The sequence below is a fragment of the Ornithorhynchus anatinus genome, chromosome 3 (assembly GCF_004115215.2).
Source record: "Ornithorhynchus anatinus isolate Pmale09 chromosome 3, mOrnAna1.pri.v4, whole genome shotgun sequence".
Taxonomy (NCBI): domain Eukaryota; kingdom Metazoa; phylum Chordata; class Mammalia; order Monotremata; family Ornithorhynchidae; genus Ornithorhynchus; species Ornithorhynchus anatinus.
Window position 1 is genome coordinate 6,878,784 of NC_041730.1, and position 113,279 is coordinate 6,992,062.

General features: G+C 54.0%; 4 protein-coding genes across 4 annotated transcripts; all 4 read right to left on the bottom strand.

Moving 5' to 3' along the window:
• Nucleotides 1-7,249: 7,249 nt before the first annotated feature.
• LOC100084942 (solute carrier family 22 member 20-like) lies at nt 7,250-8,577 on the bottom strand. Its single transcript, XM_029061670.2, has 2 exons — nt 8,209-8,577; nt 7,250-7,362 (listed from the first exon to the last, which is right to left on the bottom strand). The coding sequence occupies exons 1-2, from the start codon at nt 8,447-8,449 to the stop codon at nt 7,250-7,252; spliced, it is 354 nt and encodes a 117-aa protein (XP_028917503.2). The 5' UTR covers nt 8,450-8,577.
• Nucleotides 8,578-31,898: 23,321 nt separating this feature from the next.
• On the bottom strand, nt 31,899-60,346 carry LOC120638300 (solute carrier family 22 member 20-like). Its single transcript, XM_039911657.1, has 13 exons — nt 60,032-60,346; nt 59,017-59,094; nt 53,187-53,272; nt 52,020-52,587; nt 49,396-49,499; nt 48,090-48,244; nt 46,854-47,022; nt 44,220-44,343; nt 42,056-42,171; nt 39,317-39,531; nt 36,207-36,315; nt 35,371-35,574; nt 31,899-32,061 (listed from the first exon to the last, which is right to left on the bottom strand). Exons 1-13 carry the CDS (start codon nt 60,344-60,346, stop codon nt 31,899-31,901), a joined length of 2,406 nt encoding a protein of 801 aa, XP_039767591.1.
• Nucleotides 60,347-61,486: 1,140 nt separating this feature from the next.
• On the bottom strand, nt 61,487-92,719 carry CAPN1 (calpain 1). Its single transcript, XM_029061278.2, has 22 exons — nt 92,604-92,719; nt 91,585-91,860; nt 90,787-90,856; nt 90,320-90,438; nt 82,389-82,522; nt 81,266-81,434; nt 80,923-81,006; nt 80,480-80,565; nt 80,266-80,340; nt 79,955-80,115; nt 73,129-73,301; nt 72,347-72,358; nt 71,922-72,133; nt 69,004-69,043; nt 68,090-68,155; nt 67,934-67,991; nt 67,603-67,667; nt 66,410-66,478; nt 65,554-65,632; nt 63,200-63,316; nt 62,763-62,821; nt 61,487-62,286 (listed from the first exon to the last, which is right to left on the bottom strand). The coding sequence occupies exons 2-22, from the start codon at nt 91,849-91,851 to the stop codon at nt 62,260-62,262; spliced, it is 2,142 nt and encodes a 713-aa protein (XP_028917111.1). The 5' UTR covers nt 91,852-91,860; nt 92,604-92,719; the 3' UTR covers nt 61,487-62,259.
• A 2,262-nt stretch (nt 92,720-94,981) lies between these two features.
• Nucleotides 94,982-101,302, bottom strand: SPDYC (speedy/RINGO cell cycle regulator family member C). The gene is made up of 7 exons (XM_039911296.1): nt 101,206-101,302; nt 100,738-100,926; nt 99,307-99,365; nt 98,960-99,045; nt 96,778-96,949; nt 96,015-96,321; nt 94,982-95,241 (listed from the first exon to the last, which is right to left on the bottom strand). The coding sequence occupies exons 2-7, from the start codon at nt 100,892-100,894 to the stop codon at nt 95,192-95,194; spliced, it is 831 nt and encodes a 276-aa protein (XP_039767230.1). The 5' UTR covers nt 100,895-100,926; nt 101,206-101,302; the 3' UTR covers nt 94,982-95,191.
• Nucleotides 101,303-113,279: the final 11,977 nt, after the last annotated feature.

Here is a 113,279-nt window from a genome sequence, read left to right on the forward strand (position 1 = left end):
CAGCAGGAAAGTGGCGGATCCAGGATTAGAACCCAGGTCCCCTGACTCCCAAGCCTGGGCTCTAGTACGACAACCTTCCCCCTCGTCGTCCGACAAGCAGGCAGGGCCAAACCAAGCCCCTGCTGGTCCAGCAGGAATATCTGCCCTTTCATCAGCTTTCACTGATCCCATCCCCTGAGAAACATAGGGAGGAAAAGAAGATTTGGGCAGGGGGGTCCCAGAGAAAATCTACCTGCCCTCGTAGGCGGCTGGATGAAAAGATCCCACGGGACTAGCCGGACAAACCTAGTCACGGTGCCGGACTCCCGGCTGCTTTCTCGGTCTCCTGCTCGGCTGCTCCGGGCCCGGAGGCCGGGGTTGGGGTCGGGGTCAGGGTCAGAGTTGGGGTCCGAGCCGCGCCCAGGGGACGCTGGGTGGGCCGACCGATCCCAGAGGCCTCCGGGACGCCGGCACACTCTGGGGAGCTTCTGTCAGGGAGGCAATCAAATGGGGCTGAATCCCATACACTCTCGACACAGTTCAGGAGGCCCGAGGGGTCCCAGAACGTATCCGCTCATTTAGACTGAAACCCCTCCCTCTTCCCTCTCAGGGTCGCGCCTGGAGACTTTCCAGTCCTCTACCAGTCTCGACTATGGGAGGGAGAGTCAAGCAGAGGCCTATCCATTCCATTCCTAGCTTTGGCAGTGGTTAGAGAGTGGAAGGCCGGCTACTACAAGTCGAAACTCCCCTGTGCTGGGCAGCAGCGGCGCAGGAGAGAGTCAAGGGCAGAGACTCAAGTTTACCACACGGGAGGAGGCAGTGGCAAACCACTTCTGGATATTTACCAAGAAAACTCTGGATCCACTACCAGAACCCTTGCAGATGGAGGTGAGGCATTCTGAGAGAGATGCGTCCACGGCGTCGCTATGGGTCAGAGATGACTCGACAGCGTACGACAAGACCCTCCCTCCGCACACCCAACAGACCATCACTCTCCCCTCCTTTGATACCTTATCAAAAGCACACCTCCTCTAAGAGGCCTTCCCCAACTAAGCCTTCATTTCCTCTATTCCCACTCCTTTCTGTGTCACCTTTGCATTTAGATTTGTTCCCTTTATTCCCCCTTCCCTCAGCCCCACAGCACTTACGTGTGCATCTTTATTTCTTTATATTATTGTCTGTCTCCCTCTGGAAACCTTAAGCACTGGGGGCAGGGAAAGTTTCTGCTAACTCTGTTGTATTGTACTCTCCCAGACGCTTAGTACTGTACTCTGCACACAATAAGCACCCAATAAATACCATTGATTGATTGATAACTTCCCCACAACCTGGGGACCAAGGGGATTCTGTTTTTCACATCACAGTACTGTCATCATGATTATCATCTTCGTCATCATCAGAGAGCATTGAAGTATCTCACTACTCAGTGGAAAGAGCACAGGCTTCGGAGTCAGAGATCATGGGTTCGAATCCAGGCTCTGCCACTTGTCAGCTGTGTGACTGTGGGCAAGTCACTTCACTTCTCTGTGCCTCAGTTACTTCATCTGTAAAATGGGGATTAAGACGGTGAGCTTCATCAGGGACAACCTGATTACCCTGTATCGACCCCAGCGCTTAGAACAGTGCTCTGCTCATAGTAAGCGCTTAACAAATACCAACATTATTATTATATCTAGCTATCTGAAAGCTCAGTGAGAAAAAGGATCATGCCTTCTGGCTATTGGATTCTCCCAAGTTCTTAGTACAGTGTTCGGCGTATCGTAAATGCTCAGTAAATTGGTGCGCTAGCCAGTGTCTGGCTATATATCCCTGTCAACCAATCAATAGTATTCATCGAGCGCATACTGTAAGCAGAGAACCGTACCAGGTGCTTGGGAGAGCTTGCTACAACAGAGTTTTTAGACATGTTCCCTGTCTAATGGGAGCTTACAGTCTAGATGGGAAGACAGACGTCAAAATACATTATGGATCTGGACCTAAGTGCTGCGGGGGCTGAAGATGGGGTGGATAGCAAGTATTTAAAGGAGAGAGATCCGAGTGCATAGGTGATGCAGAAGGGAGAGGGAGTTGGAGAAATGAGGGTGTAATCGGGGGAGGGCCTCTTGGAGGAGGTGTGATATTATTAAGGCTTTAAAGGGGGAGAGGGTGTTGGTCTGTCATAATTGAAGGGCGAGGAAGTTGCAGGTCAGAGGGAGGATGTGGGCAAGAGGTCGATGGCCAGATAGAGAAGCAGCGTGGCCTGGTAGATAAGAGCCCGGGCCTGGGAGTCAGAGGACCTAGATTCTAATCCCAGCTCCGCCACTTGACTGCTGCGTGGCCTTGGGGGTGTCACTCCTCTGATCCTCGGTTCCCTCATCTGTAAAATGGAAATAAAGACTGTGAGCCCCATGTGGGACATGGACTGTGTCCAATCTGATCAGCCTATATCAACTCCAGCACTAGAATAAATACAGTGGAAAAAAAAAAGGAAAGGAAGGTAGAGGTGCGTTGAACAAAGCACTGCCAGAATGCCAGGGGCCAAACTTAAAGCTCACCTCCTCCAAGAGGCCTTCCCAGACTGAGCTCCCCCCTTTTTCCCTCTGCTCCCTCTGCCCCCCCCACCTCTCCGCAGCTAAACCCTCTTCTCCCCCCTTTCCCTCTCCTCCTCCCCCTCTCCCGTCCCACCCCCCTCAGCACTGTACGTCCGCTCGACTGTATATATCTTCATCACCCTATTTATTTTGTTTATTTTGTTTAATGAGATGTACATTACCCTGATTCTATTTATTTGCCACTGTTTTTATGAGATGTTCTTCCCCTTGACTATTTATTGCCATTGTTCTCGTCTGCCTGTCTCCCCCGATTAGGCTGTAAGTCCGTCAAAGGGCAGGGACTGTCTCTACTGCCGACTTGTACATTCCAAGCGCTTAATCAGTGCTCTGCACAAAGTAAGCCCTCAATAAATACTATTGAATGAATGAAACTACTCCCTTTTTCCATTGCACGGGTTGAGTGACTTGCTTTCCAGGGTACACATTCACAGGCGCTAAGAAAGATCTCCATAACCTCAGTGGACCAATGAATGTGTCTCTTTCATCATTATCAACGACGGTGTTAGTTAAGTGTTTACTATATAATCCCGGCTCCGCTACTTGTCTGCTGTGTGACCTTGGACAAGTCACTTCACTAAGCACTTGGGTATATACAAGCTAATCAGGTTGGACCCAGCTCCTCTCCCCCTTGCGGTTTACAGTCTTAATCCCCATTTTACAGATGACATAATGGAGGCACAGAGAAGTGAAGTGACAAACCCAGTCTCACAGCAGACAAGTGACGGAGATGGGATTAGAACCCAGGTCCTTCTGACTCACAGGCCAGGGCTCTATCCACTAAGCTACACTGCTTCCATACAAATACCCTATCGGCTAAGTAACTCTGCCTTCCCAGTGAACTTAAGCATTTTCTGGGGTCAGCGTGTCATCAGTTTGGGGTGATGACATAGATGTAGTCAATCAGTCAGTTATATTTATTGAGCACTTACTGTGTGCAGAGCACTGTACTAAGCCCTTGGGAGAGTACAATATAACAACATAACAGATACATTCCCTGCCCACAGTGACCTTACAATCTAGAGGGAGAGATGGACTTTAATATAAATAAATAAGTTACAGATGTGGGAACATTGCTAGAATCATATCTTTCTACCCCACTGATCAAGAGCATTAGCCTCCTCCAACCAAGCCAGATTCTCATTTTTAATCATTTTCATTCCATTTATTTTTTTAAAAAGTCATTCCTCAGGAAGGTGGGGAAAGTTAGCATTGTCGTTTAGTTCTATGACAGGAGAGGATATCACAAACTCAGAAAGACAGTATTGAAAGTCACGGTTTCGAAGCGTGGACCCGGTGACCAAATCCATGGCCAACCAAGACCCGGTCTCATGGGGTTGCTGGATAAAGCTGGGTGACCTTGGAAAAGTTTCTTAACTTCTCCCTTCCTCCGTATAAAAGGAGTATAAAATACCCGCTCTCTCTTAGACTGTGAACCCTTCGTGGTAAAGGGACCGTGTCCAACCTGATTATCTCTGGTTCAGTGCTTGGCACATAGGAAGCGGTTAACCAAAACCCCAGTTACCATCATTAAGATCAACTTAGTTTCAAAACTTTTAATGCTTTAATGTTATAATAGGGAAGCAGCGTGGTGTAGGGGATAGAGCATGGGCCTGGGAGTCAAAAGATCATGAGTTCTAATCCCGGCTCCGCTACTTGTCTGCTGTGTGACCTTGGACGAGTTGCTTCACTTCTCAGGGCCTCAGTTACCTCATCTGTAAAATGGGGATTGAGACTGGGAGCCCCATGTGGGGCACGGACTGTGTCCAATCCGATTTGCTTGTAAACACCCCAGAGCTTAGTACAGTACCTGGCACATAGTAAGCACTTAACAAATACCACAATTATTATTATTATTACTATTATGCAGGGAGCTGTGGGGATTAGGGGCAGTAGCGGTGTGGGGAGGGTGGTGGGCTTTATGTTCAGGGAGTTAGCATTAAATAAAAACCATTAAATGACTGAGAGACCTAGCACTATATGATAGTATTTGTTAAGTGCTTACTAGGTGACAGGCACTGTTCTAAGCATTGGGGACGATACAAAGCAATCAGGTTGGTCACAGTCCCTGTCCCATGTGGGAGTCACAGCCTTAATCCCCGTTTTACGGATGAGGCAACTGAGGCCCAGAGAAGCGAAGTGACTAAGGTCTCTCGGCAGACAAGTGGCAGAGACAGGATTAGAACCCAGGCCCTTCTGACTCCCAGGCTCGGGCTCTATCCATTAGGCCATGCTGCCCTTCTGAGGTGATGGGTCTCTGGGAGGTTTCCCTCTCTTAGAGAAGAGCCCACTATTGTCCAGGCTAACATTATTCCGGCATCAGCCCTGTGGCCATCCCCTGCCTCGGCCTCGATCACTCTTCCAAGTGGAGGGTGCCGAGGGTCTTGGCTGGGTCCCCCTCCTCCCCATCCCTGGGGGGCCGCGTTGAGGAGAATCATCAGCAGGTCACCGTGTGTCCCTTCAGCTGCCAGCGGGGCTGCCCGGGACCGAGCGAGACCCGGCGAGCCCGTAGCTCCAGTGGTCAGTCCCGAGCTCACTGCAGCTTGGACCTGGGGCGGGGTCCGCCTGGCTTCCAGACGAGGGGTCGATGCCGGGGCCCAGGGTGCAGAGCCCGGGCCTACCGGAGCCCCGGCCCGGACCACCCCGGGACGCCTCAGACTTTTGGAAGAAGCGAGGCGGCGTTTCCCAGGGAAGCTTGAGCCCGGTCGTGATTGAGGTCTCTTTCCAGGAAGCGGGCCTTCTTCACACTGGCGAGGGAAAGGCACAGATGATAATGATAATGATGACAATAATAATAATGGCATTAGTTAAGCACTTACAAGCCAATCGGGTTGGGCACACACCCTGTCCCACGTGAGGCTCCCAGTCTCAATCTCCCTTTTCCAGATGAGGTAACTGAGACCCAGAGAAGTGAAGTGACTTTCCCAAGGCCACACAACAGACAAGTGGTGGAGTTGGATTAGTACCCAAGCCTCTTAACTTATCTAGGACTCATCGATCTCATCTGGAAAATGGGAATTAAGAGGGTGAGCCCCCTGTGGGATAGGGACTGTGTCCAATCCACTTAACTTGTATCAACCCCAGCACTTCGAACAGTGCTTGGCACACAGTCGGTGCTTAAGAAGTGCCATTAAAGAAAAAAAAGACCAGCTTTCCGGTCTTCCTCCTGTCTTCTCAGTCACCCTGATGAGCAGCAGGTCAGAGAAACTAACCTTTCTTCTATTTCCCGGATGGTCTCCGGCAGAGGCAGGTTCCTGGTCTCTCTCAGGAAGCAGCTACTGAGAGCGGCAAGCACGGGAGCCAGTCCAAACATCACGGGCTGCAGAATGGGTACGTAGTTGCCGATGATGAAGACTAGGGGAGCCAGCAGGGAGCCCACACGGGCTCCAAAAACTCCCGAACTCAGCCCCATCTGTCTGCAAAAGTCAATCGTTTTTGATTGAGCCCTTACTGCCCGCAGCACACTGTACTAAACTCTTGGGAGAGTCCAATACAGCCAGAAACAGACGCCACGCCAGGCGAGTCGCTGAGGAATCAGCACTCGGAATAGCGCCCGCGGCCTACACGTTTCCCATTCATTCGTTTGTTCAGTCGTTTTGATTGAGCGCTTACTGTGCGCAAAGCACTCTGCTAAACGCTTGGGAGAGTACCATAGAATGATAAACAAACGCATGCCCTGCCCTCAACGACCTCATAGTCTAGAGGGAGAGACAGACTTTAATATACATAAAGCGATGACAGATCAATATATAAGAACTGTGATCATGGTATTTGTTAAGCGGTTACTCTTCATTCATTCAATCATATTTTTTGAGAGCTTACTATATGCAGAGCACTGTACTAAGCGCTCGGACAGTACAATTCGGCAACAGAGACAATCCCTGCCCAATGACAGGCTCACGGTCTGTGCCAAGCACTGTTCTAAGGACTGTCCCGTGCGCTCTTCCTTGGGCTGGCTGTTCTCCCTTGTCTCTCCGATTAATCAATCAATCAATGGTATTTATCGAGCTCTTACTCTGTGCCGAGCACTGTACTAAGCGCTTGGGAGAGGACAATAGAACAGAGTTGGTAAACCTCAATGACCTGAGAGTCTAGAAAGGGTGGACACCGAGCTCGCTTTTGAATTGCTTATTAAGGCAAAACGCCCTGAGCCCCTAAGGCTAAGGAGCTCAGGTGTGGTCACTAAACTTCTCTATGCCTCAGTTCCCTCATCTGTAAAATGAGGATTAAGACTGTGAGCACCTTGTGGGACAGTACAGTGCCTGACACATAGTAAGCACTTGATAAATACCATTTTAAAAAAAAGAGCTGGGAAACTGGCAATCCGAAGAAATGTTTTTTCCAGCAGACTCTTTCCCAAGTTACGGTAGCCTTGGGTTTCTCATGAATTCTTATGGCTGTTATTAATAATAAGAAGAATGGCATTTGTGAAGTGCTTACTATGTGCAAAGCACTGTGCTAAGCGCTCGGGGGGATACAAGGTGATCTGGTTGTCCCACATGGGGCTCATAGTCTTAATCCCCATTTTACAGATGAGGTAACTGAGGCACAGAGAAGTTAAGTGACTTGTCCACAGTCACACAGCTGACAAGTGGCAGAGCTGGGATTAGAACCCATGACCTCTGACTCCCAAGCCCGGGCTCTTTCCACTGAGCCACGCTGTCAGAGTTTACCATAAATTCTTACCGGATTTCTGTGGGAAACAACTCCAGTGTGTACTGGTAGAGGCAAGCAAACGAACCAGACAGGCCCCCTTTCCCCAGCAGAGCCAGGATCATCTGGACAACCGCCAAGTCTTTGGGAGACAAAGAGCTGATTAAAACCTGTGAGAAATCTGTGGCCTCATTCTACCATTTGGGGCCCTCATTCTGGGAAGCAGCGAGGCCTAATAGAAAGAGCACCTCAGGTCTGAGACTCAGTTCCCCCATCTGCCAAATGGGAATTCAATCCCTGTTCTCCTCCTGGTCCCACACAGCCCTGGAATCCCCTCCAGCCAATTCCTCCCTGGCAGGAATGTAGTTGCTGAGGCCTGAGTTAATGACAATAATAATAATAATAACAATAACGATAATAATGTGGTGTTTGTTAAGCACTTACACTATGCCAGGCACTGTACTAAGATACAAGGTAATTGGGTTGGGTCCCGCAATGGGCTCACAGTCTTCATCCCCATTTTACAGATGAGGCAACTGAGACACAGAGAAGTTGAGTGACAGGCCCAAGGTCACACAGCAGACAAGCAGCAGAGCCAGGACTCTTTACTGCCATTCCGCGGGGATGCCCAGAAAGAGGGCAGAGAGGGCCAAGCTGCCTCCCTTCCCCCAGCTTTTATTAATGTGCCTGTCTTGCACTCTACCGTGCCCTTGATGTCCCATGGGTCAAGCCTCTCCCCCAAGCCTTGGCAGTTACACTGCTCCCGGGCTCTGCCCGCCTGACTCCTGGGCACAGAGAGGAGCTGCGGGAGGGACCTACCGGCCCATTTCCTGGTTCGGCCATCCCAGCTGATGCCAGGCAGCTGGCGGTCGGCCCTTTCCCGCCGGGCTCCGGCGGCCCCAACTTTGCATACGCCGATCCCTCACTCCGGGCCCCCCCAGCCCCGGGAGTCGGAGAACGGGCCTGATTGGGCCTAAAAGAGCCTCACCTGAAGGGACAAACATATTTATTATGATCATGGATCCTCCCAAGAGCAGGAAGGAGATGAGGGTGATTCGGCGGCCAAGGTAAACCATGCCAAAGGCCACCAGAAGCTTCGAAGGCACGTCTACCGCTGCAAACACGATCTGGACCCAGTAAATGCTGAACCCGAATTTCTGCAGGTCCAAAGCCAGGCCGTAGAAGGAGAAGCCAGAGGAGAACCTGGGAGCAGTAAGAGAAATAGACATTAAGGGCAGAGAAACAGATCGGCCTTTCCACACCAGCCTCGGTGAAAGGAGCCTCTCTCCTGCCCTTTGGGCCACATGCTCCGGGGACTGTCCAGCCCAGATGAATTTATAATAAGGCAGAATCCCCAGTCAGATATTCCAGACTGTAACATCTCAATCCCCGGGCCCTCCCAGACACAGCCGGAGTTAGAATTCAGGGCGCTCGGGCAGATCGTTAGGAACCGAAATTGCGGAACTGCGTCTGATGCTGAATTCCCGCCTTCCCCTCCGAGCCAGTGCTTGGCGTCCTCGGCAGATCAACTCCAGACGATTAAACACGAAAGGGTCCCACCATGCGAACATGACGCAGCAAGTAGTCTTGCGGATCGCCGGAGAGCGGAATAGATCGCTGATAAAAGGGGAAGACTTGGTGTTTGCTATCTCCTCCTGAAAGTGAGAGGTCACCACCTGGCCAAGGAGGAGAAGGGAGATCTTGGGGTTAGGTGGGTTGGAGAGGTCATTTGACGGGTTGTCGGGCAGGTGACTCGGCTGGCTTTGGGCCGGCGGTTGGTGGCTGGTTGTTGGAATGGTAATCGAACCGGTGGTTGGCAGGATAATGAGCCCGTTATTGGACTGGTGGTTGAACCGGTAGAGGCCTTCCCTGACCGAGCTCTCCTTTCCTCTTCTCCCACTCCCTTCTGCATCGCCCGGATTTGCTCCCTTCACTCGTCCCCGCTCCCAGCCCCACGGCGCTTACGTCCATATCTGTCTCTTACTGATTTCTCTGAACGTCTATCTCCCCCTCTGGACCGTAAGCTCGTTGTGGGCCGGGAATGTGTCTGATTATTGTTATAGTGTACTCTCCCGAGCGCTTAGCAGAATGCTCCGCTCACAGTAAGGGCTCGATAAATACGACAGACCGCCTGCCTGACTGGACCGGTTGTCAGCAAGTTATCAGGCTGGTTGGTGGGTTGGTAATTAGACCAGATGTCGGACTCGTTTTTGGCAGGATTTGGGCTGATTAGAGGACTCGCTGTTGCGCTGGTTGTTGGGTCGGTTGGGTTTCTCCAGTCTTATGGCGTATAATAATAATAACTATGGTATTTGTTAAGCGCTTACTATGTGCCGAGCACTGTTCTAAGCGCTGGGGGAGATGCAAGGCAATGAGGTTGTCCCATGGGGTGTTCCCAGTTTTAATCTCCATTTTGTAGATGAGGTAACTGAGGCATAGGGCAGTTACATGACTTGCCCAAGGTCACACGGCAGGCAAGTGGCGGAGCCGGGATTAGAACCTACGACCTGCTAACTCCTCCTCCTCCTCCTCCACCTATTTCTCCTACTCTTTCGATTCCTAGTTCTAGTATTACTTCTACCACTATCGATCGATCATTTATTCATTCATTCATTCAATAGTATTTACTGAGCGCTTACTATGTGCAGAGAACCGTACCAAGCACTTGGAATGGACAAATCGGCAACAGATAGAGACAGTCCCTGCCCACTGACGGGCTTACGGTCTAATGGGGGGAGACAGACAGACAAGAACAATAGCAATAAATAGAATCAAGGGGATGAACATCTCATTAAAACAATAGCAATAAATAGAATCAAGGTGACGTACATCTCATTAACAAAATAAATAGGGTAATAAAAATATATACAAATGAGCGGACGAGCACAGTGCTGAGGGGAGGAAGGGGAAGGGAGGGGGGAGGAGCAGAGGGAAGGGGGGAAAAGGGGCTTAGCTGAGGGGAGATGAAGTGGGGGGTAGAGAGGCAGCAGAGGGAGCAGAGGGAAATGGGGAGGTTCAGTCTGGGAAGGCCTCTCGGAGGAGGTGAGCTCTCAGCAGGGCTTTGAAGAGGGGAAGAGAATCAGTTTGGCGGAGGTGAGGAGGGAGGGCGTTCCGGGACCGCTGGAGGATGTGGCCCGGGGGTCGACGGCAAGATGGGCGAGACCGGGGGACGGTGAGGAGGTGGGCGGCAGAGGAGCGGAGCGTGCGGGGCGGGGAGTTGAAAGAGAGAAGGGAGGAAGGGTAGGAGGGGGCAAGGTGATGGACAGCCTTGTAGCCTAGAGTGAGAAGTTTTTGTTTCGTGCGGAGGTCGATAGGCAACCACTGGAGGTTTTTAAGAAGGGGAGTGACAGGCCCAGAGCCTTTCTGCAGGAAGATGAGCCGGGCAGTGGAGTGAAGAATAGACTGGAGTGGGGAGAGACAGGAGGAAGGGAGATCGGAGAGAAGGCTGACACAGTAATCCAGCCGGGATATTACGAGAACCCGTAGCAGTAAGATAGCCGTTTGGGTGGAGAGGAAAGGGCGGATCTTGGCGATATTATAAAGGTGAGACCGGCAGGTCTCGGTGACGGATCGGACGTGTGGGGTGAACGAGAGAGCCGAGTCGAAGATGACATAGAGGTTGCGGGCTTGAGAGACGGGAAGGATGGTCGTACCATCCGCAGGGATAGGGAAGTCAGGAAGAGGACAGGGCTTGGGAGGGAAGATGAGGAGCTCATTTACTAAGCGCTCACCGTGTGCAGAGCACTGTACTAAGCACTTGAGAGAGTACAATAAAATAACAGACATTCTACTATTAATATTTCTACTACTACTATTTCTGCTCCTATTTTACTACTAGTACTTCCACAGCGCTCTGCGCACAGTGAGCACTCAATAAATACGATTGCATGAATTACTATTTTTACTACTAGTATTTCAACTACTACAGTTTCTACTAATAATGTTGGTATTTGTTAAGCGCTTACTATGTGCCGAGCACTGTTCTAAGCGCTGGGGTAGACACAGGGGAATCAAGTGGTCCCAAGTGGGGCTCACAGTCTTAATCCCCATTTTACAGATGAGGTAACTGAGGCACAGAGAAGTGAAGTGACTTGCCCACAGTCACACAGCTGCCAAGTGGCAGAGCCGGGATTCGAACCCATGACCTCTGACTCCAAAGCCCGTGCTCTTTCCACTGAGCCACACTGCTTCTCCGAACTCTATTTCGACTATTACTATTTCTACTATTTCATTCATTCATTCAACAGTATTTATTGAGCGCTTACTATGTGCAGAGCAACAGCGTGGCTTAGTGGAAAGAGCTCAGGCTTGGGAGTCAGAGGATGTGGGTTCTAATCCCACCTCCATCACTTATCTGCTGCGTGACCTTGGGCAAGTCACTTCACTTCTCTGTGATCTGTAAAATGGGGATTAAAAGTGTGAGCCCTTTGTGGGACCTGATTACCCTGTATCCACCCCAGGGCTTAGAACAGTGTCTGGCACCTAGTAAGTGCTTAATAAATACCAGCATTATTATTATTCTAATTACTAGTATTTCTACTATTACTATTTCTTCTACTATTATTTCCATTACTACTATCTCTTCTCCTACTACTCAGAGAGGCAGCATGGCTTAGCGGATAGAGGACGGGCCTGGGAGCCAGCAGGTCCCGAGTTCTGATCCCGGCTCCGACATAGGTCTGCTGTGTGACCTCGGGCAAGTCACTTCACCTTTCTGGGCCTCAGTGACCTCATCCGTAAAAGGGGGGTTGAGACTGCGAACCCCATGTGGGACAGGGACCGTGTCCAACTCGATGTGCTTGTATTCATCCCGGCACTTAGTGCCTGGCACAAAGTAAGCGTTTAATGAATATCAGGATTATTATTATTATTAATCCTACTCCTGATGGACCTGGCCGTCAAGCCTCTACGGGCAGAGTGAACCCAGCGTGGCTCAGTGGAAAGAGCATGGGCTTTGGAGTCAGAGGTCATGAGTTCTAATCCCAGCTCTGCCACTTGTCAGCTGTGTGACTGTGGGCGAGTCACTTAACTTCTCTGGGCCTCAGTTACCTCCTCTGTAAAATGGGGATTAAGATTGTGAGCCCCATGTGGGACAACCTGATTCCCCCGTGTCTCCCCCAGCTCTTAGAACAGTGCTCTGCACATAGTAAGCGCTTAACAAATACCAACATTATTATTATTATTATTAACCCAGGCCACGGGCAGGACGGAAGGGCTTGAGCCTTTGTGTCCAGTGGCTTACTCTGCATCCCTCCCAGAACGAGGGCCAGAAGGGGCATCCGCGGGACCCTCCTCGGAAGAAGCGATGGAACGGGCACCCGAACCCCCCGCCCCACTCCCTCGCCCTCACCCCTGGTGTACCTCAGGGGTGAGCTTGGCCCCCTGCTCCTTCCTCCCATTGATCCAGGCCACTTTTTGCAGGTTCTTCACGGCTTCGGCCAGCCTGTGGTGGACGACTAGCCAGCAGCCGGACTCCGGCAGCCACCTGGTGGGAAGGGGAGAGCGAAGAGGGGGTGAGGCGTGGCGCAGCGTGGCACGGCGGGCAATGGTGGGGGGCTTTCTCGGGACCCCAGAGACCCCGAGCTCCCTGCATCCTAAAGGAAGGCCCCCCACATCGCTATAGGCTCAGAGATGGCCTAGCGTCATTTTATCCACATTGTGAGAAGAGTTTTCTGGAAAATAGGGCTTCCCCGTGCTTTTTCAGAGGCAGAAAACCTATGAACCAGGTTCATAAAAATATTATCATTAATATTTATAATGGTGATGATAATAGTTGCATTCATTAAATGCATCCTATGTACCACGCACTATGCCTAGCACTGGGGTGGATAATAATAATAATGATGGCATTTGTTAAGCACTTACTATGTGCCAAGCACTGTTCTAAGCACTGGGGTAGAAACAAGGTAATCAGGTTGTCCCAGTTGGGGCTCACGGTCTTAAGCCCTATTTTTCAGATGAGGTAACTGAGGCACAGAGAGGTGAAGTGATTTGCCCAAGGTCACACAGCTGACAAGCGGCGGAGTCGAGACTAGAACCCATGACCTCTGACCCCCAAGCCCGGGCTCTTTCCACTGAGCCACGCTGCTTAGGAGAACCATATCAAACCTACTGCCTGTCCCAACCTGGGGTTTTCAATCTAGTGGAAATATGCAGCGCCTGGGAGCCAGAGGGCCTGGGTTCTAATCCAGTCTCTGCCATCTGTCTGCTGGGTGACCTTGGGCAAGTCACTTCACTTCCTCTGAAGTGAAGCAGCTTGGCTCAGTGGAAAGAGCCCGGGCTTTGGAGTCAGAGGTCATGGGTTCGAATCCCGGCTCTGCCACTTGTCAACTGTGTGACTGTGGGCAAGTCACTTCACTTCTCTGTGCCTCAGTTACCTCATCTGTAAAATGGGGATTAAGACCGTGAGCCCCAAGTGGGACAACCTGATTCCCTTGTGTCTACCCCAGTGCTTAGAACAGTGCTCTGCACATAGTAAGCGCTTAACAAATACCAACATTATTATTATTATTATTATTATTATTCCTCTGTGCCTCAGTTTCCTCATCTGTAAAATGGGGATTCAATACCTGTTTCTCCTCCAATCTAGACTGTGAATCCCATGAAGGAAAAGACTGTGTCTGAGCTGATGCTTTTATACTGACCCCAAAGTTTAGTGGCATGTTTGGCACAGAGTAAGCACTCAAGAGATAGCCTAATAATAACAGAATGATAACATAATGGTAACAGAGGTAGACAACTTGTCCCCATTTTGTAGATGAGGAAACAGAGGCAGAAAGATACTAAGCGACTTACCCAAAGTCACCCAGCAGGCAACAGCTGGGAGTAGAACCCAAGTGTCCTGCCTCCTACCATGTGCTCTTTCCACTCAACCACTCTGCCCCCGATTCATTCATTTTTCAATAGGATTTAACAGAGGATAGATGATAGTAATAATTACAGTATTTGTTAAGCACTTACTAGGTGCCAAGCACTGCTCTAAGTGCTGGGGTAGATACAAGTTAATCAGGTGGGACACAGTCCCTGCCCCAAACGGGGTTCATGGTCTTCATTCCCATTTTACAGATGAGGTAACTGAGGCCCAGAGAAGTGAAGTGACCTGCGCAAGTTCACACAGCAAATAGCAGAGCGAGGATTAGCACTCAGGTCCTCTGACTTCCAGGCCCAGGCTCTTTCCACTAGGCCACTACTGTGGAAAGAACCCGGGCTTGGGAGTCAGAGGTCACGGGCTCTAATCCCGGCTCCGCCACTTGTCTGCCGTGCAACCTTGGACAATTTCACTTCATTTCTCTGGGCCTCAGTTGTCTCATCTGTAAAAATGGGGATTAAAAAATGTGAGCCATTTTACACATGGGACAATCCGATTACCCTGTATCTCCCCCAGCACTTAGAACAGTGCTCGGCACATAGTAAGCACTTAACAAACACCGTAATTATTATTATTATTACTGAAATTCTACCGCATTTGGTTTCGTTAAATTGGTAAAAGAGGTATATAAGCAAGTCGAATACCAACTATACGGCAAGCCGCAAGGCCTAGTGGAAAGACTCTGGGAGTCGGAGGACTTGGGTTCTAATCCCGGTTCCGCCACTTGTCTGCCTTGGGACTTCAGGCAAGGCGCTTCACTTCGGAGCCTGACTTTCCTCATCTGCAAAATGGGGAATTAGGAGCGTGAGCCCCATGGGGGACAGGGACTGTGCCCAACCCGATTTATCTTGTACCCACCCCAGAGCTTAGTACGGTGCCTGGCACATACTCAGCGCCTAACAAATACCAGAATTATTCCGAAACAAAAACCAGAATTACGACTACTATCACCAGCACCGCCACCCACCAGGAGTAGAGTAGAATAATCCCAAACGCCACCGAGGTTGAAAATTGCAGCCAGCGCCAATCTGGGATGAGGTACGCCCATCCCGACAGGACTATCTGCCCCACGGTGATGGTGTACGTGGCGAAGCTGTTGACCACCGTCCGTTTCTGAGTGGGGGTCCACTCCACCGCTGAGGGGGAGACCAGAAAGGTTGAAGAAATTAAAACCCTCCGAAGAAGAATCCAGACCCCCCCACCCATCGATGGCCGCCATCGCCTCCTCCTCCCACCTAATCGATCGATATTAACTCAGTGCTTATTTTGTCAGAACACCCTATCGAGCGTTCGTGAGAATCCAACACGATAGAGTTGGTAGACTATACTGTATTCGTTCATTCGGTCATTCATTCGGTCATTGAATTATATTTATTGAACGCTTACTGTGTGCAGAGCACTGTACTAAGCGCTTGGGAAGTACAATTCAGCAACAGATAGAGGCAGTCCCTGCCCAAACCAGGTTCACTGTCTAGAAGTGGGGAGACGGACATTTAAACAAGTACACAGGCGTCGGTAGCAACATTATAAATAAATAGAATTATAGTTCATTCATTCAATTGGATTTATCAAGCTCTTACTATGTGCGGAGCACTGTACTAAGTGCTTGGGATGTACAATTCAGCAACAAATAGAGACAATCCCTGCCCACAATGGGCTCACAGCCTAGAAAGGGAGAGATGGACATTAAAACGAGTAAACAGGCTTTATAAGTAAATAGAATTGTAGTTCAATCGTATATATTGAGCACTTACTGTGTGCAAAGCACTGTTCTAAGCGCTTGGAAGAGTGTGACGGAATCATAAACAGATACATTCCCTGCCCTCAAGGAGTATACAACTGAGTATTGTATTCCCTGTCTCATGGAGGTTGTGAAGCAGTCTCCCAGTCAGCCACCTTCTCAGAGCCAAGTCCCTTTCCCTCCCTCATTCATTCATTCGATCGTATTTATTGAGCGCTAACTGTGTGCAGAACACTTGACTAAGCGTTTGGGCGAGTACGCTACACCTCCCAGCCCCACCACCCCCGCTCGCTCCCCCGGGTACTCACCCAAGCAGATGCTGGTGAGAAAGGTGCCCGAGAGGGCTATGCCACTCAGGAAACGGAATAGACAGTAGCCAACGAAGCTGGGGATGAAAGCGACGCACACGCCCATCGCGGCCGACTGCATGGAGGACCAGAACAGCATCGTCTTCCGTCCGAACCTGAGGCCCGGGGAAACCAAGTCGTGAGGGCGGGGCGAGGCTACCGTCGGCGGTGTCCCTGGACTGGGAGCTCGTTGTGGGCAGGAATATGTCCGTTTGTTGGTCTGTGGTACGCTCCCAAAAGCTTCGTACAGCGCTTTGCCCGCGGTAAGCGCTCAATAAATACAATCGAAGGAATGAATGAATCAGCGGGTTCAGTGCTCACGCCACTTGAAGCCCTACTCTACAGACCTAGGGATCGATCGTGAGCTCGCTGTGGGCGGGGAATGTGGTTGATGTTATGTTGTACTCTCCCAAGTGCTTAGTACAGTGCTTGGCACACAGGAAGCGCTCAATAAATACAGTTAATAATAATTGTAATAATAATGATAGTCCTCCTAACAAGTGAGAAGTGGCCGGGCCTCAGGGAAAGAGAACTCAACTTCTCTGTGCCTCATCTGTAAAATGGGTGTCTAAGACTGAGCCAGGTAACGTGTCTAATAATAATAATAATAATGATAATAATGATATTGTGGGCTGGGAACCCCTTCCTTTCTCCCCGCCCCTCAAAAATCACTGGTGTTTATTGAGTGCTTACTATGCGCAGAACACTGTACTAAGCACTTGGGAGACCACAATACAACCGAGTTGGTAGACCCGCTCCCTGCCCACAAGGAAGCAGCATAGCCTAGTGGATAGAGCACGGGCCTGGGAGTCAGAAGGTCCTGGGTTCTAATCCCGGCTCCGTCACTCATCTGCTGTGTGACCTTGGGCAAGTCACTTCACTTCTCTGGGCCTCAGTTACTTCATCTGTGAAATGGGGATTGAGACTGGAAGCCCCACGTGGGACAGGGACTGTTTCCAACCTGATTCGCTTGTATCCAGCTCAGCGCTTAGTACAGTGTCTGGCACATAGTAAGCGCTTAACAAATGTCATCATTATTATTTTCCATTAAACCCCACGGAGACGTGATCCCGGCCCATGGATTTTCCATTTCTCATCCCCTCGCTCCACATCTGCCTCTACTTCTACCCGGGCTCCTGACAGGGAGCAAATAGGGCCAGCGAGAAGCAGCTCGGCCTAGTGGAAAGAACCTGGACCTCAGAGGCAGAGACTCTGTCCCTTGCCCACTGTGTGACCTTGGGCAAGTCACTTCACTTCTCTGAGCCTCAGTTTCTTCATCTGGAAAATTAGGATTCAGTTCCTGTTCTCCCACCTCTTTAGATGGGGGCTTCATGTGGGACAGAGACTGTGTCAAACCTGACTACCCCAGCGCTTAGTACTGGGCTGGCCACGGAGTAAGTGCATAACGAATAGCACAGCCATTATAATGAACATTTAACTGCGGGGAGATGAGTTGCACAGGGTTAGGACCAGTTCCCCTCCGCCCTCTGAGCCCCCTCCCACGATTTTCCAAGTTTCTCAGCTGCCCTGATGCAGCCTGACTCTCCCTGAGCCTCCAGAAATCTCTCATTCCCCAACCTCGCGGCTGCGGGAAAGTTGAGAAGCAGTATTGCCTGGCGGATAGAGCCTGGGAGTCGGAAGAACCTGGCTTCTAATCCCATCTCCGCCCCTTGTCTGTTGTATTACCTCAGGCGAGTCATTTCACTTCTCTGTGTCTCAGTTCCCTCCTCTGTAAAATGAGGATCCAGACTCTGAGCGCCACGGAGGACAGAGACTGTAGCCCACCCGATTTGCTTGCGTCCACGCCAGCGCTTACTAAGGTGCCTGGCACATAGTAAGCGTTTCACAAATACCACGATTATTATTGTTGTTATTATTACTCTCCCGAGCACTTAGTACAGTGTTTAGTCCAGGGTAAGCGCTCGACAAATACCATTGAATGAATGAGCTCACCTGTCAGAGAGAATTCCAAACACCACGGACCCAACCATCAGGCCCGTCATGTAGATCGACTGAGCTATTGACTTCAGGGGCTTCTTGGCGCACACCAGATCCCACTGCGGGAAGATGATAGACAGATGGACAGAGAGAGCGAGAGAGAGAAAGAGAGAAAACCAGTCTGTGGGTGAAGTCTGACCCAATAAGCAAAGCCATTCATTCATTTATTCATTCAGTCGTATTTATTGATCTCTTCCTGTGTGTGGAACCCTGTACTAGCGCTTGGAAAGTACAATTTGTCAACAGATAGAGACAATCCCTGCCCACCATGAGCTTACAGTCTAGAAGGGGGGAAATAGACATCAAAACAAGTAGATAGGCATCAATAGCATCAATATAAATAAATAGAATTAGAGATTTATACACGTCGTTAATAAAATAAATAGAATAATAAATACCTATATACACAGTGTTGTGGAGTGGGGAGGGGGGTAGAGCAGAGGAAGGGATTAGGGGTGATGGGGAGGGGAGGAGGAGCAGAGGGAAAGGGGGGCTCAGTCCGGGAAGGCCTCCTGGAGGAGAGGAGCTCTCAGGAAGGCTTTGAAGGGGGGGAAGAGAGGTAGTTTAGAGGATGTGAGGAGGGAGGGCATGCCAGGCCAGAGGTAGGACGTGGGCCAGGGGTCGTCGGAGAGATAGGTGAGATGGAGGCCCGATGAGGAGGTGAGCGGCGGCGGTAGAGGAACGGAGCGTGCGGGCTGGGCTGGGGGAGGAGAGAAGGGAGGTGAGGTAGGAGGGGGCCAGGGGATGAACGGCTTGGAAGCCAAGAGTGAAGAGTTTTTGCCATCTTTAAAGTGATAGACAGGGAAGAGGGGCATTGGCAAAGGGGGTTTTCCTGATCCTCGGCCCAGGCCCCTCCCGCCCTGAGAAGCTGCATAGCTTAATGGCAAAGGCATAGGCTTGGGATTCAGAGGATGTGGGTTCTAAACCCGGCTCTGCCACTTCTCTGCTGCGTGACCTCCGGCAAGTCACTTCACTTCTCTGGGCCTCAGTTACCTCATCTGTAAAATGGGGGTGAAGACTGGTGAGCCCCTTGTGGGACAGGGGCTGTGTCCAAGCTGATTACCTTCTAACGATAATAATAATAATAATGTTGGTATTCGTTAAGCGCTTACTATGTGCAGAGCACTGTTCTAAGCGTTGGGGTAGACACAGGGGAATCCGGTTGTCCCACGTGGGGCTCACAGTCTTAATCCCCAATTTACAGATGAGGGAACTGAGGCACCGAGAAGTTAAGTGACTTGCCCAAAGTCACCCAGCTGACAAGTGGCTGAGCCGGGATTCGAACCCATGACCTCTGACTCCAAAGCCCGTGCTCTTTCCACTGCGCCTCCCTTCTCTCCTCCCCCAGCCCAATCTGCACGCTCCGTTCCTCTGCCGCCGCCGCTCACCTCCTCATCGGGCCTCCACCTCACCTATCTCTCCGAGGCCCCCTGGCCCATGTCCTACCTCTGGCCTGGCATGCCCTCCCTCCTCTCAGCCTTTAAACTACCTCTCTTCCCCCCTTCAAAGCCTTCTATCTACCCCAGTGCTCAGAACAGTGCTTGGCACATAGTAAGCACTTAACAAGCAGCATGGTGTAGTGGATAGAGCGCTGTAGTGGATAGAGCACAGGCCTGGGAGTCAGAAGGTCACGGGTTCTAATCCTAGCTCCACCACTTGTCTGCTGTGTGACCTTGGACACGTTACTTAACTTCTCTATGCCTCCGTTCCTTCATCACTAAAACGGGGATTGAGTCCGTGAGCCCCACGTGGGACAGGGACTGTGTCCAACCCCATTTGTTCGTATCCACCCAACACTTAGTAGACTGCCCGGCACACAGTGAGTGCTTAATAATTGCCCATAAAAAATTAAAAAATAACCAAGGGGGGAATCCTAGCCCGGTCCGGCCTCACCTCGGTCACGATGGTGGAGAGGAAGACGGTCCGCTCGTAGACCCAGCCCTGGAGGCAGCCCTCGGTGACCAGGCCCTCCGCGCTGGCATTGGGGAGCAGGAGCTGCCACTGAGGCCGGGGGTAGCGGAGACACCTGTCCGGCCGGCCCTGGGCATCCAGGGGCACGGACGCCCTCAGCAGGTCCCGGGCACCCACGGGCCCCGTCAGGTCGCCCGCGCCGCTCCGGTTGTCCGGGGACGGGAGCCGGCAACGGTGGTCGGGCTCGGCGGCCGAGAAGTTCTGCAGGAAGTTCTGGCAGGAGAAGAGGCATCCCGGCAAGAGCAGCAGGGCCGTCTGTAACATCTGGAAAGTGCCCAGCCCCCCGAGGCTGTCGAGCAGGTCGGAGAAGCCCATCCCGACTGTCCAACCGCCCTCCCGGCTCCCGGGCTCTTAAATCCTCTTCCTCCCCGCTACCCCCCGGCCCCGATCCAGGCCTGCCAACCCCGGGGCCCTTGCAGGGAACGGGGCAGTTCCGGCACCATAACCAAAAATGCCATCCGGGTGCCTCTGTCGCTTTACATAAGAGGTCACGAAGTTCCCCCTGACGTCAGCCCAGGGGACCCGGGGAGAGCCCCATGTGGCCGCCACGGCGAGTCGGGGGTCGGGCCGGTTCCGGGGCCCGGAAAGTACCCACGGTTCCCTGAATTACCCACGGGCCAACGAGCTAGGTTCCCCGAGCTCCGGCCAGATTTGACGTGACAGGAGGAAGGCCGGGAGCAAATACCCAGGCTCCCCTTGGACAGATCCCCACATCGAGGCTTGAGGGGACGGGTTCCTGTCACAGAGCGGGAGAGCGAGAAAGAGGGAGAAAGAGGGGCCAGCTACTGAGTTACTGCCTCAGAGAGAAGCAGGGGGGCCTAGTGGAAAGAGATCGGGCCTAGGGGTCGGAGGACCTGCGTTCAACTCCCGGCACTGCCAGTGGCTTGCTGTGTGACCTTGGGTGAGTCATTAAACTTCTCTGGGCCTCAGTTACCTCATCTGCGAAATGGGGATTAAATCCTCCTCCCTCCAACTTAGTCTGGAGCTCCATGGGGGATTGGGACTTCATCCAACCTGGTTAACTTGTATCTCCCCCAGCGCTCGGAACAGTGCTTGGCCCCCTAGAAATCTCTTAACAGATACCATACAAAACAAACCCACCTGCCCCTCCGTCCTTTCCAGTGACAAATAATCATCATAATTATGGCATTTGTTAAGCGCTTGGGTGGAGACAAGCAAATCAGGTTTGACGCAGTCCCTGTCCCAGGTAGGGCTCACAGTCTCAATCTCCATTTTATAGATGAGGTCACTGAGGTGCAGAAAAGTGAAGTGACTTGCCCAAGGTCACACAGCAAAGAGGTGGCCGAGGTGGGATTAGAACCCATAACCATCTGACTTCCAGGCCCGTCTATCCACTATGCCATGCTGCTTCTCAGCACGTTACAACTTTGTAGAACCTTATAGGTCGCCTCACATTTCCCCCAGGAAAATGTGATTTTTGCAGTCTCCCTGTGAGAAGATGAACCCAAACCCCACAGAGAGATCAGTCTGGCCGCATGGGACGAGGGGTTGGGAAGAGACCTGCCTCCCAGATGTGGTTAGTCATCCCAGTCCCAGGAGGAGACTGGAAGTGGCTGAGGGTCCTGAGGAGATCTCCCTGGCAACGGGAAGGACCCTCTAGATTATAAACTCGTTCTTGAACAGGGAATATATCTCTTGTATTCTACTCTTTTCTTTTTCTTCCACTCCCTTCTGCGTCGCCCCGATTTGCTCCCTTTATTCATTCGTTCATTCAGTAGTATTTATTGAGCGCTTACTATGTGCAGAGCGCTGTACTAAGGGCTTGGATTGTACAATTCGGCAGCAGATAGAGACCATCCCTGCCCAAAGATGGGCTTACAGTCTATTCGGGAGAGACAGATGGACAAAAGCAAGACAACATAATCACGATAAATAGAATCAAGGGGATGTACATCTCATTAATAAGATAAATAGGGTAATAGAAATCTATACAAATGAGCACAGTGCTGAGGGGAGGGGAAGGGAGAAGGGGAGGAGCAGAGGGAAAGGGGGCTTAGCTGAGGGGAGGTGAAGTGGGGAAGGGGAAGGGAGCAGAGAGGGAGCAGAGGGAAAAGGGGAAGCTCAGTCTGGAAAGGCCTCTTCATTTCCCCCTCCAAGCCCCACGGCACTTTGTCCAGACCTGTCATTTTATTTATTTCTATTAATGTCTGTTTCCCCCTCTAGACAGTAAACTTGTGGGCACGTGTCTGTTTACTGTTATATTGTTCTCTCCCAAGTGCTTAGGACGGTGCTCTGCACACAGTAAGCGCTCAGTAAATACGATTGACTGACTCTCCCAAGCAGACAGTACAGGTCTCTGCACAGTACGCGCTCCATAGATATGATTGTCTGACACTTTCCCAAGCGCTTAGTAAGTGCTCTGCACACAGTAAGCGCTCAATAAATACGAACGACTGAGTGGAGTTCCCTGACCCTCCTCGGTTTCCCACGCTCTTCCACAGCTCTAGAAGGGGCCTTTAGTTAGTCCCCGGAGCGGAACTGGGCACACACCTGGGCCCACTAAAGATGTGTGTGATGATGGTGATGATGGGAAGCAGTGAGGCCCAGTGGAAAGAGCCCTGGCCTGGGAGCCAGAGGGCCTGGGTTCTAATTCCAGCTGATCACTTGCCTGCCCGTGAGACCTGGGGCAAGTCACTTCGCTTTTCTGTGCTTCGGTTTCCTCTACCGCAAAATGGGGATTCCATCCCTGTTCTCCCTCCTACCGTGAGATCCGTGTGGGACGGGGACCGTGTCCGACCTGATTACCTTGTATCTACCTCAGCACGTAGAACGGTCTTCGACGCATAGTAAGAGCTTAACGAATACCATTAAAAAACCCGAGGGGATAATGGGAACCCAGGGGATGATGGAAACCCAAGGAATGATGTGCCTCCCCATTAAGTCAGCAGACCAAATGGCTCAGGACTCTGTGCAAACATTAGCCTTTACAGCCGCAAGAACTAGCGGAAAGAGCCCAGGCCCTGGAGTCAGAGGACCCGACTCCTAATTCCAGCTCGGCCGCTTGCCTGCTGAGTGACCTCGGGCAAGTCATTTCACTTTCTCTCTGCTCCAGTCTCCTTAACTGTAAAATGAGGATTCAACCACACCTGTGCTGCCTCCCCCTTAGACCGGAAGCCCCTTGGAAGTCGGGGCTGGGCTCGACTCGATCAACTTATATTTTCCCCAAGCCTAGTCTGGCGTTTGGCACGTAGTAAGCGCCTAACAAATTCCAGGTCATCGCCGTTACCAAGTTTAAGGATGGTTTTGACCTAGTCCCTTCAAATGTAAAGCAGCACGGCCTGAGGACCGGGAATCAGAGGGTGCGGGTTCTAATACTGACTCCGCTACATACCTGTTGTGTGACCTCGGGCAAATCACTTCTCGGGCCCTCAGTTTCCTCTCCTGCAAAATGGGGGTTCGATACCTCTTCTCCCTTCTACTTGGACTGTGAGCCCCATGGAGGACCTAATAATAATTGTGGTGTTCGTTAAGCGTTTACTATGTGCCAGGCACTGTGCTAAGCCCTGGAGTAGATACAGATATGCATATATCTGCAATTTATCTTTTTATTTATTTATGTATATTAGTGTCTGTCTCCCCCTCTTGACTGTGAGCTCGTTGTGGAAAGGAATGTGTCCGTTGTTGTTATACGTGCTCTGCAAGCAGTAAGCGCTCAATAAATACGATTGGATGAATGAATGAATAAAAGATATCTGACGATCTTGTAACTACGCCAGTGCTTAGTACGGGGTTTGGCCCGTAATAAGCTCCTAACAGGTATTATTATCATTAGTATTTGGACACCCAGCTTAGAACAGAGCAGAGCCCCAAGGTTGGGCTAGTTCTCTGGGCTCCAGCCCAGCTAATCCACTCACTGCCCTCACAGATAATTGGTCCAGGCCCAGCTCGAACACCCCGGCCTCTCCTCCCCGCCATAACCAACGCCACCCCTTCCTCAAAACTCCCTCCATCGGCCACCCAGCCCTTCTGGGTCAACTCCTCCTCACCCCCCTCCACAATCCCCCCGGGAGCCGCTGGCCATCCGAGCCGCTAGACACCCGCACCTTGGAAAAGCTCCGAGGGTCTCTAAATTATGGCGTCTGCCATCTGCCGTGCGCACGTCTGTTTTTTCACCTCGGTGGTTTCCTGATTGTGTTTACGGTAAACGGCGCGCTCTGTCTTATCGGTCCCTGAGATGGTAAACATCTGGAGGACAAAACCTGTTTCCTCCTTCTTCGTCTTCTCGATGATTTATGCTGAGAACCTTATCCAAATGGGTGCTAAGGCCAAATGTGCTCCGGATGATGGGAGAAGTTGAGAGGACACGATTGCAGGCTGGGAACCTGCCTCTGGGCCCTCAGCCCCGTGTGGGACGGGGACTGTCTGACCTGATTAACTTGTACCCACCCCACTGCTTGGAACAGCGTTTGACAAGCACTTAACAAATGGAATAATAATAATAATAATCTACACGCAGGGGATCATTCTCCTTGGCTGAACGCAGCAAACCAAGAAGCAGTGTAGCTTGATGGCTAGAGCCCGGGCCTGGGAGTCCAAAGGACCTGGGTTCTAATCCCAGCTCCGCCACTCATCAGCTGTGTGACTTTGGGCCAGTCACTTCACTTCTCTGTGCCTCAGTGACCTCACCTGTAAAATGGGGATTAAGTCTGTGAGCCCCACATGGGACAACTGATGACCTCGTATCACCCCCAGCGCTTAGAACGGTGCTCGGCACATAGCAAGTGCTTAACAAATACCATCATCATCATCCCGGCTCTGCCGCGTATCTGCTCTGTGACCTTGGGTGAGTCACTCAACTTCTCTGCAGGTCCCTCATCTGCAAAATGGGGAATAAGACTGTGAGCCCAGTGTGGGGCAGGCACTGTGTGTACAACCTGATGCTCTTGTATCTAACCTAGTGCTCAGTACAGTAATTTTATTTATTTATCTTTTTATTCATCTTTTATTTATCTTTTTATTTATTTGTATTGATGTCTGTCTCCCCAGCTCTAGAACGTGAGCTCACTGTGGGCTGGGAACATCACTGTTTATTGTTGGATTGTACTGTCTCAGGCGCTTAGTACGGTGTTCTGCACACGGTAAGCGCTCAGTAATTGTTCGATTGAATGAATGCAGAGATGATAATAATAATAACTACGGCATGCGTTAAGCGTGTGCTATGTGCCGGGCTCTGTACTGAGTGCTGGGATAGATACAAGGTAATCGGCTAAGACGCAGTCCCTGACCCACGCTGGCCTCACAGTCTTCATCCCCATTTTACAGATGAGGGAACTGAGGCACAGAGAAGCACTTAACAAATACCATTAAAAAAAAGAAGAATTTTGGCTACTGGCAAACTTTGCTGGCCTAAGCCCAGAGATCCTGCCCCTCAAACGGGTTTTCCCTATTCGCCCCAGTCGTCCGACACCAGGACGGAAGGAAGCTCACTGAACTTCACTGCAGGAGTGCGAAACTAAGCAGTGTGGCTCAGTGGATAGAGTACGGGCCTGGGAGTCAGAAGGATCTGGGTTCATAATCCCAGCTCGGTCACATGACTGCCGTGTGACCTTGGGCAAGTCACTTTACTTCTCTGGGTCTCAGCGCCCTCATCTGTAACATGGGATTAAGACTGTGAGCCCCATGTGGGACAGGAACTGTGTCCAACCTGATTAACTTGTATCTACCCCAGAACTTGGACCAGTGCTTGGCACATAAAAAAATAAAATAAATGTTGGTATTTGTTAAGCGCTTACTATGTGCAGAGCACTGTTCTAAGCGCTGGGATAGATACAGGGTAATCAGGTTGTCCCACATGAAGTTCACAGTCTTTATCCCCATTTTACTGATGGGGTCACTGAGGCACAGAGAAATGAAGTGACTTGCCCACAGTCACACAGCTGACAAGTGGTGGAGCTGGGATTCGAACTCAAGACCTCTGACTCCCAAGCCTGGGCTCTTTCCACTGAGCCACGCTGCTTCTCTTAACATAGTAAGTGCTTAACAAATTCTATCATTATTATTATCATTATTATTATTCTGGATAATATTTGCAGCCCACCCTGACTTGGGGTGTCTATTGATGTTCAATGGATGAATGAATGAGTTATTATTATTGTGGTATTTGTGAAGCGCTTACTATGTGCCAAGCACTGTTCTAAGCACTGGGGTAGATACAAGGTAATCAGGTCGTTCCCCGTGGGGCTCACAGTGTTGGAGAAACAGCACGGCCCCATGGAAAGAGCCCGGTCTTGGGAGTCAGAGGTCATGGGTTCTAATCCCAGTTCCGCCGCTTGCCATCTGTGTGACTTTGGGCAAGTCACTTCAGTTCTCCGGGCCTCAGTGACCTCATCTGGAAAATGGGGATTAAAAACCGTGAGCCCTACTTAGGACAACCTGATCAACTTGTATCCCCCGCCCCCAGCACTTAGAACAGTGCTTTACACATAGTAAGCGCTTAACAAATACCACCATTATTATTATTATTATTAATCCCCAATTTACAGATGAGGTAACGGAGGCCCAGAGAAGTGAAGCGACTTGCCCAAGGTCAAACAGCAGACAAGTGGCGGAGCAGGGATTAGAACTCACGGCCTCTGCCTCCCAAGCCCGGACTCTCTTGACTTCCCCCACTGGGTGCTCTACCCAGAGCGTGTTAAACTTTTCCGGCAGCTCTAGACTCCTCCTTTCAGTCAGTGGTATTTATCGAGTGTTTAAAGTGGGCAGAGCACTGTACTGAGTGCGTGGGAGCGTACCCTGCCCACAAGAAGCTTCCAGTCTAGAGGGGATGCTCTAAGGGCTCCCCACCAGTGTGCTAGACGCCTAGACTCCCCCAGTGTATCCCACTGTCGAGAGGAAAGAGCCCGGGCCTGGGAGTCAGAGGACCTGGTCTCTAATCCCGGCTCCAGCCCGTGTCCGCTAAGTGACCTGGGCATTTCTCGTCTCTGTGCCTCAGTTCCCTCATCTGGAAATTGGGGATTAAGACTGTGAGCCCGCTGTGGGACAGGGACTGGGTCCAACCTGATCAGCTCATGTCTACCCCAGCGCTTAGTACAGCACCCGACGTGTAAGCCCTTAACAAATACCATCCAAAAAAGGAAAAAAACTCAAAAAACAAGATAATCTTACAGTCTAGGAAAAAGGCCCAGTAACATAGTTCTTGAAGAAGCTTCGAAACTGAGGCAACTGTAGGAGAGTCGGACAGAATACGTGCGACAGGAGGAGATGGAAATTTGCCGCGGCACTGGCCATTTCCGTTGGTTGCTTGAGATTGCTAAGGGATGATAAATAACAAAATAAATGTTGGTATTTGTTAAGCGCTTATTATGTGCCATGCACTGTCCTAAGCGCTGGGGTAGATACAAGGTCATCAGATTGTCCCACGTGGGATAGAGGTGTCATGGGCCATGGTAGCCATTGCCAGGGTTGTGGGAGGTCGGTTATTCGTCGGCGACCTGACCGAGAAGAACACTCTTCCCCCCCCCGGGTGTGGAAGGATGAAGGTGTATTCCCTGCGCACTCTGAGGAGGGGAACCAAAATGTGTAATAATAATGATAATGGTATTTATTAAGTGCTTACTATGTGCCAAGCACTGTTCTAAACCCTGGGGTAGATACCAGGTTATCAGGTTGTCCCACTTGGGGCTCGCAGTCTTAATGGGGATGAAGACTGTGAGCCTCATGTGGGACAACCTGATTACCCTGTATCTCCCCCAGCGCTTAGAACAGTGTTCTGCACATAGTAAGTGCTTAACAAATACCAACACTATTATTATTATTAATCCCCATTTTACAGATGAGGTAACTGAGGCACCGAGAAGTGAAGTGACTTGGCCAAAGTCACACAACTGTCCAGTGGCAGAGCCGAGATTAGAACCCACAACTTCTGACTCCCAAGCCCGCGCTCTTTCCACTAAGCCACGCTGCTTCTAATAACTGCACAAGAGAATAACGACAATAATAATGATGATGGCATTTGTTAAGCGCTTACTATGTGCCGAGCACCGTTCTAAACACTGGGGTAGATACAAGGTAATCAGGTTGTCCCACGTGGGGCTCACAGTCTTAAGCTCCTTTTTACAGATGAGGTAACTGAGACACAGAGAAGTCAAGTGACTTGCCCGAAGTCACACAGCTGATCAGTGGCGGAGCCGGGATTAAAACTCATGACCCCTGCCTCCCAAGCCCGGGCCCGTTCCTCTAGGCCATGCTGCTGCTCTGAGAAAGACTAGTAATATCACATTGTCATGAAACCGATGCACAGTTGAGTTTGGGATTGGGTGGGATTAGCTTCCCTGACGAAGCCCTCCTCTTCTCTCACTCCCTTCTGTGCCGCTCTTAATAATAATAATAACAATAATGATGTTGGTATTTGTTAAGTGCTTACCGTGTGCCAAGCACTGTTCTAAGTACTGGGGTAGATAACATGGTCATCAGGTGGTCTCATGTGGAGCTCACAGTCTCAATCCCCATTTTACAGATGAGGGAACTGAGGCGCAGAGAAGTGAAGTGACTTCCCCAAAGTCACACAACTGACACGTGAGGGAGCCGGGATTAGAACCCATGACCTCTGACTCCCAAGCCGGGCTCTTTCCGCTAAGCCACGCTGCTTCTCTACTTGCTCTTTCATTCACCCTTCCCCCATCCCCACAGCACATATGTATATATCTGTAATTTATTTATGTATTTATTTCTATTAATGTGGGTCTCCCCCTCTAGACTGTGAGCTCTCTGTGGGCGGAATGTGTCTGTTTGTTGTTATATTGTACAGTTTAGTGCACAGTAAGGGCTCAATAAATGCGATTGAATGAAGGGCACTAAAGAAAACATCAGGTGGACACCTAAGCGCTTAGTAGAATGCTCCGCACATAGTAAGCGCTCAATAAATATGATTGAATGAATGACTAGCCCAGGACCTCTGGGCAGAGTGGGATGGGAGATACGGGGCCGTGGCGGCTAACGGCCAGAGACGGCGGCAGGCTGTCTAGACTGTAAGCTCGTTGTGGGCGGGGAGTCCGTCTCTTTATTGAATTGTACTCTCCCAAGCGCTTAGTACAGTGCTCTGCACACAGAGAGCGCTCCCTTTACTCACCCCCCTCCCAGCCCCACAGCACTTATGTCCATATCTGTCATTCTATTATTGTCTCTCTCCCTCTAGACTGTAAGCTCTTTGCGGGAGGACACGTGACCGTTATAGTGTTCTACGGTCCTCTCCCAAGTGCTTAACACAGAGTGAGCGCTCAGTAAATAGCCTTGATTGATGGAGTGACCGCCCTCCTTTCTTCTTCTCCCACTCCCTTCTGCGTCGCCCTGACTCGCTCCCTTTATTCATCCCCCCTCCCAGCCCCACACCTCGCTTACGTCCACATCGCTCATTTATTGATTTCTATGAATGTCCTCAAGACCAGAAGCTCCTTGTGGACAGGGAATGGGTCTGTTGCGCTGTTATATTGTACTCTCCTAAACGCTTAGTACAGTGCTCTGCACACAGAAAGCACTCAATAAATACAACTGACTGGGTGACTGTTGTCCCTCCTCAAAGGCCGGGAGCCCCACGTGGGACAGACTGTGTCCAACCCGGTTATCTTTTATCTTCCCCAGGGCTTAGCCCATAGCATGTGCTTACAAAGAACGTTATTATTATCATCATCATCAGAACTGGGTTTTTTTTAAATGATATTTGTACTGATGTCTACTTGTTCTGTTGTCTGTCTCCCCCTTTTAGACTGTAAGCCCGTTGTCGGGCAGGGATTGTCTCTATCTGTTGCCGAATCGTACGTTCCAAGCGCTTAGTACAGTGCTCTGCTCATAGTAAGTGCTCAATAAATACGATTGAATGAATGAAAGTAAAGACGTCCTATGTGCCAGGAACTGTACTGAGTAGTGGAGTAGGTACGTGCTAACCAGGTTGGATGCGATCCAAGTCCCATATGGGGCTCACAATCTTAACCCCCATTTGACAGGTGAGGGAACTGAGGCCCAGAAAAGTTAAGCGACTTACCCACGGTCACACAGCGGACGTGGGGTGGAGCCAGGATTAGAACCAGGCTTCTCCAACTCCCAGAACCGGGCTCTACCCACTGGGCCGTGCCGCTTCTCGCTGTGGGCAGAGAACATGTCTACCAACTCTGTCGCCGTGTGCTCCTAAGCGCTTAGTACAGTGTTCTGCACCCAGTAAGTGCTCAATCATGACGATTTCTCTCAGATGATAGGGGTCTCTTCTTGGCTTCCTCTAACTCAGCAGGTTCAAGGAAGGGGAAGCAGAGATGGGAGTCAGAAGGTTCGTGGGGGGTTGAGAGGAGGAAGACAGACGAGAGGAAGCCAGAGCCCATAAAACAGCCAAATCATACTTATGAAAACACAGATTCAAGGTCACTCAAACCACAACTCCTCGGCAGTTTTGCATTTCCTCTTGCCTCCGGTGTAAGCTCGTTATGGGCGAGGAGCCTGTCTGCTAATTCTTTCTCATCGTACTCTCCCAGCCGCTTGGTACAGGCCTCTGCACGTAGCGAGCGCCCAATCAATACGATTGAATGAACGGACGAACGAAGTCACTTCACTTCTCTGTGCCTCAGTTCCCTCATCTGCAAAATCGGATTCCCATACCTGTTCTCCTTCCTACTTCGACCGTGAGCCCCACGTGGGCCCTGATTATCTTGAAGCTACCCCAGCACTTAGAACACTGCTTGGCACGTAAGAAGCACTAACAGATACCACCAACTAATGATAATCAGATCAGATAGAGTCTCTGTCTCCTAGGGGCCTCACAGTCTAAGAGGAAGAGAGAGCCGGTTATCTTCGCCCCATTTTACAGATGAGAAAATCAGGGCACGGGGAGGTCAAATGACTTGTCCAAGGTCACACAGTAAGCCTCTACTACATAGGATGCCAGCAGAAGGAGCAAACGTGGACTGAGTAGTGGGGGAGAATCAGAGACGTCAAAGAATCACCTTTTTCCCTCTGATCGCATCTCACTGCTCTCCTATTACAACCCAACCTGCACACTTTGCTCCCTCCTTTAGAGAAGCAGCGTGGCTCAGTGGCAAGAGCCCGGGCTTGGGAGTCAGAGGTCACGGGTTCTAATCCCGGCTCCGCCTCTTCTCAGTTGTGTAACTTTGGGCAAGTCACTTCCCTTCTCTGTACCTCAGTGACCTCATCTGGAAAATGGGGATGAAGACTGTGAGCCCCAGGTGGGACAACCTGATTGGCTTGGATCTACCCAGCGCTTAGAACAGTGCTCGGCACATAGTAAACGCTTAACAAATACCGAATTACTATTATCTCGTCCATCTCGCCGCCGACCCCTCGCCCACGTCCTGCCTCCGGCCTGGAACGTCCTCCCTCCTCATATCCGACAGACAGTGACTCTCCCCGCTTTCAAAGCCTTATTGAAGGCCCATCTCCTCCAAGAGGCCTTCCCTGACTAAGCCCTCCTTTCCTCTTCTTCCTCGTGTCCCTAATTGTCATTTTACTGATTTCTATTAATGCCTGTCTCCCCCTCTAGATTGTTGCTCATCGTGACCCGGGAATATGTCTGTTTACTGTTCTATCATACTCTCCCAAGAGCTTAGTACAGTGCTCTGCCCACAGGAAACGCTCAATAGATACAATCGACGGACTGACTGTCTCATCGCCCAAGAGATGGCACTCCCCAAAGAGATTCCTTGTGATTTTATTCCCCCCGGACCCTGACGGTGAAAGCCAGTGGGCCGGGCCGGGCAGTCATCCCCCAGGAGGCCCTCCGCTGTCTGCGGGGATCACGTAGCTTCGTGAGGGAAGGACGAGGCCCCGGGGCCCGGATGCGGAGGAGAGTCGGCAGCTAAGGGCTCCCGCTCCTGAGGAAGCAGGTCCAGGGCTCCTGGGGTCAGCCGGTGCCGTTTCTTGCAGCAGAGGCCTCCCCGATCGGCTCTTTTCTTCACCCTGGCCAAAGCACGGGACACGGGAAATCAGAGCAGATGCCTCGCCGGCTCGGGAACTCTCCGCCCCCCAGCACTTCTGTCCATATCCCTGATTGATTGATTTGTATCGACTGAGAAGCAGCCGTGGCCTAGTGGAAAGAGCAGGGGCTTGGGAGTGAGAGGACCTGCATTCTAATCCCGGCTACGCCACACATCTGCTGGGAGACCTTAGAAAAGTCGCTTTACTTCTCTGGGCCTCAGTTCCCTCATCTGGAAAATGGGGATTCAAAACTAGTACTCCCTCTTACTTACTCATTCATTCAACCATATTTATTGAGCAGTTACTAGGTGCAAAGCACTGTACTAAGTGCTTGGGAGAGGGGATTGTCTCTATCTGTTGCCGAATTGTATATTCCAAGCGCTTAGTACAATGCTCTGCACACAGTAAGCGCTCAATAAATTGAATGAATGAATGAATGAATGAATGAATGAATGAATGAATAAGCAGACACATTTCCTGCCCACAGAGTTTAGACTTTGAGCCCCATGTGGGAACTGAATACCTTGAATCTACCCTAGTATTTAGTACAGTGCTTGGCACATAATGAGTGCTTAATAAGTATCACAATTAATATCATTTATATTATTAATAACAACAATGATAACAATACTGGTATTTGTTAAGCACGTACTAGGTGCCAAGCTCCGGTCTAAGCTCTGGGGTAGATACGGGGTAATCAGGTTGCCCCACCTGGGGCTCACAGTTTTAATCCCTATTTTACAGAAGAGGTCACTGAGGCACAGAGAAGTGAAGTGACTTGCCCAGGGCCACACAGCAGACAAGTGGCGGAGCTGGAATTAGAACCCGCGTCCTCTGACTCCCATCTCTTTCAACTGAGCCATAGTTCTCTAAAATTACATTAATACAGTATTAATGTTTGTCTCCTCCTTTAAACTGAAAGCTTCTTGAGAGCAGCGAAGCAGCATGGCAGAGTAGACAGAGCACAAGTCTGGAGGTCAGAAGGTTATGGGTTCTAATCCCGGCTCCGCCCCTTGTCTGCTGTGTGGTTGTGGATGAGTCACTTCACTTCTCTGTGCCTCAGTTACCTCACCTGTAAAATGGGGATTGAGACTGTCAGCCCCATGTGAGACAGGGACTGCGTCCAACCCGATATGTTGTTCCACCCCAGCATTTAGCACGGTGCCTGACATATAGTAAGCGCTTAACAAATGCCACAATTATTATTATGTTTGCCAACTCGGCTGTATTGGACTGCTTAGCATAGTGGTCTGCACACAGCAAGTGATCAATAAATATCCTTGATGGATTGAGTCTGGTTGTTTCCCCGCTAGGTCATTAGAATTGGAATAGGTCATTGGAATGTCAGCTCGTAGAGGGCAGGCCTCCTGTCTACCACACTGTTGGACTGAACCCAAGGCTCTGCACACAGTAGACGCTCAGTAAATACACTTGATTGATGGAGTGACGGCCCACAGAGGGAGCTCAATAAATGAGAAGCACCACGGTCTTGTGAAAAGAGCCCACGCCTGGGCTCTAATCCCGGCTCCGCCACTGGTCTGCTGTGTTACCCGGGGCAAGTCGCTTCACTTCTCTGGGCCTCAGTTGCTTCACCTATATAATGGGGATTAAGATCGTGAGGCCCCAATATGAGTCATGGACTGTGTCCGACCTGATTAGCTAGTATCTACTCCAGCGTTCGGTACGGTGCCTGGTAGATGGTAAGTACTTAACAAATCCCATAAGAAATAAAAATGCCGCTGAAGGCCCGGGGAAGGAGCGGTAAGGTCTTGGGGCAAGTGAAGACACCCTCTTTGGCCAGCTCGTCCGCCTTCCAAGATCTCCCCAGATGCCCTGGTCTTCCAAACTGCGGTGGGCAGGCGATGAGCAGGGCAGAAACATGGAACCCTAAAATCGGAAGTGGCCGGAAGACAGGAGACCGGGGTTCTAGTCCCACCCTTCCGCTTGCCTGCCGTGGGGCTTTGGACAAGTCCCATCTCCTCTGGGCCTCAGTTTCCCCATCTCCAAATGGGGATAAAATACTTGCTCTCCCTCCCTCTGAGACTGTGAGCCCAATACTGTTAGCTTGTAAGAGGGTGGGGGGGCGTGTCACTTCACGGCGTATCTCGTCTATCTGATCGTTGACCTTTCACCCACGTCCTGCCGCTGGCCTGGGACACCCTCCCTCCTTGTACCCGAAGAACGATCACCGTCCTCACCGTCAAACCCTTATTAAAAGCACATCTCCTCCACGAGACCTTCCCCATTAAACCCTCGTTTCCTCTTCTCCCGCTCCCTTCTACATCATCCTTGTGCATGGATTTCCTCCCTTTATTTACCCTTCCCTCAGCCCCGCAGCACTTACATCTGTAACTTACTTATTTCTATTAACGTCCGTCTCCCCCGGTAGACCGCAAACTTGTAGTGGACCGGGAATGGGTCTACCGACTCCGTCGGGTGGTGCTCTCCCAAGCGTTTGGTGCAGTGCTCGGCACATAGTAAATGTGATTCCTTGATTGGTTGACTGAATTGATTCTACTGAACTCCCCCAGGTGCCTAGGGTGGTGTTCTGCACATAGTAGGTGCTCAAAAAGTACGACTGATTGACCTATTAAGGAGAAGGCTGGGGGCAGGCCACAGGTTCGGGATGATTGGAGAGGGCGACGAAGATGAGGAGCATCGGAACAGTGTCTCCCCCCGACCAGAGTCCAGCCTGCGGTCTCCCTCTTTCTTTCGCAGAGGCTCCTCTCTCTGACAAAAACCAGGAGGCCACAGAGGCCGGTGTAGCGGAGAGAACAAGGGCCTGGAAGTCAGAAGGTCGTGAGTTCCAATCCTGACTCCTCCACCTGTCTGCTGAGTGACCTTATGCAAGTCGCTTCACTTCCCTGTGCCTCAGTTCCCTCTTCTGTAAAATGGGGATTGCCCCCCATGTGGGACTGGGACCGTGCCTAAACCGATTTGCTTGTAATAATAATAATAATAATAATATTGGTATTTGTTAAGCGCTTACTATGTGCAGAGCACTGTTCTAAGCGCTGGGGGAGATACAGGGTAATCAGGTCGTCCCACGTGAGGCTCACAGTTAATCCCCATTTTACAGATGAGGTAACTGAGGCACAGAGAAGTTAAATGACTTGCCCACAGTCACACAGCTGACAAGTGGCGGAGCCGGGAATCGAACCCATGACCTCTGACTCCGAAGCCCAGGCTCTTTCCACTGAGCCACGCTGCTTAATACAGTGCCTGGCACGTAGCAAGTGCCTAACGATCATCATTATCGTTATTTTTACTGTTAGAGTCGGGAAGACCCACCTGCCCTCGACCTCCTGGACGGTCTCCGGCAGCGGCAGGTTCCGGGTGTCGAAGAGGAAGCAGACGGCGAACACGGACAGCAGCGGGGCGGCTCCAAATAGGACCGGTTGCAGGATGGGCACGTGGGAGCCGACGACGTAGATGAAGGGAGCCATCAGGGAGCCCATTCGGGAGCTGAAGAAACCGGCGCCCATCCCCATCTGCCTGGAGAGGGGCGGAGGCCGGGGGGGTCGGGGGCCGAGGTCGAGGCCCGACGGTGGCCGAGGCGTCACCCAAGAGCCCCAGCACTTATGTCCATATCTGTAATTTATTCATCTCTACTAACGTCCGTCTCCCCGTCTAATAATAATAATAATAATGTTGGTATTTGTTAAGCGCTTACTATGTGCAGAGCACCGTTCTAAGCGCTGGGGGAGATACAAGGTAATCAGGTTGTCCCACCCGGGCCTCACAGTCTTAATCCCCATTTTCCAGATGAGGTCACTGAGGCCCAGAGAAGTGAAGTGACTCGCCCACAGTCACACAGCTGCCAAGTGGCAGAGCCGGGATTCGAACCCATGACCTCTGACTCCCAAGCTCGGGCTCTTTCCCCCGCGCCACGCTGCTTCTAGACCGTAAGCTCATCGTGGGCAGGGACCGTATCTTCTTTATTGTCATCTTGTAGTCTCCCAAGTGCTTCGTACAGTGCTCTGCACACAGTGAGCGCTCAATAAATATGATCGAATGAATGAATGAGGGGGAGGCTGGGCGAAAGCCGGTCCCTGACTCTCTGCAGGGGCCTTTGACTGGCGGAAGGCCCCGCTCTGAGGTGGCTGGGCCCGGTCTGGCCCCCTTACCTGATTTCGGTGGGGAAGAGCTCCAGGGTGTACTGATAGAGGCACGTGAAGGCGCTGGCCAGAAAACCTTTCCCCATCAGGGCCAAGATGCTCTGCAGGATGGACATGCCTGAGGGAAGAAGCAGCAAGGCCTTAATAGTAATGATAATGTTGGTATTTGTTAAACGCTTACTCTGTGCCGAGCACCGTTCTAAGCACTGGGGGAGATTCAAGTTCATCAGGTTGTCCCCCCCGGGGGGGGGGGGCTCACAGTCTTCATCCCCATTTTCCAGATGAGGGAACTGAGGCACAGAGAAGTGGTGACTTGCCCAAAGTCACACAGCTGACAAGTGGCGGAGCCGGGATTAGAACCCATGATCTCTGACTCCTAAGCCCGGGCTCTTTCCACTGAGCCACGTTGTGGAAGGGCCCTTGAGTAATAATATTAATAATAGTGATGGCATTTGTTAAGCGATTACTATGTGCCAAGCACTGTTGTAAGTGCTGGAGGGGATATAAGGTGATCAGGTTGGGGGGGGGGGGGGTGTCCCAGTCTTCATCCCCATTTTCCAGATGAGGTAACTGAGGCCCAGAGAAGTGAAGTGACTTCCCCAAAGTCACACGGCTGACAAGTGGCTGAGTCGGGATTTGAACCCATGACCTCTGACTCCCAAGCCCTATTACGACTGGCTCTCTTTGTTCATTCGTTCGTTCGTTCATTCAGTCAGTCAGTCAGTCAGTCAGTCAGTCAGTCAGTCAGTCATATTTATTGAGCACTTACCGTGTGCAAAGCGCTGAACTTGGCTCTTGGGAGAGTAAGGCATAACGAGAAGCAGCGTGGCTAAGTGGAAAGAGCCTGGGCTTGGGAGTCAGAAGTCATGGGTTCGAATCCCGGCTCTGCCACTTGTCAACCGTGTGACTGTGGGCAAGTCACTTCACTTCTCTGTGCCTCAGTTCCCTCATCTGTAAAATGGGGATTAACTGTGAGCCTCACGTGGGACAATCTGATGACCCTGTATCTCCCCCAGCGCTTAGAACAGTGCTCTGCACATAGTAAGCGCTTAACAAATACCACCATTATTATTATTATTATTATTATTATTATTAACAGACACATTCCCTGCCCAAACGAGTTTGCGGTCTAGAGGGGGAGACAGACATGCATGACGCAGCCGATAGAGCACGGACCTGGGAGTCAGGAGGTCATGGGTTCTAATCTCGGCTCCGCCGCTTGTCGGCTCTGTGACTTTGGGCAAGTCGCTTCACTTCTCTGGGCCTCCTCTGAAAAATGGGGATCGAGACTGAGTCCCACGTGGGACAGGGACCGTGTCCCACCTGATTATCTTGTACCTACCCCAGCGCTTGGTACAATGTCGGGCACATAGTAGGCGCTTAACAAATACCACATTGATTTTGTAAATAAAGAAAATACATATATACACAGATATATGCACAGGTGCTGTGGGGATGGGAAGGAGGATGAATGAAGGGAACAAATCAGGGCAACGCAGAAGGGAGTGGGAGAAGAGGAGAGGAGGACTCAGTCAGGGAAGGCTTCTTGGAGGAGATGGGCCTTCAATAAGCACATGTTCTTCCGCCCTCCCAGACCCGCAGCACTTATGTACATATCTGTCATTTCTTTATTTGTCCTGTTGCCTGTCTCCCCTCACTCTAGACTGCAAACTCACTGAGGGCAGGGAATGTGTCCTTTTATCATTCTATCGTACTTCCCCAAATGCTTAGTACAGTGCTCTGCACACAGTAAATGCTCAGTAAATACCATTGAACGAATGAAGGAATGAATAATAACAATTGTATTATTTGTTAAGCACTTACTATGTGCCAGACCCTGGACTAAGTTATGATGATTGTGGTATTTGCTAAGCGCTTACTATGTGTCAAGCACTGTACTAAGCACCGGTATAGATACGAGATGATTGGGTTGGACACAGTCCCTGTCCCACTTCTATTTTGTAGATCATGTAACCAAGGCCCAGAAAAGCAAAGTGACTCACCCAAGGTCACACATCAGAAAAGTGGCTGTGCGGGGATGAGAACCCACGTCCTTAGAGAAGCAATGTGGCTCAGTGGAAAGAGCCCGGGCTTAGGAGTTAAAGGTCATGAGTTCTAATCCCGGCTCCACCACCTGTCAGCTGTGTGACTTCGAGCAAGTCACTTCACTTCTCCGTGCCTCAGTTACCTCATCTGTAAAATGGGGATGTAAACTGTGAGCCCCACGTGGGACAACCTGATTATCCTATATCCCCCCCGGCGCTTAGAACAGTGCTCAGCACCTAGTAAGTGCTTAACAAATACCAACATTATTATTATTATTCTGACTCCCAGCCTGTGCTCTATCCAGTAGGCCACACTGGGGCAGACACAAGCTAATCAAGTCGGACACAGTCCCTGTCCCACATGGGGCTCGCGGTCTTAATCCCCATTTTACAGATGAGGTGACTGAGGCCCAGAGACGTTAAGTGACTTGCTCGAGGTCACCCGGCAGACAAGTGGCAGAGCCGGGATTAGAACTCAGGTCCTTCTGACTCACTCTCAGGCCACGCTGCTTCTTTGTATTGATTTTCAAGTCGTCTCCCTTGCCCGATTGGAGGCTCCTTGATTCAGTTGGTCAATCAGCTGATCGTATTTATTGAGCACTTACTGTGTGCAGAGCACTGTACTAAGCGCTTGGGAGAGTCCAATAGAACAATAAGCAGACACATTCCCTGCCCACAAAGAGCTTACAGTCTTGAGGGCAGGCATCCTGTCTCCTGCTGGACTGGCCCTCTCCCAAGCCCTCAGACCAGGGCTCCTCCCCTAGTAGACATAATAATAATAATAATGATAGTATTTGTTAAGCGCTTACTATGTGCCAAACACTGATCTAAGCACTGGGATAGGTATAAGGTAATCAGGTTGTCCCACGTGGAGCTCACAGTCTTAATCCCCATTTTACAGATGAGGGAACTGAGACACAGAGAAGTGTCTCGGTGACTTGCCCAAAGTCACACAGCTTACAAGTGGCGGAGCCAGGATTAGAACCCAGGCCCTTCTGACTCCCAAGCCCGGGCTCTTTCCATTAAGCCACTCTGCTTCTCCACGCCTCCGGGCGGTGGACCGGAAAGGCTCACCGGGTGGGATGAATATGCTGCCAATGATCATGCTTCCCGCCAGGAGCTGGAAGATGAGCAGGGTGAAGCGGCGGCTAAACCAGAATATCCCCAAAGCGGCCGCCAGCTTCCCGGGCACGTCCACGGCAGCGAACAGCACTTGAATCCAGTAAACGTTCAGCCCGAATTTCTCTAGGTCCATGGCCAGGCCGTAGTAGGCGAAGGAGCAGACGAACCTGAGGATGACAGAAGCGATCCCCGGTTTAATGATAATAATTATTGTTTTGCACTTACTACGTGCCAAGCACGGCACTAAACACTGGGGTGGATACGAGGAAATCAGGTTGGGCACCAGTCCCTGGGTCTGTTTATTGTTCCATCGTACTCTCCCAAGCGCTTGTATCTTGTATCTATGCCATTGCTTAGAAGGGTGCCTGGCACATAGTAAACTCTTAATATCACATTTATTTTTATCATTATTATTAAGAGGAAACTAAGCTCCAAAGTAGTTGAATGACTTGCCTAAGCAATGACTTCACACAGCAAACAAGGAGCTGAAGGGGAATTAGAACCCAGGTCTTCTGACTCACAAATCCAGACGGGGGTAGAATCCAAGAAAATCAGGATGGACACAACCTAGGTCCCACATGGGGCTCACAATCTTAACCCCCATTTTACAGATGAGGGAAATGAGGCACAGAGAAGAGAAGGAACTTGCCGAGGGTCACACAGCAAAAAAGTGGCAGAGTCAGGATTGGAATCCAGGTCCTTCTGACTCCTAGGCCTGCACTCTTTCCAGTAGGCCACGCTGGTAGTTACTGAGCGCTTATTCTTCGCAGAGCACCAAACTAAGTTCTTGGCAGAGCCAATACAGTAGAGTGAGTAGACATGAACCCTGCCCTCAAGCAGCTTAACAATCTAGTCGGGGAGACCGACATTTAAATAAATTACAGAAAGGGGAAGCAGTGGAGTATGAGGACAAGGACATAAATTCTGTAGGGCTGGGGGTGGAATATCAAAGTACTTAAGGGGTACAGAACAAGCTCATAGGCAAATGAAAGGCAAAGAGGATGGGGAAATGAGGTGTTAGTCAGGGAAGGCCTCTTGGAGGAGATGTAATTTTAAGAGAGCTTTGAAGGTAGGGAGAGTGATGGTCGGTCAGATATGAAGGCGGAGGGATTTCCAGGCCAGAGGCAGGATGTGGGCAAGGAGCTGGAGGTGAGACAGACAAGATCGAGGTGCGGTGAGTAGCTTGGCATTTGAGGAGTAAAGTGTGCGGGCTGGGTTGGCGTAGGAAATCAGGGAATAATAATAATAATAAAGTTGGTATTTGTTAAGTGTTTACTATGTGCAGAGCACAGTTCTAAGCGCTGGGGGAGATACAGGGTAATCAGGTTGTCCCACGTGAGCCTCACAGTCTTAATCTCCATTTTACGGATGAGGGAACTGAGGCCCAAAGAAGTTAAGTGACTTGACCACAGTCACACAGCTGACAAGTGGCAGAGCAGGGATTTGAACCCATAACCTCTGACTCCCAAGCCCGGGCTCTTCCCACTGAGCCACAATACTTCAGGGAAGTAAAATAAGACAGGGCAAAGTGATCGAGTGCTCGAAATGAAGCCGACGGTGAGGAGTTTCTGTTTGATGTGGAAGTGGATGGTCCAGTGACAAAGCAGCCATTCCGATATTCCAGCCTCTGGCCCCAGAAACTTCCAGATCCAGAAGTGAGATCAAACAGTTGATGAATCAATGGTCTTTTGAGAGCTTATGGTGGGCAGAGCACTGTACTAAGCACTTGGGAGGGTACAATACTACATAATTAGCAGAGTCCTTGCCTATAATGAGCTCACAGTCTAGAGGGGGAGACAGACATTAATAGAAATAAATAAGTAATTTATAATATAAAATTTAAAGATCTGTACCCAGGTGGTCTGGAGTCGGGGCAAATAACAAATGTCCAAACGTCAGATCCAGAGGCAGAGACAATGCAGAAGGGAGATTGTACTTTCCAAGTGTTTGGTACAGCGCTCTGCACACAGTAAGTGCTCAATAAATACGATTGAACGAGTGGATGAATGAGAGGGAGCTGGGGAAAAGAGGGCTTAATTGGGGAAGGCCTCTTGGAGGAGACGTGACCTTATTTACGCTTTCAAGGTGGAGAACGCAGTGATCTGGCATATATGGAGGGGGAGGGAGTTCCAAGCTAGGGGAGAGGATGTGGGAAAGGGGTCAGCAACGAGATAGATGAGATCGGGGCCCAGTGAGTGACCTGGTGCTAGAGGAGTGGATTGTGTGGGCTGGGCTGAAACAATGATGATGACGACGGTATTTGTTAAGTGCTTACCTCGTGCCAAGCACTGTTCTAAGCTCTTGGGGGGATACGAGGTGATCAGGTTGTCCCACATGGGGCTCCCAGTCTTCATCCCCATTTTACAGATGAGGGAACTGAGGCCCAGAGAAGTGAAGTGACTGGCCCAAAATCACACAGCCGATAAGTGGCAGAGCCGGCATTAGAACCCGCAACCTCTAACTCCTAAGCCCTCTTTCCACTGAGCCACGCTCCTTCTCTAGGAGGAGTAGATGTAGGCGATCGTTAGGTGAGATAGGAGAAGGCGAGCTGATTGAGTGCTTTAAAATCAATGGGATGACTTGGAAACTCTGAATCGAGCCCTGAAAGGGCCACTTGGTTCTTCTGAAGGGGCCTGGGAGGGCGGAGGGGTTGGGGGACACCTCGGGAACCCCAAGATGAGAAGTACTTACCACAGGAGCATGATGCAGCAGGTCACCATGCGCATGGTCGGGGTGTGGAAGAGGTCGGAGATAAACGGGGACGAGTTCATGGCGTCCAGCTCCTTCTCCATGTGGAAATTCACCACCTGGCCGGGGCACATCATCTTAATCATTTCTCATGGAAACGTTATCCAACCTTGCTTTTACTGCCTCTGACCTCTTCTGGTTCTCTTCTTATCTCTCTGGCCGTTCATTCTCGGTCTCTTCTCTTCCTCCTCCCACTCCCGCTCCTCCCATTCCCGCCTCCAAACTGTGTAGAAGGGTCAATTCTCCGTCCCCTTCTATTCTCCATCTACACCCATTCCCTTGGAGAACTCATTCGCTCCCATGGCTTCAACTACCATCTCTATACCGTTGACTCCCAAATCTATATCTCCTCCCCCGTCCTCTCTCCCTCTCTCCACGCTTGCATCTCCTCCTGCCTTCAAGACATCTCTACTTGGATGTCCTCCCGTTACCTCAAACGTAACATGTCCAAAACAGAGCTCCTTATCTTCTCACCCAAACCCTGTCCTCTCCCTGACTTTCCCATCACTGTAGACGGCACCACCATCCTTCCCGTCTCATAAGCCCTCCTTTCCCTCTGCTCCTCCCCCTCTCCCGTCCCATCCCCTCAGCACTGTACTCGTCCGCTCAACTGTATATATCTTCATTACCCTATTTATTTTGCTAATGAGATGTACATCACCCTGATTCTATTTATTTGCTATTGCTTTAATGAGATGTTCTTCCCCTTGTTTCTATTTCTTATCATTGTTCTTGTCTGTCCGTCTCCCCCGATTAGACCGTGAGCCCGTCAAAGGGCAGGGACTGTCTCTATCTGTTGCCGATTTGTACATTCCAAGTGCTTAGTATAGTGCTCTGCACATAGTAAGCGCTCAATAAATACTATTGAATGAATGAATGAATGAATAAACCCGTAACCTTGGCCTTTTCCTTGTCTCGTCCCTCTCATTCAACCCACCCGTTGTGGGCAGGGATTGTCTCTCTCTATTGCTATATTGTACTTTCCAAGCGCTCGGTACAGTGCTCTGCACACTGTAAGGACTCAATAAATACGATTGAATGAATATTTAATCCTTCGATCCTGTCGGTCCCACCTTCACGACATCGCTAAAATCCACCCTTTCCTCTCCACCCAACTTGCTACCACGATAATACAATCACTCATCCTATCCCTCCTAGATTAGATCGGTGCTCTGCATATAGTAAGCGCTTAACAAATACCGACGTTATTATTACTGCATCAGCCTCCTTGCTGACCTCCCAACCTCCTCCCTCTCCCCACTCCAGTCCACATTTCTCTCCGCTGCCCGGATCATCTTTCTACAGAAACGTTCAGGACTTGTCATCCCCCTCCTCAAAAATCTCCAGTGGTTGCCCATCCACCTCCACATCAAACAGAAACTCCTCACGGTCAGCTTTAAAGCAGTCCATCACCTCACCCCCTCCTACCTCACCTCACTTCTCTCCTTCTACGACCCAGCCCGCACACTTCGCTCCTCTAGTGCTAACCTTCTCACCGTGCCCCGATCTCGCCCGTCTCGCCGCCGACCCCTGCCCCACGTCCTGCCTCTGGCCTGGGATGCCCTCCCTCCTCAAATCTGCCAGACAATTACTCTCCTCCCCCTTCAAAACCTTACTGAAGGCCCATCTCCTCCAAGAAGCCTTCCCAGACTAAGCCCCACTTTCCCTCCTCTCCCACTCCCTTCTGCATCACCCCGACTTGCTCCCTTTGCTCTTCCCCCCTCCCAACCCCACAACACTTATGGAATATCTGTTATTTTATATATATCTGCTATTTTATTTATTTGTACTGATATCTGTCTCCCCCACTCTAGACTGTAAACCCGCTGTGGGCAGGGAATGTGACTGTTTAGTGTTGTACTGTACTCTCCCAGGCGCTTAGTATGATGCCCCGCCCCAAGTAAACGCTCAATAAATACGACTGAATGAACGAATGGATGAACGGTAGTGATGCAGGCCAAGGCCGGCCCCGGCTCCCTGGCCCGGGCTCCACCCGGGGACTTGGAGTAGTGTCTGCCAGAGGGGCGGGGGACCGTTTGCAGCTGCTGGGGGCCGGGAGCCGGGGGCCCGGGACAGGGTGGGCACAAAGTCTCTCTCTCTCTCGCACCTCGAGGGTGATTTTCTCTCCTTCTTCCGCTCTCCCGTTGATCCTCGCCACTCTCTGGAGGCTCTTCACAGCCATCTGCGGCTTGTTGTGGATGAGGAGCCAGCGAGCCGATTCAGGCAGCCACCTGGAGAGGGGAAGGAGAGAGGGGGGACAAGCTTGGCATCCGAGGCCCCCGCCCACCCAACTACCCTCAGCCCTACAGCACTAGGATCCAACTCTTTACGTCCTCCATTATTCCACTCTGTACTTCATTGTAATGTCCGTTTCCCCATCTAGACTCTAATCTCCTTGTGGGCAGGGATCATGTATGCCAACTCTATTACACAGGGCTCTCCCAAGTGCTTCGTACAGTGCTCTGCTCCCACGAAGCACTCAATAAATACCACTGCTTGATTAATTAATTGATGAATTCCCCTCGCCCCCTCTGGACTGTAAGCTCGCTGTGGGCAGGAAACGTATCTACCAATTCTGTTATACTGTACACTTCCAGGTGCTTGAGCCCGTTGTTGGGCCGGGATTGTCTCTGTCTGTTGCCGGATTGTTCTTTCCAAGCGCTTAGTACAGTGCTCTGCACACAGCGCTCAATAAATACGATTGAATGAATGAATACGATCGCTCGATTGATTGATTGAATTCCCCCACTCCTACTCCTACCTCAAACCTGAAAACCAACTCCCATTTATGGTTGCCTTCAACCTTTGGGTAAATAATTCACAGTTCAATCGAACATTTATTTGTTTTTCCCCTTGAGAGGCAGCATGGCCTAATGGAAAGAGTCTGGGCCTGGGAGACAGAAGGCCTGAGTTCTAATCCCTGTTCTGCCACTTGCCTGCCATAGGAGCTTGGGCAAGTCACTTACCTACTTTGGGCTTCAGTTTCCTCATCTGTAAATGAGGATTCAACACCTGTTCTCAGCCCTACTTAGTCTGTGAGCCCCATGTAGGGACTCGGTTACCTCATCGGTAAAATGGAGATTAAGGCCATGAGCTCCATGTGGGACAGGGACTGTATCTAACCTGCTTAGCTTGTATCTACCCCAGTGCTTAGAACAGTGCTTGACCCATAGTAAGTGCTTAACAAATACTATTATTATTATTATGAGAAGCAGCACGGAGTAGTGGATAGAGCGCGGCCCAGGGAGTCAGGAGGTCATGGGTTCTAATCCCGGCTCCACCAGTTGTCTGCTGTGTTGCCTCGGCCAACTCACTTCACTTCTCTGGGCCGCAGTTACCTCATCTGAAAAATGGGGATTGAGACTGTGAGCCCCACGTGGGGGAGGGGGACGACAGTTGGACAGGTCCAACCCAATTTGCTTGTATACTTACTACAATGCCTGGCACACAGTAAATTCTTAACAAATACCACGGATGTTATTATTATTACTATGTGGGACAAGGGCTGTCTTTATTCAACTGTATTTATTAAGCGCTTATATGGGCAGAGCATTGTACTAAGCGCTTGGGAAAGTACAATACAACAATAAAGAGTGCCAATCCCTGCCCCCGACAACCTCACAGCCTGTATCCAACACGACTCTTAGTACAGTGGTTATTCATTTATTCATTCAAACGTATTTAGTGAGCGCTTCCCGTGTGCAGACCACTATACTAAGCACTTGGAATGTACAATTTGGCAACGAATAGAAACAATCCCTGCCCAATAACAGGCTCACAGTCTAAATGACGGGCTCACATAAGTGCTTAACAAGGACCACAGTGACTATTATTATTATTATTTTAGGTGGTCAGCTCCTTGAGGGCAGGGATTGTGCTTTCTTCATTTCCTGCACTCCCCAAACACCAGGAGTGGATGTTTCCTTCTAAACTGTACATTCCAAGCGCTTAGTACAGTGTTCTGCACACAGTAAGTGCTCAATAAATGCGATTGAATGAATAAATATTATGGTTTGGTTGGCGGGTTAATGAGCACCTGCCAACAAAGAAGGAAGACACACGCTGCCTGCCCTCAAGGAGTTTACAATCTCATGAGAAACTGGCATCTCCCCAGCTCTTCTCAGAGGGAGCCCAGGAGCTAGTGCAGCGTGGCTCAGTGGAAAGAGCCCGGACTTAGGAGTCAGAGGTCATGGGTTCTAATCCCGGCTCTGCCGCCTGTCAGCTGTGTGACTTTGGGCAAGTCACTTCACTTCTCGGTGCCTCAGTTACCCCATCTGTAAAATGGGGATGAAGACTGTGAGCCTCATGTGGGACAGCCTGATTACCTTGTATCTACCCCAGCGCTTAGAACAGTGCTCGGCACATAGTAAGCGCTTAACAAATGCCAACATTATTATTACTCTCTCGAGTGCTTAGAACAGTGCTCTGCACACAGTAGGAGTCCAGTAAATACCACTAATAGATTGACTGATTGAACTCTGCCCTGGCTCAGTGGCATGACGGAGTAGGTCGGAAAGGATCTGCCTCTGCCTTGGGAAAATCAGTCGATCACTGGTACTTACTGAGCGCTCTCTGTGTGCGCAACACCGTGCTAAGGGCTGGTGAGAGGACAGTATCACAATAGAACAGACCCATTCCCTGCCCACAATGAGCTTACAATCTAGAGCTTCCCTCTTCTCCTCCCCCGGACTCCCACCGAGGAAGCAGCCGAGAGTAGGGGAGAATCTGGCCGCCCACCCACCTGGAGTAGAAGAAGACTACGATGAAAAGGACAGAGAGGGTAAACTGCAGCCAACGCCAGTCACGAATCAGGTAGGCTGCTCCCGGCAGGATCAGCTGGCCCACGGTGAAATAATAGGCCGTCACGGTGTTCACCAGAGTGTGGCTCTGGGTGGGAGTCCATTCCACATCTGGAAGGGAGCCCGGGGCGGGTGGGCAGGTGGGGAGGAGGGAGAGAGGAAAAGAAAAGGAGGGAGGGAAGGGAGGGAGGAAAGAGGAGGAGAAAAGAAAGGGAAGGAGAGAAAGAGGAAGGAAGGGGAGGGAAAGAGAGAGAGAGAAGGAGGGAGGGAAAGGAGAGAGACAAGGAGGAAGAGAAGGAGGGAGGGAGACAGGGAGAAGGAGGGAGAAAAGGAGAGAGAGAGAAGGGTGATGGGAGAAGAGAGCAGGTGGGAGGGAAGGAAGAGAGACAAAGATGGAGAGAGGGAGGGAGATGGAGAGAAGGAGACAGGGAGGAGGGAAAGAAGGAGGGAGGGAAAGGGAAGGAGGAAGGGAGGGAGAAGAAGGGAGAGAAGGAAAGAGGGAAAGAGGAGGTAGAGAGCGAGGGTGTGGAGGGGGGGAGTCGAGAGGGGCATGGATGGAGAGAGAAGGAAGGAGAGAAAGAAGAAGAGAGGGAAGGAGGGAGGAAAAGAGAGAGAGAGACAAGAAGGGAGACAAGGAGAGGGAAGGAGGGAGTGGGGGGAAGAGAATAGAGAGAAGGAAGGAGAGAGTGGAGGGAGGGAGAGGAGGGAGGGAGAAAGAAAAAGAGCCAAGGAAAGAAGGAAGGAGATATGAGGGAGGAAGGGAAGGAAGGAGGGAGGGAGAGGGAAAAGGAGAGAGAGAGGAGGAAGAAAAGGAGGAAAGGAGGGAGAGAGAGAAAGAGAACACAACACGAGCCTTCAGGGTCCTTCAGGGAAAGGGATTTTATCTGTCGGCCCCACAGTACTTGTGCTGGTCTCCAAACGCTTGGTTCTTTCCCCTTCCTGAAATATATCTTCGTGTCTGTGTCCCCCATTAGACTGTCAGCCCCTTGACAACGGGGATCATGCCTCCCAACTCGATTGGGTCATCCTCTCTCCCAAGCACTTAGTACAGCATTCTGCCTACAGTAAGTGCCGAATCAGAAGAATTGTTGATTGACTGAGGAGAGGCCACGGGTGCCCTGCCCAGTCCCGCTGTGCCAGGCGCTCGGCGATGCCCCACGGACGGAGGGATTACTCACTGAGGCAATGGCTGGTGAGACAGACGCCGGTGAGAGCCATGCCACTCAGGAAGCGGAGGGCGCAGTAGCTGGCGTAGGTGGGCACGAAGGCGGCGCAGACCCCGGTGAGGGACATCTGCAGGGCCGACCACGTCATGATCGTCTTCCTCCCAAACCTGGGCCACGGGCAAACGGAGCAGGGTCCAGGGTCGGAGCCAAACCTCTGCCTGGTTGGCGCCCCTTCCCCCTCGCCATTCCCCAGCCCCCGGTGCCCTGGCTTCGGGCCTTCCTCGGGCCTTCTCAGCTTGGAGATCTCTGCAGAGATCATCGCCTCCCTCTTCTGTACCCTGGGCCTTGCTCCCGTCCATCTCGCCGCCGACCCCTTTCCCTGCTCTGGCCCGGAACTCCGTCCTCTCATCTACACCAGACCACCAATCTTCCCACCTTCATAGCTTCGTTCAATTGATCGAGGGTATTTATCGAGCACATACTACGTGCAGAGTGTTGTACGCAGCAGTTGGGAGGGTCCAGTGTAACAGAATTGCTAGATATGTTCCCTGCCCACAAGGAGCTTGAGAAGCAGCTCTTCAGTGGAAAGAGCCGGGGCTTGGAAGTCAGAGGACGTGGGTTCTAATCCCGGCTCCGCCACTTGTCTGTGACCTCGGACAAGGCACTTCACGTCTCTGGGCCTCAGTTACCTAATCTAGAAAATGGGGATGAAGACTGTGAGCCCTACGTGGGACAACCTAATTACCCTGTACCTATCCCAGCACTCAGAACAGTGATCGGCATATAGTAAGCGCTTAACAAATACCATCGTTATTATTGTTATTACATTCTAAGATGTGACCTTCTTAAGGTCTCATCTCCTCCAAGAGGCCTTCCCTGACTAAACCCTCTTTTCCCCGCTCTCTCTCCCTTCTGCGTCACCTATGCTCTAAGATCTGTCCCGTTTGAACATTTGGTATTCACCCCACCCTCAGCCCCACAGCCCTTATGTCCATATCCATAAACGATTTATATTAATGTCTTTCATCCCCTCTAGACTCTAGACTCCATGGGCAGGGAACGTGTCGGTTATATTGCTATACTGTACTCTCCCAAGTGCTTGGGACAGTGTTCTGCACACAATAAGCGCTCAATAAATAAGATCGAGCTCGGTGAATAGACCATAAGCTCACTGTGGGCAGGGAATGAGTCCATTTATTGTTCTATTGTATCCTCCCAAGCTTTTAGTCTAATGCTCTGCACGGAGTAAGCGCTCAATACGCTCGAACGTATGAATGAACGAGTCCGCTCCCCCTCCCCACCCTGCAGACCAACTCACCTGTCGGAGAGAGTTCCAAAGACCACAGCCCCCACCTGCAGCCCGGCCATGTAGACGGACTGAGCTATGGACTTCATCGACTCCTTTCCGCACACCAGATCCCACTGCGGGAAGACGGGAGAGAACGGGGGCACGGGCCGGGGTCGGCTGGGCCCGAGCAGTCCGAATCGGCCCCCGCAGAACCCAGCGGAGAGGGAACCGCGCTCTCCCAAGGCCCCGTCCAGCTGGAGCCCAAAGGCCTCCGTCAGTGACGGCTTGACTTTTGAGAAGTAGCATGGCCTTGTGGATTGAGCACGGGCCTGGGAGCCGGAAGGACCTAGGCTCCACCCCAGGTTGGCAGTTCATTCATTCATTCATTCATATTTAATAATGTTGGTGTTTTGTTAAGCGCTATGTGCAGAGCACTGTTCTAAGCGCTGGGGTAGATACAGGGTAATCAGGTTGTCCCACGTGAGGCTCACAGTCTCAATCTTCATTTTACAGATGAGGTAATTGAGTCCCAGAGAAGTGAAGTGACTTGCCCAGTCACCCAGCTGACAAGTGGCAGAGCAGGGATTCGAACCCATGACCTCTGACTCCCAAACCCGGGCTCTTTCCACTGAGCCACGCTGCTTACGCTGCTTTATTGAGCACTTACTGTGTGCAGAACATTGGACTAAGCACTTGGGAGAGTACAACAAGAAACAGACACATTCCCTGCCCACATCGAGCTTACATTCTAAGGGGGAGATGGACATAAATATAAATAAATTGCAGATATGGACATAAGTGTGACCTTGGGCAAGTCATTTCACTTCTCTGTGCCTTGGTTCCTTCATCAATCAATCAATAGCACTTTTTGAGCGCTTACTACGTGCAGAGCACTGTACTAACTGCATGAAAGAGTACAACCGAATTAGCAGAAACATTTCCTGCCCATAACCTCACCGGTAAAATGGGAATAACGCACTGGGAAGCAGGGTAGCTCAGTGGAAAGAGCCCAGGCTTCGGAGTCAGAGGTTATGAGTTCGAATCCCATAACCTCTGCCACTTGTCAGCTGGGTGACTGTGGGCAAGTCACTTCACTTCTCTGTGCCTCAGTTACCTCATCTGGAAAATGGGGATGAAGACTGTGAGCCTCACGTGGGACAACCTGATTACCCTGTATCTCCCTCAGCGCTTAGAACAGTGCTCGGCACATAGTAAGCGCTTCACAAATACCAACATTATTATTATTAATAAAGACTGTGAGCCCAGTGTTGGGACATGGTCTGGGTCTAACCTTGTGAGCTCGTATCTACCCCAGCGCTTAGTAGGGTGCCTGGCACATAGTAAGCGCTTAACAATTGCCATTTAAAAACAAAACAGGGCAGAAGCGTCCATCACGCCTGCGCAAATATCATCCCTTCCCTGTTATCTGAGAGACTGAGCTTACCTTTCGGCCTCATGGCGCTGAAGCACCGCACACCAAAACAAGCCTACGCTGGGAGGGACACGTGAAGGGAATGAACAACAGCAAGGGACCCAAACAGCTGCTGGACGACAGGCGGAACTGGGACAGCGAAGGCAAGGAGGGCAGAGGGAGCATCTTAGGGACGGGATGAAACAGAGGCTCGGACAGTTTTGCATCCCGCCTGAAAAGCATCGAAAGGCATGAGAGGCAAGGGAGCCAGAGAGGAAACGCAGTCCGACGCCGTAAGCGTCATTCATACGTTCTTTCCATCATATTTATTGAGCACTTACTCTGTGCAGAGCACTGTACCAAGCGCTTGGGAGAGGACAATGTCACATCAAAGAGACACAATCCCCGCCTACAACAAGCTCGCGGTCCAATCACATCAAATACGACAAACACGCTGGGTCTGTCATACAAAATGTGGCCGGGACTGTGGGTTCCACACTGGCCTTTTCAGCCAAACGCGCCCTCATCGGTGAACTTCACTGTCAGTGGTGTCTTCATTTCTTTTTTGTTTTTTAATGGTAGCTGTTGGGTGCTTTTTACGTGCCAGGTACTGTACTAAGCGCTGGGGTAGATACAAGATAATCAGATTGGACAGTCCCTGTCTCTCATGAGGCTCACGGTCTTAATCCTCATTTTACAGATGGGGGTTACTGAGGCCCAGAGAAGTGAACTGACTGGCCCAAGGTCACCCAGCGGACAAGTGGCGGAGCAGGGATTAGAACCCAGGTCCTTCTGGCTTCCAAGCCTAGAGCCTTACAGCATAGAGGGGGAGACAGACATTAATAGAAATAAATATATTAATTAAAGTCATGGACTGTGTCCAACGTACTTAGCTTGTATCTACCCCAGCACTTAGTACAGTGTCTGGCACATAGTTAGCGCTCAACAAATGCCATTTTAAAAAAACCTGATTATCTGCTAGCTAGATAATAATAATAATTATGGTATTTGTTAAGTGCTTACTACGTTCCAGGCACTGTACTAAGCACTGGGGTGGATACACACAAATCGGGTTGAACACAGTCCCTTTCCCAGTGGGGCTCACAGTTTCATTCCCCATTTTCCAGATGAGGTAACTGAGGCCCAGAGAAGTAAAGTGATTTGCCCAAGGTCACACGACAGACAAGTGGCAGAGATGGACGGGGAGGCGGGAGCGGAGGGTGTGCTGGGTGCCCGGCCTCACCTCGGTCACGATGGTGGAGAGGAAGACGGTCCGGTCGTAGACCCAGCCCTGGAGGCAGCCCTCGGTGACCAGGCCCTCCGCGCTGGCATTGGGGAGCAGGAGCTGCCACTGAGGCCGGGGGTAGCGGAGACACCTGTCCGGCCGCCCCTGGGCATCCAGGGGCACGGACGCCCTCAGCAGGTCCCGGGCACCCACGGGCCCCGTCAGGTCGCCCGAGCCGCTCCGGTTGTCCGGAGGCGGGAGCCGGCAGCGGTGGTCCGGCTCGGCCGCCGTGAAGTTCTGCAGGAGGTTCTGGCTGGAGAGGAGGGCCCAGGGAAGGAGCAGCAGGGCAGTCTGCACCTTCTGGAAAGTGCCCAGGCCCCCGATGGAGTTCAGGAGCTCCGAAAACCCCATCCGGACCCGCTGGTACCTCTGGCCGCCCCGGCTCTGCTGCCCGCGGTCCGGGACGGGGGGGGGCCGGCGGTGCCTCAGGCCGCCTCCCGCTGCCTCAAATTCCTTCTCCCTCCCCGCGAACATGGAAACTGCCCCGCAGGGCTCTGGCAGGGCAGGACCACATTGTTCTGCGGGGCTGGTGGGAACCAGGGTGTTTCTCAGAAATGGGATTTTACCTTTTCCTAGAGAATAGCGATGATGGCATTTGTTAAACGCTTACTATGTGCCAGGTACCGTACTGAGCGCTGGGGTGGATACCAGCCAGTCGAGTCGGACACAGTCCCTGTCCCACGTGGGGCTCACAGTCTCAAGCTCCGTTTTAACGGTGAGGGAACTGAGGCCCAGAGAAGTGAAGCGATTTGCCCAAGGTCATCCAGCAGACAGGTGGTGGAGCCGGGATTAGAACCCTCGACTCCCAGGCCCGGGATCAATCCACTGCGCCATGCTGCTACTCTAATCTCTGAGTGGAAACGGTCCAGGCTGGGCGGGTGGGGAGCTCGTCCTTCTTTTCATTTTCCTCCAGAAGTTAGCCAGGCAGACGACTGTTCCAGCGCTTAGAACAGTGCTTCACATAGTAAGCGCTTAACAAATACCATCATTATTATTATTACCACTGTATCGTACTCTCCCAAGCACTTAGCCCAGTGCTCCGCGTACAGTAAGCGCTCATTAGATGCCATTGATCGGTTGATTGATCGGCTCAGGTCACGTCTCTCCCCGCCCTGGGGAACCCACCTTTTGGCTGATTTTTCTGACCGCACGGAGTCGATACCCGACCCAAATGCCGACACCTGAGAGATCCCGTCCGGTGGTGACACTGACTGAAAAGAAAAAAAAATCACGAGGAGAATCATGAAGAAGCACAGTGGCTTAGTGGAGGGAACATGGGCCCGAGAGTCAGGATAGCAATAATAATTGCGATATTTGTTAAGCGCTTACTATGTGCTTAGACGGGGCTGTTTTCTCTAGGCCACGCTGTTCTTCGGGGATGATGCCACGAAGATAAATAATCCAGAGGGCGGGGGTGGTGGCCTCCTTCACAAGTCAACGGCTAACGGAGCTCAGGGAGGGATGAACCAACTGATCACTGAGACCCGGACCGACCCCCGACCTCGGCAGCCCGGCCCCTCCGTTAGCCGCTGGCCCCCGGCGCCTTCGTCCTTCCTCGGTTCACTCATTGATTCGCCAGCTCCATTCCGTGTCTCCGTTCTCTCATCCGTCACGCTGTCGTCCGTCCTCCGCTCCTCTTCTCCCACTCCCTTCTGCGCCGCTCTTACTTGCTCCTTCCTTCATCCTCCCTCCCATCCCCATAGCACAAATGCATATATCTGTAATATATTTATTTAGCCATTGATTCATTTATATTAACGACCGTCTCCCCCTTTAGACCGTGAGCTCACTGGGAGCCAGAATGTGTCTGTTGGTTGTTCTCTCGTACTCTTCCCGGCGTTTTGCACACAGTAAGTGCTCAGTAAATACGATCGAATGCTTTGGTGAAAATGGGCCCGGAGCCACCTGACAAGCCCCCAGAAAGCAGTCTCTGGTCCAGCCCTCCCCACCCCGCCAACCTGAGTGTTGGAACAGAGAGGGCCCGGTCCCCCCCCTTACCCAGGCCCGGACTCCGGGACGGGGCCCCGACGTGCTGCCAAGCCGGGTGGCGCTTGGCCAGAGAGCCATCGGTCCCGAAAGGCGAGCCGGGCCCTGACTCCCGTCCCGCTCCTTCTCTGCTGCCCACGTCCCCGTCCGCGGCTGGCTGGGAGAGTGGCGGGGCCTCGGGGTGGGGAAGCCAGGGCCCGTGACCCTTTTCTCCCCGGACGGCAGTCACCGGACCCCTACCCCTCCCTACCTCCGGGACCAGCCTCCCCTCCCTCCGGCCCTCCGCCATCCCTCCAGGATCGGCACCCCCTCGCCGGGCCAGGCCAGGCCGCGGCGGGACCGGTGGGCAAATCAAGGGGCCACGGCGCCCTAACGGGGGGTTGGGGCGGGTGCCCAACCTCGACCCCAAGCTGCCATGCTCGGACACAGAGGCCCGGGGGAGTGGGGCACGGTGGCCAGAAATGCCCGCTCTGGACAGAGCCAAGGATGGACGGACAGAGGGCGGATGGGGTGAGAGGGGCCGTTCCTGCAGCCTAGGGTGGAATTAGCACGGCCCTGTCCTGGTGGGACTCTCCTCTCCTTCCCCTTCCCCTCCTGACCCTTTCATCCCCTCCCCTCCCCTTCTTTCCTCTCTCCTTTCCTCCGCAACCCTCCCACCCCCGCACCCCCATGCCCTTCCTCTCCCCTCCCCCTCTCCTCCCGCCCTGGGGCCAGGGGCAGCTCCTCACCCCCACCTCCTTGGTCAGCACGGGGCTCCTGCCAGCCGCCCCCTCCCCACCCCCCCAAAAAAGAAAAAACCAAGGCGGCCAGAGACCAGGAGCAAGAAGAGAAACTTGCATGTGGATTGACCCCATTGCCCACCTGCCTGCTCCACTGCCCTGCATCAGCCGACTGCCTCCGAGCTCCGGCCGGTCCACCCCCGCCACCCCAAACCAGGTCCAGAGCCCCCACCCGGACCCCCTTTAGCGAAGTCCCCTGGGGTCCTAGGACAAGGCTTTACCACTAGTTTGCGACCCCCCGCCCCGAAAATGACCTGACCTCCCTCCAAATGGGGGCTGTAGACTGGAAGCTTGTTACGGGCAGGGAACGTGTCTGTTTATTCTGTCGTATTGGACTCTCCCAACTGCTTCATTCATTCATTCATTCATTCAATAGTAGTTATTGAGCGCTTACTATGTGCAGAGCACTATACTAAGCGCTTGGAATGAACAAGTCGGCAACAGATAGAGACGGTCCCTGCCGTTTGACGGGCTTACGGTCGAATCGGGGGAGACGGACGGACGAGAACGATGGCGATAAATAGAGTCGAGGGGAAGAACGTCTCGTAAAAACAACGGCGACTAAATAGAATCGAGGCGATGTACATTTCATTAACAAAATAAATAGGGTAATGTAAATATATACAGTTGAGCAAACGAGTACAGTGCTGAGGGGATGGGAAGGGAGAGGGGGAGGAGCAGAGGGAGATGGGGGGATGATGATGTTGGTATTTGTTAAGCGCTTACTATGTGCAGAGCACTGTTCTAAGCGCTGGGGTAGACACAGGGGAATCAGGTTGTCCCACGTGGGGCTCAGTCTTAATCCCCATTTTACAGAGGAGGTAACTGAGGCACAGAGAAGTGAAGTGACTTGCCCACAGTCACACAGCTGACAAGTGGCGGAGCTGGGACTCCAACCCATGACCTGACTCCCAAGCCCGGGCTCTTTCCACTAAGCCACGCAAAAGAGGGTTAAGCTGCGGAGAGGTGAAGGGGGGACGGTAGAGGGAGTAGAGGGAGAAGGGGAGCTCGGTCTGGGAAGGCCTCTCGGAGGAGGTGAGTTTTAAGTAGGGTTTTGAAGAGGGGAAGAGAATTAGCCAGGCGGAGGTGAGGAGGGAGGGCGTCCCGGGACCGCGGGAGGACGCGGCCCGGGGGTCGAAGGCGGGACGGGCGAGACCGAGGGACGGTGAGGAGGCGGGCGGCGGAGGAGCGGAGCGTGCGGGGTGGGCGGTGGAAAGAGAGAAGGGAGGAGAGGTGGGAAGGGGCGAGGGGACGGAGAGCCTCGAAGCCTAGAGTGAGTTTTTGTTTGGAGCGGAGGTCGATAGGCAACCACTGGAGGTGTTTGAGAAGGGGAGTGACAGGCCCAGATCGTTTCTGCGGGAAGATGAGCCGGGCGGCGGAGTGAAGAATAGACCGGAGCGGGGCGAGAGAGAAGGAAGGGAGCTCGGAGAGAAGGCTGACATAGTAGTCTAGCAGGGATATAACAAGAACCGTATTTATTAAGCACTTACTGTGTGCAGAGCACTGTAATAATAATCATTATTATTATTATTATAGTATTTGTTATGCACATTCTATGTGCCAAGCACTGTTCTAAGTGCTGGGATAGATACAGCGTGGCTCAGTGGAAAGAGCATGGGCTTTGGAGTCAGGGCTCATGAGTTCGAATCCCAGCTCTGCCACTTGTCGGCTGGGTGACTGTGGGCAAGTCACTTCACTTCTCTGGGCCTCAGTTCCCGCATCTGTAAAATGGGGATTAAGACTGTGAGCCCCACGTGGGACAACCTGATTCCCCTATGTCTACCCCAGCGCTTAGAACAGTGCTCGGCACATAGTAAGCGCTTAACAAATACCAACATTATTATTATTATTATTATACAGGGTAATCAGGTTGTCCCACGAGGGGCTCAGAGTCTTCATCCCCATTTTCCAGATGAGGGAACTGAGGCCCAGAGAAGCAAAGTGACTTGCCCAAGGTCACAGGGCAGACAAGTGGCGGAGCTGGGATTAAGACCCTGTCCTAAACGCTTGGGAAAGTACAGCACAGTAATAAAGACTGACAATCCCTGCTCACAATGAGCTCCACCCCAGCGCTTAGGAGAGTGCCCGGTACATAGTAAGCGCTTAACAAATACCACGATGATCATTAGAGTGCCCTGCACATTGTAAGCGCTCAATAAATAGGATTGAGCCGCCACATAAAAGAGCAAGGCGTCCCCTAAAGGTGCTCAGATTTAAAGACGACCTCAGGCAGGCAAGGGAGGCCCCGGGAAAGTAACCCATAATAATAATAATAATAATAATGTTGGTATTTGTTAAGCGCTTACTACGTGCAGAGCACTGTTCTAAGCGCTGGGGTAGATACCGGGTAATCAGGTTGTCCCACGTGAGGCTCACAGTTAATCCCCATTTTACAGATGAGGTAACTGAGGCACAGAGAAGTTAAGTGACTCGCCCACAGTCACACAGCTGACAAGTGGCAGAGCCGGGAGTCGAACTCATGACCTCTGACTCCCAAGCCCAGGCTCTTTCCACTGAGCCACGCTGCTTCCCTGACGGTAATTAGTAATACCCATCACTGACGGTCATTAGTAATAGAAGAAGTAAACCCGACTTCGGTCCGTATAAGGAGTCAACGTGGGCCGGGGGAAGAGCCCGGGTTGGGACGTCGGGAGACCTGGGTCCCGCTCAGCCAGTGACTCGCTGGGTCGCTTCCTGCAAGGCTGTTCAATCTCGCTGGGCCTCGGCTTTTTTTTTCTTTTTAATTGGTGGTTGTTAAGTGCTTTTTATGTGGCAGGAATTGTATTAAGTACTGGGGTAGATACAAGTTAATCAGTCTGGACACAGCCCGTGTCCCTTATGGAGCCCCCAATCTTAATTTCCATTTTACGGATGAGGTAACTGAGGCACAGATGTTCGGCGACTTGCCCGGCAGACAAGTGGCAGAATGGGGATTAGAACCCAAGTCATCCATTCGATTGTATTTACTGAGCGCTTCCTGGGCGCAGAGCACTGTAATAAGGGCTCGGACAGTACAATTTGGCAACAGCGTGGCTCAGTGGAAAGAGCACGGGTTTGGGAGTCAGGGGTTTTAGGTTCTCATCCCGGCTCCTACACTTGTCAGCTGGGTGGCTTTGGGCAAGTCACTTCACTTCTCTGGGCCTCAGTTACCTCATCTGGAAAATGGGGATGGAGATTGTGAGCCCCACGTATAGTTAGCACTTAACAGATACCATAATTAACTATTAATTATTAAAACCGGGGACATCTGTCTCCCAATCCTAAGATCTTTCCACTAGACCACACTCCCTCCCCCAATCCAGCAGCCGCGAAGCATAATCCCGGCTCTGCTGCTTGTCTGCTGTGTGACCTGGGGCAAGCCACTTCACTTCTCTGTGCCTGTTACCTCATCTGCAAAATGGGAGTTAATAATAATAATGTTGGTATTTGTTAAGCACTTACTATGTGCAGAGCACTGTTCTAAGCGCTGGGGAAGACATGGGGTAATCGGGTGGTCCCACATGAGGTTCACAGTCTTAATCCCCATTTTCCAGATGAGGGAACTGAGGCCCAGAGAAGTGAAGTGACTTGCCCACAGTCACACGGCTGACAAGTGGCAGAGTTGGGATTCGAACCCACCACCTCTGACTCCCAAGCCCGGGCTCTTGCCACTGAGCCACGAGTTGTGAGCCCCACTTGAGACCACCAATGACCTTATATCTACCCCAGGGATTAGAACAGTGCTTGGCACATAGTAAGCGCTCAACAGATACCGTCATTATTATTTTCTCCATCCACATGCAACGGGGCATCCTTCTCTCCCGCTCCCCATCCTCCAAGCTCCCGCCTGCCATTTTTCCTCCTCCAACACTCCACCACCTCAGAGGCCTCTGGCCGATCCCCCGCTTCCCCTTGGGAAAACCAATCCCGGAAAGGAAACGAATCCATCGACTGCGGCCCTGCTCAACTCCATTCCGTTGAACTCTCCCTCCGCCTCCTCCTCGTCCTCTTTCCTCCTGTGGTGAGACCAGGAAAACCAAGTGCAGCCTCAGGGCCTGTGCACTGAACCACAGAGTCTTTTACCCAAAATGAACCTGTGGCCAACCCCAGCCCTGGGCCTGCGGCCACCCGTGCCTCCGCCTCTCTCCTCCCTCCCTCCTCTCAAATGCCAGGAAGAGAAGAAGACAAAGGACAGGACCGAGGCGGCCGACGCCAGGGCTGGGCACGCCGGGGTCCAGGGTGAAGAGGCGGGTCGCCGCGGAGGCCGGGGGTGGGCAGTCGCTCCACCGCTGAGGAAGAGCGAGATGGCAGCTGGCCGTGCTGAGCGAAACCCAGCCTTCCTGCCCTTCGGTGGTCCAGCTGGGCGTATCGTTCTATTGTTATATAACTGTTGTATGGTACACTCCCGAACGCTTATCCTGCACACAGTAAGCGCCCAATAAATACGACTGACTGGCGGCCCTCCGGCTTGGAAGTCCCACAGTACCTCCACAATCCTTTACTGGCTAAAGCCCCACTCCCTTGCCATCCAATGACCTGTTGGCATCCCCTCTCCCCCCCGGCGACCTGTATCCGGTCGAGTGGGCACCGCCGACTGAGGTCGTCAATCCGTAACGTGACCCAAAGCGACGGGCTTCGGGCTGGGGCGGGCCCCGGCCCTGCCCCGGCTCGTCCGCACGGGCCTCTTTCGGGGCACCTCCCTGGAAGCGGGTCTAGCCCAGAGCCCGCCAGGTGGCCGGTGCCCCACCCCTGCGCTCGCGGGCATCCCCTGCCCCGGCTCCCACCCCGCCCCGATGAACAGATGGGCCTCCCTCCTCAACCTCTCGCTAGCGCCCGCCCCGCCGCCGGTTCCGATTTCACTGCCAACCCTTGGGGACGCCAAGCTGTCCGTCCCACCCTCTGCCAGTCCTGCCCTGTGCCCGTACAGGCCTCGCCCACGGAGAAGGAGCGGAGGATGACCCCGGAGAAGGTCACAGCCACCCGGCAGCGCAATAAAAACAGTAATAGTAATTGTGGTTTTTGTTAAGCACTTACCGCGTACCAAGTACCGTACAAAGTACTGGGGTGGATACGAGCAAATCGAGTTGGACACAGTCCCCGTCCCTCGTAGGGTTTACAGTTTCAATCCCCATTTTCGGATGAGGTAACCGAGGCCCAGAGATGCAGAGGGACTTGCCCAAGGTCACACGGCAGACGGGTGGCGGAGCCGGAATTAGAACCCGTGACCTTCTGACTGCCGGGTCCGAGCTCTAGCCATTGCGCCATGCTGCCTCTCCCGTGCAGCAGGCCCTGAAGGAGCAGGACACTGCGGTACAGGCGCCGGTCACTACCCAGCGCGGGCGTGACCCGATCGGGGGGTCCCGGACTCCAGCCCGGGCCGGGGGTGGTAGCTTCGCCGGCCAGCGAGTCCCCCGTCACCGGCCAGTAGGTGAGGAGGGGGCTTCGTGGCACCGAGGCCAGGAATCTCTGCAACCCTGGGATCTCCCCTCTGCAGGGGCGGGAGGGTCGGGGGCGTTGGAAGAAGGGGACGGGGAACTCCATCCCCTCCGGGAAGCAGCGTGTTTTGTGTCTTAGGTCAACCCTGATCCACTCACCACGGTGGCACGAAAAAGGCCCAAGACAACTCGGCCAGAGCGTTGCGGTCGGGCCCGGTGCCGGTTTGGGTTTCAGTGGGACCACGGAGCCTGAGGGGGAGAGGGGGACCTGGGGCCCGGGGGACCTGGATCCCGTGGCCAGAATAAGCAAATTCTGGGCCCTTCCCAGAATGAGAAGGCTCTAAAAGGCCCGGCCAAACCACTTCCTCCCTCTGTTCCCTGGGGGTGACGTTCCGGAGAGGGGAGGAGGGAGCGAGGCAGGGAGGGAAGGAGGGAGGGAGCAGCGTGGCCTAGTGGCAAGAGTTCGGGCTTGGGAGTCAGAGGACCCGGGTTCTAATGCCGGCTCCGCCGCTCATCTGCCGTGCGACCTTGGGCAAGTCGCTTCGCTTCCCGGGGCCTCGGTTACCTCATCTCTAAAACGGGGATTAAGACCGTGAGCCCCATGTGGGACAGGGTTTGTGTCCCACCTGATTGCCTTGGATCTATCCCAGCGCTCAGAACAGTGCTTGGCACCTAGTAAGCGCACAACCAATACCATAATTATTATTATTCTTACTAGGGAGCGGAAGCTGCCTGGGGTTTGGAACGCTCGGGGATCTCCAGGAGCAGAACTGGGAAGAAGGAAGGTCTCCCCAGACCCAGGACCCCTCACACCTGGCGAAGGAGCAGAAACAGCTGATGGGAGACCCCTGGGGGTCCCGAGGAGCCGAGCCTGGGGTCCCCAGACTCCAGCCCAGTCCCGAACGCCCCCAGGTCCGATCCACGGCTTCCCAGGCCCGGGGCGGGCCGGTGCCACGTCGGCCCGGCGGCCCTCGGCTTCCGGCCAGGGTCCCTCCCCGGGCTGACCTGGCAGTGGCTCTGTGCGGCCGCCTCAGCGGCCCCCCCGCGGGAACCGGGCACCCGCCTGACCGAGAGGCCCAGACGGACCCGGGCACGCAGAGTGGCAGTGGGGCGGAACCAGGGTGGGGGCCGCCGGGCAGACGCGAGGCAGGCGGTCTTCGGTTGCCACAGGCTCCGGGAGCGCCCCCGGCCCCAGAAGTCGCCAAGACAGGAGATTGGACTGGATCGGACCCCAGACGACCTCAGCTCGGGGCAAGTTTTCGCTCCTTTTATTGGGGGGTGGGGGGTTCGGCTGCGGCCAGACGAGCTCCCCTTTCCCGCGCCCCCCTGCAGCGTCCCCCGCCAATCACCCAGTATAAAAAAAGAACATAAAAAAGGAGCTGAAGCGGGTCACCCTGCTAGGCGGGGACGGGCGGGGCGGGTTGGGCAGCGGCAGAGGGACGGAGCTGGAGAAGGGAAGAGGTGAAGAAAGGGAGAGGGGTCCGGGGGTCGGGGGGCAGGTTGAGCAGGGCGGCGACGGCAGCAACGGTGTTTGGCTTTTGAACTGTGAAGGCACCGAGAATCCCAAGCTCCTCGGGAGACGGGACCTGAGGGGGCCGGAGAGCGAGGGTGGGAGGGAGAGAGGCATCCAGGGGCAGGCTAGTGGTCGAATGCGGAGGGGAAGGGGGGCGAGAGGGGTCCCTGAGGGACGGCCAGGACCCCAGAGGCCACGGGACGACGGGCCCCGGTCCGCACTCGGCCCAGACCCTCGCCCCGACCCACAAAGCTCCCAGACTCGGGGCGCCGGGGGCTCCTCCCACCCCGATCGGGGCCGACAGATGCCACTCTCGGCCCCGAGGTGGCGGGGAGTCGGCGTCCACCCTGGGCCCCGAGGTCCGAGGGAGTCAGCACGCCAGGCCGGCGGGGCGGGCCGAGAAAGCTTCCCTTCTCGCCAAGGCACTTGCAGCTGGGGGCTCCGGGCAGGCGACAGGAGGAGGAGGAGGAGGAGGCGGAGCAGAGAGGAGGCCCAGGCCTGGATCCTCACGCGAACATGGTCAGCTGTAACCACTGCAGGGAGAGGGAGGATAATTAATAATAATTATGGTACTTATTAAGCGCTTTCTAAGCGCCGAGCACTGTTCTTAACGTTGGGGTAAATATAAGCTATTCAGGTCGGGCACGGTCCCTGTCCCACATGGGGCTCACGTTCTTATCCCCGTTTTCCAGATTACGTAACTGAGGCCCAGAGAAGTGAAGTGACTTGACCAAGGTCACACGGCAGACATGTGGCGGAGCCAGAAATAGAAACCAGGTCCTTCTGCCTCTCGGGCCTGAGCTCTATCCACAAGGCCACGCTCTATCAGAACCCCCGGGGGCCAGGCACCAGCCCCCCCCGGTTTCCAGCCCCGAGCACCCCCCTAGGCATCTTCCAACTTCCAGGAGTCCCGAGGAGGCCGTCCTGCACTCCCACCCCTCAGCCTGTCTTCCCTTCCCCTGCTCCGCTGCTCCCGGGCCAGAGAGGACGGAAACCGGGAGCCTTTTACCTTAAACAGATCAAAAGTCACGACTCCATCTTTATCCGTGTCCAGAGTCTGGAAAAACCCTGGGGGAGGAGAGCGGGGGTGAGGTCGGGTGGGCAGTGACCCGCCCCCTCCTCCCGGGGCCGGAGATGTGGCCGCCCCTCCATCACTGGGGTCCAGGCCCCCAGAGGGGATCGTCGGCGGAGCCGGGGGAAACCGAGGCACAGAAGGGCAGAACAGATGTCAGAGGAGGAGATGGGTTTCCTGATGCTTTTAAACAAAGCTCAGACAGGTAGACTCTCTGCTGGGGCCCCTCCCTTTGGATTTAGGGACTGGAGGCCAGGACGCCTGGGGCAGAGGCGGGAAGAGGCGGGGTGGCCGGATGGGGAGAAGGGGGCAGGGTAGCCGGGGGGGGGGGGGGGGGGGGGACGGACAGTTGGGGTGGAAGGGGAACTACTCACGGAACATGGTCTCCAGACGCACGAGGCAGCAGACGAAGTTGTCGAAGTCGATGGCCAGGTCGGGCTCGGCGTAACGCGTGATGAGGAGCTCGTACAGCTTCTTATTCAGCTTGAATCCTGGGGCCCGGGCGGAGGCGGGAGAACAATGGGTCTGGTGAGTCCCACACCCCCATCCCTCCCCCAGCACATACACACACCCAGAGTCCCCTAATAATAATAATAATAATGGTATTTGTTAAGTGCGGAGTTCAGCGTTCTCATCCCGGCTCCGCCGCTCGTCAGCTGTGTGACTTTGGCTAAGTCACTTCACTTCTCTATGCCTCGCTGACCTCATCTGTAAAGTGGGGGTTAAGACTGTGAGCCCCACGTGGGAAAACCTGATCGCCTTGTATTCCTCCCCCCAGCGCTTAGAAGAGTGCTTCGCACATAGAAAGTGCTTAACAAATACCATCGTTATTATTACTATTATTATTGGCGGGGGACTCTTGGACGTGGTCCAGTCTCAGCCCCTGGCCCACGTCCAGCCTCTGCAGAGCGGACACCAGGGTGGCCCTCGGATGGCGCCCACCAGGTTGTTGGGCTCCAGGGATGGTGCGGGGGCAGGGCCACAAAAGCAGTGCGGCCTAGTGGATAGAGCACCATGCTGGGAGTCAGAAAGACCTGGGTTCTAACTCCGGCTCTGCTACACGTCTGCTGGGTGACCTTGGGCAGGTCACACAACGTCTCTGGGCCTCAGTTCCCTCACCTGTCAAATGGGGATGAACACTGTGAGCCCCACGTGGTACAGGGACTGTGTCCAACCTGATTTGCTGGTTTCCACCCTAGCGCTGAGCACAGTGCCCGGCACCTATTCCGTGCCTAACGAACACCACAGTTACCATTATTATCATTCCTTATTATCATCACTCCTTTCTGATCTCCCAGCCTACTGTCTCTCTCGACTGCAGTCCGTATTTCACTCCGCTGCCCGGGTTATCTTTCTTCAGAAAGTCTCTGGGCCTGTCACCCCCCTCCTCAAAAATCTGCAGTGGTTACCTATCAACCTTCGCATGAAGCTAAACCTCCTCACTCTTGGCTTCGAAGCCCCCCATCCCCTGGCCCCCTCCTCCCTCACCTCCCTTCTCTCCTTCCCCAGCTCAGGCCGCACACTCCGCTCCTCTGCCGCCGCCGCTCACCTCCTCACCGGGCCTCCTTCTCGCCCCCCCGTCCACGTCCTACCTCCGGCCTGGAAGGTCCTCCCTCCTCACGTCTACCAAACTAGCTCTCTTCCCCCCTTCAAAGCCCTACTGAGAGCTCCCCTCCTCCAGGAGGCCTTCCCGGACTGAGCCCTCCCTTCCCCTCTGCTCCTCCTCCCCTCCCCATCGCCCTGACTCCCCCCCTCTGCTCCGCCTCCCTCCCCACCCCACGGCACTTGTGTATATTTGTACGTAGTCGCCATTCTATTTATTTTATTAATGATGTGTCTATATCTATGATGTACTTATTTTGATAGTATCGATGCCTACTTGTTTTGTTTCCTGTGCCCCCCTCCCGCAGACTGCGAGCTCGTCGTCGGGCAGGGACTGTCTCTCTCTGTTGCCGAATTGCACATTCCAAGCGCTTAGTCCAGTGCTCCGCACACAGTAAGCGCTCAATAAATACGATTGACTGAATGACTGATTATTCTTGGCCTCGGGGTCAGGGAGAGGGGAGGAGCTGTGCAGAGCTCCCGGTGGCCACCGGGGGGCGCCCATGCCGCACGCCTAATAATAATAATAATAACGTTGGTATTTGTTAAGCGCTTACTATGTGCCGAGCACTGTTCTAAGCGCTGGGGTAGACACAGGGGAATCAGGTTGTCCCACGTGGGGCTCACAATCTTAATCCCCATTTTACAGATGAGGTAACTGAGGCACCGAGAAGTTAAGTGACTTGCCCAAAGTCACACAGCTGACAAGTGGCCGAGCGGGGATTCGAACCCATGACCTCTGACTCCAAAGCCCGTGCTCTTTCCACTGAGCCACGCTGCTTCTCCTAAAGGCGGCAACAGCATGCATGCATTCATTCATTCATTCATTCATTCATTCAAGCGCTTACTGTGCGCAGAGCACTGGACTAAGCGCTTGCAGCAGCAGCTCGGGTGTCCGGTCGCCCCCGCCCCTCGGCTTGCTCCGTTTGCTGTCCGTCTCCGCGCCTTGCAGACCGTGAGCCCCGTGTTGGGCAGGGAGGGTCTCTATCTGTTGCCCGATTGGATTTTCCAAGCGCTTAGTCCAGTGCTCTGCACATAGTGAGCGCTCACTAAAGACGATCGAATGAATGAGTGAATGAATGAATGAATGAAGGATCCCGGAGGGGCGGGGCCCGGCCCTCCTCACCTGCAGACTCCAGGGCCATCCGCATCTCGTAGGCGCTCATGCTGCCCGACTTGTCCAGGTCGAACTTGCGGAAGACCGTCTGCGAAGGGGGAGGGGGCGTCAGGGGCGGGGCCGCAGCCAGGGGGCGGGGCTTGCGTGGAAAGGAGGCGGGGCCCGAAGCGGAGTGGGCGGGGCAAATGCGCGATGGGCGGGTCCTGAGTCGGGGGGCGTGGTCGCGGAGAGGTGGGCGGGGCCCCGGATAGGCGTGGGTGGGGATCTGAGCGCGGTGGGTGGGGCCCGGATCTCATTGGTCAAGGCCAGCGCTCGGTGGGCGGGGCCCGGATCGGATTGGTCGAGGCCAGAGCGCGGCGGGCGGGGCCCGGAGAGGGCTGGGCGGAGCCATAGAGCAGTGGGCGGGACCCGCAGTGGTTTGTGCGAGGCCAGGGCGCGGTGGGCGGGGCAGGGCGCGGTGGGCGGGACCCTGATCTGATTGGTCGAGGTCATAGAGTGGTGGGCGGGGCCCGGAGCGGGACGGGCGGGGATCTGCGCGCGGTGGGCGGGGCCCGGATCTGATTGGTCGAGGCCATTGAGCGGTGGGCGGGGCCAGGATCGGATTGGGTGGGGCCACAGAGTGGCGGGCGGGGTCTCCATGCGGTGGGCGGGGCCCGCAGTGATTCGGGCGACGCCAGCGCGCGGTGGGCGGGGCCCGGATCTGATTGGTCGAGGCCATTGAGCGGTGGGCGGGGCCCGGATCGGATTGGGCGAGGCCAAAGAGGGGTGGGCGGGGGCCCGTTTCTGATTGGTCGAGGCCAGGGCGGGGTGGGCGTGGCCAGAGCGCGCGCCGTTGGGGGGCGGGGGCGGGTCCGGCCCGTCTCACCAGGTAGTTGCGGATGCGGTTCCAGAGGACGTTGAACTCCACCAGGCCCAGCTTCCCGTTCCCGTCCCGCTAAGCGGCGTTAAGGGCGAGGCCCGCGCTGCCGGGGCCCGGGGGAGGGGACCCCACGGGGGACACCCTCATGACCCCCCCCCCAGCTCCCCCAGCGCTTCGCACCTAGCGAGCGCTTAACCAATACCGTCATCGTCATGCTCACGATTGTACAATACTTCAATTCAACTGAAGTAATTCAATTCAGTATCGAATCCCGGCTCTGCCACTTGTCAGCTGTGCGATTGTGGGCCAGTCCCTTCACTTCTCTGGGCCTCAGTTCCCTCATCTGTAAAATGGGGAGGAAGACCGGGAGCCCACGTGGGACAACCCGATTTCCCCGTGTCTACCCCAGCGCTTAGAACAATGCTCTGCACATAGTAAGCGCTTAACAAATACCAACATTATTACAATAATACATTCGCTTCGCTTCTTGTCCCTTCCAAGCGCTTAGGCCAGTGCTCGGCACGCAGTGAGCGCTCAATAAATACGATCGAATGGATGAATAATAACGTTATTTGTTAAGCGCTCACTAGGGGCCGAGCACTGTGCGAAGCGCTGGGTAGACACAAGGCCATCAGGTGGTCCCACGTGGGGCGCACGGTCTTCATCCCCATTTCCCAGATGAAGGAACGGAGGCGCAGAGGAGTGAAGTGACTTGCCCAAAGTCACAGAAAAGCAGCGTGGCTCAGTGGAAAGAGGCCGGGCTTGGGAGTCAGAGGTCCTGGGTTCGAATCCCGGCTCCGCCACCTGGCAGCTGTGTGACTGTGGGCAAGTCACTTCTCGGTGCCTCAGTTCCCTCATCTGGAAAATGGGGATGAAGACTGGGAGCCTCACGTGGGGCAACCGGATTACCCTGCATCGACCCCGGCGCTTAGAACAGTGCTCGGCACACAGTGAGCGCTTAACAAATACCAATATTATTACTATTATTAAGTGGCGGAGCCAGGATTAGAACCCACAACTTTGGGCTCCCGAACCCAGGCTCTTTCCACTAAATGACGCTGCTTCTCTACTTTCCAAGGGCTTACTTGGTCCAGTGCTCTGCACATAGTAAGCACTCAATAAATACGAGCGAATGAATGAGTACCCCAGGCCCTGGGACCCCCGAGTCCCTCAGACCCCCCGCCCGGCCCGAAGGATACGTCCATGAGGTTCACCATGCTGCGGCACGACTCTAGGCTGAATCCCTTGGTCCGCAGGTCCTTATCTGAGGAAGGGGAGACGAGGAAGCGGGGCTGGGAGACTGGCCTCTAGACTGTAAGCCCGCTGTGGGCAGGGATAGTCTCTCTCTCTTGCTGTATTGTACTTTCCGAGCGCTTAGGACAGTGCTCTGCACGCAGTGAGCGCTCAATAAATACGACTGAAATGAATGGGAGGGGGCTGAGGGGGGCCCGGGGGAGCCCGCGCCCCGGGTCTGGGAGAGGGAGGAGGAGGGCGATCCTCGGGTTGGCCTGAGTTTGGGGAGCCCCTCACGTTTGCTGATGATCTTGTTGAGGATGGTCTGGAGCTCCTTGACACTGATCTCCATGTCCTGGGGGAGAGAAGGGGGCAGAGGAACAACTGACACCTGCCCTGGAGCCCCTCTGCCCTGCCCCCCACCCCCAGACCCCCCAGACACTCCCCACCTACCGCCCCTGCCAGCTGCTTGAAGAGGGTCTTGAAATTCTCGTCGATCTCGCCCTCTGACAGCACTTTCTATGGGGAGATGGGGAATGATGATAATAAGGATAGTATTTCATTCATTCCTTCATTCAGTAGTATTTATTGAGCGCTTACTATGCGCAGAGCACTATACTAAGCGCTTGGAATGGACAGTACGGCAACAGATAGAGACGATCCCTGCCCAGTGACGGGCTCACAGTTTAACTGTTAAGCCTTTACTGTGTGTCAAGCACTCTTCTAAGCCCTGGGGGAAGATACAAGGCAATCGGGTTGGACACAATCCCTGTCCCACATGGGACTCACACTCCTAATCCCCATGTGACAGATGAGGGAACTGAGGCCCAGAGAAGTAAAGTGACTTGCCCCAGGTCACACAGCACACAAGTGGCAGAGCCAGGATTAATAATAATAATAATAATAATATTGATATTTGTTAAGCACTTACTGTATGCCAGGCACTTTACTAAGCACTGGGTTGGACACAGTCCCTGTCCCCCATGGGGCTCACAGTCTCCATCCCCATTTTCCAGATGAGGGAACTGAGGCCCAGAGAAGTGAAGTGACTTGCCCAAGGTCACACAGCACACAAGCGGTGGAGCTGGGATTAGAACCCAGGTCCTTGGGACTCCCGGGCCCTGCGCTCTAGTGTGTGGCGGGAGAGCCCCTTCCTGTCAAGAGACCCTCCCCCAGGGCAGAGTCTTTGGCAGGACGCTTGGATCCTGAGAGGAATGAAGGCAAGGCAACTGGAGTCTGCCCATCCGGAAGCCCTCGCAGGGCAGCTCAGAGATGATGCCCTGGCTGGAGGTTGGCATCTAAATCAGGCCAGGGGACACACGCTGTGGAGACCAAGGGCAGGGACGGCCGGGAGGGGCTCTCCTTACCTCATCTGGGAGATTGGCCTGGATCTGATCATCCAGCTCCCTGTGGACAGACAGACAGACAGTCCATTCATTCATTCATTCATTCATTCAATAGCATTTATTGAGTGCTTACTATGTGCAGAGCACTGTACTAAGCACTTGGAATGTACAATTCGGCAACAGATAGAGACGCTCCCTGCCCGTGGACAGGCTTAAAGTCTAATCGGGGGAGACAGACAGACAAAAACAATAGCAATAAATAGAATCAAGGGTCAGTGGTCACCCCAGTGACCACGGGTCAGGCAACGGAAGTCTTAACAACTCACTTGCTTCCCTTTCCCTTGGTCCAACTCGCACCACTAACCCACAAGCCTGGATCACCCCCACGGTCCACTTCCTTCGCCCCGGTGCGCGAGTCGCGGAGCGCGGCTGGCGGAAACCTTGATATCAGGCCGACCTCATCCACTTCACGTTTATCCCGGCGTGCTTTAACCCTGCCCTCCCCTCTGTCCGGCAAAATTGGTCCTCCGTCCGATTGACGCCGGTGTCCGTTGCCCTCGCCAATCGTTCCAGACGTCCAACTCCCTTCTCAAAACCTCCGTCGGCCCGCTTCCCCCGTGTCTTGCCCCCAGTGACCTGGCCGCCTGCTTTATTGAGAAAATCAAAACTATCGGGCGAGACCTCCCTAAAATCCCCCCTGCCCCTCCCCAGTCCCTCCCCCAACTCTCCCATCTTTCCCGGCAGAATCTCAAAAGATCTCCCGCCTTCTCTCAAAATCCGCCCCCTCCACCTGCGCATCCGACCCATCCCCTCGCACCATTTCAAAACATTCTGTCCCTTCCCTGCTTCCCTCCCTAACGGCCATCGTCAACCATTTGCTCTCCAATGGCGTCTTCCCGGCTATCAAACGTGCCCCTGTCTCCCCTACCTTAAAAAACCCTCCCTTGACCCCACAAGCTCTCTTTGATTACGACGTCATCTCCCTCCTACCATTCCTCTCCAAACTCCTTGAACGAGCTGCCTATCCCTGCGGTTTCAAGGTCCTCTCCTCCAATTCTCTCCTTGTCCTCCTCCAACCAGGCTTCCAACCCTTTCACTCCACAGAAATCACCCTCTCAGAGGTCACAAACGATGTCCTTCTTGCCAAATCCAACGGCCTCTACTCCCTCCTGATCCTTCTCGACCCCTCGGCCGCCTTCGACGCTACCCCCTTCACCTGGAAACGTTATCCAACCTCGTCTTCACCGACATTTTCTTCCGGTTCTCCTCCTATCCCTCTGGCTGCTCATTCTCAGTCTCTTTCGCGGGCTCTTCCTCTGCCTCCCACCCCCTAACTGGGGGGGACTCGAGGTTCAGTTCTGGATCCCCTTCTATTCTCCATCTACACCCACTCCCTTGGAGAACTCATCCGCTCCCATGGCTTCAATTACCACCTCTATGCGGATGATCCCCAAATCTCCATCTCCAGCCCCAACCTCTCTCCCTCTCTGCAGTCTCGCATTTCCTCCCACCTTCAAGACATCTCTACTTGGATGTCCTCCCGTCACCTCAATCTTAACATGTCTGAAACGGAAGTCCTTATCTTGCCACCCAAAACCTGTCCTCCCCCTGATTTTCCCATCGCTGTAGACGGCATCACCATCCTTCCCATCTCACAAGCCCGTAACTTTGGCATTTTCCTCGACTCCTCTTCCTCATTCAACCCACATATTCAATCCATCACTAAATCCTGTAGGTCCAACCTTCACCTCGTCACTAAAATCCACCCTCCACTCTCCATCCAAACTGCTACTCTAAATTAATCCACTTACCCTATCCCACCTGGATTACTGTATTAGCCTCCTTGCTGACTTCCCAGCCACCCGTCTCTCCCCGCTCCAGTCCATACTTCCGTCTACTCTCCGGATCATTTTTTTTACCTAAACGTTCAGGCCACATTTCCCCCCGCCTCGAGAAACTCCACTGCTTGCCCATCCACCTCCGCATCAAACAGAAAGTCCTCGCCATTGGCTTTCCACCTTGCTCCCTACCTCACCTCACTACTCAGTGGAAAGAGCACAGACTTGGGAGTCAGAGGTCATAGGTTCTAATCCCGGCTCCGCCACTTGGCAACTGCGTGACTTTGGGCAAGTCACAACTTCTCTGAGCCTCAGTCACCTCATCTGTAAAATGGGAATGAAGACTGTGAGCTCCATGTGGAACAACCTGATCACCCTATATCGCCCCCAGCACTTAGAACAGTGCTTCACACATAGTAAGCGCTTAACAAATGCCATCACCATCATCATCATTACTCTACTATAACCCAGCCCGCACGCTTCGCTCCCCTAGTGCTGTCCTTATCACTGTACCTCCGTCTCGTCTATCTCGCCACCGATCTCTCGCCCACTCCCTGCTTCTGGCCTCATCTTCCCTCTTCATATTGGACAATGACTTCCCCTACTTCAAAGCCTTGTTGAAGGCCCATCTCCTCCAAGAGGCCTTCCCTGACGAAGCCCTTTTTCCTCCTCAACTCCCTTCTTTGTCGTTCTGCCTTGCTCCCTTTATTCGGTCCCCCTCCCAACCCCATAACGCTTATGTACATGTCTGCAATTTATTTATTTAATGTCTGACTCCCCCTCTAGACTGTAAGCTCGTTTTGGGCAGAAAATATGTCCGTTATATTGTTCTCTCCCAAGCGCTTAGTATGGTGCTCTGTACACAAGAAGCAGTCATTAAATGATAGATGGATTGATCGAACAAGGAAAGGAGAGTCAGAAGATGGAGGGGGATTGGCCCGAGCTTCGATGGAGGGCATGGGGGCAAGGGGCAGGAGTGAGGGGGCAAGAAGGAAAAGCAGAGAGGAGGGACGGTGGGGAAAGGAAGGGAAGAGGTTGTTGGGGAAGGGGTGGGGGGTCCTGGCTGCCGGAGGTTGGGGAGGGGGCCCGTCGCCCACTTACTCGGTGCCCGCCGCCTTCTCGGAGAAGAAGCGCAGCACGAAGTCGCCCTCCTTGTTGGGCTCGAAGGTGGAGGGAATGACGACGTATTCTCCGGGCGGCAGGCGGAAACGCGTGCTCACCTCCCTCAGGTTGATGAACTGCTCCGAGCGGGCGCGCGAGGCGTTGGCCAGGAAGAAGTCCCGCTTCAGGTGCACGCTGGACTGGCCCACCATCTGAGGGGGGCGAGGGGGAAAGGGGGCGGGAGGGACGGGAGCCGTCGCGTGTGGGGAAGGGACGGCGGCCCGGCCGGAGTCCTGCCTCCCCGGACCCTCCCTCTCATCCAGGCCCGGAGCGGCGGGATGCCACTGCGGAGGGGCAACTCTCCTCTCGGGGGACCCCGGGCCCGGGCTACACACGGCTGCGGCTGAGACCAGGCCGGAACGTACCTCCCGAGGAACCTGGAAGAGAGCAGGGAGAGGGGGGTGTCAGCCACCTGTAGTCGGGGGGATAGGGTAGGGAGAGACGGGTAGGATGGGGGCGAGGAGGGATGGGAAGGGCAGGGCATTCTAGGGCAAAGGAAGCTCTCAGGAGTGGGAGGGCCAGGCCCAGCCGAGGTCCAACTTCTAAAACGGGACCGGCAGTCAGCGCTGGGTTTGGGACCCAGGATAATAATAATAATAATAATAATTGTGATATTTATTAAGCGCTTACCATGTGCCAGACACTGTACTAAGCGCTGGGGTGGATACAAGCAAATTGGGTTGGACACAGTCCCTGTCCTACTTGGGGCTCACGGTCTTATTAATAATAATGATATCTGTCAAGTGCTTACTATGCACCAAGCACTGTCCTAAGCACTGGGGTAGATACAGGGTCATCAGGCTGTCCCACGTGGGGGTCCCAATCTTAATTCCCATTTTACAGATGAGGGAACTGAGGCACAGAGAAGTTAAGTAGCCTACCTAGGGTCACACAGCAGACGAGCGGAGGAGCCGGGATTAGAACCCACGACCTCTGACTCCCAAGCCCGGGGTCTTTCCGCTAAGCCACGCTGCTTCTCTAGGGTTCCCCGGGGAGGACCGGGGCCGCCTCCCCACCGAGGACCCCAGACCCTCCCCACCCCAGTGCCCCTGCCCAAGTTGGATCCCACTACTTGACCCGGGAGCGAACCGGCCTCCAGAGATCAGAGGTCAGAGGCCAGCCCCGGGGCCCGGGCAGGGCGAGTCACCTCGTAGACGGCGAAGCCGATGGTCTCCATGTCGCGGCCAAAGCGGCGTTCCTTGCGCCGGTGTTTCTGCATGAGCGCCAGCAGGAAGCTGCAGCCCGCCTCCCGTCCCCCGGTCTCCTCGTCGTCCACCTCCTCCAGACGGATCTTGAACTGAGGGTTCACCCAGAACGTGGCTGGGCGAGGCGGGGAGAGGGGGCGGTCAGGGAGAAGCAGCCCGGATTCTCCCCGCGCCTCTGGCCCATCCCTTCCCAAGCCCCCGGCTCCCACACTTCTTCCTGCCCTGACCTCCATCTTCAACCGCTGTCTTAATAATAATAATAATAATGATGATGATGGTAACTGTTAAGCGCTTACTAAATGCCAAACGCTGTTCTAAGCGCTGGGACAGATACAAGGTCATCAGGTTGTCCGACAGGGTTCACAATCTTGATGCCCATTTTCCAGATGAGGTAACTGAGGCACAGAGAATTTAAGTGTCCAAAGTCACAGAGCTGACGAGTGGAGGAGCCGGGATTAGAACCCATGTCCTCGGACTCCCAAGCCCGGGCTCTTTCCACCGAGCCACACTGCTTCCGCTTCTTGGGAGGCTCCTTCTCTGCCTTCAATCCCGCTCAAGTTTCCCCAAACAGAAAGAGCCTCTCACGATGCCCCAGCCCCCGCACTCATCTCCGTCCCCCCATCCCTCTCCGAACTCCCCAAATGGTTGGCCTCCACTTCCTCTCCTCCAACAACTCCGTTCCTGTCCCATTACCATCTACATATGGTATTTCTTAAGCGCTTACTATGTGCCGAGCACTGTTCTAAGCGCTGGGGTAGATCCAAGATAATCCGGTTGGAAACAGTCCCTGTCCCATACAGGGCTCACAGTCTCAGTGCTCCTTTTACAGATGAGGGAACTGAGGCCCAGTGAAGTGACTTGCCCAAGGTCACACAGCAGACAGGTGGCAGAGCAGGGATTAGAACCCAGGTCCCTCTGACTCCCAAGCCTGTGCTCTATCCACTAGGCTATGCTGCTTCTCAACCTCTAAACTGTGAGCTCACTGTGGGCAGGGACTGTCTCTCTTTATTGCTGTATTATACTTTCCCAAGTGCTTAGTACAGTGCTCTGCACCCAGTAAGCGCTCAATAAATACGATTGAATTAATGAATGAACGGATCTGGTTTCCGCCCTGTTGATACGGTTTTCTCTGAGGTCTCCGGTAACTTCCTCCTTGCCAATCCCAATGGAATCTGCTGTATCCTAATCCTCCGATCCCGCTCAGCAAGTTTGTCTTTGTCAAGATTGTCTTTGACAGTCAATCAACCTGCATATTTATTGGGCGCCAACTTTCATCCATTCAGTCGGTCAGTCGTATTTACTGAGCGCTTACTGTGCGCAAAGCACTATACTACGCGCTTGTGGGAGAGTACAATGTAACAGGAGACACATTCCCTGCCCACAACGAGCTCACGGTCTAGAGGGGGGAGACAGACATTAATAAACACCAATAGATAAATTACGGATATATACATATACGTGTGATGTGGGGATGAGAGGCAGGATGAATGAAGGGAGAAAGTCAGGGCGACACAGAAAAGAGTGGGAGAAGAGGAGAGGAGGAGCTTAATCAAGGAAGGCTTCTAGGAGGTGATGTGACTTCAATAAGGCTTTGAAGTAGAGGAGAGCAATTATCTGTCTGATCTGAGGAGGTAGGCTATTCCAGGCCAGAGGCAGGACGCGGGCGAGAGGTCGGAGGCGAGAAAGACGAGATCGAGGTACGGCGAGAAGGTTAGCGCTACAGAAACAGAGTGTACGGGCTGGGTTGTAGTAGGAGAGTAGCGAGGTGAGGTAGGAGGGGGCAAGGTGGTGGAGAGTTTTAAAGCCAATGGTGAGGAACGTTTCTTTGATGCGGCAACCACTGGAGTTTGGGAAACATGGCCTGAACGTTTTTGAAGGAAAATGATCCCAGCAGCGGAGTGGAGTATTCATTCATTCAATCGTATGTATTGAGCGCTTACTGTACTAAGCGCTTGGAATGTACAATTGGGCAACAGAGAGAGATAATCCCTGCCCAACAACGGGCTCACGGTCTAAAAGGGGGAGGCAGACGGCAAAAGAAAACAAGGAGTCAGGCGTCAGTGCCATCAAAATAGATAAATAGAATCATAGATATATACTTATAAAATAAGTATAATAAAATAGAGTAATAAATAATATATACAAATAGACAAAAGCGCTGTGGGGAGGGGAAGGGGGTAGAGCAAAGGGAGGGAGTAAGGGCGATGGGGAGGGGAGGAGGGGCAGAGGGAAAGGAAGGGCTCAGTCTGGGCAGGCCTCCTGGAGGAAGGGAGCTCTCAGTAGGGCTTTGAAGGGGGGAAGAGAGCTAGTTTGGCGGCTGTGAGGAGGGAGGGCGTTCCGGGACAGCGGGAGGACGTGGGCCGGGGGTCGACGGCGGGACGGGCGAGAAGGAGGCCCGGTGAGGAGGTGAGCGGCGGCGGAGGAGCGGAGTGTGAGGGCTGGGCTGGAGAAGGAGAGAAGGGAGGTGAGGTAGGAGGGGGCCAGGGGATGGACAGCTTGGAAGCCAAGAGTGAGGAGGCTTTGCTTCATGCAAAGGTTGATGGGCAACCACTGGAGGTTTTTGAGGAGGGGAGTGACAGGCCTAGAGATTTTCTGAAGAAAGATAATTGGGGCAGCGGAGTGAAGTATAGACTGAAGCGGGGAGAGACAGGAGGGTGGGAGAACAGAGAGGAGGCTGATGCAATAATCCAGTCGGGATATTATGAGACTGGAGTTTCACAGAGTCCATATTATGGACTGGAGTGGGGAGAGACAGGAGGCAGAGAGGTCAGCAAGGAGGCGGATATAATAATCAAATTGGGATACGAGAAGTGCTTGCATTAATGGAGTAGCAGTTTCGTTCCTCTAATGCTAACCTTCTCACTCTACCTCAATCTCGTCTATCTCGCCGCCGACCTCTCGCCCACATTCTACCTCTGGCCCGGAACGCCCTCCCTCCTCATATCAGATAATTGCTCTCCCCCACTTCAAAACTTTATCGAAGGCCCCTCTCCTTCAAGAAGCCTTTCCCTGACTAAGCCCCTCCTCTCCTCTTCTCCCACTCCCTTCTGCATCGCTCTTACTTGCTCCTTCATTCATCCTCCCTCCCATTCCCACCGCACATATGTACACATATGTATTTATTGGTAATTTATGTATCTATTTATATTAATATCTGACTCCCCCTCTAGACTGTGAGCTCGTTGTGGGCAGGAATGTGTCTGCTTGTTATGATTGTACTGTCCCAAATGCTTAGTAGAGTGCTTTGCACACAGTAAGCGCTCAATAAATACGATTAAATGAATGAATGGAGAGGAAAGGGCAGATTTTAATGATGTTCTGAAGGTAGAACCGACAGGATTTAGTGATGGCTTGAATACGTGAGTTGAATGAGAGAGGAGTCAAGAATAACGCCAAGGTTAGGGACTTGTGAGACAGGAAGGATGGTGGTCCTGTCAACAGTGATGGGAAAGTGAGGGGGTGGACGGGTTTTGGGTGGGAAGAGAAGTTCAGTTTCAGTCATATTAAGTTCGAGGTGATGGGAAGGCATCCAAGTAGCGATATCTTGAAGGCAGGAGGAAATCCTTCTAGACTGTGAGCCCGTTGTGGGCAGGGATTGTTTCTATCTGTTGCTGAATTGTACTTTCCAAGCGCTTAGTACAGTGCTCCGCACACAGTAAGCGCTCAATAAATACGACGGAATGAATGAAACACGAGTTGGCAGAGGGGGAACTGTGGACAGAACATTGAACAAAGCGCCGCTTGAGAGATTTTATCAGAACTAGTAGAATGGGATCATGTTTCCCGCTCTCAAGGAGTTCACAGTCTAGTGGGAGAGCTGGACACTAAAATAAATTGCAGACAGGAGGAAGCCATGGAGTATAAAGACCTGGACATAAATACTTGGGTGAGGAGGAGCCAGAGTGGCAGTTGTGGGGGTGAGATTTATAGTTGGGGAGGTGAATCAGGGAAGGCATCCTGGGAGAGGTGTGATCTCAGTAGGGCTTTGAAGATGGGGAGAGGACTCTTTTATTTATGGTATTTGTTAAGCGCTTTCCTTTCCATCCAGACTGCTACTGCATGAACAGAGTCACTTATAATAATAATAATAATAATAATAATGTTGGTATTTGTTAAGCGCTTACTTTGTGCAGAGCACTGTTCTAAGCGCTGGGGGAGATACAGGGTCATCAGGTTGTCCCAAGTGAGGCTCACAGTTAATCCCCATTTTCCAGATGAGGTAACTGAGGCCCAGAGAAGTGAAGTGACTTGCCCACAGTCACACAGGTGACAAGTGGCAGAGGAGGGATTCAAACTCATGACCTCTGACTCCCAAGCCCAGGTTCTTCCCACTGAGCCACACTGCTTCTCCCCACCTTGATTACTGTATCGGCTTCCTTGCTGACCTCCCTGCCTCCTGCCTCTCCCTGCTTCACTCTGCTGCCCGGATCATTTTTCTACAGAAACATTCAGGCCATGTTTCCCCACTCCTCAAGAACCATCCACCTCCTCATCAAACAAAAATTCCTCACCATTGGCTTTAAAGCAGTCCATCCCCTTACCCCTTCCTACCTCACCTTTCTACTTTCCCACTACAAGCCAGCCCGCACACTTTATTCCTCTAATTCAATAGTATTTTCAATAGTATTTTTTGAGCACTTACTATGTGCAGAGCACTGTACTAAGCGCTTGGAATGCTCTTGGAATGTTGCCGCTTGGAATTCGGCAACAGATAGAGACAATCCCTGCCCATTGACGGGCTTACAGTCTAATGCCAACCTTCTCACTATACCTTGATCTCGTCCGTCTCGCTGCCGACCCCTCACCCAAATCCTCCCTCTGGCCTGAAATGCCCTCTCTCCTCAGACAATGCTTTGCAGATAGTAAGCCCTTAAAAATACCATTATTATTATTATTATTATCATTATTATCTGCCAGACAATTTCTTTCCCCCCATTCAAAGCCTTATTGAAGGCAATCTCCTCCAAGCCATCTTCCCTACGTCCGCCTTTCCTCTTCTCCCCACAGCTTTATTCATCCCCCTTCCCAGCCCCGCAGCACTACATACATATCTGAATTTTACTTATATCTATTTCTGTCTCCCCCTCTAGAATGTGAGCTCATGGGCATGGAATGTGACTATTTTTCTACTGCACCCTCCCAAGTGCTTAGTACAGTGCTCTGCGCACAGTAAGCGCTCAATAAATACAACTGAATGAATCGAATGCTTACTAAGTACCAGGCACTGTACTAGGTGCTGGAGTTGATACAAGCTAATTGGGTTGGAGACAGTCTGTGTCCCACCTGGGGTTCACAGTGTTAATGCCCATTTATGGATGAGAGAACTGAGGCACAGAGAAGTTTAGTGATTTGCCCAAGGACAAATGGGGGAGCTGGAATTATAACCCAAGTCCTTCTAACTCTCAGGCCCGTCCTCTAGCTACTAGGCCACGCCACTTCTCTCCTCTCCTGGAACCACTCTCCAGCCTTGGTTTTCGCCAAGGTGGTTTTCTCCGGGTTCTCCTCTTACGGCTCTGGTCACTCGCTCTTTTAGGGAGTAGTACGGGATAGGGGAGCGCTTCTCACTGGGGTCTGTCCTCAATTCCCCAGCCTCCAATCCCTTGCTCAAATTGTTCCTCCCGCCTGCAACTCTGTCCCCCTCCAAGATCCGCCAAACCGCAACTTTAACACCCTCCTCCTGAAGAAGGCTCTCCCTGAGTCATTTTTCTTTTCTCCACATCATATCTTCCAAACTACCACATCCACACCTCTGCACTCACAGCCACCTAATAGTAATAATAAGCGTCTGTTAGGCGCTTACTATGTGATGATGATGGTCTTTGTTAAGCGCTTCCTATGTGCCAAGCACCGTTCTCAGCACTGAGGTAGATACAAGGTTATTAAGCTGTCCCACCTGGGGCTCACAGTCTTCATCCCCATTTTCCAGATGAGGTCACCGAGGCCCAGAGAAGTGAAGTGACTTGCCCAGAGTCACCCGGCTGACAAGTGGCGGGGGTGGAATTAGAACCCACGACCTCTGACTCCTAAGCCCGGGCTCTTTCCACTGAGCCACGCTGCTTGCCAACCGCTATACTAAGCAGAGCGATAAATCAAAGATAATCAAGTCAGACTTGTCACACCTGTCACACCAGAAACACTTTCATACCTATCACTTTGTCCACTGGATTATTTAAGAACTTGCTCATTCACATATCTAGTTCCTCAGCATGGCGTAGTGGATAGAGCCCGGGGCCCGGGAGTCAGAAGGTCATGGGTTCTAACCCCGGGTTCGCCACTTGTCTGCTGTGTGACCGGGTCGCTTCACTTCCCTGGGCCTCAGTTCCCTCATCTGGAAAATGGAGATGGAGACCGTGAGCCCCAAGGGAGATAGGGACCGGGTCCAACCCGATTTGCTTGTATCCACCCCAGCGCATAATACAGTGTCTGGCACATAGTACGTGCTTAACAAATACCATCATTATTATTATTATTATTCTCTCACCTCTGAAAATTATTTTGGGTCCATTTCTCCCAGTAAACTGTAAGCCACATGAGGACAGAGATAGAGTCTCCTAATTCTACTGTACTCTCCCGAGCGCTTCATAGAGCGCTCTGCATCAGGGAGGCACTCAGTAAATACCTTTGATTAGCAGACCCGCTCCGGGCCCTGGCACCCTGGCTGCCTCTCCCCGAGCCCGGGCCCTGCCCTACCACCCTAGTGGGGCCCGGGAGTCCCAGTCCTCCCTCCCGGGGGGTCTCGGACCTCCCTCCCTGGGGGTCCCCAGGTACCCGGGTAGTTCCTGCAGCCTCCGGCGGTGCTGCCCCGCCTCCAGGTGCCGTCGTAGAGGGTGGTGTTCCACTTGCGGAACGTGCGGGCTTTGAGGGCGTCGGGCGTCAGGTTACAGATTTCCAGGCGTGTGAATTCCCGCAGGAAGTCCTGGAATGACATCCTGCGGGGAAGAGCCACGGGGCCCAGTCAGTTCGAGCCTGAGCCGGGCTCTGGGATGGGGCCGGGGGCAGTCTGACTGGGTGTCTGGTCGGGGAGAGTCTGCGGGTGGGTGGGCACCTCACACCCCAACCGTCGCCTACCCCTTCCTCACCAGAACTCCCCGTCCTCCATCTTGATTCGGAGCGCCTCTCGCTGGGAGGGGTCCACCATGTTCCATTCTTGGGAGCTGCCGGGCAAAACCGCTGCCCTGAGGGCCCTGACGGGACACCGTGTTGTCCCCTTCCCCCCTCGGCCGTTCCCATCCTCCCCGGCTCCTGTGAGGCAGTCCCTCTCCGCTCACAGGCCCGGCCCGACCGCCCCCATACCTGTCGCTCCAGGCCCCCGTCCACTCCACCTCACCCCACGGGTTCCTCATGCGGATCAGGTTCACTCTCTGGCCCCGACAGGTCACCTGTGCCCAGAGCCCAGGGTCAGCGCCCGCCCCAAAGGGACTGCGTGGCCCGTGTCAGTCTCCCCGACGCTGCCCGGGCCCCTGCCGCGCTCAGGGCTCTGTAGTGGACGCCTATCGTGTGCCGAGCACTGTATCAGGGGCTTGGGGTCCCAACGAAAATAGTAGAAAGCGTGACCTATGCCCTGACGGTCTGCCATTCACCTCAACCCATCCGGGTTCCTCCCTCCCCGCACCCCCATCCCTCCGCAGCCCACCGTGTCCTCGGTCCCACCCTCCAGGCTGACCCCCGGGGCCCGAGCGGAGAGGAGAGGGAAGGAGGAGGGGGGACCACCGAGGGCCAAGAGGAAGCGAGTTTACCTGCTTGGCCCCCGTCACCGAATAGGCGTGCCCCTTCACCAGCTTCTTAAAAGTGACAGCCTCCATGTCGAAAGCACTGGTGATCTGTGGTAAATCAATCAGTGGTACTTACTGAGCACTTTCTGTGTGCAGAGCACTGGCCCAAAGCACAAACGCTGCACTCGGTTCCCTGCCCGATGAACGGGAAGTCTTGTTGCGGGGTGGTCCAGGTGGGTGTCAAGGCAAGAAAAGGGTCAATGGGGAGAAATGGGTGAGGGTTGGGGGCGTGGGTCAGGGGTCGGGGGGAAGGGGTCGAGGACCCGGGGTCAGGGGTCGGGGTGCCGGCCGCCCAGCCCCGCCATACGTCGATGGAGCAGCCCAGCAGGGACCCGCGCTCCAGGGCCTTGAGGATGATTTGGTAGAGGTCGCTGGGCGGCTTGCGCAGCTCGAACCACTCGGTCACTCCGCCCGTGAAGTCCTCGAAGCCCTCGGACGTGCTGCCCCCCGAGAGGGCCTCGTAGCTGCCGTTCACCCTGGAGGAAGAGGAGGGGCTCAGGGAGGGGAAGGCCTGCTATGGGAATCCCCCTCATTCATTCACTCTATCATATTTAGTGAGCGTTTACTCTGTGCAGAGCACCGTACTAAGTGCTTGGAAAGTACAGTTCGGCAACAGAGACAATCCCTACCCAACAACGGGCTCACAGTCCAGGAGGGGGGAGACAGACAGCAAAACAAGTAAACAGGCATCAATAGCATCAGTATAAATAAATAGAATTAGAGCTATACATACATCATTAATAAAATTAATAGAATAATAAATATGTACATATATAGTGCTGTGGGGTGGGGAGGGGGGTAGAGCAGAGGGAGGGAGTCGGGGTGATAGGGAGGGGAGGAGGGGCCGAGGTAAAGGGGGGCACAGCCGGGAAGGCCTCCTGGAGGAGGTGAGCTCTCAGTAGGGCTTTGAAGGGGGGACGTGTGATTGCTTGGTGGATTTGAGGAGGGACGGCGTTCCCTGCCAGAGGAAGGACGTGGGCCAGGGGTCAACGGCGGGACAGGCGAGAACGAGGCACAGCGAGGAAGTGAGCGTCCCCAGAGGAGTGGAGTACGCAGGCCCTTGGGAAGATGGATGGGGAGGTGTGCCCTGCCTCCAGGGTCCCAGAAGTAGGGGGTGGGGGGACCCGGGGGTGAGGTGGGGGTCTGGAGCAGGAGGTAGGATGGGGGGTGGTCCCAGTCATGAGGGGGGTCGGGCGGAGCAGGAGGCAAGTCGGGGAGCAGGGGGTCCTGGGGATGAGGGAGGTGGAGCAGGAAGTAGAGTGGGGGATCCCAGGCGTGAGGGGGTTGGGCTGGAGCAGGAGGTAGGATGGGAGAGGGTCCCAGTGGGTGGGGGTGGGGTGGGGCAGGAGGCAGGGTGGGGGGTCCCGGGGGCGAAGGGGGTGAGCTGGAGCGGGAGATGGCGGGGGCAGTGGGGAGAGCAGGGCACTCACTTGGCATAGGCCTTCTCCAGCAGAGCGCTCCAGAACTCATTACCCTGGTCAGAGTGCACGAACACCAGCTTCCCGTCCTTGGTGGGCAGCAGGTCATCCACCACCACGTCCACCCACTCGCCAAACTGCCAGAGCTGTGGGCACCGAGGTCCGGCCGGTTCACCACCCCCACCGGGCGCGGCCAGACCCGGGAAAGGGGGCTGTCCGGAGACCACCCCCCGCCCCCGTTCCCCACACCAATCCCCGTCCCCTCGCCCAACCGCTCCCCTCCACCGCGGACCCGGGGGACGGGGGCCCCCGCCCAACCCAAAAGCTGCCAACCCGGTGGGGGATGGGGATAGGGGTGGGGCAAGTCCCTGCATCGACTCAGGACTTCCAGGTCCCCCTCAGGGATCTGGATCCAGATCGTGGGCTGATGACCAGTAGAACTTACCTAAGAGAATGGTCCTTCAATCTAGTCCCCTCCCTCACCCCCCTATCCCGGGGGAGCGTGTTACTCGGCTCTCGATCACCTCAACCCTGGCCTGATATTGGGGTGGGGGGCATCATTATTAATGGTAGACAGTGACTCTCCCCCCCTTCCAAACCGTCTCCTCCAAGAGGGCTTCCCTGACTACGCCCTCCTTTCCTCTTCTCCCGCTCCCTTCCGCGTCGCCCTGACCCGCTCCCTTTATTCATCCCCCCTTCCCACCCCACGGCACTTCTGTACGTAGCCGTTATTAGTTATATTATTGCCCGTCTCCCCGTCTAGGCTGTAAGCTAGTTGTGGGCAGCGAATGAGTCCATTTACTGTTACAATGTAATAATAATAATGACGGCATTCGTTCAGCGCTCGCTATGTGCCAGGCACTGTACTAAGCGCTGCGGTGGATCCAAGCAAGTCGGGGTGGACACAGTCCCTGTCCCACGTGGGGCTCACAGTCTCGATCTCCAGACGAGGGAACTTCCCATCCAAACCCTCCCCTCCCCCCGCCCCTCCCCCCCTCCTCCCCTTGCACCCACAGCTACTTTCAAGTGTGGCCTCTGGAACCCCCGCTCTGTTACAGGCAAGCTACCTTTCATCCATGACCTTTTCCTCTCCCGCTCTCTCCTCCTCCTCGCCCTTTCGGAAACGTGGCTCTCTCCCGAAGACACGGTCTCCGCCGCCGCTCTCTCCAGCGGAGGCCTCTCCTTCTCCCACTCCCCCAGACTCACCGGTAAGGGAGGAGGCGTCGGCTTCCTCCTCTCGCCCCGATGCCGCTTCCGCACTATCCCTCCTCCCCCCTCCCTCTCCTTCCCCTCCTTCGAAGCCCATATCATTCGCCTCTACCACCCACTCCAGTTACTTGTCGCCGTCATCTACCGCCCTCCCGGTCCCACCTCCGACTTCTTCAACCACCTTGACCCCTTTCTCACCTTCCTTCTCTCCTTCTCTCTGCCCACTCTGATCCTTGGAGACTTCAACATCCATACGGATGTACCCGACGACTCCTCTGCCGCCCGCCTGCTATCCCTCCTCGACTCTGCCGACCTCCTCCTCCACCATACCGCGCCCACTCACCGACTCGGTCACACCCTCGATCTTGTCATCTCCTACCGCTGCACTATCTCCTCACTCACCAACTCTGAAATCCCTCTCTCAGACCATAACCTTCTCACCTGCCTCATCTCTCACACTCCCTCCCCCTGCAAATCTTCGCTACTGCCCCACAGAGACCTCCGCTCTCTCGATCCCATCCGTCTTTCCAATAGCATCTCGCCTCACCTTGCCGCCCTGTCCTCTCTTCCCACTCTCGACGATCGGGTCTCCGCTCTCGACTCCACCCTCACTACTCATCTCGACTCTCTCGCCCCCCTTTCCCTCCGCCGCTCTCGCGCCACTAACCCACGGCCCTGGATCACCTCCTCCGTCCGCCTCCTACGCTCCTATGCTCGAGCTGCCGAGCGCCGCTGGCGAAAGTCCAAGCACCGAGCCGACCTCACACACTTCAAATTTATCCTTTCCTGCCTTAACTCTGCCCTCTCCTCCGCCAGGCAAAGCTTCTTCTCCTCCCTCATCGACACCCATGCCCGTCACCCCCGCCGATTGTTCCGGACCTTTAACTCTCTCCTTAGGCCCCCTGTTCCTCCCCCTCCCCCATCTCTCACCCCTAATGATCTGGCCACCTATTTCCTCACGAAAATCAACACGATCAGGTCTGAGCTCCCCAAAGTCACCCCTCCGCCTCTCCCCTCCCCCCCAACGACCCCCTCCCCTACTTTCCCATCCTTCCCTGCAGTATCCTCAGAGGAGATCTCCTCCCTCCTCGCAAGTGCCACCCCCTCCACCTGCGCCTCGGACCCCACTCCCTCTCACCTTCTTAAAACCATCGCCCCTGCCCTCCTCCCTTCCTTAACTTCTATTTTTAACCACTCAATCTCCAAGGGCTCCTTCCCCTCTGCCTTCAAACACGCCCACGTCTCCCCCATCCTAAAAAAACCCACTCTTGACCCCACTTCCCCCTCCAGTTATCGTCCTATCTCCCTACTACCCTTCCTTTCCAAAATCTTAGAACGAGTCGTCTACAATCGATGCCTAGAATTCCTTAACTCCCATTCTCTCCTAGACCCCCTCCAATCTGGCTTCCGTCCCCTCCACTCTACCGAGACTGCTCTCTCTAAGGTCACCCATGACCTCCTTCTTGCCAAATCCAATGGCTCCTACTCCATTCTGATCCTCCTTGACCTCTCTGCTGCCTTTGACACTGTCGACCATCCCCTCCTCCTCCGTACCTTATCTCACCTTGGCTTCACGGACTCTGTCCTCTCCTGGTTCTCCTCTTACCTCTCTGGCCGATCATTCTCGGTCTCCTACGCTGGAGCCTCCTCCCCCTCCCATCCTTTAACTGTTGGAGTTCCTCAAGGGTCAGTTCTTGGCCCTCTTCTGTTCTCCATTTACACTCACTCCCTCGGTGAACTCATTCGCTCTCACGGCTTTGACTACCATCTCTACGCAGATGACACGCAGATCTACATCTCCGCCCCTGTCCTCTCCCCCTCCCTTCAGGCTCGCATCTCCTCCCGCCTCCGGGACGTCTCCACCTGGATGTCTGCCCGCCACCTAAAACTCAACATGAGCAAGACTGAGCTCCTCATCTTCCCTCCCAAGCCCGGTCCGCTCCCAGACTTCTCCATCACCGTGGATGGCACGACCATCCTTCCCGTCCCGCAGGCCCGCAATCTCGGTGTCATCCTTGACTCGTCCCTCTCGTTCACCCCACACATCCTATCCGTTACCAAGACCTGTCGGTTTCACCTCTACAATATCGCCAAGATCCGCCCTTTCCTCTCCACCCAAACGGCTACCTTACTATTACGGGCTCTCGTTATATCCCGGCTAGACTACTGTGTCAGCCTTCTCTCTGACCTCCCTTCCTCCTCTCTCGCCCCGCTCCGGTCTATTCTTCACTCCGCTGCCCGGCTCATCTTCCTGCAGAAACGATCTGGGCATGTCACTCCCCTTCTTAAACAACTCCAGTGGTTGCCTATCGACCTCCGCTCCAAACAAAAACTCCTCACTCTAGGCTTCAAGGCTCTCCATCACCTTGCCCCTTCCTACCTCTCCTCCCTTCTCTCTTTCTACCGCCCACCCCGCACGCTCCGCTCCTCTGCCGCCCACCTCCTCGCCGTCCCTCGGTCTCGCCTATCCCGCCGTCGACCCCTGGGTCACGTCCTCCCGCGGTCCTGGAACGCCCTCCCTCCTCACCTCCGCCAAACTGATTCTCTTTCCCTCTTCAAAACCTTACTTAAAAATCACCTCCTCCAAGAGGCCTTCCCAGACTGAGCTCCTCTTCCCCCTCTACTCCCTCTGCCATCCCCCCTTTACCTCTCCGCAGCTAAAGCCTCATTTTCCCCTTTTCCCTCTGCTCCTCCACCTCTCCCTTCCCATCCCCACAGCACTGTACCCGTCCGCTCAACTGTATATATTTTCGTTACCCTATTTATTTTGTTAATGAATTGTACATCGCCTTGATTCTATTTAGTTGCCATTGTTTTTACGAGATGTTCTTCCCCTTGACGCTGTTTAGTGCCATTGTTCTCGTCTGTCCGTCTCCCCCGATTAGACTGTAAGCCCGTCAAACGGCAGGGACCGTCTCTATCTGTTGCCGACTTGTTCATCCCAAGCGCTTAGTACAGTGCTCTGCACATAGTAAGCGCTCAATAAATACTATTGAATGAATGAATGAATGAATGAACTGAGGCCCACAGAAGTGAAGTGACTCGCCTAAGGTCACGCAGCAGTCAAGTGGGGGAGGCGGAATTAGAACCCATGACCTTCTGACTCCCAGGCCAGTGCTCTATCCACTACACCGTGCTGCTTCCCACAGCGCTTCGTACCGTGCTCTGCATACAGTTAGAGAAGCAGCACGACTTAGCGGAAAGAGCCCGAACCTGGGAGTCAGAGATCATGGGTTCTAATCCTGGCTCCGCAGCTTGTCAGCTGTGTGACCCGGGGAAGTCACTTCACTTCTCTGGGCCTCAGTTCCCTCATCTGTAATATGGGGATGAAGTCCGTGAGCCCTACGTGAGACAACCTGATTACCTTGTTTCTACCCCAGCGCTTAGAACGGTGCTTGGCACAGAGTAAGCCCTTAACAAATACCAACATTATTAATAGATGCTCAGTAAATACGATTGGCTGACTATTGAGCGCTTACTCTGTGCAGAGTACTATACAACAGAGTTGGTAGACGGGCTCCCTGCCTGCACCGAGCTTACAGTCTAGGGGGCTCAGGCTGCTGGCAGGTTCCTGGGGGTGAGGTGGGCTATATTTTTATTACCTTATCTATTTTGTTAATGAGGTGTACATCTCCTCGATTCTATTTATCGTGATGACGTTGTCTTGTTTTTGTCCGTCTGTCTCCCCCGATTAGACTGTAAGCCTGTCATTGGGCAGGGATTGTCTCTATCTGTTGCCGAATTGTACATTCCAAGCACTTATTACAGTGCTCTGCACATCGTAAGCGCTCAATAAATACTATTGAATGCATGAATGAATGAAGGAAGGATCTCTGGGAACTGAATGTGTTTAGGAATAATAATAATGTGATATCTGTTAACCTTTTACTAAGGGCCAAACACACAGAAGCAGCATGTCCTGGGCGTAGGAAGGACCTGGGTTCTAATCCCGGCTCCGCCACTTTTCTGCTGTGTGACCTTGGGTAAGTCATTTCACTTCTCTGGGCCTCAGTGACCTCATCTGTGAAAAGGGGATTGAGATAGGGAGCCCCACGTGGGACAGGGATTATGTCCAATCTGATTACCTTGTATCTACCCCAGAGCGTAGAACAGTGCTTGGCACGCAGTAAGGGCTTAAGAAATACCACAGTTATTATTAGTGGTAATAATAATAATAATTAATCATAATCAGTGGTATCGATTGAGCACTAACTGTGCAAAGAACGCTGAACTAAACTCTTGGGAGAGTACGGGATAACAAGAGTGGGCAGACCCACGCCCTGCCCACAACGACTGACAGTCTACACGATTCGTTCATTCATTCAATCCTATCTATGGAGCGCTTACTGTGTGCAAAGCACTGTACTAAGCCCTTATGTAGTACGGTCTACATTTACTGACTTCAAGAATATTTACTCTACCCAACATTAGCATCTACCTACATTCTAAGGAGGAGGAAGAACTGTTATTGAATCCCCATTTTACAGACGAGGAGACTTGGGCCCAGAGACTTGTCCAAGGTCACACAGCAGGCAAGGGAAGGAGCCAAGATAATGATAATAATAATTATAATAGTAGTATTTGTTCAGTGCTTACTATGTGCTATGCACCGTACTCAACGCCGGGGTGGATACATGCGAAACTGGCTGGTCATGGTCTCTGTCCCGCATGGGGCTCACAGTCTCAATCCCCATTTTACGGATGAGGGAACTGAGGCCCCCAGAGAAGTGAAGTGACTTGCCTAAGGTCACACAGCAGACCCGTGGCAGAGCTGGGATTAGAACCCGCGACCTTCTGACTCACAGGTCCACGCCCTTACCACCTCACCACACCACCACACTGTCATAGAGAAGCAGCATGGCTCAGTGGAAAGAGCACGGGCTTTGGAGTCAGAGGTCATGGGTTCGAATCCTGGCTCGGCCACTTGTCAGCTGTGTGACTTTGGGCAAGTCACTTAACTTCTTGGTGCCTCAGTTACCTCATCTGTAAAATGGGGATTAAGACTGTGAGCCCCACGTGGGACAACCCGATTCCCCTGTGTCTACCCCAGCGCTTAGAACAGTGCTCGGCACATAGTAAGCGCTTAACAAGTACCAACATTATTATAACGTTGGCATTTGCACTTAGATACATATCTGTAATTTTATTTATTTGTTCTGATGTCTATCTTCCCCTGTCTAGATTGTAAACCAATTCAGGGCAGGAAATGTGACTGCTTATTGCTGCATTGACTGTTTACTGCTGTATTGTCCTCTCCTAGGTGCTTAGTGCAGTCCTCTGCACATAGTAAGCACTCAATAAATATGATTGAATGAATCAATTTGTTAAGCACTTACTAGGTGCCAGGGACTGTACTAAGCGCTGGGGTGGATACAAGCAAATTGGGTTAGATGCAGTCCCTGTCCCACGTGGGGCTCGCAGTGTCGCTCCCCATTTTACAGATGAGGGACCTGAGGCCCAGAGAAGCGAAGCGACTTGCCCGAGGTCACAGACCAGACAAATGGAGGAGCCGGGATTAGAACCCAAGTCCTCTGGCTCTACCCACTAGGCCGCTACACTGCTTCAGAGCGAGCAGGGACAGAGAGAGCTGGGGGAAAAGCCAACTGGAAAGCGGAATGACAGACAGTCAGCCTTTTGGGCCTGAGGGAAATTCCAGCAACCCACGGGGTGAGTGGCTCCAGTCAGAAGGGTGTCCCAGTTGGGACAATTCTGGGATGGGGGGGCGGGGGGCGGGGAGGGCCCTACCCCCAGGGGAGAACTGTCAGGGAGAGAGGGGAGGGGAGAAGGAATAGATCGGAGAAGGAAAGCCAAGAGGGAAAGGGCTGGGGGGAAATAATAATGTTGGTATTTGTTAAGTGCTTACTATGTGCAGAGCACTGTTCTAAGCGCTGGGGTAGATACAGGGGAATCGGGTGGTCCCACGTGAGGCTCAGTCTTCATCCCCATTTTACAGATGAGGTAACTGAGGCCCAGAGAAGTGAAGTGACTTGCCCAGTCACACAGCTGACAAGTGGCGGAGCCGGGAGTCGAACCCATGCCCTCTGACTCCCAAGACCGGGCTCTTTCCACTGAGCCACGCTGCTTCCCGCAATGGGAAATGGGAAATGGGAAGATGGTTAATAATAATGATGATATCTGTTCAGCGCTGACTCTCTGCCAAGCACTGTTCTAAGCGCTGGGGCCTGAGGGAGCGAGTGGGGAAGTGAGAGGAGGAGATGAGATGGATTTTAGTTCTCCTTCCAACCCCAAACGGGCGGTGGGATCCCCAACTGTCAGGGTACGATCCCCTGGGCATGGACGGAGAGCAGCTTGCTCCCAAGGGCTGGAGCGGCGTGGCCTAGTGGATAGAGCAAGGGAGTCGGAAGGACCTGGGTTCTAATCCCGGCTCCACCGCTTGTCTGCTGGGTGACCTTGGGCAAGTCACTTCGCTTCTTTGGGCCTCGGTTCCCTCCTCTGACCGTGAGCCCCTTATGGGACACGGATTGGATCCAACCGGATTTGCTTATATCTACCCCAGTGCTTGGTTGAGCGCCTGGAGCGTGGTTAGCGCTTACCAAATACCACAGTTATTATTACTAATAATAATAATTGGGATCAGTCGGTAGTTTCGGGCAGACCCGCCCCTCCCCGGCCCAGCGCCTGGCTCCTTCAGACCGCTCCACCTACTCGACCCCAGACTCCCAGACCCCCAGGTGGGCAGGCTGGCAACTCCTGGCCCGCAGCCCTCCACCCACCTGAAAGTGGAAGATGCCCGCGTAGCCGTTCTGAAAGCTCTGTCCGTGGGGCACCACTCGGTGCAGGATGGCATCGTTCAGGGTGAGGGAGGCGATGGCAGCCAGCAGCCAGCAGTCACCTGCGGCGGGACCAGCCGAGCCACCGTCAGCCCAGCCCCCCGCCCCCACCCTCTGAGCCCCAGCGTCTGCCCCGGGCCCAGGAAACTCCCCTCGCCCGCACAGGAGCCGTACGGGAACCTCGGGTCTCCCCACGGGCGGCTCCCCGGCCCCTCCGTAGCTTACGGGGACGGACCCGAGAATCCGGGAGAACCTGCCCCAGCACCAGGCCTGCCCCGGCTTGTTCCGAGGAACGGAGGGAAGGAGGGGCCGGGGAGAGGTGTGGGGGGAGAGAAAGAGAGAGAGAGGGACCGGGCAGAAGCAGCGGGCGGAGGCAACGGGCAGCAGCGAGCAGCGGGTCCAGAACCTACCCAGGGCTCCCTGGCAGATGTCTGTGCGGGTGGCTCCGTCCACGATGAACTGAGGATTCGAGAGCATTTCCTGCAACGTGAAGGGAGGGGGAGTGGGAGGGAGTGGAGGGTGGAAGGCAGGCATCCTGCCCACCCCCCACTCACCTCCCAAGATCTTGACCCGAGCCCCCCGCCATCCAGAACCCGGACCCTAACCTCCTCCTGACCCCAGCCCTCTGCCCTCCCAGAACCCAGGTGCCCTGTCCCCCCTCTCCGATCTCCCCCAGACCCTGACTCTTCCATGGACCCCCGGCCCCCGGGCCCAGCTCAGCCCCAGAACCCAGACGTCCTGAACCCCTCTTCCCCGGATCGCTGACTCCTCCCACAGGTCCCCGGCCTCCGGGTCCGGAACCCGGATGTCCTGCCCGCCTCGCCCCTGAACCCCGACTCTTCCCTTCACCCCGAGGTGTCCTGCCCCCTTTCCCCAATGCCCCCGCGCCCCAGAAGCCCGACTCCTCCTAGGAACCCCCAGCCTCCAGATCCAGAACCCAGGTGTCCCGCCCTTCCCCCCGGGCCTCCGAACTCTGCCCTTCACTCCAGAACCGGGCGTCCCGGCCCTTCCCCGAAGCACAACTCTTCCTTTCACCCCTAGATCCAGCCCCCTCCCCAGAACCCAGGTGTCCTGCCCCCTCTCCCCCACTCTTGCCTTCACCACCAGGCGTCCTGCCCCTCCTTCCCTCCAGAACCCCGACTCCTGGCGGGAGCCCCCAGGCCCGGAACCCCGGCGTCCCGCCCGGCCCGCCGACCACGCCCGCTGACCGTGGGCCGTTTCCACTTGATGCCGTAGGTCTTGGGGGAGTTGGGCCCCAGGTCCTTGAAGCCCAGGGAGGTGGCGGCGGGGGGGAAGGTCTCATCGCGGAAAAGGACCCTGGCCTGCAGGCACTGCGCCCGCAGACGCTCGAAGTCCTGGCCCAGGTACTTGATGGCGTTCTCGTGCCGCCCCAGGCCCAGCTCCTTGGCCCGCTGCTTCTGCACCTGAGCCGAGACCCCCGTGCAGTACACCGGCGTGATGACCTCCTCCGCCATCCTGGGGGGCTGGAGGGGGCGAGCCGGGGCGGGGGTCGGGCCGGGCCTCTCCCGGAACCCGCCCCTGGCACCGTCCTCCGTGTACCTCGACCCCGGGGGTCCCCGGCCCCAGCCTCGATCCCTCCGGCCCACTCCCATCCCGATCTCGACGTCCCGAATCCACGCTCCTCCGGCACCCCTCCCCCCGACCGAAACCCAGCCTCTTTGTCCCAGAACCGCAACCCCGGCCGGAACCCGGGCCCCCGGCCCCGTTTCCTTCCTCCAACCCGGGCGTCCTCCCTCGACCCGGCCCCGGCCCCGGCCCCGGCCCCGGCCCCGGCCCCCGGCCCGTCCTAGACGACGGGCGGTCCGGCCTCCGGGTCACCGGCTCTGTCGGGTCGGGCGGGGCGAGGCTGGCTGACGGCCGGGGTGACGGAGGATGGGGCCGGATCCCAGGACCCCTTTCCCTCCACCCGCACCTGCCCCCTGCCCTGCCGGGGCCGGGACCCCCGAGGCTGAGGCCGCTGCGCCCGCTGCCGTCCCGAGGCCTGACCTCTGGACCCGACTGACGGGTCCTGGAGGAGGGGGTCCCCAAGGACCCGGTCCCCGAGGGCTCCCGGATCCCCCTCTCCTTGGTGTGGCGTCCCCCCCACCCCACCCCGGTAGCACCAGCGGGACTGGTGCTCTCCAGTGGGAAGCAGGGGGTCCCCAGGGGGAGGAGGGGCCCAGCCGGAGCCGGCCCGGCCCAACGGGTCTGTGGCCCCGCCGCTTACCTGAGCGGGGTCGGGGGTCGGTCCTGGCCCCAGAGGGTCCTCACAGCTGGACCCCAAGGAGGAAGAGTCACCGGCGACGGCAGAGCCCGGCAGATCTCCTCCTCCTCCTCCTCCCTCCGCCCCTCCCCTCCCCTCGGCCCGTCCCCCGCCCTCAGCCCGTTGGTCGGGGCCGGGGTCGGCCCTCGCCCTGCCCGGAGGGTCGCCGCCCGCCGGACCGGGGTATTTTTAACCCGGCGGGAGCTCCGGTTACCGCCCGGGGCGAGGCTGGGGGGGTCGGGCCCGCAATGCGGGGGGCGGGAGGGAGGGTGGGTGGACCGGCCGATCTGTAAACAGCTCAGGAAAGGGAGCGGGCGGGCCGAGGGGAGGGGGCGGGAGGCTTCCACTCCTGCGGCCCCCGGGGCTCGGAGGAGCCTCTCCAAACGGGGGGCGGCCCCCTCCTCTCTCGCCCTTCCTCCCCCCAGGACCGGCCCCCAGCCCAACGTCGATGATGAGGATGATAACATGATGACGGTGGTGGCTAAGCGCCTACTCGGTGCCCAGCTCCGTTCTAAGCGCTGGGGACGGCGGCAGGTTGCCCCACGTGGGGCTCCCCCTCTTCGTGCCCCCTCTCGCAGATGAGGGAACTGAGGGGGGGGGGGGAGCGACTCGTCCAAGGTCACACAGCAGGCAGTAATAATAACGTTGGTATTTGTTAAGCGCTTACTATGTGCAGAACACTGTTCTGAACGCTGGGGGATACAAGGTGATCGGGTTGTCCCACGTGAGGCTCACAGTTTTTAATCCCCATTTTACAGATGAGGTAGGTAACTGAGGCCCAGAGAAGTGAAGTGACTCGCCCCCAGTCAAGTGACTTGCCCTTGCCAAGTGGCAGAGTTGGGATTCGAACCCACAACCTCTGACTCCCAAGCCCGGCCTCTTTCCACTGAGCTACGCTGCTTCTCACCTCCGACTCCCAAGCCCGTGCCTGGGGGTTGGGGACTCCTTCATTAATCAGTTACTGAAGATTTAGTGGGGGGGGGGGGGACACGTACTGAGCACTTGGGAGAGGGCGGGGTGACAGTTGGTAGACATTGGACATCCCCAGCGTTTAGGACAGTGCTCTGCACAGAGTAAGGGCTCAATAAATACGATTGATTGAATGAATTCCCTCCCCCCAGCAGCTTTAAAAGTCTGGGTCCTACCCCAGAGCCGGATCACAGGTGGACAGGGGTGGACGGGGGTGGGGCAAGAGCCCCTGGACCCACGCTTCCCACTCCCAACCTGAGAGTGGAGGGAAGGAAAAAAAATAAATAAATAAAAGAAAAAATAAAAATAAAAAAATGTCAGCCTCCACTGCTGCCCCACCGTGGCCGGTCAGAGCCCTGGTTCCGCTGCCCGGATCCGGTCGCGGCGGGGCCAGTTGTCCCCGTGGGAGGGGCAGAGGAATGCAGTCCTGGGGGGCAGCCAGGGAAGACTGGAATAATGTTGGTACTTGTTAAGCGCCTACTATGTGCAGAGCACTGTTCTAAGCGCTGGGGTAGATACAGGGTCATCAGCTTGTCCCACATGAGGCTCACAGTTGATCCCCATTTTCCAGATGAGGTCACTGAGGCCCAGAGAAGCGAAGTGACTCGCCCCCAGTCACACAGCTGGCAAGTGGCAGAGTTGGGATTCGAACCCACGACCTCTGACTCCCAAGCCCGGCCTCTTTCCCTTGGGCCACGTTGCTAAGCGGTGGGCAGAGAGGGGCCGGGGGCGCCGAGACCCGTGAGCAGGGGGGCCAGCTGGGGTTGGGCCTGAATACTAATGTGGACAGCTGGCAGGGACCAACTCTCGGCCCCCTTTTTTGCTGATCTTGTCTTCACCCAGCACACAGACTAGGCACAGGGCAGGCCAACTGGCTGGGGACAAGCGGCGGGGGGCGGCCAGTATGTGGACTCACCTGTTACCCCCCCATCCCCACCACCCTGCAGAAGGCGTGTGAGGGCCCACGTCTGCTCTCTCTTCCCCGGCAGCACGGGGCCTTGCCAGCTCCACCTCTCTAGGGCCAGGCTAGCCCGCCAGCCAGCCCGGAAGAGACACGATGCCAGGATGCCAGATGAGGCAAGAGCCTGCCCTGGCCCGCCGCCGCCCTCCTCTCCTCCCTGCCCGCAGCCCTACCCAGCCCAGGGGAAGAAGGCGAATGGCCCTCTGGCTTGAGCTGAGTCAGGCTCGGGCAGGGCCGGAGAGGAGATAAGGGTGGAAGAAGCTCGGCTGGGGCCTCCCGGGGCTATGGCGCAGTCAACTGCGAGGCGGGGAGCGGTAGCCACGGAAGGGGGAGGGAAGGCTCATGCCCACATTGCACACGCGCTGGCCCCAGAGGCGGGTCCCCGGCCCCAGTCAAACAAACCAAGACGATGTGCGCTGGGCATCTGTTTAATAAGAGGGAGCCGGGCCACCAAGAGCCTGTGCCCCACGTGGAGGGTGATGCCGATTTGCGGAGAAACGGGGGCTACGGGGGCAGCAAGGGCCATCCTGAGGTCAGGGAGGAAGGTGGGGTGGGGAGGGGGCCCAGCGTCACGACGAACGGATCGGGGAAGGGGGCATCCGGGACGGGAAGCTGCCGCTTCTCACCCTGCCGACTGCCAGTGGCCGGGAGTGGCGGAGGGTTCCAGCAAGACTAGAGACAGAAAGAGACACACGCACACGGAGGAGGAGAGAGAGGGAGGAAGTGAGGGAGGGTGACATAGGAGATAATCAGTCCCAGGCCCCCTATCTACCCAGAGCTTAGTGCTGGACTCCAGTAAGCGCTTAATAAATGTCACAGAGAACGCAGCAGCAGATAGAGCCCCGGCCCCTAAGGACTCAACCCATCCAGTTTTCCTTCCCCCTTCAAGACAGACTCTGCCCCCGCCAACCCAAGCCCTGGACGATTCTGGCCCTGGTCCAGGGCCGGCAGGGGAACACGGGGCCCGCTTCCTCGCCCACCTTCGGCGGCCGCTCGGGATTGGGGCAGCGGCTGGTGGGAACTTACTGTCCCTCTGGCAAGGGTAGGGAGGGGATGGGGAAATGGGCTAGTTCCCTCTGGCCCACAGAGTGGGGGGCAGGGCCCTTCTGGGAGCCTCCTGGGGATAAGCAAGAGGCAGGAAAGGGGCAGGGCAGGCGCTGGGCAGATGCCCTGGGGGAGCGTGACTAGAGTAAGGCAGCTCACGTGAGCCAGGCCGGAGCCTCCGCGAGCTCTGGGAGGGAAGGAGGGAGGGAGGGAAGGAGGGAGGGAGGTCCCATCGGTCCCCCCCATAAAAAGCAGCTGGGCCCGATCCTCACCAAGATGGGCCCGGAGCCAAGGACGGGCCCCACCCCCTCCGTTCCGTGCCAGGGCCCGGCCCACGCAAGACTCTGCTGCCCAGTCCTCCGCCGCGGCCCTCCCAGCTGCCCCTCCGTGGCCCCACTCACTCTGGAAGGTGTAGTAGACGCCCGGCTCCAGCTGCAACGTTGGGGGAAGCACGAAGAAGAGGTTGGAGGGCCAGGGGGCCGCAGCGGAGAGGAGAGGAGGGCTGGACTGGGGGGGCTTGGGGGAGCCACCCTTCCCCGCCCGGGGACCGCTGCCACAGAGAGAGCAGCCCGGAGGCGAGAGGCCGGGACCACGGGGCAACCTCCCGGCCGGGGGAAGCTCCCCCCAGGGAGACCCCCGTTGGGCCCCGCCGTGGTGGGGGGGCCGTTCCCGCGTCCAGGCCCAATGGGAGGGCTCCTTCACCATGACCTGGGGGAGGGAGGAAGGATACAGTCAGCAGAAGGAAGTGGGGTGGATTTAATAATAATAATTATGGAATCTGTTAAGTGCTTATGTGCCTGCACTGGGGTGGGTACAAGCAAATCGGGTTGGACACAATCCCTGTCCCAAACGGGGCTCACGGTCTTAATCCCCATTTTACAGATGAGGGAACTGAGGCACAGAGAAGTGAAGTGACTTGCCCAAGGTCACACAGCAGACAAGTAGGAAGGCCAGGATTAGAAAGCCAGATCCTTCTGACTGCCAGGCCCATGCCCTATTAAAATGTCTCCCTCCCCCCTCTGGACTGTTAGCTTGTTGTGGGCAGAGAATGCGACTGCTAAAGTGTTGCACTGTACTCCCCCAAGCGCTTAGTACAGTGCTCCACACATACTAAACGCTCAATAGAATCGACCGACTGACATGGGCCCAGGACAGGGCTCCCACCTCCTCACAGCAGTGCGGGCTCACGGCGGCCCGGTACCCCATGCGGGCCCACAGCCGGTCTCTCTGCCGCAGGAAGCCGGGTACCAGCTGGCGCCAGCTCTCGCCCAAGGCCCAGGGGAAGATCTCGTACTTGGGGTCTTCGCCATCCTCCTCCATGTCGTTGGCGAGGTACCTGGAGGGCGGGGTGCTGGGTTCATTGATTCATTCATTCAATAGTATTTATTGAGCGCTTACTATGTGCAGAGCACTGTACTAAGCGCTTGGGATGAACAAGTCGGCAACAGATAGAGACGGTCCCTGCCGTTTGACGGGCTTACGGTCTGATCGGGGGAGATGGACAGACGAGAACGATGGCGATGAATAGAGTCGAGGGGAAGAACGTCTCGTAAAAACCGATGGCGACTAAATAGAATCGAGGCGATGTACAATTCATTAACAAAATAAATAGGGTAATGAAAATATATACAGTCGAGCAGACGAGTACGGTGTTGTGGGGATGGGGAGGGAGAGGTGGAGGAGCAGAGGGAAAAGGGGAAAAAGAGGGTTTAGCTGCGGAGAGGTAAAGGGGGGGTGGCAGAGGGAGTAGAGGGAGAAGAGGAGCTCGGTCTGGGAAGGCCTCTCGGAGGAGGTGAGTTTTAAGTAGGGTTTTGAAGAGGGAAAGAGAATCGGTCTGGCGGAGGTGAGGAGGGAGGGCGTTCCGGGACCGCGGGAGGACGCGACCCGGGGGTCGACGGCGGGATGGGCAAGACCGAGGGACGGCGAGGAGGCGGGCGGCGGAGGAGCGGAGCGTGCGGGGTGGGTGGTGGAAAGAGAGAAGGGAGGAGAGGGAGGAAGGGGCAAGGTGACGGAGAGCCTCGAAGCCTAGAGTGAGGAGTTTTTGTTTGGAGCGGAGGTCGATAGGCAACCACTGGAGTTGTTTGAGAAGGGGAGTGACGTGTCCAGATCGTTTCTGCAGGAAGATGAGCCGGGCGGCGGAGTGAAGAATAGACTGGAGTGGGGCGAGAGAGGAGGAAGGGAGGTCGGAGAGAAGGCCGACACGGTAGTCTAGCCGGGATATAACGAGAGCCCATAACGGTAAGGTAGCCGTTCGGGTGGAGAGGAAAGGGCGGATCTTGGCAATATCGTAGAGGTGAAACCGGCAGGTCTCGGTAACGGATAGGATGCGTGGGGTGAACGAGAGACGAGTCGAGGATGACACCGAGATCGCGGGCCCGAGAGACGGGAAGGACGGTCGTGCCATCGACGGTGATAGAGAAGTCTGGGAGAGGACCGGGTTTGGGAGGGAAGATGAGGAGCTCAGTCTCGGTCATGTTGAGTTTTAGGTGGCGGGCCGACATCCAGGTGGAGACGTCCCGGAGGCGGGAGGAGACGCGAGCCCGAAGGGAGGGGGAGAGGACGGGGCGGAGATGTAAATCTGCATGTCATCTGCGTAGAGATGGTAGTCAAAGCCGTGAGAGCGAATGAGTTCACCGAGGGAGGGAGTGTAAACGGAGAACAGAAGAGGGCCAAGAACTGACCCTCGAGGAACTCCAACAGTTAAAGGATGGGAGGGGGAGGAGGCTCCAGCGAAGGAGACCGAGAATGACCGGCCAGAGAGGTGAGAGGGGAACCGGGAGAGGACGGAGTCCGTGAAGCCAAGGTGAGATAAGGTATGGAGAAGGAGGGGACGGTCGACGGTGTCAAAGGCAGCAGAGAGGTCAAGGAGGATCAGAATGGAGTAGGAGCCATTGGATTTGGCAAGAAGGAGGTCACGGGTGACCTTAGAGAGAGCAGTCTCAGTAGAACGGAGGGGACGGAAGCCAGATCGGAGGGGGTCTGGGAGAGAATGGGAGTTAAGGAATTCTAAGCATCGATTGTAGACGACTCGTTCTAGGATTTTGGAAAGGAAGGGTAGTAGGGAGATAGGGCGATAACTGGAGGGGGACGTGGGGTCAAGAGCGGGTTTTTTTTAGGATGGGGGAGACGTGGGCATGTTTGAAGGCAGAGGGAAAGGAGCCATGGGAGATTGAGTGGTTAAAAATAGAAGTTAAGGAAGGTAGGAGGGCAGAGGCGATGGTTTTAATAAGGTGAGAGGGAATGGGGTCCGAGGCGCAGGTGGAGGGGCAGAGGCTCGTCCCCCTCCCCCCGGGGGAGCAGCCCCTCCGCGCCCCTTTCCCCACGCCCCCGCCCCGACGGCACTTACAGGGCCAGGAAGAAGTTGCCGTGCGTGTATTCGGAGAGCTGCAGGCCGGCCCGCCGGAAGTACACCAGGGTCATTGCCAGGAGATACTGCGGGCCAGACGGCGGCCGTTCAGTACAGCCTCGGACCCCCGCGACGGCAGTCAGCACAGGCTTGGATCCACCCTCCGGCCCCCAAACACACACACCTGCCCGCCCCAGGTTGGCAGGCAGGATCCCGGGGCAATGGGTCACCACCACCCCACACCCGAGACACAGAGATCCCCGGGGCTGGCAGACGGGATCCTGGGGAAGGTCAGGTGAGGGGTGAGGGAAGGGTCTGGAAGTCCATTGCCCCCCGCCGAGACCCACCTTATCAGAGATGCGGTAGCACAGGTCTGTGGCAAGGAATTCTTGGAGGAGGCTGTCCTCTGGAGGGATGAAGGGCCGGGGGGAGGGGGGAGAACGACAACGACTCAGACCCTTCCCCCGAGCAACTCTCACCCCCTCGTTCCCCTCAGCCCAGCTCCCCTGCCCTGCTCTCCTCAGTACAGCCCCCCGCCCAGTTCATCACTCAATTGTATTTCTTGAGCCCTTATTGTGTGCAGACCATTGTACTAAGCGCTTGGGAAAGGACTCTATAACAATATAACAGACAAGCATGGCTTAGTGGAAAGAGCAGGGGCTTGGGAGTCAGAGGATGTGGGTTCTAATCCCGACTCCGCCACTTGTCTGCTGTGTGACCTGGGGCCAGCCACTTTAAAACTTCTCCGTGCCTCAGTCACCTCATCTGGAAAACGGAAATTAAGACAGACAGAGACCCACGTGGGAAAACCTGATTACCTTCTATCAACCCCAGCACTTAGAACGGCACTTGGCACAGAGTAAGCGCTTAACAGATATCAATTACCACTAATTATTTCCAGCCTACAGTTCAGTGGCAGGAATCGGCCTGTAAATTTCTGATCCACACGTCAATGATCCGCCCCCCGCCCTTGAATTTACTCTCCAGAGTTTCGGGTTGCAAAAGGTGCCCTCTCCAAGCTCCCCCTTAAAAAAGCTCCTAAAGGCAGACAGCAGGCGGAAAAGTCTGCGCCCCTGAGGCTCGGTGAAGGAGGATGGGAGATCACCCATGTGGACATTGCTCCTGTCTACTTGTTCCCCCGGGGCCTTGCGAGCCACCCCTTCCATCCCTCCAAGTAGGAGCAGTCAGGCCCAGGCAGACCCCTAAGGCCACCCCCACTCCCCCATTTTCCTGGACAGGGCCTTTTCTTGTTTCACTGTCCCCGGCAAGCCTCAGGGACCGGCTGCTTGGAGGCGGGGAGGGGAAAGAGCCACCACACCCTCAGCCCCCTTGGCAGGGAGTGTGGACTGGTGTCATTCTTTTCAGGTCTTGCAAGGCATTCATTCCATCATATTTAATACAACTAATAATAATGATATCTGTTAGGCGCTTACTTTGTTCCAGGCACTGTTCTAAACGCTGGGGTGAAGCAGATCAGGTTGGACGCAATCCCCGCCCCACATGGGGCTCACAGCCTCGATTCCCGTTTTACGGATAAGGTCACTGAGGCCTAGAGAGGTGAAGCAACTTGCCCCAGGTCACCCAGCAGACCAGTGGGGAAGCTGGGATTAGACCTTCTGCCTCCCAGGCCGATACTCTATCCACTACGTCATGTATTTGAGCACTTTCTGCGTGCAGAGCGCTGTACTAAGCACTCGGGAGAGTACAACAGTAAACAGACATTCCCTGCCCACAACAAATTTATAGTCTAGAGACCCCCACCCCCTCGTGATTCTTACCCAGGAGGCTGAAGAAGGCACTGAGTTCCTGGCACTGCAGAGGTAACTGGGAAGGGCAGTGCCCGCTCCCCCCTCCCCGCCCAGCCCAGCCTCCTGGCTTCACCCAGGCGGTGACCACAGGGGCCGAGGCCGAGGGCAGGCTCTGGACTCGGCTCATCCCAGAGTGCGGGGGGGAGGGGGGGAGACGACCTGCAGAGCAAGGGAGAGAGGAGAACACCCCCACCCCACCGTCAGCAGCCCCGCAGACTTTACCCCCCACCGCCTACCCCAACCATCCTTCAGACACCAGGGCCCTGGGTGGGAGGGTCCCAAAGCTGAAAAAATCAGGCTCTACCCCTAAAGACAGCCTTCCTCTTCAGGTCCCAGTCAATTTGAGAAGAAAACTGCCTCGAGGGCCCCCCCTAACCCCAGCTCAATGCCACCCTAGGAGCAGAGAGACAAGATCCAGCCCAGGCAGGATAAACTTACCTCTGAGGCCTCCTCGACCTCCGGCTCCTTACCTGAGCACAATAATTACCACCAGCTTGACTCTGCTTCCCCACCTCTTACATAGGCTCAGCTCCACCCCTCCAAGCCCACCCCCACCAGGGCCGACCCTCCCCCAATCAGCTCCCCAAGACTCCTGCCTCCCAGTTTATTATGGGGAGAGGAGAAGGAGGGATTTTTGCACCCTCTTTTCACCCTCACCCAATTCGAGCTAGTGGTAACGACGACGATGGTATCTGTGGAATCCTTACGAGGTGCCGGGCACTGTCCTAAATACCGGGCTAATCAGGTTGGCCGCAGTCCCATGTGGGACTCACAGTCTTAATCCTCATTCGACAGGTGAGGCGATTGAGGAGCAGAGACATGAAGTGACCGGTCCAAGGTCACACGGCAGAACAGAAGAGGAGACGGGGTGAGAACCCGGGTCCTTCTGACTCCCGGGCCCGGGTTCTAGTCACTAGGACAAGCTGTTTCGCCGACACAGTGGGTGACCGGCGGGGGCCGGGGAGGAGGGAGGGCCCAAGGACAGCCCACCCCCCCAGCAGGAGAGATGTCAGCAGCAGCCCACAGAGAAGCAGCGGGGCTCAGTGGCAAGAGCCCGGGCTTGGGAGTCAGAGGTCATGGGTTCTAATCCCAGCTCCGCCGCTTGTCAGCCGTGTGACTTTGGGCAAGTCGCTTCACTTCTCTGAGCCTCAGTTCCCTCATCTGGAAAATGGGGATGAAGACTGTGAGCCCCCCCTGGACAACCTGATTACCTTGTTCCCCTCCAGTGCTTAGAACAGTGCTTGGCACATAGTAAGCGCTTAACAAATGCCATTATTTGTGGCTGGTGGTCTGGGGAGGGAAGCAGCCCACTTGGATGAGGCTCTGGGCCACTTTGGTGGGCTAGTCAAATTCCTCAATCCCGCCTCCCCTCCTTCACCTCCCAACAACTCAGCTCCACCCTCTTCAAATCCTTTCCAAACGAACTGAAAACAAGGTGGTGATCAATGGAATTGATTGATTTCCTCATCTGCTCTTTCTCCTCCACCTCCCACACGCCACATTCTCTGGCTAACTCATTGCTGTCTGCCTTAGACTGTGAATCTCCATCCCAGCGTTTAGTACAGTGCCTGGCACATAGTAAGCACTTAACAAATACCATCATCATCATTATTATTACAAGACTATAAGCTCCCTGAGAAGCAGCGCAGCCTAGTGAATGAAGTCCAGGCCCGGGAGTCAGAAGGGCAGGGGTTCTAATCCCGGCTCTGCCGCGTGTCCGCTGTGTGGCCTTGGGCAAGTCATTTTACTTCTCTGGGCCTCAGTTCCCTCATCTGCAAAATGGGGAATAAGACTGTGAGTCCCACATGGGACATGCAGTGGTCCAACCTGATTATCTTGAGAAGCAGGGTGTCTTAGCGGAAAGAGCCCGGGTTTGGGAGACAGAGGATGTGGGTTCTAATCCTGCTTCTGCCACGTCTGCTGTGTGACCTTGGGCAAGCCACCTAACTTCTCTGGGCCTCAGTTCCTTCATCTGTAAAATGGGGATTGAGACTGTGAACCCCCATGAGGGACAACCTGATTACCTTGTATCTACTCCAGTGCTTAGAATAGTGCTTGGCACATAGTAAGCACTTAACAAATGCCATTATTAGTATTATATTGACTCTATCAGCGCTTAGTAAAGTACCTGGCATATAGTAAACACTTAGAAAATACCATTAAAAAAAGTCCACCAACTCTGTTGTATTGTACTGCCCTAAACGTTTGTCTCTATTTGTTGCCGAATTGTACTTTCCAGGTACTTAGTACAGAGCTCTGAGCACAGTAAGTGCTCAGTAAATATGATTTAATGAATGAATGAATGAATGCACGTTTAGTAGCGTGCTCAGCACAAAGTAAGCACTTAATAAATACCATTGATTATAAATCCTTAAAGGACAGGGTAATAATAATAATAATTGATTACAAGGCTGAGAAGGGTAATAATAAATAATAATTGAGTATTACATGCTTATTATTTGCTAAACCCCATCCTAAACGCTGATGTTGCAATAATCCCATCCAATTCATTCATTCATTCATTCGTTCGTTAATTCATTCATTCATATTTATTGAGCGCTTACTGTGTGTAGAGCACTGAACTAAGAGCTGGAATGTACAATTCGGCAACAGAGAGAGACAATCCCTGCCCAACAACGGGCTCGCAGTCTAGAAGCGTGGCTTAGTGGAAAGAGCCCGGGCTTGGGAGTCAGAGGTCATGGGTTCGAATCTAGGCTCTGCCACTTCTCAGCTGTGTGACTGTGGGCAAGTCACTTCACTTCTTGGTGCCTCAGTTCCCTCATCTGTCAAATGGGGATTAACTGTGAGCCCCACGTGGGACAACCTGATGACCCTGTATCTCCCCCAGCGCTTAGAACAGTGCTCTGTACATAGTAATCGCTTAAGAAATACCCACATTATTATTATTAGAAGGGGAAATCTGACCCGATCCCTGTTCCACAGGGGGCATCCAATCTAAAGGGGAGGGAGAATTTTTCTTGTTTTGGGGGATTTTCTTTAATTTGTTAAGCACTTACATTGTGTAAGCTTGATGTTGATGTTGAGTAAGCTTGATGTTGTCTTGTTTTGTTTTATTCTGTTTTGCTTTGCTGTCTTTCTCCCCCGTTGGGACTGTGAGCCCGTCAATGGGCAGGGTTTGTCTCTATCTGTTGCCGAATTGTACATTCCAAGCACTTAGTCCAGTGCTCCGCACATAGTAAGCACTCAGTAAATACTACTGAATGAATGAATGAATGAAAGTGTCAGTCACTCTACTAAGCTCTTAGGTAGATACAAGCTAATGAAGTTGGACACAGCCCCTGTTGCACAAGGGGCTCCCAGTCTTCATCTCCATTTTACGGATGAGGTCACTGAGGCCAGAGAAGTGAAGTGACTTGCCCAAGGTCACCCAGAGCAGAGCCGGGATTAGAACCCAGGTCCTTCTGACTCCCAGGACCAGGCTCTAGCCACTAAACCAGGGTGCTTCTGCCGCTTATGTCCCTACCTCACTGTGGGCGGGGAACGTGGCTGCCAAGTCTTCCAAGTACTTAGTACAGTGCCCTGCACACAGTAAACTCCCACTAAATACCACCGATGATCCTTTCCCTCAAGAGAGTTTATTTTAATGTGTCTCCCAATAGGCTGTAAACTCCCTGAGGGCAGGGACCGTGTCTGGGCATGGGCCCGGCGTTGTGGATAGAGTCCGGACCTGGGAGTGAGAAGGTCCTGGGTTCTCATCTCAGCTCCTCCATTTGTCTGCTGTGTGACCTTGGCCAAGTCACTTTTCTTCTCCGGGCCTCAATGACCTGATCTGTAAAACGGGGATTGAGACTGTGAGCCCCATGTGGGACAGGGACGGCGTCCAACCTGGTTTGTTTGGATCCACCCTAGCACTTAGTACAGTGTCTGGCACATAGTAAATGCTTAACAAAGACCATTATTATTATTATTATTCCCAACTCTGTTGTACTTTCCTCTCTCCCCAGGGCCTGTTATAGTGCTCTGTGCAGTAAACCCTCTATTAATACCACTAATTAATTGATTGAAGCTGAATAATAATAATAGAGAGGGCATTTGTTGAGCGCTCACTAGGTGCCGAGCACTGTTCTAAGCGCTGGGGTAGATACAAGGTAATCAGGTTGTCCCACGTGAGGCTCCCAGTCTTCATCCCCATTTTCCAGTTGAGGGAACTGAGGCCCAGAGAAGTGAAGTGACTTGCCCACAGTCACACAGCTGACAAGTGGAGGTGCCGGGATTAGAACCCATGACCTCTGACTCCCAAGCCCGGGCTCTTTCCACTGAGCCACGCTGCCTCTCTAATTTGCGGATTCAATCTGGATCTGATGCAGAGAGGAGCCGCGGTTTCTCCTAAGCTTTATAACCACGAGTGAATGAGTGAGAAATGGAGGGGGCCCCATTTCACCAGATGCTTCTTCCTCGTCCCCTTCTGCCCTGTCGGAGAGCAGGGACCCTCCGGGCCGGCTCCCCCCAACCCCCACCAAGTGCTGGGGCAGATAAAAGCTAATCGGCTCAGCCCCGGCCCCTGTCCCATGCCCTAGAATGGGCATTTTATCTCCACCTCACAGATGAGGAAACTAAGGCCCAGAGAAGTTAAGCAACTTGTCCAAGATCACCCAGCAAGGGGCAGAGGTGGGATGAGAACCACCTCCTCCAGGAGGCCTTCCCAGACTGAGCCCCCCTTTCCCTCTGTTCCCCTTCCCCTCCCCTTAGCATTGTGCTCATCTGTATATATTATTTATTACCCTATTTATTTTGTTAATGAGATGTACATCCCCTTGAATTCTATTTATGTTGATGATGTTTTGTTTTTGTTTTGTTTTCTTCTGCTCTGCTGTCTGTCTCCCCCGTTCAGACTGTGAGCCCGTCACTGGGCAGGGATGGTCTCTATCTGTTGTCCAATTATACATTCCAAGCGCTTAGTCCAGTGCTCTGCACATAGTAGGCGTTCAATAAATACTACTGAATGAATGAATGCAGGTTTCCTGACTCCCAGGCCTCTGTAGGGGTTGCCCCCTCTCCAGACAGTGGGTAGAGGCAAGTGGACCCCAGGAGGGGAGGGGTTGGAAGTGTTGCAATAATAATAATAATAGCGATGATAATAGTGGTTTTTGTTAAGCACTTACTACGTACCCAATGCTGTTCTTAGCACTGAGAAGCAGAGAGCAGCAGCGCAGCGTGGCTCAGTGGAAAGAGCATGGGCTTTGGAGTCAGGGCTCATGAGTTCGAATCCCAGCTCTGCCACTTGTCGGCTGTGTGACTGTGGGCAAGTCACTTAACTTCTCTGTGCCTCAGTTCCCTCATCTGTAAAATGGGGATCAAGACTGTGAGCCCCACGTGGGACAACCTGATTCCCCTATGTCTACCCCAGCGCTTAGAACAGTGCTCGGCACATAGTAAGCGCTTAACAAAAATACCAACACTGAGGTGGAGCATGGCGGAGTGGATAGAACACGGACCTGGGAGTCAGAAGGTCATGAGTTCTAATCCCGGCTCCGCCACTTGTCTGCTGCGTGATCTTGGGCAAGTCACTTCACTTCTCGGGGCCTCAGTTCCCTCATCTGGAAAATGGGGATTGAGACTGTGAGCCCCATGGGGGAACAACCCCATTTGCTTGGATCCACCCCAGTGCTTAATACAGTGCCTGGCCCATAGTAAGCACCTAACATATGCCACGGTTATTATTATACAAGATGATCGCGTCCCACATGGGGCCCACAGTCTAAGTAGGATGGAGAATAATAATAATAATAATGTTGGTATTTGTTAAGAGCTTACTTTGTGCCAAGCACAGTTCTAAGTACTGAGATAGACACGTTAGACGTGAGGCTCACTCTCTTAATCCCCATTTTACAGATGAGGGAACTGAGGCACCGAGAAGTGAAGTGACTTGCCCAAAGTCACACAGCTGAGAGGTGGCAGGGCCGGGATTAGAACTCACAACCTCTGACTCCCAAGCCTGGGCTCTTTCCACTAAGCCATACTGAATCCCCAATTTGCAGATGAGACAAGTGAGGCCCAGAGAAGTGACCTGCCCAAGGTCGCACAGTCAACAAGGGCTGGAGGCTGCAATAGAACCCAGGTCCTGTGACTCGCAGGCCCGGGCTCTAGCCACGAGGCCAGCCTGCTTCTTACCGTCCTCTAGACTGCAAACTCATTGTGGACAGGGAATGTGTCTGTTTATTGTTGTACTCTCCCAAGTGCTTAGTACAGTGCTCTGCACACAGTAAGTGCTCAAAAAATACGATTGACTCTTAGGCAAGGATCGCGTCTCCCAGCTCTGGGCGCTCAATAGATCCCATGGATGGATCGACTGATTCTCAGGGGCCCAGCAGCTCTTGATTGCGTGGAGGAGCCCCGGAGGGTGAGATTTCGTGCCCTCTCGTTGCGGTCCTGCCCGCTTTGCCCCCGAGTAAGGCATTTGGCACGGGAAAGGTGGCGTCAGCCCCCCCCGGGGGCGTGGACCGGGACCGGGGGCTCCATCCGGGCCGTGGGGTGACCTCCCCACCCGCCCCGATCCGGCCGGGGCCCTGACTGGCCCCTCTAGGGTGGGGTCTGGGGGAGGCGGGGTGAAGGTCCGACCCCAGTGTCCATAAAGCGGCAGAGAAGTCGTGCGTCCAGGTGGCTAGACCCCAGGCCTGGGCGTCAGAAGGACCTGAGTTCTGATCCTTGGGAGTCAGAGATCATGGGTTCGAATCCCCGCTCCGCCGCATGTCTGCTGTGTGACCGTGGGCAAGTCACTTCACTTCTCTGGGCCTCAGTTCCCTCATCTGTAACATGGGGATGAAGACTGGGAGCCTCACGTGGGACAACCTGATGACCCTGTATCTACCCCAGCGCTTAGAACAGTGCTCTGCACATAGTTAAGCGCTAAACAAATACCAACATTATTATCCCGGCTCTGCCACCTGTCTGCTGTGTGACCGGCGCAAGTCACTTCCCTTCTGTGGGCCTCAGTGACCTCATCTGGAAAATGGGGATGAAGACTCTGAGCCCCTTGTGGAACAGGTGGTAATAATAATAATAATGTTGGTATTTGTTAAGCGCTTACTCCATTCATTCAATCTCATTCAATCGTATTTATTGAGCGCTTACTATGTGCAGAGCACTGGACTAAGCGCTTGGAATGGACAATTGGGCAACAGATAGAGACAATCCCTGCCCAACGACGGGCTCACAGTCTAAAAGGGGGAGACAGACAACAAAACAAAACAAGTAGACAAGCGTCAGTACCATCAAAATAAATAGAATCATAGATATAGAGACATTATTGACAAAATAGAGTAATAAATAATATATACCAATATACCCAAGTGCTTTGGGGAGGGGAAGGGGGAAGAGCAGAGGGAGGGAGGAGGGGGGATGGGGAGGGGAGGAGGGGCAGGGGGAAAGGGCGGGCTCAGTCTGGGAAGGCCTCCTGGAGGAGGAGAGCTCTCAGTGGGGCTTTGAAGAGGGGGAGAGAGTTAGTTTGGTGGAGGAGGAGGAGGGAGGGCATTCCGGGACAGCAGTAGGACGTGGGCCGGGGGTCGACGGCGGGACGGGTGAGAAGGAGGCCCGGTGAGGAGGTGAGCGGCGGCGGCAGAAGAGCGGAGCGTGCGGGCTGCGATGGAGAAGGAGAGAAGGGAGGGGAGGTAGGAGGAGGCCGGGGATGGGGGGCTTCGAAGCCAGTAGGAGTTTTTGTTGGCCCACGTGGGGCTCACAAATCTCAATCCCCATTTGACAGATGAGGTAACTGAGGCCCAGAGAAGTTCAGTGACTTGCCCAAAGTCACAGCAGACAAGTGGCTTCCCCCTTCCCCTCCCCTCAGCACTGTTCTTATTTGCATATATTATTACCCTATTTATTTTGTTAATGAGGTGTATATCTCCATGATTCTCGTTATCTTAATGATATTGTTTTGTTTTGTTCTGTTTTGCTCTGCTGTCTCCCCCATTTAGACTGTGAGCCCGTCACGGGGCAGGGATTGTCTCTACCTGTTGCCGAATTATCCATTCCAAGTGCTTAATACAGTGCTCTGCACATAGTAAGCACTCAGTAAATACTACTGAATGAATGAAGTGGTGGAGCTCAAATTAGAGCCCAGGTCCTTCTGGAAAAGCAGCATGACGTACTGGATAGAGCGTGGGCCGGGGAGTCAGAAGTTTCTGGGTTCTAATCTAGATGTGTTCCGTGCTCACGGTGATCTTAGGGTCTAGAGGGGCAGACAATTATTTACTTTGACTACTCCTAGAAAAATGATCCGGGCCGCGGAGGGAAGTAGGGACTGAAGTGGGGCGAGGCGGGAGAGGTTGGGAGGTCAGAAAGGAGACTGATACAGTCACAACAGCGGGGAGAGGATGAGCGAAAGTACTAACATGGGAGCGGTTTGGATGGAGAAGAAAGGGCGGATCTTGGCGATGTACTAAGGTTTTGGGAGAGTACGATATAATGATAAAGAGACGTATTTCCTGCCCCCGACGAGTTTACAGTCTAGAGGGAGAGGGAGAAATTAACACAGATAAATTACAGACATGGATTTAAGTGCTGCGACCCTGGCTTTTTGAAGAGCGGTTGTCTGGTGGGTTAGGAGGGGAGGAAGTTCCAGGCAAAGGAAAAGGGGAGCAAGAGGTCAGTGTCGGGAGAGAGGGAAGCCTACTGAGTGGGTGAGCTTCAGAGGAGCTAAAAGCGGGAGCCGGAGTGTAGTGGGAACAGAGTGAATAAGTAGGAAGGAGAGAGCCGATTAAGGGCGAGGAGTCAGGAGATTTTGATGGGTAGAGGAATGGGTAACCACTGATGATTTTCGAGGCGAAAACCATCAGGACGGGGCAGGGGCTAGAAGGAGAAACACCAATTAGGAGGCCAATGCAGCAGTCAAGTCGGAAAGCGGTGTGGCCTGCTGGAAAAATCCCGAGCCTAGGAGCCAGAGGACCTGGGTTTCAATCCCAGCTCCGCCACTTATCTGCTATGTGACCTCGGGCAAGTCACAACCTCTCTGGGCCTTAGTTCCCTCACCCGTAAAGTGGAGATTAAGGCTACGAGGCCCACGTGGGACGGGGACCGTGTCCAACCTGATTAGCTTGTACCTACCCCAGCGCTTAGAACAGTGCCTGGCACATGTGACGTACCATCATTATTGTTAGTAGTATTAATCCAGGCACTCACTTTGCTCCTCTAACGTCACCTGCATTCCAGGATACCGTGATCTCCCCTAACTGGCTGCTGACCCCTTGCCCACCTCTTCCCTCTGACCTGGAACCCCTGGAACCATATATGACAGACCACGACTCTCCCCACCTTCAAGGCCTTATTAAAATTACATCTCCTCCAAGAGGCCATCCTTGATGAAGCCTTATTTTCCCCGACTCCCTCTCCCTCCGCGCAGATGACACCCAAATCTCCATCTCCTCCCCTGTTCTCTCCCCCTCCCTCCATGCTCGTATCTCCTCCCGCCTCCAGGACGTCTCCACCTGGATGTCCGCCCACCACCTCAAACTCAACATGACCAAGACTGAGCTCCTCATCTTCCCTCCCAAACTCTGTCCTCTCCCTGACTTCCCCGTCCCTGTGAACGGCACCACCATCCTTCCCGTCTCACAGGCTCACAATCTTGGTGTCATCCTTGACTCGGCTGTCATTCACCCCACACATCCTATCCATCACCAAGACCTGCCGGTCTCACCTTTATAATATCGCCAAGATCCGCCCTTTCCTCTCCACCCAAAAGGCTATCTTACCGATACGGGCTCTCATAATATCCCGGCTGGATTATTGTGTCAGCCTTCTCTCTGATCTCCCTTCCTCCTGTCTCTCCCCGCTCCAGGCCGCTGCCCGGCTCATCTTCCTGCAGAAACGCTCTGGGCATGTCACTCCCTTCCTCAAAAACCTCCAGTTTCAACTCTCAACCTTCGCATGAAGTAAAAACTCCTCACTTTTGGCTTCGAAGCCCCCCCATCCTCTTGCCCCTTCTACCTCACCTCCCTTCTGTCCTTCTCCAGCCCAGCCCTCACGCTCCGCTCCTCTGCCGCCCACCTCCTCACCGTCCCCCGTTTTCGCCCATCCCGCCGTCGACCCCCGGCCCACGTCCTCCCGCTGTCCTCCGCTCCCTCCTCACCTCCACCAAACTAACTCACTTCCCCTCCTCAAGGTCCTACTGAGGGCTCCCCTCTTCCAAGAGGCCTTCCCAGACTAAGCCCTCCTTTTCCCTCTCCCCCTCCTCCCCTCCCGCCGCACCCTCTGCTCTTCCCCCTTCCCCTCCCCTCAGTACTATGCTCATTTGTATATATTATTTATTGCCCTATTTATTTTGTTAATAAGGTGTATATCTCCTCGATTCTATTTATCTTGATGATGTTGTCATTTTTGTTTCGTTCTGTTTTGCCTTGCTCTCTGTCTCCCCCGTTTAGACGGCGAGCCCGTCACTGGGCAGGGATGGTCTCTCTCTGTTGCCGAATTGTATGTTCCAAGCGCTTAGTACGGTGCTCTGCACATAGTAAGTGCTCTATAAACACTATTGAATGAAAGGTAGGAGGGGGACAGGTGATGGAGGGCTTTGAAGCCAAGAGTGAGGAGTTTTTGTTTCCTGCGAAGGTTAATGAGCAACCACTGGAGGGTTTTGAGGCGGGGAGTGACAGGACCAGAGCGGTTCCGCAGAAAGATAATCTGGGCAGCGGAGTGAAGTATAGACTGAAGCGGGGAGAGACAGGAGGAAGGGAGATCAGAGAGGAGGCTGATGCAATGATCCAGTCGGGATATGATGAAAAATTGTACCGGCACGGTAGCCGTTTGGATGGAGAGGAAAGGGCGGATCTTGGCGACGTTGCGAAGGTGAGACCGGCAGGCGTTGGTGATGGATTGGATGTGTGGGGTGAAGGAGAGAGCAGAGTCAAGGGCGACACCGAGGTTGCGGGCCTGAGAGACGGGAAGGCTGGGGGTGCCGTCCACGGTGAGGGGGAAGTCAGGGAGAGGACAGGGTTTGGGAGGAAAGATGAGGAGCTCAGTCTTAGACATGCTGAGTTTGAGGTGGCGGGCGGACATGCAGGTGGAGATGTCCTGGACGCAGGAGGAGATACGAGCCAAGCGTCGTTCCACGCGCGGCGTACATACGAGGTCATCAGGTTGTCCCAGGTGGGGCTCTCTGTCTTCATCCCCATTTTCCAGATGAGGTCACTGAGGCTCAAAGAAGTGAAGTGACTTGCCCAAGGTCACACAGCTGACAAGTGGCGGAGACGGGATGAGAACCCCTGACCTCTGACTCCCAAGCCCGGGCTCTTTCCACTGAGCCACAAGGGTCCAATCTGATGTGTGTGACCTTGGGCAAGTCACTTTACTTTTTTGTGCCTCATTTACCTCATTTGTAAAATGGGAATTGAGACTGTGAGCCCCACGTGGGACAGGGACTGTGTCCAACCCGATTTGCTTGTATCCATCCCAGTACTTAGTACAGTGCCCGGCTATAGTAAATGCCTAACAAATGCCATTATTATTATTATTATTATCTACCCCAGTGCTTAAAACAGTGCCTCACACATAGTAAATGCTAAATAAAACCTTTTTTTTTTTTACAAAAAAGGGATTATGAGTGTTTGAGGGTCTGACAGTTGGCTTAGTGGAAAGAACCGCCACCTGGGAGTCGGAGGATATGAGTTCTAGTTCCTACTCTGCCACTTGCCAGCTGTGTGACCTTGGGCAAGTCACTTCACTTCTCTGGGTCTCAGTTACCTCATCCGGAAAATGGGGATTAAGATTGTGAGCCTCATGTGGGACAACCTGATGACCCTGTATCTATCCCAGTGCTTAGAACGGTGCTCTGCACATAGGAAGCGCTTAACAAATACCAACATTATTATTACCCGTTCTTGCTCCCTCTTAAACTGTGAGCTCCCCTGTGGGACAGGGACTGGATCCCACCTCCATGAACTGTATCTTTCCCAGCATTTAGTAAAGTACTTGGCACATAATAAGCCCTTAAAAAGATTATCATTATTACTATTGAGAAAACTGGACTCCTGGGGTTTGGGTGCGAGAAGGTGGATGACCTGAGAGGTGGGAGGAAGGGGCAACGGGTGGCACTCTATGCCGGACCCTGTGCCGGCTTCCATGCTGGACTCTGCGGCGGACACTGTGCTGGGCTCCACGGTGGACTCTGTGATGGACTCCTCCGTGGTGGGCTCCGGGCCAGACTTCGTGGAGGACTCCGCGGCGGACTCCATGCTGGGTTCTGGGGCAGACTCCATGCTGGTCTCCGAGCTGGGCTGTGTGTTGGACTCCTCCGTTCTGGGTTCCGGCACTGATTCGGACCCATGTCCCATTATAGTGTGGTTGTTGGATGCTCTGTCCTCCCCAAGCCCCCGACCCCCGCCACCCCCTCCCACCTCCCCGGCTTCTGGACTGTGCGCAGAACCCCCTCTCATCCTGCGACTGCCTCCAAGGGGCCACCCTACGTGTCCCCTATACCCTCCGAGTCCCACCCCACCTATCCATAAGCGCTTAGTACGGTGCTCTGCACACAGTAAGTGCTCAATAAATACGATTGAATG

Coding starts and splice junctions, on each gene's coding strand:
- SPDYC (XM_039911296.1), bottom strand. CDS start 100,894: ATGAGCCGAGTCCAGAGCCTGCCCTCGGCCTCGGCCCCTGTGGTCACC. Junction 96,322..96,777: donor GCCCGCACTGCTGTGAGGAG/GTGGGAGCCCTG, acceptor TCCCTCCCCCAG/GTCATGGTGAAGGAGCCCTC. Junction 95,242..96,014: donor CGTCTACTACACCTTCCAGA/GTGAGTGGGGCC, acceptor TTCTGTCTCTAG/TCTTGCTGGAACCCTCCGCC.
- LOC120638300 (XM_039911657.1), bottom strand. CDS start 60,346: ATGGAGTTCCCCGTCCCCTTCTTCCAACGCCCCCGACCCTCCCGCCCC. Junction 59,095..60,031: donor TCGGACCCGGCAGTCAGAAG/GTCACGGGTTCT, acceptor GCTCTTCCTCAG/CGGTGGAGCGACTGCCCACC. Junction 42,172..44,219: donor GAGAGAAAATCACCCTCGAG/GTGCGAGAGAGA, acceptor TGCCCCGGCCAG/GTGGTGAATTTCCACATGGA.
- CAPN1 (XM_029061278.2), bottom strand. CDS start 91,851: ATGGCGGAGGAGGTCATCACGCCGGTGTACTGCACGGGGGTCTCGGCT. Junction 73,302..79,954: donor AGGCTGCAGGAACTACCCGG/GTACCTGGGGAC, acceptor CGCCTCGCCCAG/CCACGTTCTGGGTGAACCCT. Junction 68,156..69,003: donor AGGCCAATCTCCCAGATGAG/GTAAGGAGAGCC, acceptor ATCTCCCCATAG/AAAGTGCTGTCAGAGGGCGA.
- LOC100084942 (XM_029061670.2), bottom strand. CDS start 8,449: ATGTCTATTTCTCTTACTGCTCCCAGGTTCTCCTCTGGCTTCTCCTTC. Junction 7,363..8,208: donor AAATATGTTTGTCCCTTCAG/GTGAGGCTCTTT, acceptor TGTCTCCCAAAG/ACTTGGCGGTTGTCCAGATG.